Genomic DNA, 144,179 nt, shown 5'->3' on the forward strand with positions numbered 1-144,179 from the left:
TATCCAGCCACACTGTCCCCAACTTGTAACATTGCAAGGGGTTTTTATGGCCAAAATGTAGGACTCGGCACTTAGACTTATCAAATTTCATCTTATTGGATTCTGCCCATCTATCCAACCTATCCAGGTCTCTCTGCAGAACCTTCCTTCCTTCCAAAAGATCGACACAAGCTCCCAGCTTAGTGTCATCTGCAGACTTACTGATGAAGGACTCAATACCCCCATCCATGTCATCAATAAAAATATTGAACAACACCGGTCCCAGCACAGACCCCTGAGGGACACCACTGGTGACTGGTTGCCAGCTGGATGCAACACCGTTCACCATCACCCTCTGGGCCCGGCCATCCAGCCAGTTACTGATCCAGCAAAGAGTGCTCCTGTCCAAGCCGTGAGCTGCTAGCTTTTCCAGGAGTATGTTATGGGGGACAGTATCAAAAGCCTTGCTGAAATCCAAATAGACAACATCCACAGCCCTTCCCACATCCACCAGGCGGGTCACCTGATCATAAAAGGAAATCAGGTTGGTCAAGCATGACTTAACCTTCATAAACCCATGCTGGCTGGGTCTAATACCCCGGCCATTTCTTAAGTGCTGCTTAATAGCACTCAGTATGAACTTTTCCATTAACTTTCCCGGCACTGAGGTCAGACTAACTGGCCTGTAATTACCAGGATCCTCCCTCCTACCGTTTTTATAGATGGGCGTCACATATCTTAGCAATTGTCTTACATTTAGAGAAATAAAAAAAACCCCAAAACCTGTGAATTACTAAGCAATGGGGGTCTTAGGAATTTTGTGGTAGGAATGTCATAAATATCCATGAATAATGAAAATTACTTGAAGGTCAATGAAATGTCACGAGATAAGTGACAGCTCTCATAGAAAGCTGCAAGAAGCACACAGAGAAATGGAAACTAAACAAGGTCATTTTTATATGCTCGTTTTAACTTCCTTTGGAAGCTGAATTTAACATCATAAACAACAGACTGAATCATGGGCAGGAATAGTAGAATAGAATATAACTGCAAGAGCAGAGATGAAAGAGATGAATCAGAATGACGCAGAAATGGTGACACTTCTGGTGACTATCAATGACTTGAGGCCAGTGCTATTATGAAATGGCTATGACCACTCTTAAGTTTTATGTTAACATATTTTAAAAATCATTTTTATCATTAATGTTAACAATGATTAATCACAATAACTTAAAGTAATAGGAGAAAAAGAATACCAAAAACAAAATCAGCCAAGAATGCTACAGGGATTTGTCATTTTTATTTGAGCCATTAATGTTCAGAAAGGTAAGAAATCTATTGACTTGCACTAGTAAGAAAGGTAACATTGGTATTTTATTTAAATGAAGATGACTAATCAAAATTGTCTTTAATTGGGAGACAATTCAAGATAATATACACATTGGACCAACTCCAAGGTACAAGGTATTCCAATAGTCTGCAGCATTTCTGCCAACCTAAGTTATTTGTCACTGATTAAATCCTATGTTAAACTTCCTTAATGACTGCCAATATTGTAATTACTATTATATTATACAATATTATTGCAGCTGAATTAGAAAAAAAATTTCTAAAGAATATTTCTCATTATTTTCCAGATTAAAAAAAAAAAATGGAATTAAACAATCATAGACTTCCAGGGCTACTGTTATGCAGTGCTCCATATGTGTGTTTATATGCACACACAGTACAATGTATGTATGTAGTATGTCACAGCTTTTGAGAAAAATGACAGTAGCCTGCCCTTCCAACACACTCTGCAGAAAGAAGTTTTTTGGTACTTCTTGATAAACAGGAAACTTTGCTTCAGGATTTGCATAGTCCTTGTATATTCTTTTCCTTGAATGCTTGAGATACTGAAATGTAATTATTATGGTAACTGATGAGATACATATTTAATATAAATATGACTAAAATGTATGTATATAGAGGTGTATTCTAGCTAGTACAGTTGAGACTAGTAATTCATAGTGACAGCATGGCAAATCAGCTACAGTGATACTACAGTGTAGTGACATGTCATTTCCATTAAGATCCCAGCATTTCTTTGCTATATTGTGTGTTCAGCAAACCTTTAGTATAACATAAATTTGTAGCTATTATAAAGGAGTGCTGGGCTCATACTTGAAAAAAATGGACATGATGTTGCATTTTTTCAAAGGTTCACATAAAATTAACAGTTCTACATTATGTGCATATATCTAATTACATATCTGTACACATTTATCCCACAGAATCTCTTCCACTACAAAGATTGGAACAAACATAGAAATGTGGTTCCTAGTAAATGAACCATTTAAATTTCATAATACCTGTATATATTTTTACAAAACCAAACCCTTTAAACTGTTGTTTTGAGAATCTTAAAAGCATAGGCTGCTGTACTTAATAAAATTTCAGAGTGATCAAATTCTTCATCTAGCTTCTTACTCTGCCTGAAGGCAAAGTAGGAGTATGCTGGTTTTGCATCAGCTTTGTGTGAACTGTTTGCAGAAACCGATCAGTCCTTTTGTAATGTAGGTAAGTGACAAGAAAAAAAAAAAAAAAAAAAAAAGCCAGGTTGTTTCCTGCCTGGAATTCATTGCCTTCAGAATTCAACATTTTCAAACCTAGCTCATGGATTACAGCCATACAGCTGCCATTAATTTCATTATGAGTTTTATTTTTTTTTGTCAGGTCTCAAACATATTCTCCCCAACTTACATTGTCTACCTAAAGCAATCAGTGTGGATCACACAAGAAACAAGCTGCAATGGAGTTCATCAGTTTGTCAGTTCAGTTTTAAGTCCATTAGAGCCACTGTGAAATTTGATATTTAAGTCTTCAGGTACAAGATTTTTTCCATTAATTTGTAATACTTGTCTCAATGAAGACTTCTAAGTCAGTAGCCTGTTTGTTCTCAGACATGGACATATTTTCTTTAAAAGTCACTCCACAGCACAGTTTAATGCTTAAAGTACACTCTGTGCTTTGGTTCCCCTTCTGAAAAAATTACTTGTCATATGTATTAACATACACGAAATAAAATTAGCAGTGAGTCTCTTAAGCTGTTGTAGTACCTCTTTTCCAGCAACCCAATCCAATATTCGCTGTAGAATGTCTAGGTTTTGTATTATCTCACACAATAAAAGAATGGAGGGGTAACATAACATAATGTTGATTTTGGAGATGGTATTGATTTTTCATTAGTAGCACTTTAAAGTTAAGAGCAGATTACTCTCCTATCTTCACAGAATACGAGTGGGCTAGTGATAAAAGTGAATACTCTTTCATTGATGACTAGCTGATCTCTCTTTCGAAGAGAGGACTGAAGCCTCATTTTATGCATCACCCTCCAGCAACTGTGTGCATGTAAAGACAAACTTTTGAACTCCAGTTCAATGGACTTTAGCTGGCAGTGGCACAGACTAAATCAGAACACTGTCTAATTTCTACATAAGATTTCTCAAAATTACTAGGTAACTGAATTTCCAACCCATTATGCAGAAAGATTACAAAGAGTCAGCCCTAGCCCCTTAAAATTAGGAGATGTTGCTCAAGTCATCTGATTGGTGCCCCTTAGAATTATTCACAAGAAGATAGCAGATGGAAAAAATGCTTTGCTCATAATAAATTCATACATGTTTTAAGGTTTTATAGAGACCTAGTATTTCAGGCAAATTTCTACATTAGCTTTAGTTAGGAGTCTTGGCTCTGTGACACTGTAGTTTCTTCTTCACATCAGATCACATACAGTTTATATTCCACAAGGTTTCAGCTTTATTTCACAGTTCCTGCTGTACTTCTTCAGGGACTTGCACTAAGTTGAAAGATCACAGAAAGGTTAGGGTTGGAAAGGACCTTAAGATCATCTAGTTCCAAACACCTTGCCATGGCCAGGGACACCACACACTAGACCATGTCGCCTATGGCTCTGTCCAACCTGGCCTTGAACACTGCCATGGATGGAGCATTCACAACTTCTTTGGGCAACTTGCGCCAGTACCTCACCACCCTCACAGTAGAGAAATTCTTCCTTATATCTAACCTGAACTTCCCCTGTTTCAGTTTAAACCCATTCCCCCTTGCCCTACTGCTACAGTTCCTGATGAAGACTGTCTCTGGCATCGTTGTAGGCCCCCTTCAGATATTGGAAGGCTGCTCTGTGATAAGCATGAACATTCGGGCTTGAATAACAAAATTACCTTGGCCAGAGTATGACAAATGATGAGGACTGGATTTTTTGGCCTGGATTTTCACAGGAACAAGAAACATGACAGAATCTGGCCTGGTAATCAGTGACGCCTGCTAAATGCAGCAAATTGTGACAGCATGATATTTGATCTTTATCACTGCTAGATGAATGGAAATTGCATAGGAAGGTTTATTTTCCACATTTTGACAATGCTATATAATATTTCTACCATAATATTTTGCTATAATATTAATATAATAAATAATATTTCCACGAACTTTCACAGCATGAGCTTGTCATGCCAGGGCCTAAGGCATGCTCAAATGCCCATTTGAAATCAATTAGATGATTCCCATTTAGGTCTGTGGGAGTTTGATTGAGCTATATACAAAGTGATGGAATGGGTCAAATCCACCTTTTTTTTTTTACCTATAAAGAGGGACCAAACTCTTATCCTTGGTGACATCTGCCTCACATTTTCTTTGCTGTATTCAGCTATTCTAGCTGATGCCTGAGGTACCTTACAGATGTAACTGAAGTTAGAATTTGAGCCCTCTATTTATTAACATGGCAGACATCTCCATGTGTCTCAAAGAATGTAGTGTGAAATGCACTGTAAATAGTTTTAATATATATTTCTATTATAGTTTAATAAAATCTAAATCACAGTCACTAGCCACTGAGTTTGTCTATTTGTATTCTTTTACTTTTTAAAAATATTTGAACAAATACATTGTTTCTGGGCACAGTATTTTTGTACTAGGTTAAGGGGGTTACTCTGCATATTATGTTTTGCCTTTAAGCAGTATTAAAGTCTTCTGAATGTTACGAGGTCTTGCTTGCTTCTGTCCTATGACTGCTTAGTAAAACTAGTTACATAAGAGAATCATTAGTACTTACTGTACAGCTGAAAGAGAATATAGTCAGGTTATTCTCTAAGGTCAAACTGCTAATTATTACTCATTTCCTCATTCTTGTCTTTTTACTGTTTTCATGCTATTTAGAATAAAAAGGATGATGTCAAATTTTACTGTTTGTTAAGTAATAGTATTGAGGTTGCTTTCAACAAAATATTGTTTCCTGATTCAAATAATTGCTTGTGGAAATGTGTATTTTATAATAACTTCTCTCAGTCCTAGAAATCCAGAAGAGGAAAAACTTTACTATTAATATCAAGATACTTATAGCCTAAGTACTACTTAAGTAAGTGAGCCAGTGGTACAGTACTTCTCATTTAAAAAATCAAAAAATAATTCACTGCTTCTAACCACCAGAGAGCACTGCAACTACACTTACTAGTTGTCAGAAAACAGTTTATTTATTGGGTAAATAGAACTAGCAAATACAACTGTTATACAGATCTATCTTCTTACCCCAAGTATCAAGTATTCCTGGAGCAGCACGTAAGAGAGATGGAAATAGTCAACCCTGTGCCTTTACGCAAAAAGTTGACAAAACTATTTTTGACAACAAAGGCCTCATCCTGTGTGAGCTGCTGATCCTAGAAGTAATTCTAGACCAATGGGTTTCCTGGCAATTTCTCTTCTTTGCCTATTAGGTTCTCCGCACCAACACTTCCGGCTTTTTTAGCTGTAGGCAAAACCAAAAAGTATGTACATCCCTGACAAACAATAGCCTCATTCAAAAAGTATGCCCTGGGTTCAGCAGCAGCAGTCACTTTTTCTCCTTCTTAGTAGCCGGTGCAGCGCTGTGGTTTTGACTTTCGGCCTGGGAATAATACTGATAAAGCCGATGTTTTCAGTTGCTGGTCAGAATGTTTCCTCTGACCAAGGACTTTGTGAGTCTCATGCTCTGCCAGGGAGGAGGAGAAGCCGGGAGGAAGCAGGGACAGGACACCTGACCCAAACTAGCCAAAGAGGTATTCCATACCACAGCACGTCATGCCCAGGGATGTAACTGGGAGTTACCCGGAAGGGCATGTCCCTTTTCTCTGTTGGGCTCATTTCCGGCGGGTGGTATCATATTCTCTTCCCTTGATTGGTGGTAGCAGTAGTGATTTGTGTTATACCTTAGTTACTGGACTGTTTTTATCTCAACCCGTGGGAGTTACATTCTTGCGATTCTCCTCCCCATCCCTTGGGGGGGGGGCGGGGAGTAGGCTGCGTGGTTCTAATTTACAGCCGGGGCTTAAACCACGACAGTTCTTTTTGGCGCCCAACGTGGGGCACGAAGGGTTGAGATAACGACAGATCTGACCGGAGTGTGTCTAATCGTATTTGTGATAAGCATTCAGTGTTTTGGATTAATAGTCACTCGTCACAATGCTGATTTATTGGCTCTCAAAGTTGGTGGTTTTGATCTCACAGTTTCAATATGCCGTAGGTTACTTAGAGCCGGTATTTGCCGTGTTAGTGTTTTTCAAGTGTGGGGCTTGGGCTAAGGTTATTGTCTCATTGTATTTTATGGTAATGACTTGTAATACAATAGAAAAATCGATCATGAAACTGATCTGGCTTATGTTCCCAGTGTGGTCACCACCTTTATACTTTGGGAAGTATATAATACAAGTGCTTAGCAATTACACATCTTTTTTCTCCTTCCTGGGTGGTCAACCTTTGAAGGAGACATTCTTTTACCCTCCCAGTGCCCCTCCCAGACCGTTTGCAGCATCGTTTGAGAGTTTTGAAGTTTTTGAATGGTCTTTTAATATTGTTGAGACCTGTTTGCTGATTGTGATGGGGGTCACCATGTTGGCACGCATACAGAGTGTGTTTTGTTCACAACCATTACATCTGATCTCAAGAGTTAAGCAGAGTCGGGTTTGGGTCTTGTCTGGGGTTAGACGACAATATAGGGGGACCGAGAGATTTTCCCCGAGGCTGGACAGCCATGAGTGGCAGGGTGTGTGGGACAGTATGGGCAAGTACCTAGGTCAGCGGGCCCCTCCAGTGCGTTGGAATTTCTCCACCGAACAAGTGCAAAATCCAGAAGAATTAGTAAAACACTTAAATGAGGTGTGTTGTCATCCTGGCCATACCAGAGAGGGACAAATCATGTCAACGTGCTGGGGCTTGGCCTATGCTTACCGGGCCTTGTTCAACACTATCCAGCACCTTCAAAAGGGAAAAAATGTCCCTGGTTCTGAGGGCGAAGCAACAGACAGCACAGCTACTCCAGCTCCCAGCACAGCAACTACACCACCCCCAGCGACAAGTACAGCCGCTACTCAAACTTTGACTGCAACAGACAGTGCAGCTACCCCAGCGACAAGTACAGCTGCTACTCAAACTTCGAGTGCAACAGACAGCGAAGCTACCCCAGCTTCAAGCACAGCAGCTGCACCACCCCCTGTGAAAAGTACAGTTGCTACTCAAACCACAGTGATGACTGCAGCTAAACCAGAGGACCAATTCGTACCAATATCGGTTGCCCCTGTACTCAAGAGAAAAAGCAAAAAAGAGGCAAGAAGGGTGAAGCAAGATGAAGAAACAATGTATTCACCACTCAGGACAGCATCTGGTCAGGAGTCATCATCACATGATGAAGAAGAAGAAGAGGTGACTTCTCGACCTCGGACCTCAACCGAGCTACGGAATATGCGAAAACATTTTACCGGTCAACCAGGGGAGCACATCATCACCTGGTTGCTCCGATGCTGGGACAATGGGGCCGATGGTCACGAACTAGAAGGTGCGGAAGCCAAGCAGCTGGGATCACTTGCTAGAGAAGAGGGAATTGACAAAGCAACTGCAAGAGAGAAAAAGTCCCTCAGTCTTTGGAGGCGGCTCTTGGCAGCTGTGAAAGAAAGGTTTCCATACAAGGACGATGTTACGAGTCGTTCGGCCAAGTGGACTACTTTAGACAAAGGCATCCAGTCTCTGAGGGAATCAGCCATCGCAGAGATGATCTATCACATCAAACCGAATAACGGGAATATACCCATAGACCCAGATGAAGTTGAATGTACACGACCCATGTGGCGAAAACTTACACGGAATGCACCCTCATCATATGCCCATTCATTGGCAACAGTAACCTGGAATGACATAGTACCACTAACAGTGGATGAAATGATTCATAAACTCCGACAGTTCGAAGACAATCTCACCCCTTCCATCATCTCAGCTGTGGAAAAACTGCCCCAGGATCTCAAATAACTGACGGACAATCTATCTGATTTATCCAGCTCCTCACGTGTACCAACACACGTCTCAGCTATTAACAAAAGATGTCCTATTGTTCGAGAGAGAAGATATAGAAGGCATACACCACGGGCCACCCTATGGTTTTACCTGCGGGATCATGGAGAAGACATGACAAAGTGGGATGGAAAACCTACTTCAGCTTTGGAGGAACGGGTGCATGAATTGAAAATAGGAACCAGGGTCAAGACTAATCATCCCATGAGAGCTGCGGCTTCAGTCTCTGGTGAGCAGGTTCCCAGATGGAGCAGAAGAGCTGATTTTACTCCAGCTCCTGTGATAATGAAGAATAATCCCTTTCAACATGACTTAGGTGTCCAACGCTGTGATGACTGTTAGAGGGACCCTGCCTCCAGCCAGGTGGAGGTAGGGGACAATCGGATTTACTGGACTGTGTGGGTCAGATGGCCTGGCACATCAGTCCCACAGAAGTATAAAGCTCTAGTAGATACCGGTGCACAGTGTACCCTGATGCCATCAAGCTGTCAAGGGGTGGAACCCATTTATATTTCTGGAGTGACAGGAGGATCCCAAGAGTTGACTGTACTGGAGGCTGAGATCAGCCTGACTGGAAGGAAATTGCAAAAGCACCCCATTGTGACTGGTCCAGAGGCTCCATGCATCCTCGGCATAGAGGCATAGACTACCTCAGGAGAGGGTACTTCAAAGACCCAAAAGGGTACCGATGGGCTTTTGGTATTGCTGCTTTGGAGACTGAGGAAATTGAGCAGCTGTCCACCTTGCCAGGTCTCTCAGAGGATCCTTCTGTTGTGGGGTTGCTGAAGGTCGAAGAACAACAAGTGGCAATTGCGACCACAACAGTGCACCGGCGGCAATATCGCACCAACCAAGACTCCCTGATTCCCATCCATAAACTGATCCGTAGTCTGGAGAGTCAGGGAGCGAACAGCAGGACACGCTCACCCTTTAATAGCCCCATATGGCCAGTGCGAAAGTCTAATGGAGAGTGGAGACTAACAGTAGACTATCGTGGCCTGAATGAAGTCACACCACCATTGAGTGCTGCCGTACCGGACATGCTAGACCTTCAGTATGAACTGGAGTCAAAGGCAGCCAAGTGGTATGCCACGATTGATATTGCCAATGCATTCTTCTCAATTCCTTTGGCAGCAGAATGCAGACCACAGTTTGCTTTTACTTGGAGGGGCGTCCAGTACACTTGGAACCGACTGCCCCAGGGGTGGGAACACAGCCCTACCATTTGCCATGGACTGATCCAGACTGCACTGGAACAGGGGCAAGCTCCAGAACACCTGCAATACATTGATGACATTATTGTGTGGGGTGATACAGCGGAAGAAGTCTTTGAGAAAGGGAGGGAAATAATCCAAATCCTGCTGAAAGCTGGTTTTGCCATAAAACAGAGTAAGGTCAAGGGACCCGCACAGGAGATTCAGTTTTTGGGAATAATATGGCAAGATGGACGTCGCCAGATCCCCACAGATGTGATCAACAAAATAACAGCAATGTCTCCAACAAATAATAAGAAAGAAACACAAGCTTTCTTGGGTGCTGTGGGGTTCTGGAGAATGCACATCCCAAATTACAGTTCGATTGTAAGGCCTCTCTATCATGTGACCCGGAAGAAGAATGATTTTAAATGGGGCCCTGAGCAACAACAAGCCTTTGAGCAAATTAAACATGAGATAGTTCATGCAGTGGCCCTTGGACCAGTCCTAACTGGGCCAGATGTAAAAAATGTACTGTACACCGCAGCTGGGGAGAATGGTCCTACCTGGAGCCTCTGGCAGAAAGCTCCAGGGGAGACTCGAGGTCGACCCCTCGGCTTTTGGAGTCGGGGATACAAAGGATCTGAGGCCAGCTATACCCCAACTGAGAAAGAGATACTGGCAGCCTATGAAGGGGTTTGAGCCGCTTCGGAGGTGATTGGCACTGAAGCACAGCTCCTTCTGGCACCCTGGTTGCCTGTGCTGGGCTGGATGTTCAAAGGCAGGGTCTCCTCTACACATCATGCAACCGATGCGACATGGAGTAAATGGGCTGCACTAATTACACAATGAGCTCAAATAGGAAATCCCAGTCATCCAGGCATTCTAGAAGTCATCATGGACTGGCCAGAGGGCAAAGATTTTGGAATGTCACCAGAGGAGGAGGTGATGCGTGCTGAAGAGGCCCCACCATATAATAAACTATCAGAAAGTGAAAAGCAGCATGCCTTGCTTACTGGTGGGTCCTGCCGTATTGTGGGAAAGCATCGGAGATGGAAGGCAGCTGTATGGAGTCCTCAACGACAAGTTGCAGAAACTGCTGAAGGAGAGGGTGAATCGAATCAGTTTGCCGAGGTGAAAGCCATCCAGCTGGCCTTGGACATTGCTGAACGGGAAAAGTGGCCAGTACTTTATCTCTATACTGACTCATGGATGGTGGCAAATGCCCTGTGGGGGTGGTTGCAGCAATGGAAGCAGAGCAACTGGCAACGCAGAGGTAAACCCATCTGGGCTGCTGCACTGTGGCAAGATATCGCTGCCCAGGTGCAGAACCTGGTGGTGAAGGTACGCCACGTAGATGCTCATGTACCCAAGAGTCGGGCCACTGAGGAACACCAGTACAACCAACAAGTGGATAAAGCTGCTAAGATTGAAGTGGCTCAGATGGACTTAGATTGGCAACATAAAGGTGAATTATTTTTGGACCGGTGAGCCCATGACACTTCAGGTCACCAGGGCAGAGATGCAACATAGGGATGGGCCCGTGATCGAGGGGTGGGCTTAGCAATAGACACTATTGCCCAGGTTATTCATGAGTGTGAAACATGTGCTGCAATTAAACAAGCCAAACGGTTAAAGCCTCTTTGGTATGGAGGACAATGGCTGAAGTATAAATATGGGGAGGCCTGGCAGATTGATTATATCACACTCCCACCAACCCACCAAGGCAAGCACCATGTGCTTACCATGGTGGAAGCAACCACCGGATGGCTGGAAACATACGCTGTGCCCCACGCCACTGCCCGGAACACTATCCTGGGCCTTGAGAAACAGATTTTGTGGCGACACGGCACCCCAGAGAGAATTGAATCAGACAATGGGACTCATTTCTGGAATAACCTTATAGACACTTGGGCCAAAGAGCATGGTATTGAGTGGGTATATCACATCCCCTACCATGCACCAGCCTCTGGGAAAATCGAACGGTACAATGGGCTGTTAAAAACTACACTGAGAGCAATGGGTGGGGGAACTCTCAAGCATTGGGATACACACTTACCAAAGGCCACCTGGTTGGTCAACACCAGAGGATCTGCCAAGAGGGCTGGCCCAGCCCAGTCAGAACTTTTACATATTGTAGAGGGGGACAAAGTTCCTGTGGTGCACATGAAGAATTTGCTGGGGAAGACAGTCTGGGTTATTCCTGCTTCAGGTAAAGGCAAACCCACTCGTGGGATTGCTTTTGCTCAGGGACCCGGATATACTTGGTGGGTAATGCCGGAAGATGGGGAAGTCCGATGTATACCTCAAGGGGATTTGATTCTAGGGGAAAACAGCCAACGAACTCAATTGTACGCTGTTGCCTGCTATAGCCCATCAACTAGAAGTCTGCAGGGCACCAGCGACTGGCCCTGACTTCCCTCCGACCATCATCCCAACAGAGAATGAACTTTGATAGAACCAGACAAGTTCTACAGTAAAGGAACGATCAGCATCAGCAGCCAACGATCCAACACTGCACACAGCCTCTCCTGCCCTGAAAGACTGTTACAAGAGATGGAGCTCAACATCATGAACCAAATGGACTCAGCAGCTTTATAGGAATTGGTCCATGCACTAAGATAACAGTGCACTGAAATGAGAGTGAGGGTATATGGAAAATGTGGGATCTGAGCATGACGTGAATGGTATGGAATAAGGGGTGGATACTGTCCTGGGTTCAGCAGCAGCAGTCACTTTTTCTCCTTCTTAGTAGCCGGTGCAGCGCTGTGGTTTTGACTTTCGGCCTGGGAATAATACTGATAAAGCCGATGTTTTCAGTTGCTGGTCAGAATGTTTCCTCTGACCAAGGACTTTGTGAGTCTCATGCTCTGCCAGGGAGGAGGAGAAGCCAGGAGGAAGCAGGGACAGGACACCTGACCCAAACTAGCCAAAGAGGTATTCCATACCACAGCACGTCATGCCCAGGGATGTAACTGGGAGTTACCCGGAAGGGCATGTCCCTTTTCTCTGTTGGGCTCATTTCCGGTGGGTGGTATTGTATTCTCTTCCCTTGATTGGTGGCAGCAGTAGTGATTTGTGTTATACCTTAGTTACTGGACTGTTTTTATCTCAACCCGTGGGAGTTACATTCTTGCGATTCTCCTCCCCATCCCTTGGGGGGGGGGCGGGGAGTAGGCTGCGTGGTTCTGATTTATGGCCTGGGCTTAAACCATGACACCTAAGTGCTACTTAAGTAAGTGAGCCAGTGGTACAGTACTTCTCATTTAAAAAATCAAAAAATAATTCACTGCTTCTAACCACCAGAGAGCACTGCAACTACACTTACTAGTTGTCAGAAAACAGTTTATTTATTGGGTAAATAGAACTAGCAAATACAACTGTTATACAGATCTATCTTCTTACCCCAAGTATCAAGTATTCCTGGAGCAGCACGTAAGAGAGATGGAAATAGTCAACCCTGTGCCTTTACGCAAAAAGTTGACAAAACTATTTTTGACAACAAAGGCCTCATCCTGTGTGAGCTGCTGATCCTAGAAGTAATTCTAGACCAATGGGTTTCCTGGCAATTTCTCTTCTTTGCCTATTAGGTTCTCCGCACCAACACTTCCGGCTTTTTTAGCTGTAGGCAAAACCAGAAAGTATGTACATCTCTGACAAACAACAGCCTCATTCAAAAAGTTATGAAGGGCAGATTTAGTTCAGCACAAAACACAAGCACTGCTTGCTTGAACCAGCTGCAGTTTATAAGTGCAACTGAACAACTGTCTGCGTATATCTACATTGATCAGCTAATAGTTTGCTGTTGGGACTACAATCTTTCCAGCCCACTCACCAACCTCGCCATGCTCCTGCTTAGTCTTGCTGAATGTCTGAATTCATTTCTGAGGAGTGGTGCAGTTTTCAACAGGAGTACTAATACCTTTCTTACGCAGCCCAGAAAAGAATATAACCTCAAAAGAGGGCATTTTTATTGAAAAGGTGAAAAAGAATATTATACTTGGTCCTTCACATCTTGCACAACTATGATACCTTTTTAACAAATGGAAAAGACAATAACTCATTCCTCCAGCCATATTTTTAGCAACAGCGTTGGTGACATGCTATTGCTGACATGCATTTCACATTCCTGTGAAATCTCACCCTTTAAGATTCTCCAGAAATAATTCAAAATGTGTGAGTTGTTACAGTAGTTAGCTTTAGGACCTAAAGTTATGGAATCTGACAGCCATTGAGATTTTCAGCCCTTCAGAGGAGAGTGGCATCTCTTAGCCATATACAGAACTTGAGATTTTCAATTTAAGTAAGTTGAAACATACCACATGTTATAAACACAGCAAATTTTCACTTCGATATTTACAATCCATAATTTCTTGAAATGCCTGGCTGCATGTTTTCCCCCCATTATTTCAAAGCTCTTATTTTATTTAAGACAGAAATTTATTTTTACACGTCCTGAAAGAACTGTTCTCTAAACAGCTGCATTATTTTCTGTTCTGAATCTGTACTATCAAGTAAAGACAAAATCCTCTTTCCTGCTGAAATACGAGGATGATCAGTTTAAGCCATAGCCTGCTACTGCCCATTCAGTGGTTCATAATGGCTGATAAATAGATTTACACTTTTAATGATGTTTATAATCAAAGATCTTTAACAAAAACTAGTAGTAAAATCCATGGCTAAACCATATCACTAGTTTACACATGATGCATTCACATGTAGGCATTAGTTCACAAAACTTTTTTGTAGTAGTTAATCAACTCACTGGCACATTATGATATATATGGCTTTTTAACTGAAGAGAAATTTATTTTACAGATAAGTAGAGGGATCAAATTGATCAAGGGCACATACAAAGTCTCTTTCTGAGCTGGAAATAAAGCCAAGACCTGGGTGCCCATTCTGTTTTTATATGAGATATTAAACAAATGTTTTGTTTTGAAGACATATTTTCTTTTTGGATATATAAATATTTAAATATCTAAGCCATATAGGGTGCCCTCTTGCTATGATGCTGAGCTCAAAAGAACTCTGAAGCTTACTATTTTACACATGAGATAAGATTCAAGTCAGTAATCCAGATAATCACAATAATATTTGGTGGAGTTTGGAGCTATATGATAATCAAGAGCAAAAGTGTATAATCAGCAAATAGCTGTGCTGAAATGAACTACAGGTCCAGTTCAAATTTTTGAGAAACCAAAAAGACTGATGAAGACTTTCCGTACTGTACATCATTAGCTCATTGGACTATAACTCAGTCCTACACTTTGATCACATTCCATATTCTGAACTAAAAGAAACTACTTCCCTAAATGTGCCTGCTATTATTTGCCTAGAAAATATACATTTTAATACTTGAGATAAACATGACACAAAGCACGCAGGTCAACCAACATATCAGTCTCTATGTGACAACTAACAAATGGCACTAATACTCAGAGATTAATATAACCTTTACTGGAAAAGCACGCTTGTCTTTATTGGCAACTCTTCACTGTCACCCTCTTTTCATTAAAACTAGGTTAGATTCTACTATTCCAAGTAATCCTAGGATTCACTTTAGGACACAGTAATGGATGAAGTAAATACCAGAGTTGTAACTGCTTTAAAAAAACCCTGTATTTTGCTTCTAGATATTCTAACCTGGAGTTTACTAGTTCATGCACTTCAGTTCTGTTCAATAATCAACTCTCAAAAACACGCAGCACTTTATGGATCAGAGCCATTACACAGGAGTGTATACAGACAGTTAAGAGTAAGTTTTCAGATTCACAGCCCACTACTAACTAATCAGAGAAATGGATCTATACTCACTGGAAATTTCAAAATGATCTTCAAATGTTGAATCTTCATGTTGAGCAGACTGCATTATCAGCAGCATCTAGGGGACTCTCCTTGATTGAAAATGAAACCAGAAGCTTGGCAAACAGGCAGCTGGGGTATGACAAAATCTATCTCAAGTATGATCTAATCTGCAGCAATACAACATCCAATTAAAATATGTACTTTGAAATTATTCACCCAAGAGATGGCATTAGTTCCATTGAGCTCCTTGCTGCTAGGCCACCCATAGTTATGCTAAAGTTGGCTTTACTGGCCAACTATTTTTTAAACAGAATTACATATTTACCATATCAACAGAAATTTAAGTATTGTGGTTTATATGCTTAGTAAAACTCCACAATAAGGGATCCTGAGAACTTGAATGATTGAAGTGTCCAACCATTCTCACAATCCATCCCAAGACATACAGAAGAATCATGCAGTAGAACACATGCATATAGACAAATCAGTTCACAGCTACCAGACAGAAAACAGTTAATCTGCATGATTTTGACAGGGATTCATCTCTTTTTAATATACAATATTATATACAATAATATTTACATAAGCATATTATGCTGGCAACAGGCCTTAACCACTCCATGGTAAAGCTGAGTTTTGGCTGAGATCTACTGTCCTGGTTAATTTTAGGCAGAACAACTTGAAGACAAATCACAAAACAAATGGGATAGATGATATAATACACTACAAAAGCATTTTTGTCACCCTGATCTTTGGACCCTCATTGTCCATTACCATCATGATACAGGTTGGCACGATTACCACAGACTGGCATGATCAGACTGGCATAACCATATAAGTTAATTATTTATTTCTATCCACCTCATTTAAAGATCAAACTTCAAAGTTAAAAAGTTTGTCTGTTTTCAGTGTTCTGAAGCTTGCACGATGAAGAAAGCCACAAAGCCAAGAATACACACCCTTAGCTTTTATGACTTAAACTCAGGTTTTTCAATGCACCATCTAAGCAAAAACTCTAGTTTTAAAGCCACACAAGGATGACATAGACAGAAGAAGGAAAAAGATTGTGGAATAGTCCAACATTAAACAAAAAATATTGTAAATACAATATTTTTAATAATTTTGATTATATTCTTTATATATTTTATTAATTTTTATTTCTATTTTATTATAATATATATTTATATATTATATATAATATATATTTATATATTATATATAAATAAATGTATTTATTATTAAAAATAATTTATTATTATTAAAAATAATAATAAATACAATATAATTAATAAAATTAATTATCATTTTAGAAGGAAACAGCTTTTATAGGATCTTGAAAGAATTCTGATTAAACTGTGTATCATATGATTCTGGTAAGCAAACTGAAGTCAAATTTTAGCGTGTTAATAGTCCTAAGTAACTCGTGTATTGCGAGAGATTAAAAAGATGGCTGCTTGTTCTAGCACTGACACTCCAACAGACCTCAGAGAAGAACAGTTCTTTATCCTGTCAGTGCTACACCAACATAGAGACAAGGTAAAGCTCATAAATATTGACCACCTGTGGAGATTCCTACTTAACTGACAGATCTGTGGGGCTGATCTGAACAGGATCCTAAGGATTCATGCCCAGTGAAAAGAAATGTTAAGGAAAGGAAAAATGGGAGAGAAATGGAGCAACAAGATTTGATGCGAAATTCAGGATCCAGGTACTTGCTGCTCACATGGTAAAAAAGTCTGAAGTAAAAAGTTTAGTAAGCCTGATTTCTGAGGGAGATAAGAATCACAAGGGGGGAAAGGCAAGTTGCGAGATAACTGACTAGAAAAATACATCTAAGAGATCTTCCTCTTAGTTGAGGACTTGCTCCAGAAGACCCTCCCCCTATTTTAAGTTCAGAAAAACTGCTGACATAAGTTTGATGTAGAAATTCATTCTTAACCTGCATAATGTCACTACTTGAGTTACTTTCTCAAAGGTTAAGAAGATAGACTGGATTCAAATGAGGAAAGCAATCACTAACATTAGTTTTGTTTAAATATAGAAACACTACTTCAGATAACTTAGCATTTCTTAAATGAAATGAATTGGCAGGTTCTTGGAGAGAATGCAGAACCCACCTGAAAGGTAGAAAAGCTTTCCTGAAATGCTCAAAATAAAGGTAATGTCCTATTTGTTAGATTTTATATATACCTAAAATATTGTGAATTTCAACTTCTCTACTGGATAGAAGTGGTTCAAAAGTTGTACTGCACTACACTACACTGACTTACTGTCAGAAAGAACCCTTCTGCAAAGATTGTAAAGAGAGTTAATAACTTTATTATGCAACAATAAATTGGATAAACTATAACCAGACACTGGGTATTTCTGTTTATGTATATATATCAAATAAATAATATAGATTGACAATGATAACTACAAGGGTCAAGAAACACCCCAGTGCAATAAAAAGAAGTAAGTGACTCTAACAGAAACTCATTTTGCCCATTTTCTGAGCTGCCTGAAACGTAAGATAGGCATCTGTGATTACTAGAGCACTGGGCATGGGCTCTGACACTTTTTGAGACACTGAGTTTGGATTTAGCACCATGCTAACACAACTATTCATTTTAGAGTTAGCTAACTTTTACCCAGTTCCAATTACAGGGGCTAGCATGCATATATTTCCCTAAGTCAAACATCTTGAAATGTCTTGCCTATCTATACCAAACAATGCTTCAGTTCACAGTGAGATACAGTATTTAGATTTTGTCCTTCACAAAAAAAATCTTAGTTCTGGAATTCTCATATTTATATAGAGCCAGTACTTTTCTCTACTAAAACTATGCCTGCTTCTTTGCAAATTTTATAACTTTCAAGTAAGTCAAGGTGATAAAAACCACATGGAAATGTGTTTGGAAATGTAAAAACTACATAATAAGGCCTAACTGGTGTTCTTAAATAGATATTGTGAGATACTTCCCTCACCACCACTAACAGTAAACCACCTGAACAGCTTCCCCCTGGCAGGCTTCTTTACCTTGCAAGAAGAGGTAGAAAGCACAGGAAGAGCGGCAGGTGCTGCTTCTTCCTAGCATTGAAGAAAAAAAGGCACTTCCAAGATGGAAGACCACAGCTTTGAGGAAGGCAAACAACAGTAGCTGGAACACTCATCAAAGGAGCTCCCTTGACATATCGAAGATAACCTCTGCAAACTACTGCTGTGAGAGTCTTCTTGAACTGGAATAGCTGTAGTTGGAACATGTGTATTCACAACTACAACACACTAGCTTGCATCAAATCCCACCTTAAGACCAAAAGGTCTGGGAAAAAATAATTTTAACTGTAATGCACGGTCAACTTCTAGCACCCTGTTTTGGCTTAAAGTATGGCTCCTTTCTCTACCTTACTGATAATTTTCACTACAACCTGAATATGATGAATAAAATGAACAGATTAGCAATTCTTTATTAAGATGTGCAATAAAGATGCTGTCATGATCTGAGGGCAATAAGGGAGAGATTCAGCAAAGCAGTGCGGTCACGACTGGAAATTTGATTAAAAGAATTAGTGCATCAGTTGAGCTTTAGTCAGCCACATCATCCTGTAAACTGCTGTCAAGATAAGCAAGTACATAAATTCTCTTTGCAAAGGTATGTTACTTCAGAAGAGTCCAACTAGCAGAAACATGGCATTTAACGGTACTTGGAAAATAGACAGAAATGAAAACTACGAAAAGTTCATGGAGGCAATGGGTAAGTCTTACTCTTCCAATGCCTTCTACAAGAATAATACCACTATCACTGAATACAAACTCAAGCTTTCTACGAACTACCTTCTGGCTAGCCTGTCCTTTCACTGCTTGCTGCTCTGCCCTTGCATAGTGTACTGCATTTGTTTACAGAAGATCACAAGGGGGAGGGGGGAAACTATGAAATGTTCTGATTTTAATTATGTTATTTTAATCTTAAGCAACTCAACTTACTGCAGCAGATTTACTTCAGCAGAAGAAAAAATCTCTAAGTCTACATTTGAGTAAAAGACTCAGACAATCTGAATGATACACTTTCAGCAGAATTCTACAGCAGGAATACTAATTTGATAACATGAAACTACTTTCAAAATTATACAGGAAGGAAATAATTTTTCAGTTCTACAGAAACACATGATTTGAGTAATTTCAACATCCTTTAAGTTTTTATAAACTGTGCATTATATGGATATAAACATAACCATTCCAGTTGGATAGTCTGTACTGGTGAATATGGCTTCAATAAAAAGTGAAGAAGAATGAAAATTTGGCTTAGAATGCTGGAATAAACTCATTTCACCACATAAAAGTCACTAAAAAGAGACAAAGATGATGCTCCAGTTTTTGTGGTGGGTTTTGTTTCTTTTATTTTTTCTGATTTATGGTAATTGATTTTCCTAGGTGTTAACATGATGAAAAGAAAGTTAGGAGCCCATGATAATTTGAAGATCACTTTTCAACAAGATGGAAAAAAATTTACTCTCAAAGAATCAAGCAACTTCCGTACCATAGACATTGAATTCACACTGGGAGTCGATTTTGAGTACAGTTTGGCTGATGGGACTGAACTTACTGTAAGATACTTCCTATATTATTATATTTATTATATATGGCAATAACTTTATGAAGTACAGTTTCAAGATGAATAGTTTGTCTCCTAGTTTTTAATTTAAATTTTACTTTTAAAGTGTGATTGTTCAGGAATGCTTACAGCTTATATACAAAAACACAAGGTATTTATCTTGGTTTTGGTTGGGATAGAATTAATTTTCTTCCTAGTAGCTGGCTGGGTTTAAACCACAATAATAGTCTTAATGATTCAACACTGTACCATGAAACTCAGGGTTCCACAGAGGGTCCAAAAAGCAGAGTATGTAGCGATTTTCACAACATGAAATTCACGCAAACACGATTTTACTACTTGTAATACTCAAGTCCAGGACCTAGAGAGCAGTCAGTATTTACATGAAATTTCTCTCTGTTGATGCAGTTAATTAAAATAAAGAGTGCTGAGCACTAAAAACATCTTGCTTGACTACTATGCAATTAACTAGTGAGTTTGTTAAAAATTTGTTTTTACAGCCTTTCTCTCAATGTCCAAAAAAAGCATTATTACATCGTTTTAATCTCTTCTCACTTTTAAGCATTCCTGCAGTTTTGAAATCAAATCAGTGTCATTTCTATAGTAAAATATTTGTGCGGTTGGGTTTGTTGGTTTGTTTTTTTGTTGGTTTTTTTTTTTTTTTTTTCCCATTACAGGGCTCTTGGAACATGGAAGGAAACAAACTTGTAGGAACATTTACTAGAAAAGATAATGGAAAAGTACTCCAAGCAAACAGAGAAGTCATAGATGATGAACTTGTTCAGGTGAGTTATGTGGTCACTTACATACAACTTTACAACATAATAACTGAAAAAAATTAAAAGCTTTTCTGAAAGTGGGAAATATTTTCTTCAAGCCAAATAATTTAAAATATTTTTAGTTAAAATTCTAAAATCAAGTAATCTATCAAAATTTAAAGATTTAAAACTCACAACCTGTGACTTCTGTTTTTCTACCCACATGACCTGTATATTATCAATGCATTCTAAGGCCTGTGAATAAAACCTGTATACAGAAGATATATATATACAGACAGATAGACAGACAAATAGATAGACAGACATACAGACTGTGTAGATATATTCTTTTCCAAGTCTCTGCCTTGAGAAGCCTTACCACAGCAGCTTACTACAGTGTAATGCTATCAATGGCCACTATTTGAAAGAAAGTTTGGTGTTGGGGCAGGAGATGATGCACAGAGGGCTAAGTCTGAGACAAAAGGGAAATCTTTCACAGCTCTGTAGTTGAACTGAACTGTAACGCTTTAGGACCCTCTCTGTTAGACAGACACAAGCTTCTTAGAAGAATTAAATAAAAAAAACCCCACCAACCTCATGGACAGCTGTGAGATACCAAAACATACAGTCCAACCCTTCAGTGCTTCTAAAAAAAACAGTAACACAGATGAAACCTGTTAAATAGTGGTACTGGGAACACAGTACTTCAACACTTTAGGTTTTTTCTGACATCCCCAAAAGCTCTCCTGTGGTGGTCCAAATGCTTGCATAGAGAATTTATGCCTACTGACAACAGGCTGCTTTTCTCACATTCTTTCCTCAAAGCCTGCAGAAGAGTGGCAGGCCCCTCACAGCCACAAGTCACAATTCATTATATCACTACTGCCCATCTCTCAATAGCACCTGTGAAATGAAACTGTAATACCAGCCACTGATTTTTCTTCCTCATTTCTTAACAGACTTACGTATATGAAGGAGTTGAAGCCAAGAGAATCTTCAAAAGAGCCTAAGAACTTCATTCAGACCAGCACCAGAAAAAAAAAACAAACCAAAACAACAAACCAAAACAATGAAAAAAGACCATTTTTCTATATATCCTCTGGGTGTTTTTTTTTTTTTTTTTTTTTTTTTTTATTTTTTATTTTTTTTTTATTTTTTATTTTTTTTTTTTTTTTTTTTTTTTAACTTTTATCCCCTCACAGCACCTCTTAAGCTGCAATTACTTAGCCCTGTTGAAAACACCAGCTAGTTCCTTATGTTTATTGTTTTGCCTTGAATAAACAAAATCCAATTATAATTTGATACCAATGCTAAAATGTTGTTTACACCAAGTCCTATCTGAGTGCCATAATGTAAAAGGCTGCAGAAATTATTTTCTGTAAGCAGAACTTAAATAATTTCTTGCATTGGTTCTCAAATGACAACTTAGTTTCCCTACCATACTATTTATATGGATAAACGGTTTCTCTGTGTATTGAATTTTATGTAATACAGATGGCAAAGCCTGAAAGAAACCTCACAGCACCCAAGTCTCTAAGACTATGCTATGTAAATATAAAAATGAAATAAACATAAAATATGGTGTGATAATACTGCTTACTTGGAGGTCTTAAATGATATCCCATTAATACCTTCCTCTAATCAATAGGAATAATATAAAGCATGTACTGATGATATACTGGCATCTCACAGAAAGTAATTTCATTGTGTTTGTTTCAAAAAAATGACCATGCTTTTAAACAGAGATTTTCAGTTGTTGCCATTAATCAGGGGTTCAAATTATTCTGTGTCAGGAACAGAATTAGAAGGCTCTGAGCAAGTTTCTTTTAGGACACGAACAAAAATATTGAAAGGATCTTAACAAGATAAGGAATGATTTCAAACTACGTTGACTCCTGAGAGGTGACAAATAAGCACCATTTTCTGTTCATGCTGTCCAGTCTGTCTTATTTTCAACCCAGCCTCGCACCCATTGAGTTGTACTGTTTCCTCAGGGCTGCAGTAAAAGTGCCTCTTGAGGGTCAGCGCTAATTACATCTGCTGTGTCCCTCTAACAATGCCTCCCAATGGTCAGCTAGTCCTGTCCCCATGTCTGAAGGGCAGTCTGCCTCCCAGTCCTGGGCCCCTTCTGATGCATCAGCAAGCCAAACCTGTGTGCTGCTGGCACTCTTGTCCTTCAGTAGACAAGCAAGCCCTGAAAGGCTGATTCATGTAAGGCTTTTTGCCAAAAGGTCACAATACCACACGGGCCTGAGGACAGCCCCGAGGCCTAAACATACAAGATACATAAAGATACACATGCAACCGTATTTGTCATTATGATTTTAGTGGGTTTTTAAAATACCTCACAAAATTTACTCCATTGTTTTCTCGGCTCTCTTTGACTAACTTTTTTTGCTGGCCATAACCGAATAAAAAAGAAATCAGTGTTTTCTTTATTTTGTAACTGAATCCTCTCTCAGCCGGTCTTCAGTGTCTCACAGCTCCCTCTACTGCCAAAATGCTCTCATGACGCGAACAGTACTCGAGTAGGACAGATGACCCTTGTTTACGAATTTGGATTTCCTCTCCCAGATACTGATTGTATGAAATTTCCAGTGTACATTTTTTCTTACATAATCACCTTTCAGTGGTAGATTTAGACACATATCACAATGAAGAGTATTATTTTAAAGAGTCCTTCAAGTACAGACAGATGTAAAACTGAAAAGCAAGGGTATGAAAAACTAGAAAAAAACCCCACCAAACAAAAACAATAATATGGATTTTGTTTAGCTACTAAAGCCTTTAAAAGGGAGAGGGACAAAGAATAATGGCTTGCAGTACACTGTGTGACAGTTATGTGCCCTGAAAAAGCAGACTAAATTATGAGAAGCCCTAATCATCCAAGTGCTGTTACAGAATTTGACCTTTGTAATCATTTGCATGTCATTACTGCTTCTAAATTGCATACAAGTATATTAGCAATTAATTATTTCAATGGTTTCAGTAAATTGGAGAATGTTGGTTTATTTCTGTTAGAGGCTTTACTGGCTGGAATAAAAGCTGCATTAAGTTTCTGAATACATTCCCTCCTCCTTCCCTGAGGACACTTATCAACACCTGCTATTAATGCACTTACCTCTGCAACACCCAACCCACTAACGCCCTGATGCATGGTTATTTTGATCTAGGTTATCAAACCTGTTTGACTGATTGGCTCCCATAATCAGTAGGGTATTTTGTTCGATAAGTATTTGAGAGATTAATTTAGCTCATTCTGGACTTCATACAAGACTACAAACTGAAAAGTAAACTGATAATTATTTACTAAAAACATAATACAGCAAAAGTATGTAACAACTCCAAATACTGCAGACACACCTGGACAGCAGCTGTACTTAAAAAATAAAAAAAAAAAAAGGAAAAATCTTTAAAGACTAAAGACTCAGTCTCCAGTACTTGAGACTGAGATCATTAAAGAAATGGAGGAGAGTGGTACAGATTTGGTAAACTAACAAATAAGATTACAGTAGATGTGAATGAGTTAAATTTGAGCAGGCAACTTTTTTTTTCCCTAGGCAGTAATTTCAGAATTACAGTACACTGCAACTTAACAGGAAACAAGTTGCTTTGGGGAAGCCTGCAATCCACAGTTCCTTTTGCTCAAATGAGCAATAAAGACTTAAAGAGGAAGTATTGTCATTGTTTTCCCTCAAAATCTCTTATATACTTCACCTAACACACACACACTTACCAGATACTTACTACATAATTCAAGGTCATCCTTATTTCTAATGATAGAACTTACTAAGGAAAATAGCTACCCCTAAGTGCATGTTTATGAGAAGTTAAACTGATCAGATACACCTGCTCTGCATTCTGCAACAAGTACTAACTTTGCCTTTACTATGAGGCTAAAGAGGGTTAACAGCTGCAGTAAGGAAGCAGGGTTTCTTAGTATAGTCCTAAGTTGCTGGTCTCTCTTCTGAACACAATAAAAATAACTGCTCTCCTTTCAATACTGAGTATTGGCTGACTGAGGGTAGCACACCGCAACTATGAGCACGGCATCAGGTTATGCAGCTTAATTTGTGCAACTCTGTAATTTTTTTAAGTTCTCATGCAGCAATGTATTGAGTAAATAAAACACACAGTATACACTATCTACATGAACTTTCCTGTTTGCTGAGAGTGTACAGGCAACCTAACCTTTAGGGACAGGAAGCACATCTTGGAACGATTTGAATTTTCCTCAACTTCTTCACAACAGGATTTTCAAAGAAGTCTTTTAGTTTCTTCCAGGTCATCATCAGCTCTCCAAGAAACCGCATCAGAAAGAACTTGTGAATGTCTGTTTCCACACAAGCCCCAGTACAGCTTCACAGAACAAAACCAATGCCGTCTGACAGGACTGCCCACCTGCTTTTCTCCACACCTGTCTCTCCCGGCCGAGCGCCCTGTCAGGGAGCAGCAGTAAGTGGTACACAAGTACTACCGCAGAAACGTCAGTCACCAGCTCAGCCTCTACAGGCAGCGCTTCCCCCATAACCAGCAAAGAGAATCAGGAGTTCCCTCTGATACGCGGATAGACTCCACAACTCATTAAAGTTGTAAAGTAGGTATGCTTTATTCAGCGCTGAGACGCATGGGGGATCCCTCCTCCAAAGGCATGCTCACCTCAGCATTGTTCTCCTTCATATTTATCCTCTAAACTATTACATACTCATGAGATTACACAACACACATACGTATTCATGACCTATCCCCTCTCGTATTATGATGAGGTAAAACGTCCTTGCTCGCGTAGTGTCTCTTGGTGATCGTGGGCGAGGGTCTCAAGATGAAGTAAACGAGTCTTCCTTGAACTTTTCACCTCTAGTCGTCGCGCATGTTCCCTGGTGATTTAGTCACTGTTCAAACCGCAAAGCTGATTTCAGCCGGTTTAGGGTTCCAGAGAACAGGAACCGAGTTACTGTTCCTTCCTCTTATCAATAGCCTTGGTCCTCCCACCCTGTTCCAGCAAGCACGATAAGTGTTGAGCAGCATTTGTTGAGTAAATGAGTAAGCAGTAACATGTTAAGCAAGCGGCTTAACCCTAACTCCCCTGTACATCGGTTAACCCTTCTCACTTCCATGTGAGTGCGACCTTCCTTGTGAGTGACATCACTTCCATGTCCAGTGCCACCATCCGACCCCGGCCGGTCGCCGCCATTAGCCACTTAGCAGTGAGGGGGAAGTACCCATCGCGGCGGCAACTCCCAGGAAGGCAGCGAGGGAGAGCAGCCGCGCTTGTGGAAAGGGACAAAACACCAGCACGTCACGGGATCGCGACAGGGGCAACAACAAAGACACCACCTCGCACACCCCATCGATCACCAATGCCTTCCGCAGAACATAAGCGCGGCGCTGCGTGAGGCGGCAAAGGCGGTGCTGGCGTGCGCTCACGGCAGAGCGTCACAGCGATACGTGCGCTTCGTTCCCATTGGCTGCCTACCCGGAAGTACAGCTGGTGCCTGCGCGGTGAGTACTGCCGTCCAGGGAGGCGATCCTCCCGGACATGGAGACGGAGGCGATGCGGCGGGAGCAGCGGGACGCGGCGGATTATGGCGGCCGGGCGCAGGCGATGTCGCTGTCGGGGCAGTCCTACTGGCTGGACTTGTGGCTTTTCCTTCTCTTTGACCTGGCGCTCTTCGTGGTCATCTACTTGCTGCCCTGAGGATGCCGGGCCCAGGTCAGCCGCCGCCGGGGAGCGAGTGCGTCCGGCTCTCAGTGGGGCGGGGAGCTCCCGGTGCGACGCGGGCATCCCCCTGACCTTTAGGGCGAGCTGTAGCGAGCAGGTGCTGCCCTGAGGAGCTGGTTCGGGGCGGGAGGAAGAGGAGGTGGCCCGGCGGCCGGGGAGCTGCAGCTGTCAGCAGCTGGACCGCCCATAAGTCGCCGAGGCGCCCACGGGTGAAGATACCGCTGCTAGTTGGGGAGTGGCTCCTGGGAGCAGCCTTTCGTGTCCCTGCCCAGCCTCAAAAGGCCTGGAGAGCACAAATACCCAGAAAGAAACGTAAAACTATTTTCAAAACAGTAGGTTGGGTTTTCTTTGTTTGTGCTAATACAAAAAAAAAAAAAAAAAAAGAGTATCAGGTCTTGGATCAGAAAGTATGCTTGATGCTTTTCTCATGTTTGCTGTATCTTTAAAAGAAGTTGTGTAGTACTGCAAAAGTAACCTGGGCTTTTCTGTTCCCTGTAGAGCCACTGCCTAATCACAGGATGCACCTTAAGAAACAAGCAGAGGAAGAGGAGGCCCATTTGTGCAGTATAAACAGCAGGGAACACTATTCCACTTGAATGCAGGAAGCGCATATATATATATATATACATACATTATGTATATCTGTGTTGTATTGTAACGTATTACAGTTCAGGTTTTTACCTGTATCCTGTTTCTGTGTTCTGAACTATGTCTTAAAGGTCATGTATGACAGCCTGACTATACTTTTGTAATTAGTACCTAAAGGTTTGTTAAGCAGAGATGAACATCCATGCTGTTTGAATAAAATCAACCAAAAGGACAGACTGTAGAATGGCTGAGAATAAAATCCAGCTGTAACAGCTTCAGTCTCTGGAACTCGGACCCTTTCCCTCGGTGGAGGAAGCTTACCCAGCTGGTTTACTTTAAGAAAGTTAATCATAAGGGTTTGATGCTGTTTGCTTTTCTCTTACGTGTTTCTACTGCAGCAGTTACTCTGCCTTCTGAAACATGCTAGTGTTTAACAGCAGTAGCAGCCTACTGTACTCACTAATTAAGGTAAACCAGGTTCTGATTTCCTTTGAAATAAAGAGTGAAAGAGCAGCCTTCTTGAATAGCTGGCAGGTAATATGTGAAGTACCCTCTTCCATACACTGTCCATGGATGACTTTAAGTGGATAGAGGTTTCAACTTTCAGGTGCACATCAAAATTTCCTGTTTCACTATAGGGACTTTCAAAACTGTGTTAAATTAAGGAGTCTCTCATATTCTTCAGTGGAAGAAAAGGAAGATAAACACCTGGAACAGGCTTTATACCTCATCAGGTTTTAGGGAAGACGGGCTTCAGCTATGGATGAAGGAGGGGGTGCAGTTTTTTTGAGTATTTTTCCCTTGTGAATACTAGTTTCTGAAAAGTACAATTCATAGTTATTGGGTGTTTTTCATGAATAATTATAAAAAATAAGTAGATTTCAGGACTTTGACATTTCAGTGTCCATTAAGATGCTAGCATTTATGATCTTGGCTGCTGGGACTTTGGCTCATGGTGTGGAAGACTGCTGAACTGCGACTGCATTCTCACCAACAGAAAAACAGGGTTTTACAGTTAGCTCAACTTTTTTTTTTTTTACCCCCCACCCTTTTTCCCCTAACATGATTTCACCAGGGAAAGCCCAAGGGAATAACCTATTAGGGAAGTACTGTTGCTCCATTTCTCTTCTGGTAAAGAAGACAAGTCTAAATATCCTTTAGAAAACTAACCTATTAGGAGATATATGGAAATCTAACTTTCTCCTTCAGCCAGATCTGGCATGCAAGGTTTCACTTAACTCAAAAAACTTAAAGCTAATGAAATGCAGGCTCTGCGGTGCCCTGGGCTCAAGCTATTTCATATGCTCCTGAAGCATGTGAATATATACATCAAGGCAAATTTCACTTATCCATAATAAAGCATAAGAAGGCAAAACAGCATGTGTAACTAATCAATCAGTTACCCAAGGCTGTGGGATTATGGAATTAAGATTGCCCTATGCATTTCATTGATATAGACCTATTTAGCTTTCTAAAGAAATACTTCAGAAGTTGAATTTTACTGCTTGAAAAAATGTAACTGAACCATCATCTCCGCAAGACTTTGGACCATTAGTAGCAGTATCAATCTGTCACTATTTAAAAATGTAGCTCTGGGAAGCCATCTTTCCAGTTTTTCAGGGGTTTTTTTTTGTTTATTTGGTTAGGTTTTTTTGGTTTTTTGTTGTTTTTTTTTTTTTTTTTTTTTAATGTGAAATACAAAAGGAACGGGAGAGAAAGGTACTTTAAATTTTTATCTGATAGTTCGAATAAGCAGGACTTTGCAAAATAATTCTAAAGACTGAAAAATATATCAATTACAAGACTTGTTCATGTCTTTACTGTTACAAAAATTGTCTAGGCTCTTATACAAATCTATAGCCGGAATGGAACATTTATAAAAAAAATAAACAGGCACCCTAGGAAAGTTAAAACAAGTTATCACATATTAGTTACCAACTATTAAGTACATACATACATGGAGTGCAGAGTCAAATATAAAACCAAAGGTGCCTCAATTAGCTATTTAATTAAATACCTGGTAAACATGGGTCACATATAAAGTTGTCCGGTAAGATCAGTTAAAGCAAAGCAAGGAGACTGGAAATACACCTATGTTACTACAGCTACTTTAAAAAGATGTTTACCAGTTGTGCTTACTGGAAGCCAAATCCATTGGTAATAGGCATTCATATTGCTCATTGTACACAAGTATGAACATTGCTATGCATGTTTAAAAATAAGTGTCCTAATATTCACAGTTGTTGCTGTGCTATTCATACATAAAAATACTGTCATTTCAAATAAAAGATTTTTTCAAAACATTTTACAAATTTTACATTATTTACAAATGCCAGTAATCTTTACTTTTACACAAGTATCAGAGGACAGTTTTACTTAACTGGCTATGTATAGTATGTAACATTGCTAGATGAACTAGAAAAGTTTAATCTACAGGTTTTGAAATATCTCAAAAATACTACAATTAGGAATCTTCCAAGTCGATACATTTTCAGGGTTCTTTTTCTGTATTCAACTGATTTTCTTATAAAAGGATACTTTTTTAAAGTTGGTTTTTTTACAGTTTACCAGCAGCCATACATACACATGCATAGTTATTTGCACTACAAATCCTAGATTTCCCCCCAACCCCTCCCCAAAGTGCTACAACGATTGACCAAGATAGAAATAAGATTAATCTGAGACTATGTTGCATATATTATGTTCCAGTTCTACTGTAAGTTACATGTAGTTGAAAAAAGAAAAAACAAACCAACCCAACCCTGACCTTGTCAAAGAACAACCAAAGCTACTGTTTAAATGTCTACCCTGGACAATTGTGCTAAACAATTGCTAACATTTGGTTGAAGCAGTAAAACTCATATATGGTATATAAGGTTTATAAATGTAAAAAAGCTTTTCTAACTGTGCAAGTATAAGCAAGTGTTTCTTATGCATATTTAACTTCCTTGCATTATTTTCATAATGAAAAGGCATTGATATTCAGATGTAACCAGCAGCACCCGAAGTTAACACTAATATGAAATGGCAAAATTTAGTAATTTTGGATTGTGTCAGTCTTTGCTGACATTAAATTACATACTGTTCAGTGTTACAAGACTGAAACAGAACTCTAAGGCCCTCCCTCTGACACCACAACACAGAGCAGGTAATTTTGAACAGCCAGAGTTGCTGCTTTCTTCCCCAGCTGTCACTGGGCCACGTTCTGGGCCTCAGAACAATTGCATAGTTCTGTGCACCAATTTAACTAACCAAATAAAAGCCAAATAAATCCTCTACTTTTGTTACTGAAATAAGTCAGGTTAAGAAAAGACATGGCAAATGCCAGAGCTGCCAAAGCTGCAGGGCAGAGTGCTAGAGCAGATGAAGAGAGGAACCTCTGCTTTTCTAGTCCCCTCAGCCACTGCAGCCTAAATGGCTGCAGGTTCAGACAGCCTGATCTGCCAGTACAGAACACGTGTGTGTGTGAGTGCTCTGCATAGGAAAAAGCATCAGTAAAATCAAGCATCTGACCTCCATTAAACATTGCTCAAAATGTCAAGCTGAAAAGAGAGATAGGAAGTTGAGTAACTAGCAGCACTGACTTTGCATGCAATAGTAGAATAAATCAGAACTGAATGTAACTAGCAAATGTATCTAAAAGCTCACAAAATTAGACTTTTCATACTTGCATGGTAACTGTGTTTTAAAATTGGCGTCCTATTCTGCTATATCAAGTTTGTAGTTTATGTGCTTATATTTAATTTTAATAAGTTAAAGTATATATAGCTTATAGGGTGAACAAATCTGATAAATATGCTTTAAAATGTACACTAACACAGAGTAGGTGTATTAATAGGACATGCTATTTCTGCAATTTCCTTGAATTCCCTTTGAAAAAACTTAACACTTGCAAAACAGAACAACCGTTTCTAAAGAATTCTTGTTAAGGCTAGTCAAATAAAAACTTTGAAATTATCTGGGTAAACTTGTATTAAAGACACTTGAAGGTCTGTGAAAGCACATACTCTCAGAGAAGTCAGCTGAAAAAGCCCCATGTCACCTTCTACTATCTATCAGGACAAATACTGCTCAATTATAACTACACTTACTCCATTATATATGGTAGCATATTTATCCCTTTTGTTAGTCTATGCATGTAGTGACCACAGTCCAAAGGAACACTTTTTAGATTGCAACTTATTAAATTTTGTTACAAAAAAGTAACATCTAGTTGATTCCACTGCTGTATGATGCATACACTCAAAGGGACCATTTTTAGTATAAAGTGTAAAAGACAAGCTGAGTAACGAAGGCAAGCATTAAGGCAACCAGAGTAACAAATCTAAGAACCCTAAGTTTAGCACCTCTCCTCCTCTGTTCACCTCTATTTGCATATTCATTTAGACAGTCATGACTCCAAAGTACAGTAAACTTGGTTCATAGTTAACACACAGATTCCCAATGTCTGTGCCCATTTACAGGCTACATGAAATACCAAAGTAAGATCCAGATATTCTTTTTTTAAGACTATCTATTGCAGTGTATGCCTTCTACGTTTGCCTTGTACCGTTGCTCGGATGTGGAATGCCTGGGCTCAAGAGCAGCATGGTATGTAGCATTCAGTTCTACTCCAGTTGACAGGGGATGCTTTTCTTTGGGAAAGCTTCCACTATCTGTAAAATACAGCTTGGGTCTCTGATGATATTTCATCCTGTATGTGTCAGTCATACAACTATCTACTGAAAAATAAGTCGTTAGGGATACACTATCATTTCCATCCCCATAGCCAGCACTTGGTCCTGTATGACGAGATCCTGTCTTTAAAAAGTTTTCAGACACAGTCCAAAAATCATTAACTGATAAGCGAGGTGTAGAATCTGGTTTATGAGCAAACAGTTCATTCCCTTGAAATGGCTCTTTAAGCCGTTGTTCGTTTGTAAATATGCTTGCTTCTGATCCAGATTTTAAAGGTGTATCCGTTTGCCTCAATGGATTGTTTTGCAACACCTCTGTCAACTTTGTATTGGCTGCCAAGTCATTTTCTGATACTAGAAAAGTATTCAGAGCATACTTCTTTGGCGGTAAAGGCGGAGGAATATTCTGGTACACTGCTTCAGGCACCCAAAGAGCATCCACCCTTCGGAGTGGGTGCCCGGCATACTCGCTGTGAGGCGGAAACACCATGGGCCTTTCTGACAGGTTCTGTGGCACGCAAGGTGACAACCCCACCTTGGGACCAAACATTCTTATGTGATGAGGCTGCGGCTCGGAAGAGGAGTGAAAGTCGTTGCTCGTCAGCTTCCTTCCACAGACATTTTCTGTATAGGGGTGGGATACGCCGTCTGCACAATATACTGGCACGCTGACCTTCTCTAACTTGTCTGGACTAAGCCACTCTGAAGAATTCTGTTCACTTGACTTGTTTCTGCTTTCTGACTTAACAACGTCTTTAACAATTGGCTGTAAAGCTGACGATGGGAAAAGTTTCCTATTGGTCTCAGGCATTTCAGCTCTAAAATACAAAACCACACAAGATATAAGTATCCCTAAAAACATATGAAAGAGCTCCTATAACCCAAGGATTTTTTTTTTCCAAGACAACCTTGGTAACACTGCTTAAATATTCCATCTGACTAGAGAACTGGAATCTGCGTAACATATAGCCATTTGATTTAAAGTTGTATTAAATCACTCCAAAGTTTCTTTCATTTGAAATGTAAAGTGCTCCAGAAAATGTCTGCAAGAGCATCAATATCTGTAAGGCAAGAAAAATTCTTTCCATATTTAGGACTATGTCTAAAATGACCTCTGCTTTCTTCAAAACATCTCTGACTCAGATTGATACATCCACTTTTCAAATATTAGATATTACTTTTGGGTGCCAAATTTGTATTTAGATTCTTCACTTTTAGGAGGCACTGAGCACTTACAGGTTCAAATTAGAAACAACTGGTATAGAGCAGCAGCTTCCAAACAAAAATCACCTCTTTCTCCCCTTCCAGGCAAACTTCTCATTTGAGAATGAAACAAGATTTCATGAGGTTACTGCTCTAACCACAAATAAGTTAATCACTGCCCGTTGCAGTATATTAAAGTAAAAACATGAAACTATTGAACCCCTTTGCTCTGCTAAGATGGTTTAAAACAATGTTAGCTATTTGATTCCATTGACAGAGCATTTAGCCCTATCAATTATATAAAATAAAAAAGGTGCTGTGTCAAAAATAGTCAGTATCTTAACATTTGCATGCTTAATACTGATTACTATCATATAACAGAATTCTTAAACTATTACACAGTAAATTAATGCCAGTATTAGTTACCTCTTTACTGGAGGACTGGGCACCTGCAGATGTAATTCTGTTGGAGAATTAACATGAGGTTTGTAGTTAACTTCTGAATTGACCTGGTCTTTCCTCAAGTCTGGGGGTAGAAAAAAATTCTTTCAAAATCAGCAGAAATACAGTCCAATTCCTTCTTTGTAATTTCTCAGATGTTACAAAAGCAAAACACAATGTAACAGGACAATTACTTCCTTTCAAGAGTTGACATTGGTCAAAATAACCATTTTGAAGAAAATCTGTAACAGAAGGTCAAATCTTACATTCATCCAAAATAATATGAAGGAAATGAGGAAATTTGTTGTTGCTTGGTGGTTTGGGTTTTTTTGTTTGTTATCAGAATATAGGCAATTACCACAATTTAGAAGTCCTGTATTCATGCTTCCAAGATCATCTTAACATTTCATGTAATTAAAAGCAGATTTTGAAAAGCAGCTTTTTATAAAAGCATGTTTATTCAAACATCCAAAGTAATTTAAATTACAAAATAAAAACTATTTACTATTTGTGAAATTTCACATCATGTAATTATAATTAAATGTAATGAATACTGCAGGGATTAGGGGGTGGGGGTTTTTTTTGTTATTGCTTGTGGGTTGGGTTTGTGCTTGGGTTTTGTTGGTTTTTTTCTTTTGTTTATTGAATAAATGCATTCTCTGAAACCAATTAAAACCAAACCTACAGAAAACTAAAGTTCATAGAGATGCTGAGCAGATAGACAGCACACTCAGTCATGTGCTCTAAACACACAGTATGATTCTATGATTCTATGAGTGTGCCTGGCCAGCACTATTACACTCACGCTCCAGAAGTTCCTTTTATTCACAGACAAAGAATCATTCTTTAAAACCACACAATTTCTGAACAATGCAGCTTCTAGTTAACAGTAAATAAAAGGAAGCACTGAAGTATCCATGTCAACAACACATAGAAGAAAACACTCTCTTGGCGAGTGACAAGCAATGGTCTATTTGTTTGGAGACAAATATTACAAGTCTTTCTAATGCAGTGACTGGGCATTTATAATGAGCCACCTGCTCTGAAGCTATTCAAAGAAGTCTTATTTTATGTATATCTAGACTAGATTCAGATAACTACTTAGCCTATTTCAAAAAACAGAAAACAAAAAAGGCAGCATGCATTGCCCAATTTCTAGTACAGTAATCGTGTATTCAGTATTCAGACAGTTTCCAATGGGGCAACACACGCCCTGTCATCAACATGACCTAAATTTTGTACCTATTCTTAAATTATGTGATCTTAGCAAGATCAAATATTTTAAATGTACTTATTTCCCCAAGTTTAAATAAAGTCTTGTAACTTTTGACTTGTGAACATACAAGTCAAAACCCCAACAACAGAAAAGAACTAAACTAAAAACTCTGGGTGATGCTGCTGGGCGATACTTGCTTTGAGGGTCAGTATCCGACCTATCTTTAATTGACAAAAGACCAAAGATACTAAATCTTCAACAAACAAGACAGGCTGTAGAGGCTAACACAGCACATAGCACAAGAGACAAAACCCCCACATGGCTTTCCTTTGAGCCTTTAAATGAGGAGGGGAAAAAAAAAAAAAAGTTAAAAAAATCTTGCTATCCCAGCATGATAAACAATACCACAACCTTAGAAAGAATACTTATGGGAAAATATTGTTACTGAATGAGCCTGTGTGAAACTGGCAAGGGACAAGCAATTCATCTGAAAGAAAGTTCGAAACTGCTCCAGTGCCCATGGCATCAGAGCTAACTAACATCAAGGTAATATTTCAAACTGAAAATGTTTCATGCTACAGATTTTAATGATGTGTAAATCACTTTACCGAAGAAAAAAAAAAAAAAAAGGCACAGGCTCTGACACATTATTTCCTGTGATTATTTCCAATTCAGTAGTTAATTTCTATCCCAATGTTATGATACAGTCCTAGGAATGAATTAGGTAAATAATTTGCTACATTGTGTCCAAAACTAGTGTTTTTAACCTTCAGACTCTGACTATTACAGGAGAGTACATCTACAGAGAAATCACAAATACATCACACATACAACTGCACCTTAATTCCCCAAACTACCTGATGCAAAGAAAACAGATATTAATTTTATCTTTACTCCAAGCCAAGCTCCTAAGGAGGAGCTCTCAACAGGCAGCAGCACAAGCTGGTCCGGAGGCGGCAGCAAAGGTCTCTGTCTCAGCAAAGGTCAGCTGTCTCCGGTGTGACCACAGCACACATTCAGCCAAAGCTGCTCAGCGATACCAGCTGGTTTGTGCCTTCAGAATTCCAGCTAACTTAAAAATAGATGTGTTATTTTCTCTTCTGCTGACAGGATATCCATGCATGGTTAAAACCAGACGCAGATGCGATTGGGAATTTTGGCTCTAGGTTCATTGGAAACCTAAATATGGGACACAAAAGCACTACGGTCGGCTGGTGACTGATATCCTTATCAATGGGTCATAAGAAGCTTACCAATAAACACAGCATAACTGTTTCCTGAAATACAAGCCAGTCTGCTCTGAAGATTTATGAACATCTATTTTCACATCTAAATAGCCAATCTAGATTTTCAAAAGATTAATAACCATTCTATAGCCAACAGGTAGGCCAGAGAAGTTCTCCTCTAGTATCTTCATTTACACATACAGAACATTTCCAAACATCTGCAAAGCTCAGTGTTATAGGGAACCAAAAAACCAGGACGAACCCCCACCCCAGTATTAAATTTCCTTCTAATATGTTTTAGCCCCATGTTTCCTGTCCTTTTGATTACTTGATAATTATTTTTTTTCCGTAAGTTCCCAATAAAAAAGACAAGGTGTACTACTTAGAAGTATTAAGGGATAGGACAAGAGGTAACAGCCTCAAGCTGCGCTAGAAGAAGTTTAGACTGTATATTAGGAAAAATTTCTTCACAGAGAAAGGTGGTCAGGCATTGGAACAAGCTACCCAGGAAAGTGGTGGAATCACCATCCGTGGAAGTGTTTCAAAAACCGGTCCTCAGTGATATGGTTTACTGGTGGTCTTGGCAGTCCTGGAGTACTGGTTGGACTTGATGATCTTAAAGGTCTTTTCCAACCTAGTTGGTTCCATGATTCTATGAAAATTCCTCTCTCTGAACCAAGATATTTTTCTGTATTCTGTTGACATGACAAACTTACTGGAAGCTTTGAAAGTGTGGAAACATAATGCCAGTCAAGAGTCATAGAATCATAGAATAGTTAGGGTTGGAAAGGACCTTAAGATCATCTAGTTCCAAACCCCCTGCTATGGGCAGGGACTAAACCCTGTCACCCAAGGCTCTATCCAACCTGGCCTTGAACACCACCAGGGATGGAGCATTCACAACGTCCCTGGGCAACCCATTCCAGTGCCTCACCATCCTTACACGAAAATAAACACATTATAACTTGTCCAAAATAGAATATTATCTTGGAAAAAAACCCAACAACCAATCAAACCAAACCAAACCAACCAAACAAAAAAAAAAAACACACACACACACAAAAAAAAACCCAAACAAACAAAAAAACCCAAACAACCACACAAAAAAAACCAAAACACCAAACCAGTTACCATCTTTAGGAGAAAAAAGAAATAAAAAAATCCTTATGTTCAAGAAACTGTTCTTTTGGAGCAAAGCATTTCTTATATATTCATCATTGCTTTTTTTCCATGACTTTAAACATCTGGAGAAAACTAAAATATGAGTTTCACTTGGGTTTTTTTGTTTTGTTTTTTTACAGGGTGGGTTGGTGCATATCTGCATGTGTGCAAGCATTTAAATAAGCTCTGAAGTGAAACAACAGTTGACAAGGATCACTCTTCCCTTCACTCTGACCTGGCTGTCTCAAGAAGTTCATCAGCTCTTAGTTTTAAAACACAGTTCTGAACCTTTGCATCATCTATTTTAGATTGTAAACTTCTCACATGAATGAAGTGAATTGGAAATGTGAGAGTACTTTACATTTCAATCTTCATGGGCTGCCTAATTACATTTGGGAATCTTGAAACCTGTATTACACGGGTGGTTTTTTGGTGGTTATTTTTTTTTTATTTTTACCAAAATCTTTAATCATTTAAAGACACTCCAAAAAGCATTTATTTCTTTCTGTTTCATATTAAGTAAATTAAGTAGCTTCGTGCTTTAATTCTCTACTCAGTTCTTCAAACAGATCATATACGCTGACTGCACTATAAAGATAACAACTAGATTTTCTTAGGTGTATTTGCATTATTTTAAATCATTACTATAAATGTATGGTTTTCCTAAGAAGATGAGTTTTGTTTTTGAGAATTTTGACTTGTTTGTGATGTTTTCTGAAGTGACAAATAAACGAAGGCAATTTGGATTCTTCTTTACATATTCACCAGAGCTTCAGAATGATTCTAGATTTCAGCTGGAGTTGTGTCATGCTATTAAACTGAGTAATTATTAATGGGAAAAAGTAATATTACAAAAACAATTTTGCATTTATTTTCAAGGTGAAGCAGTTTTAATTTAAGGCATTGATTCCAAGTACATCTTCTTTTGAGATCACTGAAAAGGCAGCTTTTAATACTGCATCTTAAATAGGAGGCCAACAAGCACTTGGCCAATTTTAATCACAGTGCTTACTGTACTGACAAGTTAGCTCAAGAATGAAGTGCTCTGAGCTTTGGGGAGGTGGGCTGAATCTACAAAACAGGGCTCCTAGGATTTAATTCCCCCTCCTCCCCCTCTTAACCTTCCCAAAAGTAATGCTTTTTATTGAGTGGCAATTTCATTAGGGCCTCTGTGCCTTAGGAATTGGGGAGGGTTGTCATGAAAACCACCAAAATCACTTCATGACTGAAAATGATTCTTAGTAACTAGCACAGAAATTACTCTGAAAATCCATTTAAAAGTTCTATGGCCCTTCACAACTTCCAAGAATTAGTAGCCATCTTTCTTCAACTTGAAGATGTGAGGTTTGAAGTTTTGCTCTCTCACTGTTTCCACATGTTCTTTATAAACAAATTTTAAAAATAACCTCAACAGGTTCATCAAACTTCAAAAACACTACCTCAATTAACATAAATTGAAGCTATTATATCTGCTTACTGAATATCCAAGTTTCCCTGTGAAAATCTGATCACACAAATTAGGGATTGGCCTTGCAGAACATTTGTTTCAGTACTACAGTTATTTACTATTTATTACCAGAGAAAGAAGCAACCATTTGATATACATAACCACTGTGTGATCCAACGTTACTATATTTATAATGCTCTAACAATAAATTTTATTCCTCAACTGCTGAACAGACTTATTCAGCTGCAGTTAAAAGCAATGGAACAATAAAGCACTGTTATACAAATGGTGGGCATAATTTGGATTTCAACATTATTTCTCTAAGAAACTTTTCCATCCAAAAACCCCACTCTGAGATATTTTTTCAAGTTGCTCTGAGAAGCTAACAAAGATTTCTTACATTCTATTCCTCTCTCAGAAAGGATTAGGCATTTCTTTCTTATTTTCTGGGAGGCTGTCTGGTATTTACCTATCCATTCATGTTTTGTTCATAATATTCAGAGATATATAACATAAGGTAATACAACTAATACCTGTAAATGAGTACTATTTGCCCTTGCTAAAGGTGTCCTGACGTTCAGACAATCAAAAAGCCTGAGTCTAAATACACCTGCAACCTAATGCACTGGTCAAATTTCTTCAAATTCTTCAGGTATCTTTTCAGTCCATTAATCACTTTATTCCAAAATACGCTCATATGTGAGAACTTGCCATTTGATTTAAATACATACCTTTTTGTTACAAAACTATTCAAAAGTTAGTTACTGAATTAGAACAACTGAATAGATGGGATCTTATCATCAAAGTTTTATGGTAACTCCAAGGATCACCTGGAATCGCTACACATTTTCCTAAAGAAAATGAACAACACATGTTGAAAGCTTTAAGTATACTGAAGTAAAGTACATGGTTGTCTCCAGAGATTACTCATTATTAAACTCAAACATTGTCTGAACCTATTTTTCAGTCCAATGGAGTCCCTCATGTATTGTTGGTTTTTCTTCCTTCCTTTTGCTACCCAGTGTCGTATAAGTGGTATAAGTATAGTACAGAACTAAAGCAGAATCAATGTCATGCAAAGCCAGATCTTTGCAATATGAATTTTGTTGGTGTTTTTTTTGTTTCCTTTTTTTTTTTCGGTATTGTTGTCAAAAAACACGAACACACAACTAGTTCTCTCTCCACAACCAAAAAATAAATGCAATAATTCCAGAAGAGACGAGTGGTATGACACATTCCCCTCCAATTTAAGTCTTAAAAGAAACTATATTATGCATTCTTTTCAAATAAATATGATATCTATAAAAATCAAACATTTCCTGGGGAAGTGGCCTGATATTTATTGCACCTCTTTGTACAAGCCCCATTCCATTGTTCCAGCAACAGTTGATAATAATTTTGGCTGGCCCCATGCTGACCTGTAATATTTATATGCCTAGTCATTTATCAACTTTATAAAACCCTGGACATATTACTATGTAAAATATGTAAAAGGAAAGAGATTTCCTTATTACAAGTGTTTCTTCCTGATACTGCTTCATATCTTAAAGAAAAACAAATGGAATCACAGTCCACCCAGACATTAAAAAAAAAAAAAAAGAAAAAAAAAATCTTCCTTAGTATTCACCAAGAAAGTTTGTGGAAATGCTTTTGGGAAAAACACAGGGAGGGCACAAAATTACTATCATTGTTCTTTTTTGTTTATTTTGGTTTGGGGGGCAGGAAAGGAACATGCTTACTAAAAACAAACCCTAAAACCAAAACATTAAACTGAGACATATGTTCTGAAAGCAGAATTTAACCAATAGAAATGGAAATTAACGTTTAATAATTTCAATTGGATTAAAAAAAAAAACAAAACAAAACAGATTAAGGCCAGTGAAAATTAATTATACTGCATGTTTTACACCAGCATAGGGTCATCCAAAAATCTCACAATCATTGAATAACAGAAGGATTTGGGTCGGAAGGGACCTTTAAGAATCCCTTAGTCCAACCCTACTGCTGTGGGCAGGGGCCTTCCACTACACTGGGTTGTGTACACCCTATCCAGTCTGGCCTTGACACTTCCAAGGACAGATCATCTGCAATTTCTCTGGATCTGTCCCTGTGCCTCACCACCCTCATCATAAAAAAATTCCTTCCCAATGTCTATTCTAAATATATCCTCTTTCAGTTTAAAACTGTTGCCCCTTGTCAGGTCATTACAAACCTCAGTAAAATCACCAATACTGATGTTTTCATTTTTTGTACAGAGAACCTACACCAGCCAGAAGTAGTTACGCACCTGCCACTTCCTGAGCAGGCAGTGGCACATGACACACACAAGGAAGGACAAACTGCTCTACCAACCTAGAGAGAAAATGCTTTGTAACAAAACACACCAGAAGAAGACCACTGTGGCAAGAAGACTCATTGTATTCTGATTATCTAACAATTTATATAAAAAAAGCTACGGCCTCCCAAAATGACACTTGCATTTTCCACACAAAAATACTGTATTTAAAACAGACCAAAAAAAAAATATCACTCAGCCTGTCACTTTGGTGCTAGAAGTCATGTGAAACAACTGTTTGGGAGACGACATGATTCAGCACACTGAACGCTGCCACTGCTGTCCGAAAAGGAAATGCTAAGAACAGATAAACTCTCAAAATGAATATTGATGACCTAGCACCTACACAGGGAACTGCTACTACTGCTATCATCATAGCATTAACAATTCTCTTTACATGATGGTAGGGCACTGAAAAAACCCAACTCCTTTATTTGAGAACCCATATATCATGGCAGATAGCTAGGAATCCATTTACACTGTACATTTACTCTGCGAGAAAGCCAAGACACTGAATAAATTAAGGTGCTTTGTGGAACAGAAAGCTTTAAATGCCCCTAAAAAAAGTGACAGTTATTGAATTGCTGCTCTACCACATTTCCAACAAAATGGTCCAAGATGGGGTATGAACACTTTCCATCTTTATCGATTAGTCTTAACCTCACTGAAGAGGCTAAAAACGTGAATAAGAACAAAATCTGACATTACTGTATGCAGAAAAATTATGAATTACAAAACGCAGATCAGGAATCTGTTCATCTATTTTGTGATATTAGTAAGCTAGTACTTAAATTTTTCTAGATCTAAATTGGTTTTAGAAAACTTATACAAGTATATTCCTTATATTTCTTATACAAGTATAAGGAATAAGTATAAGGTATATTCCTTATGCAAGTTAAACATCCTTACCATAAAAGTTTCTTCTCTGCTGGTTATGTAACACATTGTCAGGTTTTTTGGTTGGCAAGTTCTGTTCACTGTAAAAGAAGCATACAATCAATTTGAAGGCTTAAATCAATGACGTATGATCACAAATTTTACTGCCTTAAGTGCATAAATGAGTAAAAAATTTGCCTATGTGAAACTGACTCTTGTTATCACCCTCACATTTTTTACTAACACATACAAACTTCACAGAAGATACACAGAACAGTAGGGGTGGCTCTTTAATACTTCAACACCACTGCCACATGTTAACAGGCTGTGCTGATACAGAGAAATTTAGCATGACCTGAATACTTCAATAAAGGCAGACAAAAAATATACAGTGCGAGGCTGGTGTTCTCAGTTCATTCTGAAGACTGGACACCCACTCATCCCAGCCTTATTCTAGGTTACAACAGCAGGATACCCAAAATACAGCATCTAAAAAGCAAATTTTCTTGATGCAGGTATTACATCAGCCTGCTTAATAAAAAGAGCTGGTTCCCAGAGTTGTTAACAACATAAAAATGACGTGTCACCTGTGAGAAAGAAACACCAACTGCACTTTCTCCCATTGTAAAGAATTTCACAAAAATGTCATAAAGTGCTTATTAACTGAGATCACCAAGAAAGCGTGATGATTTGAATACCCATTTTCTCTAGTGATTTTCAAATAGAACAGATACCACTGGTCAACTTCAAATTTATTTGTAGGTTTTGCCTAAAATTGTCACTTTTATTGTGACAAAAGATTACCACTCATGTGGTACTATATGGTTTCAAATTTATCATCAGTATCACCCACATCTGAAACAAATACATTTTTCAGCTTTAATAGTTCTATATCTTGAATAACTCAAAGTTAAACATATCTTATTAAGACAAGCTCAAGTTTCCTAAAAATGCCAACATCTCATCAGTATCAATATCCTAAGTATGTAACCTGTTAGCTAGCATTCTATCTTACCCATTTCCCTAACTTTGACATTCTGCAATTCATTAATACTTCGTTGTGACAACAAACGTCATTCTTGCAATTGTCACTTGGGTCTTTCATTCATAGAGATTTTCATTTTAAAACTTTTTATCAAACTCGAAGAGAACTAGAAAATTCCAGCAGCAAATACAAGAGGAAAGGGGAAAAAGTGAAATCAGCAGATTTAGTATGTCTTGCTGGTTTACTTAAGTAAAAAGTATGCCTTACCAATCCAGATAGGGAGCTGACAAACACCCTGCCAATTCCTTCCTTCTCCAGGAGTAAAGCAGGGAAGAAGTTACAGTGGCAATTTTTCAATTAAGATAAACAAAACAAAAGAAACTCTTGTTATTGAAAGTATAGAAAAAGAAGAAAAATAGTGAAATATGAAGAATTGGGAAAGAACCTATCAGAAAACAAAACACTTGAATTTTTTTCCACCTTCTAAATGAACTTTCAAGTAATTCCCTTGTATTTTCTGTTTTTATAAAACAAAGTATGAAAGGTTAGAGGGGAGCTTGTGGGTATTGCCAGTCAACTGTAATTACCACTCGTATAAAAATCTTTCTGAAAATTCTAGGAAGTCATTTGTATTTTGATAAAGAAAGTTGTTTTGTTTTGGTTTAAAATTTTTAGCGAAGTCAGAGCCTTTTCACTTCCAGGTATATGCTGTTCTGTTTCACCACATTAAAAAAAAAATATAAAAAAGTTATTTTAATAAATTCTAATGAAAATATACGTCCAAAAATTTGCTTAAATCTAGCAATCATGTGTGACTAGGTTTGGTCTCACAACTGTGCTTTTACATTTAATAGATATAAATAAGATTCGAAAGAAGAATACATGACTTCTAGTAGTAATTAAGTTTCACATGCAGTTTAAGAAACCCAGTACAGGAAACCCCATGTGGAAGGTTGATAACTTCATATTTCACAGCACCGCATAATTATTTAAGTTGGAAGGGACTCCTGCAGATCATCTAGTCCAACCCTCCTTGCTCAAGCAGGGTCAACTATAGCAGGCTGCCCAGGACCATGTCTAGTTGAGTTATGAGCACATCCACAGACAGATACTCCACAACGTCTCTAGGCAACATACTTGTTACTAGCATACATCAGTTCTTAGTAGATTAATAAAATTTGGCTATCAAGTAAGTTTTTTGACAGTTTTAGTAATTTTACAGGTTTTTTTGAAAGATTTCTTTCAAACAGGTGAATAAATTATCAAGTGATGAATACCTGAGATGTTCTAGAAAACTGAATTTCAGAACAATGACTGGTAACTGTGTACCAGATTCACCTACTGACATTCCCATCTCCTTGTCAGGGGCCTGTCTGTACAATTGCTAAACATACCACTTATGTAGACACTTGTATTCCATTACACATGGCCACAGTCTAAAACCTTCCAACTAAATAAGTGTAGCAATTATTTTAAATTCAGACACCCTGCCCCCAGTCAGGGCTTAGCAGTTCTGGCTCAGCACCGTAACAATGCGGCTCAGTGCCTTCCAAAGGGAACTAGTGTTGCAGACTCAGAGTGAAAATAAACTTAACACTTATTTGTCCAACCCTTATTTCTAGATATATTGCTAGCTTTCTACATACCTGACCAAGCGTACAAAGTTCCAAAGTATGTTATCTTGATTTTTTTTGAAACAACACAAGCATCGTAACAACTTACTTTACCTATAAATACCATCTATGCAAGTTCCAAGAGCATTAGTGTTACCTGCAGGAAGCACTTTCTCTAACATTCTTGACATCTGCCGGATTGATTCCTTCAATAACAGGTGAGTCTGGATTTGCAGATCCATTGCTGATGTGATCACTGCTTTCATATCCAGATTCTGTCTTCTGATTTTGCCAGTTATCACCATGTATTTTTCTCTCTGTGAATCCTTTGCTTTTTTCAGCATTCCCTTTTCCTTCTGAATCCAGTGAACTTCGACTTCCTGCACCCTGTTTTGTTTCATCTTCATATATAGTCATTAAACCCTTCTGGATTTGGTTCTCTTTTGGCCAATAGCTAAAGCTTTGCTCCTTTTCATGCTTAGATTTACTGTTCAGATTTGCCTTGTGCTTTGGGCTATGCTGTTTTTTCTCAGTCTCACTGAAAATGCTGTCTACATTTAGTGTCTCCCGCATAGGTTTCCAACCTTTATTTCTGCTTCTGCTGCTGCTACTTCCTTTGTCCCTAGAGTCTTGACTGGTGTCTGTATCGTAGCCAGTGACACCATCAGTCCGGGTCCTTATCACGGGTTTCTCCCCAGCAGGACAAAATTCTGGTTTAGTTGATCCAACCACCTGTACAGAAAGCTTTGCTTGGTGAGAGCCTCTTCCCTGGCTGCTGTGTATGCGCTGATCAGCACAGTGTCTAAGTCCATTTCCAACTGGAGGAGACCCTGACTTAACACTGGCATGATCTTCCCCCATCAAATCTTAGAAGGTAAAAAAAAAAAAAAAAAAAGATAAAAGCTCCATTAAAGTTCTCATTAACTTTTAACTGATGTTGTTTCAGTACTTATGTTTATTACACTAACCCAACAAATTCAGTACATTTGTTTTAGAACACCAAAAATTGAGAAATTCTAATCTTACAGGTGTGCTCTCTTTGAGGAGATTTTAAAATCTGCATAGATAGTATTGATTCTTACAGATATTTAACCCATCTGGTCATATTTAGAATGTACCTCTTTGTCTCCCAGGCTCTTTCCTTGGTCCTCTGTCTGCATCTTTCCGTAAAGATGAGAAGTATTTCATATCAGCAGCTTTGTGAGCACACTCTCTGGATATGTCCTTTAGCTTGTCCTTTTGATTGCTATAAGCTAACTTAGCTACAAGAAACACTTCTTGTTAAAGATCATTACTAAAAAGTTATTCATCATCAAAACATGTAAATACATTTATGTACCATGTTTTTAATATTACTCCTACTTAAAAAGGCTAATTAATTACATAACACAAATTAAGAAAACAAGATATATAGTATATACATGTAGGTATCTCCAAGGACTCCACCCAATGGAGCTAACGAAAGGAACCAAAGCAGCATAATGTCAAGCATGTCTTAAACACCTCTTACTAAAACTGAATGCTCAAAGCATATATCACTCAAAGCATATGCTATTTATGCTTTTTTATTTAATTAATAAATTTTAAAATAAATTAGTAAAATTACAAATTTTATGACTTATACTGAAATTACACTAAAAAAATAAATGTCAGTTTAATCTTGTCTGAACTAAGAATCATAGAATGGCTAGGGTTGGAAAGGACCTTAAGATCATCTAGTACCAACCCCCTGCCATGGGCAGGGACACCTCGCACTAAAGCATTGGCCAAGGCTCTGTTCAATCTGGCCTTGAACACTGCCAGGGATGGGGCATTTATCACTTTTTTGGGCAACCTACTCCAGTGCCTCACCACTCTCCCAGTAAAGAATTTCTTTTTATATCTAACCTGAACTCTCCCTGTTCAAGTTTGAACACATTACCTCTCGTCCTACCACTACAGTTCCTAATGAAGTGCCTGTCCCCAGCATCTTTATAGGCCCCCTTCAGATACTGGAAGGCTGCTATGAGGTCTCCACGCAACCTTCACTTCTCCAGGCTGAACAGCCCCAACTTTCTCAGCCTGTCTTCATATGGGAGGTGCTAGGTTTACTTTTATTAAAACAGTGGAGCTTATGAAAAGGGGAGTTTATGAGAAGAAATAAAAATCCTTTTGTTTCTGAAATGGTAAATACTGACCATTTTTGAGCCATAATTCCATTTCAAAGCATTCTGTTTAAAAAAAAAAATCTAGCTATTCAACAATAAAGATGCAGGAGAAATATCTCAAGAGAAAGCAGCATCTCTCAGGCTAGAAAGTATGGGAAGTTCAGAGCAAAGGCACTCTGACAAGCAATGTAGAAGTCACCGCTTCATGACTTCTTATAGCTTCATTTGCTTGGAAGTCTAATGCACAAATAGAACACACTTTTCAACAGAGAAGACCACTATTTTACTATTCTTTCCAAACATAAGGTGAAGTCCATTAATATACAGGACTACAAATACTGCTGAGTATCACAATATTGCCGGGGAACAGCATTCTTGAAATACTGTGGTTTTGTTCTCACAGGCTATGTGCTCCAAAAGAGTCAGGTTTAAGTTTCTAATATGCCTTTTCATGAATAATATGATTGGAAGGTATGATGATGACTGAGAAATAGATCATGGCCTCAAGAGCCACTTCAGTATAGGAATAATTAGGGGTAATAAAAAAAATTTTGCATTTACAGTTCTCAAGAAAAGTTAACATTCCATGGCAGATATAACTTAAACACTAGTTGCGATTCCAAGTTTCATTCAAGTCAATGATAGAATTCTGTCCCTAGAAATAGTTCTAGTCCAGAGGCTAACATACATCTGAAATGCTGTCAATTGAAGTATTTCATAACAAAATATATTTTGTTTTTTTTTCAGGGACAGGAGTAGGTAATACATACCTGCACCTCTACCACCACTAGCTTGAATACGGCTTCTACTGAACGCTGAATTATCTGGCTGAAGTTTTTTATGAGTCCTTTGATTAGTGGGGTCTCCGATTCCATTCTCCTTCATCTGGTGTGATTTAGGAGCAGAATGCTTTTCAAGTCCTATCAAATAACATAATTATTTTTAGAAATTAGCAGTTTCTAATTCAAAGTTACCAATACCTAAATTAAAAAAATAAGAAAACTTTTTAATTGTGGATTAGAGAAAACCCCCATCAGAAAACCACACTCCATTTCAATATGGTATACAATAAGGTTCTGCAGTATTTTATATACTGCCATATTTATAGTGGTAGACTATAGTGAAATACGGTCCTAAATTCTTTCTTCCCTGAAGCAGTCTATGTCCAATTGTTACTCATTATGTAAAGAGAAACATGTCAAATTCAATTGGCCTTTTATGTTATGTTTAATATTAAAAAACTAAACATAAACCCTTCCCCACCCCAAATACCACCCCCCAAAGTTCAAGCCCCCACCCCCCCGAAAAAAAATAAAAATCCACAAAATAAATCCAAAAAACCCACCAAGGCAGCAGTACAAACTACAGAACCAACAGAACTGGCTTCTTACATAGAGGCCTATGCTATATGAATCCTGGAGACAAGTTTCCTGCAGTTCCTCCTGATTTTTTCCCAACATTCTGACTTGTGCTCTGTGTATGTGTATATATACATATACACAAACACACATGCTCCAAATAGATCTCTCTATGTGTAACAAAGCTTTTTTTTTGTATAGCATTTATCTTTTTATAGCATTTTTAAAGGTATTTTAAATGTATCAATGATACGTAACATCTGCATACACAAATACACATTTTTCTTCTGGGATTTCTGAAATTATTAGTAAAGTAGCTATGAGCAATCTACAAAGGAAACTCTTTATTCCTCATTATCCATGAGTCTCAATTTACATTCCTTTATCAGACACAAACCAAACAGTTCTAGTATTGCATATATACACTAATCTCTTTTGAGACCTTTTAGATAATTAGCAATTGAAGTATTGAAGAACAAAGCAGCTAATCCATTACATTCTCCTTTTTAATCCCCATTTCAGAAGTATAGCTAGTACGGCTACTGGAAAAAAAAAATGTTGAAAACAAAAATCTTAATTACCCAAGTCTTCGCTATTTCCTGCTGCTGCTTTACATTGAGACCAGTGAATAATCTGCTTTGGAGCATCTTCTGGAGATACAGCTGTGCCATCTGGGTTAGCATAAAACAGCAACAGTGGCTGAAAGTGACATCGAATGCACCGGGAGACCACATCTTTCCATTTTGTTCCGATCTAATAAAAAAATTAAAATAATCCAATTAAAAAAAAAAAAAAAAATAAAAAAAAAATCAAAACAACCTCCCCCAAACTTTATCATCATCACTGAAACCAATTGTGGAAAGAATAATTTATTAGCAATTCCAATGCCTAATTCCAAAGGTACATTAAGATTCAACATTTGTCACAAGAGTTTATGTAAATTGCAGGAAAAAGCCAGAACCTGTATTACATGGGCTAACAACCACATCAACACTGTGAATACTGCTGCCAGTAAGAAGGGCTTCTTTTTCATTAAAAGGAGCACAAATACAATTAATTGTAGATAAATTCATTGATATTCTGAAATATTTGGTATTTGGAAGACAGAACTGGAAAATAGTGAAATCAATTCTAAACTCTGTGAAACTCATTTAAAAAACTAAAAGTTAATTTTATGAAAGATATTTGTTTCTCTTGTTTCAAGTTTGGTGTCAGAAGAACGCATTACAGAAAAGTAAAGATCATGAAATTGGGTAGCAGTAAAACGAGTATTTACCTCTTTTACATTTGCATCATCAAACAGCACCCATTTGCAACTCTTGGTGTGAAAGGCAAAGGCACAGTAATGTCTGCTTGTGTAGCAAATCATTCCCACTAGAAAAAGTTCACTATTTTTGGCATTTTCATCTGTAACTCTATAAAACAACTATAAAGATGGTTATATATTTCAAAATGTGTAAAACATTTAGCCTCAGTTTTCAAACCTACTACTGGCATTTCAGTGTGACAATTGGTATCAAATACACTGTTGCATTATAGAATTTTTCATCAGTAAAATAATGATTTTTGTACTTATTAGATCTATTTTAATATTTATTTTTGCATAGTTCAAAGGGTAAAACAATAATGCTCTGAAATAATTCCACAAATGTCAAACTGGCCATAATATTCCTAGATTTTCAACTAGGAATTCATCTACATTCAATGCTGTACCTAGGCACAAAATCTGTAATTCTGACTGGACTTCTTCCTCTCAGACACTAAGTTAAACAGCACATTATAAAACGGTGAAAGTAGACATAAACTTTGAACTTAAATTGTGCTTTTAAAAAAAAAAGTTATGTATATGTTTATTATATTTACATATACATAATACACATTTAAAATAAAAATCTAGAATGAGCAAACAGTAAGTCTTAGATCAGATACCCCAGGAAGATAAAGCTGTGTTGCCAGATTCCGCATAACCTCTTCTGTCAGGTCAGAGTGTTCTGAATCCCAGACTAAACCGATTGTGACAATCTCAGGACAATTCATAAGAACACGACGAATTTTTATTTTTTGACCACAGTTACTCTAGAAAAAGGGAAAAAAATGTGATGGGAGGGAAAACAAAGATGTTTAAAAAAAATAGAAGTCCAAAGTTGAGTTACTACACAAGAAATAGTGCAATAATACAACTCTGCAGCTTCTTTAAATTCTCAAATTATGGTGTTTGTTTCTAACAATTTAAGGATAAAATTCATGATAAAAAACATACTCTGATGAAGACTACAACTAAACTTCCACATCCAATCACCACCTTAAACAGAAACCTCCAAAACATCTAAGTCACCATCACATTTTCTCTTTTGTTCCTCATCCATCATTCAAGCTTAACTCTGTGCTCTTGTATACTTTTCTATGGTTCCTAAATTAACAGCATTTATGCAGAGAGATACATTACATAGAATAAGCTAAAAGAGACTATTTTTTTCAACAGAGGCACACAATTATTCCGATTAGAAATTAATGTTGTTGGGCTGTCAGTGTATATGAACTAAAGCAGCTTCACTCTGGAAAATATACATGTTCCAACTAACCAGGTTGAACACGAAATGAGGAATAAAACACCAACCTAATAACTATCTAAACAGGCCACTTGCACCTACATACCATGTTTATCTGTAACTGGAACAATAAAATATAAATTTAAATTAAATAGAAATTTAATTTTTTTTCCCCGAAGTTGCGCTGTGCAGAAGTGGCCACAGGTAATCCTACTTTTAGGGGAATAGTTTAGTCCAATTTATTATCTTAGAAAGTTGTCCCTTGTATCTTAAAGTAATGCAACATCTTTCTTTACTTACAGGACAATTTCTGTAGTCATCACTAGTATTCGCTGCCTGCAGCAGTTCTGCAAACATTTCTGGCTTGAGACGTTCATGCCTCTCCATCATTCTTTCTACTTCATTACTGTTAAAAAATAAATGGAAATAAATGTTGATATCCCTTCTTAAGAGTTAAGAGATTTCAGTCAAATCTCAACTCTATCTTTTGACTAAAAAGGAAAGATAAAGTGTTAAAACAGTAGCAATACATACTTTTTGACAAGTTCTCTCTAAATCTTGGTTTTGAAATTCAAATGTTACTTTTGGACCATATCTCAAATAAACATTTTAACAAAGGAACACACATCCATTTTTAACAATTACAGCATTTCTCTGGCATGCTTTGCTTATTCTTGAAAGGGTGTATATAGAAAAACAATATACAAGAATAAAAGCTCTTACCACAGGGCAGTGGTAGAAATATAACGCACAAATTCCGTAAAAGGCAATGGGTCTGATGATGCTCCACAACTACGACACACACACTACAAAAATAAAAATACTTTTTATTTACTTAGGACAGAGGAAATCAATTATTTGTTAAAGAAATCAAATAAAGGTCTGACCTGTTCATACAGTGTCATAGCAAACTTCTGATGAGAAATACAGGATTTTGAAGTGCACATATCTGTTTCACTGTTTGGCACTAAGTGAAAATGGATCCTCTCAAGGATGTTTTCCTAAATAAAAATAATAATGTAAATATAAACTTAACTGGTGAAGTCAGAATATAGGAGCAACATTACAGTTTAATACTCCAACTACTCCCCTTGGCTCCAAACAGTCCACCTGCAAGTTTAATGTGTATCTAACTCCCTTCCTATTCACAGCCCAATGATGAGAACTCTCTTCATCTCAAGGTTTCCATTCATTAACGAAACAGTATAAGACAACAGTTAAGCATCTGTTCTTCCAGAGTGCATTCTTCTTTGGAGGAAGTGCACCATCAAGAAAAAATTAAAAAGCTGTTCTTACAGTAAGATATGATATTAATGTCATTGCATGCAATAGCTGAAATTTTTTTTTTTTATTAGGCCTCAGTTCTTCATGTTTTTATGTTTTTCTGTATGTATGCGAAAACCCATCTAGCAGGTAGGTATCCATCTGTGGATACTCACATGAATGTCCAAAGCTGAAAGTATTCAAAGCAGCAACTATATTTTCTGTCCCTCAGCTTTGTGCCTGAAGGTTAATAGTGATATATTTTTTCATAGAATTATGGAACCAACTAGATTGGAAAAGACCTTTAAGATCATCAAGTCCAACCATTACTCCAGGACTGCCAAGACCACCACTAAACCATATCACTGAGGGCCTCATATACATGGTTTTGGAAACACTTTCACGGATGGTGATTCCGCCACTTTCCTGGGTAGCCTGTTCCAATGCCTGACCACCTTTCTCTGTGAAGAAATTTTTCCTAATATACAATCTAAACTTCTCCTGGCGCAGCTTGAGGTTGTTACCTCTTGTCCTATCCCTTGTTACTTGGCAGAAGATACTGACCCCCATCTCACTACAAAATCTCCCTTCAGGTAGTTGTAGAGAGTGTTCAGGTCCCCCCTGGAGCCTTCTCTTCTTCAGACTAAAATAGTTCCCTCAGCTGTTCCCTGAAAGACTAATGCTCCAGACCCTTCACAAGCTCTGTGGCCCTTCTCTGGACCTGCCAGCACCTCAATGTCTGTCTTGTAGTGAGGGGCCCAGAACTGCACACAGGATTTGAGATGCAGCCTCACCAGCGCCAAGTACAGGGGGATCACAGAATCACAAGGGTTGGAAGGGACCTCAAAAGATCATCTAGTCCAACCCCCCTGCAAGAGCAGGATAACCTAGAGTACATCACACAGGAACTTGTCCAGCTGGGCCCTGAATATCTCCAACGTAGGAGACTCCACAACCCCCCTGGGCAACCTGTTCCAGTGCTCTGTCACTCTCACAGTAAAGAAGTTTTTCCTGATGTTCACATGGAACCTCTTATGCTCCAGTTTACACCCATTACCCCTTGTCCTATCACTGGACATCACTGAGAAAAACCTAGCTCCATCATCCTGACACTCCCCCTTTACATATTTGTAAACATTGATGAGGTCACCCCTCAGTCTCCTCTTCTCCAAGCTAAAGAGACCCAGCTCCCTCAGCCTCTCCTCGTAAGGGAGATGCTCCACTCCCTTAATCATCTTTGTGGCTCTGTGCTGGACTCTTTCAAGCAATTCCCTGTCCTTCTTGAACTGAGGGGCCCAGAAATGGACACAATATTCCAGATGCGGCCTCACCAAGGCAGAGTAGAGGGGGAGGAGAACCTCTCCTGACCTACTAACCACCCCCTTTCTAATGCACCCTAGGATGCCATTGGCCTTCTTGGCCACAAAGGCACAGTGCTGGCTCATGGTCATCCTCCTATCCACCAGGACCCCCAGGTCCCTTTCCCCTTCACTACTTTCCAGCAGGTCAACCCCCAACCTGAAATGGTACATGGGGTTGTTCCTCCCCAGATACAAGACTCTACACTTGCCCTTGTTGGATTTCATCAAGTTTCTCCCCACCCAACTCTCCAGCCTGTCCAGGTCTCACTGAATGGCAGCACAGCCTTCTGGTGTGTCAGCCACTCCTCCCAGTTTAGTGTCATCAGCGAACTTGCTGAGGGTACATTCAGTTCCCTCATCCAGGTCGCTGATGAAAATATTAAACAGCACTGGTCCCAGCACTGACCCCTGAGGGACTCCACTAGTCACAGACTTCCAGCTAGATTCTGCCCTATTGACCACAACTCTCTGCCTTCTTCCTTTCAACCAGTTCTTGATCCACCTCACTACCTGATCATCAAGCCCACACTTCCTTAGCTTATCTATGAGGATGCTGTGGGAGACAGTATCAAATGTCTTACTGAAATCAAGAAAAACCACATCTACCACTCTACCATCATCCATCCACCTAGTTACTTCCTCATAGAAGGCTATAAGGTTGGTCAAACATGACTTCCCCTTGGTAAAACCATGTTGGCTATTCTTAATGACCCCCTCATCCTTGATATGTCTAGAGATGGTGTCAAGAATAAGTTGTTCCATCACCTTTCCGGGGATGGAGGTAAGGCTGACCAGTCTATAATTACCCGGGTCCTCCTTCTTGCCCTTCTTATAGACTGGCGTGACATTTGCCATCCTCCAATCACTTCTGGCCCTACTGGCCACACTATTTCTGATACAGGCCAGGATGCTGGTTGGCTGCCTGGGCACAAGCTGGCTCATGTTCAGCTCTATCAGCACCCCCAGGTCCTTTTCCGCCAAGCAGCTTTCCAGCCACTTTTCCCCGAGCCCATAGCGGTGTATGGGGTTGCTGTGGTTCAAATGCGGGACTCAGCACTTCACCTTGTTGAACCTCATGCCACTGGCCACAGCCCATCAACAGAGCCTGTCCAGATCCCATTTTATTTTTTTTTTTAAATGATTCCATTTTTTTTAATGCTGAACAATTTTCACAGTCTAACAAAGGACTTCTTAGAAAGGCCTCTTTACCAGTGCTCTACATGATTTCCAGTCATCTTTTATTGCAACAGTAATGGCTCATGTTTTTCAGGGAGACACTTCATGCAAGAGTCAAGATCTTCAAGTATTTATTCATTCTTGGATAAGAAAATGGAAATATCTTCTGCAGAAGACTTTAGAAACAAGATGGCTAGTTGCAATGGGATATATTTCAATAACTGATGAAAGAACGCTTGGAGGAACAGTCTATATATTCAAATCCATAGACACCTCTTCTCCCTCAAAGATAACCCTTCTCTCCGTTCAAGAACTTTTTGCAGTGACTGAGAGCTCATCATCCTCACTGACCTCCTGGAGTAACCATATTTCACATATCCCTCTGCCCAAGAGAGTTAGGGAGTACGGAGCAAATGTAAGATTATTCTATTCCACATTACCAGGCACTTTACTCCATGTGCCTGTTCTCCTAAAATGGCATAAAGGAGGTTTGTAGTATTATATCACTTGTATCCCACCTATGAGCCTGTAGCAACAAAAGAAGCAGCCAGCTTGGCATTCACAAAACTAATGTAATTCTACTCAGCTATTACAAAAAATACTTAACGAAGCATTCTGCTGCATCATCCATGAATCCAAGCTGGAAACGCTGTTCATCCTTAAAACTTTCTGCCAGGGCATGTCGCATATTATCTGATGGGAGTGCTTTCTCTCGACTGTGTTGAAATTGTGAAAATATTGCCTAGAAGGAAATACGATTACTTAGCTTTAGTAGCCATTTGACTAGACATTATAGTTCTACACAAATACACCAGTTCTTACACAGCATGCCTAAGCAGCAAATATTGTAAATGCTTATTAATCTATGCAACTTTAGAAACTACTACTTTATCTTAAGGTTACACAGGTTCCTTGTTCTGTTCCATATTCCATTATAATAAGTTATGCTACCAAACTTAACTTAGATCCAATAGGAAAACAACATAAAAGTATATAGAACTGCAAGTAACTGACCCCCAGAAGCAACACAAGCCCTGGTCCATAAATGTACAGCTTTTTTAATGTTATTTCTGGAATAGTGGTTCATGCATACATATCTCATCTTTACAGATGATGTGGGGCAGATTTCTTGGGGCATAATGTAATGCCACCCAGATTAGTTTAACGCCCAGCACTTATAAAATAAAGTAACAACTACAGACAGGATTGCATTTTTATTTAAATTATGGATATGCAAAAAACCTCACATAAATTAGATAGAATGCTTATAATCCTTGCTCAGCTCTTTCCTGAACCAGTGCACACAATACAAACAGAAAAGATTAGTATCTGCAGATCCAGAACATGAGGATAAATTGCACTTGATTTTTAATTACTTTCCCAGAACAGGTAGTTGGCTGCTACTACTCTTTTTGGCAGAGATATGTATGCAAGTGGCCTTATCATTTAGCAAGTAAGGGAGGTTGATTTTGAAAAAAATGGAATTTAGAAGATCTTAAACAAATGAGAAAACATTTGCAGATATTAAAGGGTGTATTCCACTGTCAAGAATTTTAAGTCAAAGTTTATAAAAAAAAAAGAAGAGAATAAAGACAAAGCAAATAGAGAGAAGCCATACGAAATATAAATAAAGATCTGCATTTTTCACATAGGCCTTAGTTAAAAAAAATCTGTTGGACAGAAGGCAAAGACACAAGGGATAAGCCAAGTTTCAGTGCTAACACAAAGTAGTGTTTTAACCATGATTCGTTCCAGGGTAAGTGTCTCGTAAATATTTAAACTTCCCTCCATAACAAAAAGCATGTACTACCTATAAAAATTATAGTTGGTATCTTGTGTAAACATTCAAAATGAAGTTTTTAACAGATCTGATAATACAAGTTAACTCTGCTTTTAAGACATTTATCACTTCTCTTTTTGGCTGGTAGGTCATTTTTTGTATGCAACAGAGCCTTACATGTCCAGATTTTAAAAAAGCACAGATAAGCAGTTATGCAGATACGTATGCTCATTTTAGTGGCCTGCATTGTCCAAGTCCCAGTGTTATCCAGAAAAGAAAAGAGCATATTGAATTTCTGAAAGAAAAAGATAATGGACTGAACTGAAGAAAACCGGAATTTATTGGCTATGCAGTTTACAGGAAAGGCCAATTTACATAAAATAGCCTTCTTTTCTAGGGAAGAGAAGAATGGTTAAAATAGCCCAAGACCACAAAGAAAAAAACCCCAAGCCAAAACTCCACACTAAAACCAGAAAACAACCCAAGTTACCAAAACGCATCTTCATCCAGTATATACACTGCATGAAAATCAAAACACCCCAGGTTCTGAACATAGAACAAACAGGATCACTCAACCAGTATCTCTAAAAAGCCAAGAAAGAAAAATCAACTGTTGACATAATGACTGAGGACAGATACTTCCAAATGTGTTAACTACAATGTTTTGAGTTCAGCACCTAGGCTACTGGCCATGGAGTTATAAAGTGTTCAAGGCCAGAGCCTTGAGTGACATGGTTTGGCGTGACATTTCCCTGCCCATGGCAGGGGGGTTGGAACTAGATGATCTTAAGGTCCTTTCCAACCCTAACTATTCTATGATTCTGTACTACTAATTCCATTTTAACCAATTTCAGAACAGGCAGCAATACCACTGCGTAACAGCATTCTTGGGAATGGATCAAAATAGGAATATTGTCCAGGCAATGCAAAATATTCAGGTACAGCAAACTGTTTAGACAAATCACACACGGAAATGCATAATGGCAGTAAGCAATCCCTCAAGAACAGATACTTGAAAGAATAAAGAAAATTTCAAGTCCTCAATTACATCTGCTTTATGAAGCAGCTGAAGCTAGCGTACTGCTTTGGAAAGTGACTTCAAGTGATGCAAGCCTTAACTTTCTTTATACTGGAACCCAAAAAAATACAGGAAGAGAGAGGACATAAAGGTACAGCAAGTGGTATGTTCAGCTTGAAAAAAAGCAGCACCTGGTCTTCACAAGTGCACCCTTAGCATAGAGCAATTCCTTACTAACAGTTTCAATCGCAACATACCACACTTCCTTCGTCATGTTTGAGCACACTGAAGTGGCTACATTATTTTTACTATGATTCCAGCTATATGATTAGTCATTAAGACTATGTAGTGTAACACACACATTCCAGCAATTGCCATGCACCAATCCCTCTTCATTTCTTAAAGGTGGTTACAGTGCAACTTGGAAGACTGTGTATGAACTTCACATGTAATATGGATCAAATCAAAAGGAAAAGATCATAAAATTCACTCCATATTATGATATCAGATACAGACATGAATCTCTGGACACACGAAACTCTAGGAAACTGAAGATATAATCCCAAGACAGACACAGATTTTTTTCTGAAAACACAGGAATCCCTGAGTTATGATCTGGACTTTATGTACAAGTAACACATTTCAGTCTGTGAAACTCCCTGAGAATAAACTCGAAAATACTTGGTTTATTCTCACCTACAATTTAGCATCATCAAAAAACACTTCCTCAGTTAGCTACATTTTCAAATAACATTTTCCTTTTAAGCTCCCTACAGATGAACAATTCCCAGTTCTGTATATTACTATATCTACTACTACATTTAAAGAAAATTCTGCAGCCCTGTATAGGAATCCTAGAAGTGTCTTTATTTTCAAATTGCAGTAGAAGTAGAAAGCACATACTACCAAAAACATATCCGTGTTTTTTCATTGGTATTTATACCCAGATGAAAGAGATATGCTTGCAGCTATTTCCCTAGTAACTGCAGGCAGCCAAATACCAGTGCTGTAAAAGCAGTAAGAACATAACAGAATTTGACAGACTTCAGATGAGTTAACAAAATGGTTTGAAGCGTTTTATGCGCTAGTAAAGATATGCAGATCTGACTTACTTTCTACACTAAACACAAAAAAGTTGCCAGCTTTCATTAGTTTTCCAGTACTACTACCTTCCTTTCGTTACTTCTAAACTGAACAACTACATTCTCCACCGTCATCATCAACTACAGAATAAAAAGAATCTTGAGCACTTGACAGACAGTAATATAGTTATTGTAAAAGAACTGTTTTCAAACACTACAGGAAAGAACAAAAGCATATGTATATAAAAATATCTCCAAGAGGCTAGCCAGAATTTTTCAAATAAGTCTGTCTTTAAATAAGAAAAAAGTTTTATGCATAAGCAGACAAATTTTTGTACTATAAAATTTCTTCTTTAAACACAATATTTGTTTCAAGCATCCTTAACTCTAAATTGTTTATTCACACAAGAATGACTTAGTCAATCAGACATATACATGACAGGAATATAAATTTGTGACAATTACTTATTTTTTCCTCATTTTGAAAGGTAAGTCTTCCAAAAATTATTCTTTACCTTTAAAGCACAAAATATGCACGCATCTCCCTGACACACATGTCCAGTTAAACCTCTTAAACTTCGTCGAAATATGTCAAGCTGCCACAACACCTATAAAAATAAAGTTTCACAGAAGTATTGAGTTCTGAAAGTTCTATGTTTAAAACAATAACATACAGTACCTTTTTTTTTTTTAATTTCACATAATGTACAACTAGAACACCATACTACTAACAAGAATTATGGTCCTTTTACATTAGCTTGGTGAATTGTGGAAATGCAATTGCATTTACTACTCAAAATTTACATCTGTTTAAACTTTGTGGAACAATGGCGGACCACGTGTGGAAAAAGAGGTGAAGCACTCTTAAGGAAACAAGTAGCAAGCTAAACTGTGTACAGAGATTCTAAGACTTTTTATGGCTTTACAAAAGAGGAAGGTAGCTATGGCTCTCTCTCTCATTCCCTCTCCCCCCTTTCATGCTTTCAAATAAATAAATAAATAAATAAATATGGAAACTGAACTGCTGGGTAAAATGCAAGCATTATTTTGGGTTAAATCTATACTACATTCTTATGGTCTGTTACTAAAATGATTGCTGTAATGCGTTTTTTTTTTTTCCACATATCAAACTAACCCTGGGGCTTAATCAGGTGTTTCTACTTTTTATTTGTGTAACTACTCTGTATAAGAGTAATGTCAGCTTGGCTACACACACTACTTTCAGTAGCTGGTGTCTTAAATACATAACCTGTGCAGTAGTTCGGAAAGTTGCAAATTAAAAAAAAAAAACAAACAAACAAACCTCCCTCTCCCCCCCCAAATAAATTCCAAGAGGCACAGTAACAAATGCATATCCAGGTGAAAAACCCCAATCCTATCTATAAATATAAAACCTAAAACTAATTAGGATGCATTTGAAAATTAATATCTGAAACTCAGTTCTAAAGGTTGAACATAAGTTAGAAGGAACACATTTCCTTGCAAAACAGCAGTCACCAATCAGCCACTGCTTGACAAACAGCAATAGGATGTGAAGTAGTAGGATTCTCTGAAACTATAACTAAAAATTACTTAGAATTTTATTTTAGGGCACCCTAAGTGAAAACAGCAAAACTACAAGAGAAAATAGGTCAGGCTGTTCCCACTGAATGTAAAACAGCAAACTCTTTCTACTAAATCTATTACACGCATTTTAAGTGTACGCAGATACTATACACACCATGTAGAGATCTTTCTGATTTCCTATGTTTAAATCCATACTGTTTTTAAGACCTAGAGGTTTTTGTTTGTTTCTTGGATTTTTGTTGGTTTTTTTTTTTGAAGGAAGCCAATGCAGCTATTTATAGCCTTTGCAAGTTTGGTAAATAATTCTGTACAATTTGATAACCATTAGGTCCAAAGTTTAAGCATTAGAAAAAAGTACTTTGTTCTGCTCTTTATTTACAGAGACTAGAAACTTGCTGCTGTTAATTTCCAAATTTAGAAAAAGACTACAGTATAAACTTAGTTATTCCTGGTATACCAATTTGCAGACTGCGTAAAGACTAGCATTGCTGTGTCAGAGAATTAAGTAGATCCCTATATTCCCTGTCATAAGTAGGCTTGTAAAAATATCAATTTTTCACCAGCTATTGTCACTATTCCCAAGAGATCTGAAGAGCCACCATTTTTTCAATTTCAGCTCAGAACAGTATGTAAACAAACTCATGCAAGAACTTGGTAATACATATGCACATAAACAGTAAAAGAAATCTAAATCACATTTCTTGGTACCAAGCTTATCTCCTACTCTAACTCATAGAATCATAGAATGCTTAGGGTTGGAAAGGACTTTAAGATCATGTAGCTCCAAATCCCTTGCAACTGGCAGGGACACCACACACCAGACCATGTTGCCCAAGGCTCTGTCCAACCTGGCCTTGAACACTGCCAGGGATGGGCCATTTATCACTTCTTTGGGTGACCTGTTCCAGTGCCTCACCACCCTCACAGTAAAGAACTTCTTCTTATATCTAACCTGAACTTCCTCTGTTTCACTTTAAACCCATTCCTCCTTGTCCTATCACTACAGTCTTTCCTATTAGAACCAAAGCTTTCAGCTATACGTGCATCTTCTGATATGTCCCAGAACAACAGGCTTATGCTAATTTTGAGAAAAGAGTATTTTAACAAAAACAGCATCCTATTCAATACAAATAGTAGTACTGATTGCCCCACATTAAAAAAAATCTCAGATTTTGATAGGTAACAAAGTTATGTTTGACAGAAACATTAGTTCAAAAATTCAGCAGCATGTTTTAAAGTTAATGAGTCATGAGTTTCCAAATACAAAATGGAAGTTTTTCTGAAATTCTTAATGCATGCAAGCAAAACAACATTGCAATTTTTTCCAAAATTAAATATTTAATACTCTGTCAATTTCTTGAAATTAAATATTAAATATGATTACTTCCATGGAGTAGTCTTTTCTACAATTGCCACATTTCCTTCCTCCCCTTGCCTTAGGAAAGTCCATTCCATACAGACACGCTATTCTGTCTCACTTGGAATCATTAAGAAGTTTAACCAAGAACTGAATTTAACACTATTGAAATTTCCAGTAGAATACACATACTGCAATATGAATTATAAAAACAGCATTGCCAAAACAACACTTTCCCTACTGTGACCGTCTAAGCTGCTATAAAAGCAAAACTGTTAATAAATCAAGTTGTTTTCTTACCTGAACAGCACTATTAAGAAAGCAGCTGTTTTGTCCTGGTTCATTTAATAAGCCTTTTGTAGGGGCCAGCGACAGTATACTTCCAGGCTGATAAACTCTTCCAAGGTTACCCCCAGGTTTTCTTAAGAATTTCACCCATGCCATTATTTTTCAGTCTTTATAACTGCAATATTTACACTTAAATAATTAAGGGTACGATGGGTGCAAGGCAAAGAAGAAGGTCCTATGAGAATTCCTCTAAAATCATGGCATTCCATTCAACTCTGTGCAACAGTAACGAGTCACAGGTTTAAGTCCATTTCCAGGAGCAGCTGTCAGCCATCTACCAGGATCAGTCAAAATACAGATACATAAAGTTTTAAACTCTCAGACTTAAAGAAAACCAAAAGGTGTCCAGTTAACTTTAAAACATGTGAAAAAGTTATTAGAAGTTCTTATTAAGCAAATAGCACAGTAACTGACTTCTCCTTCCAGGGATATCAATTAAGTATTCCTATAAATCACCAGCTGTATTATATTTCAAAAATGGAAAGTTCTTAACAGTCGTTATATTCCTGTTCTCTCATTTTGTTCCATCTTCTTCTTACTTTTAACTGTGACCCATGAAATACATTCCAGTTTAGAAGGCTCCATGTTTATTTCATTCTCTTTCCAGTGAACCTGAAATAAGAAGGGAAAAAAAAAAAAAAAAAAAGAAGAAGAAAATATAAAAATACAGTTTCCAAAAGGTTAAACCCTCCAAGGTAAGGAAGGGGATCATGGGCAAAATAACCTCTTAACCTAAAGGTAGGTGCAACAATAACCAGGGAAGAAGAAAAGAAACAACTGCCACCTAAAAGCTTGTTTTAAAGGCAAAAAAAAGTATTTTCTGTCATAATGATTTCTCTTCTAACTTACTAGACACCTCTAAAAACCACGATAAAATTACTCTAATGGTTGTGCTAATGATATGCAATTGCTTATAAAAAGAACACATATCACATGAATTTTCTGTCTCTGAATCTCCAAGTCTAATAAAAAGATTGCCAAGAAATATTTTTATCCAACACTTGAAAGCCTAAGACAGTTTCGATTTCAATATCCTAGCAAATCACACAAACCAATACATATTTCTATGTCTGAAGATTACTAAAATGTACAAATTGTCAGCTAATACTCAGCTTTCAAAAATTTCTATTACCTAGTAAATACCACATAAATATTTTATTAGCCCGGTTGTATTCTTAAAGCATCCTGAAAAACATAGCAAATAACAAAGCAAGAGCATTCCAGTAGATGCTCCAATAACCGATTCTAAGATTTTCAAATTCAAGCAGTAAATTGTTTCTCTTTATTGCTGAAGGTGCATGTTTAAGGCTAAATGACTCATCATCCAAAACATCACAAGTGCATGTAAAGCCCATGCAGTCATCACCTCACAACAACAGACTGTTCAATCAGTTTAGCATAACTATTTAATCACTACACAAAAATTTGAAGTAACTGCACAGAAGAGAATAAAGTTAAAGGAAAGCAATAAAGGCTGCATATTTGTAAAGTGGAGAGGAAAAAAAAAAAAAAAAAGGATTGAAATTATGGCCTCACATTACAACCAAAATACTCAAAGTTTACAAGCATGTGAAATATGAAAGATGTATCAGTGTACTTGAAAACTTGCAGCCTTCTCACTATAACCTTTCTCAACTGTGCAAGCCTTTCAAGATTGGTGAGCAGCATTAAAAAACAAAAATAAAGTTTCTAACTGAACACTGGATAAATTGAAAGATAACTTTCCCCAGCTCAGAATAACTAACAACACATTAGCAAACAGTTCTACAACTCTTGATTATTGCACAGTTGGGATATCACAGAAACAAATCACAGGACTTCCAGAAATACCTGCAGGCAATCTTGCACCCCTAAAACTATTGCCATTTTATTTAAAAGAAACATTGGTACTTGCCTGCATTACTAAAAATAAATAAATAAATAAATAAATAAATCGCTAACTGGAACCTAACCAAAAGTCCTTTCTGTCCCATGCATAATCAGATGGTTTTGTTTGTTTACTGATGTTACTGTACATCACCCATAAGTAATTTGATGTAATAATACTGGAAATATTAAGTGTGATTTGTGACAGCACTGAGGAAGAAGTCTGCAATCTAACTGGAAACTGACCTTGACAGAAAATCATGTGGTAATTTTGTTTTCTTTGTTTACTTCAATAGAGCCAGAAAGTAAATAAAAATAAAAATAAAAATGTAGCGAGTAACTGGAAACACATATTAGTTTCAGATCTTATCTGAACCTTATTTAAAAGGAGTATCAATCTCAATTTTTTCCCCCCACATAAAAGTCAAAGTGCTCCACAGCGTAACAGCCATTTTTCTACAAAGGGCCAAACTCTAAGAAGATCAGGACAGAGGTGAAAGTAAGAGTAAAACAAAGATTAGCACAGAAAAAGATGAAAGATTCTCTGAAGTCAGGTATGCAGAAGTGTTAACATGATATCTGTACAGAGCAATTAAAGGCAAGAAAATATTTTCACAAGTGTTTCCATTTGAAAGTTTCAGTACAGTACATTAATAGAAAACAATGAATCACTACAGTAAAGATTAAGAGGAGCCAAGTAAAAAATGTAAGGTGTATAGCTGTTTGTAATATGATACATATATATGAACACTTAATAAAAAAAAAAAAAAAAAGGATTCAAGAAACTAATACCACACATCAAAAGCACTTAGTAATATGAAGCATCATTTGGCCCAAAAAGTCTCCTGCTATCACAGGGCATCATAACTTTTAATTGCCAAGGATAACACCAGAAATATAACTAAAAAGAAAAACCAAAACAAACCAAACCCCTAAACCCCTCAAAAACAAAAAAAAAGGCAAAAAAACCCCAAACAACCCAGAAGAATCTTACATTAAACTCTTTCAACCACCAAATACTTTCTACTGATTTCTGATTTAGTATTTCTCTATTCATATTGAAAAACTGACCCAATACATTTTTGTCAGAGAAAGAACCTTCCCCTTGACATACTAGAAAAGCTGCTCGAGTATGCATTTTATTGGTGATACAGTGTTCCTGATTCCACTTTATATAGTTTCCCATACGGAGAATTATGTACAATTTTCTCCACCATCCTGCTCTTGTCCCAGAAGATAAAACTGATGTTAAGATGAACTGTATTTGGTAATCAGCGATGTCAAACTGGGTAGAGTGAAGAGGAAAAAACAGGAAAGAGACTGGATTGGAACAGTACAGATGGCCTGTGCTACCCATAAAGGTGTGATCCTGCCCCCTCTACTCTGCTCTCGTGAAACCTCACTTGTACTGTGTGCAGTTCTGGTGTCCTCAACATAAGAAGAACATGGAGCTGTTGGAGCAAGTCCAGAGGAGGCCACAAGGATGATCAGGGGACTGGAGCACCTCCTGCATGAAGACAGACTGAGAAAGCTGGGGCTGTTCAGCCTGGAGAAGAGAAGGCTGCATGAAGACCTCAGAGCAGTCTCCCAGTATCTGAAGGGCCCCTATAAGGATACTGGGGAGGGACTCTCCATTAGGGACTGTAGTGGTAGGACAAGGGGTAATATGTTCAAACTCAAACAGAGGAAGTTCAAGTTAGATATAAGGAAGAAGTTCTTTACTGTGAGGGTGGTGAGACACTGGAATGGGTTGCCCAAGGAAGTTGCGAATGCTCCATTCCTGGCAGTGCTCAAGGCCACGGTGGGCAGAGTCTTGGGGTGACACAGTTCAGTGCAAGGTGTCCCTGCCCATGGCAGAGGGATTGGAACTAGATGATCTTAAGATCCTTTCCAACCCTAACTATTCTATGATTCTAAGCATTTACCTGCTGGGTTGGGTTTCAGAAAAGTTAATCATTCATGGTAAAAAAAAAAAACCCACAACCCTAAAAAATAATAAAAAATGGTTCTGGGTTATCTCTATGTTACTGTCACATTTCATTACGATGCTGTTTAATTTCACATCCACAAAGTTGTGAATACAAATAATTCCAGCTATCACATCAGGTAAGTACATACAATCTTATCCTAATAAATTGCAGGATACATTCATTGTACAGTTTTCATATCTGGGCCAGATATTAATTTTCCAGAGCACTGTGATATTTTATTCATATGGTCTCTGTTAAGTACCCACAACATTAGTACACCTTTTCCTGAAAATTTAAATACAACACCAGAAAGATCAGAAGCTACTTAAATATTATTTCATTCCAACCATCTTAAATTACTTTTTCTATAAATTAATTCTTTACAGTGCACAGGTCAAACTAAACATACTTCCCCCTGCAAAAGTTCAAATACGCCAAATATATAAGAAAAAGCAAGAAGGGCATGTCAGAAAGGTATTTCATCTAAAAGATCTCTCTGTACTTCTCAACTAGAACTTCGCACCAAATGGGCACTCCAGTCCCCCTACTACTCTTTCACCCCTCAAATGATCATTTAACCCAAGGAACAGAGAGAAGTTGTGAAATAATACTATCTTGACACAGTGAGTTCTCTAGAGGGGCACTGTAGATGAGCCTTCCAATGGTGCCATAAGCAATGTGATTAACTTATGCCATCCATTTGTCATCACAGCCCTAAGGAGACAAAGTTTAGACTAGCATCTTGCTTTTAAATTTACAACATGCAAGTATATGAAAGTCTGAGTTTGTTGTTTAAAAAAAAAGAAAAAAAAAAAGGGAAACAGGAAAGAAAAAAGGCAAAATCAAAGAAAGCTATTGTTGAAGACACTGGCAAGAATGTATACTCTAGTCACAAGGAGTATTTTTTTGTCTGCTGACAAGCCTACCCTCGACTGTAGGCAGTTCCATAAATCAGAGAAAAGATGATGCTGATCAACCTGGGTTCCTTCCACCTCCTATAATGCTTGGCTAAGCTTTCAAATGATTGGGACCTAGACTACTGACTCCCTTAACTCAAATTCTATACTTTACAGTATAATCAGGAGCTGCAGACTATTCTTACATGTCTGTGGCAAGCATACTAAGAGCACTATAGCATTTATTAGCCACTAGGGTTTACTAGTTCTTTGCAAGTTCCTGGCTTGGCAAAGGTGTGGGTCACTAACAATAGCTTCTAAGTCACTAAACCACAAATAGTCTTCAGTAGGTGCAATCTCCCAGGAAAACAGTTATTTCACATAAATGTAATTGACATGCTACATGAGATTTTTAATAGCTGAGAGTTAAAGAAATATTCTTGCCCTTCAGACTAAAGGGATCAGTTTTGGATTATTGTTTCAAACCAAAGGCACTAAACAAGGGTATGAACTCTTCAAATCAATATGCATTTAAAAGCCTAAATTCTCCTACCTCACCTACCTCTGAAGAACAGACACTGTTCTTCAGTCATCAATGATCTCAACAAGCACATGGCTGCCTTTTGTTGCGTAGCCTTACAGAACAAAATATATGCCTGCCACAAATTTCTGGTCACTTGCCTCTATAGCTTCTAGAAGAACAGACACGCTAGTCAGCAGAAACACAAGTTATCACCAGTTTTGCTGCTATACCCTAGCACACAAGTAACTGCAGCCATCACAATCTTTTCAATATAACAAGTAATGTCACTGAATCAGCTTACAAACCAGCAGTCACTATTTTACCTAAACAAGTAACTTTCTACAAGCAGATTTAGGTTTAGGAATCTTTGATACTCATTTAGATAAAACTGTTGAGATAAACAGTTGAGATAAAGTCTGTGAATACTGAAACTATCAATGCTTGGCTTCTGACAGTTTTACATCTCACAGCTGAGTTCTCTTGTGATTTTCTACCTACTTGGGGATTTTGCCACCTCTGCTCCTTACTTCTTCTGACAAGGTCTCTCTCTTCCAGCTAGCTGCCTGTTTTCAGGTACTTTGTAAGTACATCATCATTTATAAGACTTCTAGACCGTCCATCAAATCAGGTGGAAACTTGCGATAGGTTCAGAAGTTGTTGGCTCTGTGTGTCTCTGAAATTTGGCTGAAGAATCATTATTTACATCTTCTTAGCTTCATTTTGCAACTACTCGAAGTGTGTTGCATGACTACTGGGAAAGCTTTTTCATTCCCAATGCTAAGGTTACTTTTAAGCAACACAGTTTTTTTTGCTTCTGCTTGGAAGTTCACACCTCTGTGCTGAGCCTGGCAACTTACTCAATGGTCTGACAACTGCGGTAAATCAATTTCTAAAGTAATATATGTTAAAACTTAGGAATTTCAGTACAAAACAACAAAAATTTGGAAGGAAGAATGATTAAATGCAGTACAATGGAATATGCTTATGATGGGAACCAACTAGAGTTTTTTGCAGCAAACCAACATTACAGGAACTGTGGTTACTTTCTCCTTCTCAACAGAATGAAATCAATCAAAATTTCAACAATGTGCAAGAATTTGATTGTTTTCCTCAGCTCAGAAGTTTGTAATTTGAAATTGCCAAATTTTGTCAAGAACAAAAATTTGGTTTGTACTGTGATGGTATTGGAGAGTTCACTCAACTTTTTTGGTCCCTGCACAAACCATGTCCCCTTGCACCTTTACCATCATGTTGGACTGTATATATCAGCAGATCTTTTTTGCCATAAGATACACCTAATGCTTTTAGTAATGCCCAGTCTTTGTCTTTGAAAATTATACTATTCACTGCAAAAACTGACAAGGAAATATGTTAACATGCAAATTCTCACTATTTGAAACACCAGAGAAAATAACCTTCATTATTAGCACTTACATACAACACACACAACATGAAATAAGAACACCACTGTAAGACTGGAGAGGGTGTCGGGCATGGGGGAAAGCATATTATATTCCCAGCAGTGACCATTAGCCTTGATTTTGTGGGCCATCTGCAAGTATACCAGTCAGTGGTATTGGCCTGACACACTCTTTCTGCCTCCAGTCACTGACTTATTAAGTCCCCAAGAGACAAAAATGGTGTTTTGACGGTTATCGCTTCTAGAAATTCTTCCAACCAATCTCTGAAGGTTTTAAACCCAGGTTTGGTTCTTTTTTTTCTGTTTTGAAGACCTCTATTGTCTCTTCTTCAGCCCTGATCCATTTAACTGTTCCTCATATGCCAAACCACTGCTCTTGCATGCACGCTTCTCTGTATCCCCTCAAGATGGGAGAACCAGAAGTGCAGATGCTTTCCCAGATGGGTTTTGTATAAGCACAGATATTTTTTTCTTCAAGCTGTTCCAATAAAAACTTTCCTGTTTGCATCAAAACCAAAGCAACAGGTTCACAGCCCAGCATCTCTGGGCTGTCATAACTAGACAACAACTTTAGAAATAGCTACAATAGGAACTCTGAGTTCCTCAAAGAGTACAAATTCCGAACCCATGACATGGGCCAGCATTTGCAGTGAATCATCACACAGAAACAACAGAGTAGACTTCTGTTTCTCCATCTTCCTATTCCTTTACAAAGTGCTTTGTTCTGAGACTACCATGTACTCTTTCTTGAACCTCAGAAAGACAGAAGGTATCTCTACAGTCATAATTGTCACACTTGCCTACATTTCCCAGTTAACTGGGTCCATAAACTATAACCATGCCTTTTAGTTTTCTTTGTAGATGCTTGATCATGAATAGAAGTGCAAAACACTGAAGTTCTGTTCCTCCTCAAAAAGTGTTCTGTTTCTTAAGTTACCAGGAACAACAACATAACTGAGTCACAAGGAAAGGCAATATGAGCATAATCTTCAAGGCAACCCACATTTTATTGGTCTAACAAAAAAAAAAAAAAAAAAAAAAAAAAAAAAAAAAAAATCTGAATTGTTACAGTTCCTAAATTTCTTCACAAAAAATCTGTACAAGACCTATGCACAAATATTTCACTCAGTCCACACATCTAAAATTCTTATCCAGTCGCTGTCCCTGTTATGGCCTCAAGTCTCATTTAACCTGGCTAACACCAGTTTGTTTCTGCTTAAGCCATGAGGACAATTTTTAATAACTCTTTGAACAGACTTCATTCCCATCACTACATCCCTCATGTGACTGAACTGTTCTACTCTACCAAGAGGCATTAACCAAGGAAAAATCACAAGTGTTGCTAGTGAGATCTTAGGAAGCAATGTAATCAAAACACACAATAGCGTTAATACTCTGACCCTGAAGTCCCATGGGTCTCATACCCAAACAATTCTGTTAGGAGTACATCACATACATCCTACAACTGAAAAAGATTGTGCACTATCAACTTTTGATATTAAAGTGCATATTTTTGTATTTTACTGTCAACATCCCCCTGGTCCAGGGTAACTTTTTACAAAAGTAACATAAAAAAAAAACCACCTAAAGAAAACAGTAAATATATCTTACTTTGAAATAATTTGTTAGGGGAGGAAAGGACTATGTATTATTTGATAAGGATAATTAATTTACTTATAAATTACATTATATATAATTTATACATTTATATAACATGAGCTTTCACTATTTTAACACCTAAAATTACCCTTATACAAGAACAGAACAGTTAATAATAAAGTCAGAGGGGGAAGAGGATATTGCATCAGTCAGGCACAGCACTGTTTATGTGATTAAGTTTTTCTCTCTTAAAATAATCCTAGTAGCTTCAAAGTTAAGTAAGAAGGGATCTCTTTTTACACATTTTTGCATGTACGTGTAATGTAAAACATTAAGTAGAGATATGAAAAACTCAGACTTATTGTGGGAAAAAAATAGATGTTGAAAGAATGAGATATATTTCCTTTCAAAAGCTGACTTGAAATTATTTGCATTGAAAATCAAAGCAAACGATAAACTTAAACTTAGATGAGAGGCTAAACATACAATTTGCATACATCTACCTACATGCCTCGGAAATTCCTACCTGCACGAACACAGCAAATAACACAGCCTCCAAATTCTGTAAACTGATTAAATTTCAAATGGCTCCATACTACCTGTACTGGCATTTCCTGTTCTAAACACCCTCTGAAAACACTTCAGAGAAACTGGCTGATGGGCATGCAACTACCAAGTTACACATTAACTTTATGTTCTGGCTCTCACAGAGCCAACACAGGAGCGCGCACCGTCTCCACACGAAAACATCCCCACTTCAGGGGCAGGCTGTCCCCCGCTTACACAACCTACGGGACAGCGCCTACAGCTCGCCCCGCGATCTGTGTGTGAACCTCACTTGGACCGTCCACAGGCGGCTTCCAGGCCTCACGCCCACGAGGGCCCCTCCGCGGGTGGGCGTCGCTCGCCGGGGCAGGGGCCGGCGGCGTCTCAGGCGAGCGGTCCGGTCGCCGGCTCAGCGCGGCCCCCTGACCAGACAGCAGTCCCCGCTTCAGCCGTCGGCCGCCCCTCGCCGGACGTGACCGCCCCAGCCGCCACCAGACGTGCCGGCAGCAGGTGAACGGCCCGCGACAGTCCCGACGCCCGGCCGCTGCCGCCCAGCACAGCTCGCACCATCTCGCTGAGAACAAGAGACAGATCCCACTCCCCATTCCCCAGTTCAGGACGTACGGCTACCTCTCACTCGGGGGCCGGCGCCGCTGCCTCACCTCCCGCTCCGCCACGGCCACGACTGCCGCTTCACCCCCCCTGCGCGCATACCCCCTCACTCGGCTCCGGTCTCACCTTCTCCCGGCGGCGACTCCAAGCGCCTCACCGCCCCGCCCTCACACAAACTTTTAGCTTCCCCCCTCCTTTCCCGGAGCAGCGAGCTCCTCCTCCCTTCGCCCGCCCGCTGATGCGCTTGCGCAATGAGGCGGCGGGCGAGCAGAGGAGGGGGCCGGGCAGGAAAGTGGGGGAGGTGTCTCCCTCACGGTATGCCGGATATTCTTGAGCGCGCCCGGCGCCAGGAAGGAGATAGCGCTGCGGGAGGGCAGACGGAGGGGGGGTCACGGAAGCGGCTGAATGGGACAGACCAATCACAGCACCACCCCCTCCCGCTCGCCGGAGAAAGCCCGGTAGGAGGGAATAGCCGCCTTAGGTGGCGTGCGGAAACGCTGCGCATGCGCAGTGGGCGGGCGGGAGGTTTCCTCGCGGCTGCCAGTGGTGGAAGGGAAGTGCCGAGGCTGTGTTTTTGTGGTATGCTGAAGGCAGAGGACCGGGGCAGCCGCGGCAAGGTAAGGGGTTGCCGCAGCCCCTCCTCCTCCATCCCCTTTCTGTCAGTGGTTGAGAGTGCGGCTGTCCCAAGTGTCGTTGTGGTGGCACCTGAGGTAACTGGGAGCAACTCCTGCACAGTCGTCCGGTCACAGCCCTGGAAGCCTGTTGGGGCTGTTCCAGACCGCAGGGTTTTCGAGTTAATAGCCCTTTGAAATGAACGAGGCAGCAGTTGTTTTTCCAGCAGTTGTTTCCAAGGGCTCATTTCAGGATATCTGGCTATGCACGTTGGGCTTTACTTAAGATAACCACAAAACAACACAGGCACGCCAGTGTCTGGTGGGGAGAGGGCCGCTTTTAAGCCAAGCCCTAAACAAGTGTACATACACCTCAAAATTGTATTTGAGTTCCATGTTACCCCAAAAGGTCCTGTATTACGTATATACCTACCCGAGGGTCATTGCCCCAAAGTCATGTTCCCTATGCTTTTTATCTGGTCTGTTATTTTGGGGAGGGGGGTGTTTCCTTTTGTAATTCCCTAAAGGAGTTATATGTTGATGAATACTTATCTTTCTTGTTGCTCAAGTACCTTCTGTATTGCATTATTATAATCTTGTTTGATAAACAAGGAGATTTCATTAACATGTCAATTCTATGAGTATTTTAGGTATTACCACACCCAACATCAGTTTTTAGTGCATGCTGCTGAATGCAACTTTTTGTATTCTCTCTCTTCCTGTTGCATTTTTTATGGTTTGATGGGATTGGAGAAATATATAAAAGCATGTTCACTTTTCCAAGAGCATCTCCTGTAATAGTAAATTAAATAGTTTCCCTGTAAAGTTCTCTTTCTGCATCTCCTTTGGGTCATCCAGATTGCATTAACATTTCATTTCCGAACTGACTGTGTGGAACATGAGGCACTGCATCAAATTAGTTCACTGCATTATTTCTACTGCACTAGTATTGCTTTTGTATCCATTTTCATTTAAAAAAAATCAATTTTAATACATTTTGATCAGATTAGTTTTGGTAGCCTTCCATTATATTGCTGGTATGAAGATGCACACTGGCAAAGGCAATTTTCTCAGTTTCAGTCTCCAGTCAAGTGTCTAACTTCTGACTTCAAAAAGCTCAAAAGCTTTTAGGGGAGATTTTCATTAGATTTTCCAGGCTTTTGTTACTTATATGTATACATATGTATTTATATGGTTGCATTTTTTAGTGAATTGGATAGGCCTATTCACTAATTAGAGTTATTTGATCCAGGATTTGTTTTTTCTTGAGACTTTCAGATGTTATGGCTAGTAGTTGGTGTATATATATACACACACAGTTTTTTAACAGATACTGTGTTTGCCTGCCTCTCACTTTCTGAAAAGTTTCCTATATTTGTGATTTTTGAAAGGAATTGAATATCTAATTTTCTCTTGGTGCTAAGATTCATACAGTATGTTGGCACAATGAGCATTCTGAGTGTTTTTCTGTCTTTCTTTTTTAGCTGTCTATTGATAGATATTTGAATTTCTTGTTCTCACTACAAATTTTAAGATAAAAGCATGTTAAAGTTAGTATTTTAACATTACCATTAAAAATCCAGTTTTGTATTAGTGCATCTTGTTATTCTCCATTTATAAGGAACATTCTGCTTTGGTTAGTATCAATTTAGTCCTTGATCCCTGCATTACTACTTCGCAGTCAAGCAAAGGCATCTGTGGATCCCAAGTGGGATTATGACCTCATTCTGATTATGATCTTGTTTTGATATGATTTCTTGTTGTAGTTATTGTCAGTACAGGATATGTGTTATGCATGATGCAGAAGAATGTTTATGTGGTGTTAGTACTGACATTTATGTAAAGTTTGGTAGTATTGGTAACATGGATTGTTAAACTGGAGAGTTGAAAAGGCATTAAACTTGGAGAAGAGGGATCCAAAGTAAAATAGGCTTTTACAGTTCTACTCAGTAATCCAACCATTCAGGTTGGCACAAGGCTAACAGGCCTATATTAGGATTTTCAAAAGGAACAAAGATCAGTGTAGCAGAGTGGATGATGGAGAGATGGGGTTTGGCATGTGACACAAAACACAGAGCTGGAAGAAGATGGAGGTGGACTGTATCTAGGTCCTTAAGCATATCTAGGGTGCTGGGGTTTGCACATGCCCAGTCCAGATTAAAACATATTTATGGAAAGTCATGCACCAAAAGAAAAAATTCAGCATAATTAGGAAACATCAAAAGGTTTCAAAGTAATTGCATTAAATATTATTTTTCTCAAAAGTGCAGGCATCATACTTTATTTTAATTGATGAATGAGCTGCAAGTCTGTTTCACAGCTGCACACAAAAGGGTTTATTTTCATGTTAGAACTTTCCACTTCTAGTGCTATCTATACTTTTGTTGCCACAAGCTGATTTGTAAAGAAATTCGGATTCGTTCCTCTGAAACAATTTTATTGCATCATGTGTTTTGTATACGCAGTGTTTCTGTGAGCATTTTTATACCTGTTGGTGTACTGGAACACCTACTCTCTATTTTTCATATTTCTTTTTAACACTTCATATTTCTTTTTAACACTTGGAACACATTTTCAACAACCTTTTCAAACAGGTTACAATCCTTTTCATGTTCAAATGATTCATAAAGAAATTACGTCTGCTCAAATCTTCTCACATAAGAGGGTTAGAAGACTAAGTTTTGTGGGGTTTAAAGAATTAATTGCATCGTGTTTTCTTGAGAGCTAATAATTTTATTTCTTTTTTATTGTTACTCTCGGTCTTCTGCACTGATCTTTCTTCCTCTGTGAGTTGATAATTGTGTGAGATCAGCTGTATATACTCAACAGGAGCTGTGCATGTACTTACTGGGGGATTTAGCAAAAAATAATTAGTACATTATGTGTAGGGTCTGAGGCAGAAAAATCCACAAGCTAATGCAGAATTTAAGGTGTGATTATTAGTTAAATATTTTTTAAAGAATTTTCACTGAAAGCACTACACATTATACTGCCTGTTATGGTCCAGTCTGTTTTTCTGGCCTGTCACAGAGAATGTTATGTGTGATGAAGTGCCATTTATCATTGATTTTTAAGACATTTATGAGACATTCCCCTTATAATTGTAAAGTATATTTCATTCCAGTGGCTGGGAACCATCTTGTTTTTGTGAAGTAATTATTAAGCTCTTAAGAAAGTGTCTGAGACTCTGCTACTCTGCTGAGAAGAAAGAGAATGAAGAAAACAATTCTTTGAGAAGAATCTGTAATTTGAAAGATATCAAGGACACTAGGCCCTATTCTGCATAAATATTCTGCATAATAACAGAATGAAGCTTGATTAAGTAAAGTAAGGGTTATTTAAGATGCTGTATTGCTAAACTACTTAAGAATATGTGATATTCCATGTTCTCTAAACCTTTGGGGGTAATGTCAGGTTTTATTGCCGTGGTTTAAGCCCAGCAGGTAACTCAGAAACACACAGCTGCTCACTCACTCCCCACCTTCTTTCTCCCGTCCCTGCTCCTGGAGGAATGGGGAAGAAAACTGAGAGAATGTAAGAACAGTCCAGTAACTAAGGTATAATACAAAACCATTACTGCTGCCACCAATAATAATAATAATAATCATGATAAGGGAAATAAGGGGAGAGAATACAATTGCTCACCACCCACTGACTGATACCCAGCCAACCTGAGCAGCGATCTAGGCCTTCCAGGTGACTCCCCCCAGTTTATATACTGGACATGATGTGCTGTGGTATGGAACACCCCTTTGGCTAGTTTGGGTCAGGTGCCCTGTCTCTGCTTCCTTCCAGCATCCCATGCCCCTCCTCACTGGCAGAGCATGAGATTGAAAAGTAAGCATTACTTAGCAGCAGCTAAAAACACTGGTGTGTTATCCTCACTGTTCTCAGACTAAAGTCAAAAACACAGCACTGCACCAGCTACTAATGAGGAGAAAAATGACTGCTACTGCTGAACCCAGGACAATATGTTTAAACTTTTTTGCTGGGAGAGGAGAAAAAAAAAAAAAAAGAAAATCTTTCAAATTCCAGGACACTCTTGTAGTTACTTGTCTTCAGGAGCAGTGTTTTTTCACTGGTTAGCTTGGTGCTCTTTATAATGCTGCAGGAATTACCAGTAAGGAAAGCATTGGTAGGAAGCAGAGCATAAAGCAGTAAAAGAGCCAGAGAAAAAGTAATTTTTAGTATTTTGCAACATAAAATAATACTCATATACATTTCATAGGTAGGAAAGGAAGCCCTAACATAATTTTAGTCCAAGTTGTCTAGGTCGTATGCTTACCTGTTTTATCACAAAAAGCTCCAACACAGGAGCAGAACAAGTAAAAAAAAAAAAAAATCTCTCTTCAGCTTGCAGTAAGCGAAGTGAGGGCACATTATTTTGAGAGTAACTTTACCTAACTGTATTCCAGTCCTCAAGTCTCCCCTGCCATGAGAACTTATGCCTGCAACCTTTCCTTTTGAACATACTCCAGCAAATTTTTCCTCGTATAGCCTGTAGCAAGCAGTCACATGAGGCTTAGTCATCTGATTGCTCTCATTCCCACATCCTGTATAGAGTCTAAAATTTATACAGACATCCATATTCTTCAAAATAGGTTAATGGAGCATTTCTTTAAAGACTCATTCAGACAAATGTATTCAGTCAGCTAGTTTCCCACTCCTTTTTATTGTTCTCTTTGGAGCGCTACATTTAAAAGGAATTTTGCTCTTTCTGGCTGTGCTTCTGTGTGTAGGCATGCTTGCAGGCCTGCTTCGTGCATATGGTCTGAGAAGGCGCTAAGCAAGAGCAAAACATAGAGAATGGAGAACAGAATGAGAAGAAAATGCAGTTTAGGAGGAGGATATGGAGTAGTGATGGCAAAAGTGAAGGTGAAAAATAAGAATGAGGTGATAAAACAAGGGTTAGTATCCAGCAATAAGAGAAGAAGGAACGAAAAAGGAACTGTGAACGTAAGAAGACATGAATGAAAGAAGAAGAAAAGCAATCCTGGCTGAAAAAGTATCATTGTTTTTTTCATCATAAAAGTTCTAAGTTAAGCTTCAGAAACAATGAGAGTTGTAAAGAGTGTTGGTTTATTTTAGCTAGATTAGAAAAAAAAAAACCAACAAAACCCAAACTAATACAGAACACAGGAGACCACAAGAGAGTTTAAATATAAGGGCATTACAGACTTCGAAGGAGGAGGCTCCTGCATGCTCTCTCATGGACTGAGATTCTAAACTTCCTGTTATTTCTGTTCAAGTTGCTACTCCTTCCTCCTCATCTTAATTAGCTCTAGACACACTTTCATGGATCATAACCACCATTTTTTAACTTTCCTTCCTTTAGGTGCAGGAATAAACACAATATTTTTGCTCTTACTTATTCACTGTACATTACCCTGACTAATTTTTTTTCCAGTAGTTTTTCATGTATTAAAATGTTCAATGGGGTGGCAAAAGCAATTTCACTGAAGACATCTAGAATTTCACTCTGAGAAAAAGAAACACTGGTTTTCATTCTTCAGCCTTTTTGATGATAATGGGCTTGGAACAAGATCTCTGCGTGCATAATTGTTTTCATTCTTTAGGAACGAGGAAAAGGGTGGGGATTGCTTAAATCTTGCAAATTAATATCTTCCTCTTGGATAATCCAGTTTCCAGTCCAATAATCTACTTCTGTGGAACAACAATGCAACTGAAATCTTTTCCTATTTTAGGCTTTTCTGTTTTAAAAGTTAGTTCCTGAAACAGTAGAAGTATCAGAAAATTCTATGCATACTGCATATATCAGTGACTTTTCTGAAGCTGTGTCCTCAAATTTGGGTGCTCTTGAAAACAAGATAAAGTTTTAAAAATTATCTTTGTTTGCATTGCATCAGTTTTGCACAATGCTTTCGTATTTCCAGGTCTGGTTTATTGCTTTCTTTAAGGATATAAACCAGTAAGAATGTATGTCTGCAACAGAAAAAGAAAGAATGAAATGTTCCCTCATTCCTTGGATTCACATAGATTTCTGTGGCTAAATTGAGCTTTTTGGGTGAAACCCCATGTGAAGTAAGTGAGGACAAAAGGGCGGTATGCGCTGAATGTAAAATGAGGTTGTTTCTCACTGTATTTATAATACAGTGGTTAACATTACATGATACACACTCAGTCTCATTAGAACTAAAATACATTAATACCTCAGATAATAGCAAGCAAAAATGTTCTTAAGTATTTAAAAACTGATTTTGTCCTGTGTGAGGAACTGAACATGATTTGATTAAAATGAGTTGTGTCCACACCTCACACACCTCAGTCTATACCTAAACAAAATTTTACAGGACTGTGTTAGAGAATAGGCTGACTTTAAAAAAGAAAAGAATAATTAAAAAGGCATTTGATTTACGTGTTCTCAGTGCTCAGTGTTCTCAGAGCTCAGGATTTAGACCATTGTTTTCCTTTTCCCAGTAATCTGAGAACGTGATAACTTTGTAGCTATTACCATGCTGAGACATCCATACTTTTTCTATTTCCAGAGCTATCTAGTTCAAGCACCTCTGTCCTATGATCTACTTAAATTGTAGAGAAATCTATGGGAATGTTGGGGGTGGGGGTCTTACATTGTCAGATAAATTAAAAGCCAGATCAGTTCTAACCTTTAGTAAAAGCTTTTATTGATTCTGTTGTAAAAGCATGTCACTACTGCTTTTCTGAGCAAGCAAAGGATGAGCAGAAACCACTTGCTTCTGGAGTCAAGATTTTCTTGGTGAGTTTCAAAGCTGCAGTGACCATCTTAACTGATTACTTTCTGTAACATGGACAGGACATGGACACCGAGGCAGATTGGCTTTTTGTAGAGGATGAGCACTTTTTAGCTTTTCCTCTTAGAGATTGAAAAAAATCACCACCAGCAAACAAAACTCACAAAAAGATCTGGAGGAAAAAAAAAAGGACTTGAAGGTAAATAGGATAAACCATCTTTTTTTCCATAGACAAATCATGCCAGACTTGCCTGCTTTCTTTCTGAGATACACTAATTGCTTTTCTAGACCAATGAAATTGTTAAACTGAAGTTAGTAAATTAATTGTTGAGCAGGCAAAGAAATACCTCAGAGGAAAAGGTAGCAATATATTGTGCTGAATGGCAGGGAGGATTTGTTAGACCTGTCTCAAAAAATGGATACTGAAACTGGTATGGTTTAATACTGTCATCAGTGATCTTGGCACAAAAACTAGAACTTGCTAATGAAATTTTTTGACATCACAAAATTGGGAAACAGTCACTGTTAGCGTGGTGTTTTACTGGAATAAGTGGATGACCTTGAGGAGTACAGAAATAAAATGGGATAAAATAGAATAATATAAAATACAAGGCCATGTACTTAGGAAAGACTGTTTGATACAGGTTCAGAGCTTGTTGCATGGAAGATAAGAGAATTGGAAAGAACTGAATGTATAAGCCAAAGAAAGGGTGGCTGTGAGCCACAGATTTGATGTTGCTGTGAAAGGTATATATTCACTCCTAAGTAAGTTCAGCCCTGTATTTTTTGTACAGATAAGGAAGTATTAATGCCATGTGTGGCTGGTGAAACTTTAAAACTGAGAACAGATCTAAAATTCCAGGAAATTTGACCTATGAAATTTGTGGCGAAAAAAAAAAAAATCGCTGCTGAAAGAGAGGAGTGGACAAGAAAGAGACTAAAAGAACTTGGATTGTTCAGTTTAGACAAGTGAAACATAGAAGACCTTACTGTCTTTGAAATACTAGTTGAAGTAAATGTGGCAGGAAAGGAACCTAGTTTTAATTAAAAAAAAGGTTAAAAAAATTTAAGAAATTACCCTAAGCTGGGTATGATAAATATGCTGCAACTGATAAGTTTGCTCTTCTCCTTGCTATTTGAACAGCATGTTCTTAATTTTTTCCTTGCCAGCAAACAGTCAAAATGTTCTCTAATGAGAACTTGGGGAATGACATATTGCTAGAATTCGGCTGCCAGAATTAAGCCTTACTTGGCTTCTTGATGTACAGTAGGCCAGCCTAGGAAGAGCCTGTCATGCCTCAAATGTTTGTTTATAGTCATTTGTAGTTATCTTGAATAGTCATCTTTCAGTAATCTTGAGTGTAATGACTACTGTTGAACAGTAACTACTGTTTAAAGTTAGTATTTTGCCTAGCTTGGCTAACTTGGCTCTACAGAGAAACGTTGCAAAGGAAGAGGAAGTAGAGTGCTACTCTCTAGACTGCTGCATGGCCGCTAGCCTTCCAACAGTGTCTGCTGCTCTGTATGCCACCCAAAAGCTCCTCATTCCCTACATTTTCCTTTTAAATCTTTCTCCATTCTTTTCTTGCTCATATGTCAGGGAGACTGGATATGTTTTCTTGCAGAAGAGTCCTGTCATGTTCATGAAAGAAGATTTGGCTGTCCAAATGTGCTTCAGAACTCCAGAGAATTCCAGGTCTAAGCTATACTTTCCACGCAAAGCAGCCTGAGGGCATTCCTGCATTAATGAGTACAGCCAGCTCTGGCAAGGTTCAGGCTGTTCTTTGTGCAAACTCTGTCGAATATTTTAATCTCTGTTTGCTTTTGAAAGAATAGTTGGCTCACAAATTAGGCTTATATTTACTCTGACAGTGATTATAGATCCTCCGCCTCTTGCAGGTGTTATTTAGCTTTGGCTCACAATGTCTCTGTGAAGTAGGTGAGTATGGCAAATGCTGGGCTAGGTGTTTTGAATGAACAGGGTTTTTTTCATTAATTTTGGTGGAAAATAACTGTAAGAAGAATAACTGAGAAAAACCCTGTAACTTTGTTGCGTCTTTCTTTTTAAAAACATTCAATTCTAATTTGTTGATACTTTTAGCAGTTAAAATTTGCCCACTTTAGAATGGAATCTGTTATTTCAAGCAGAATGAAAGTAGAATGTTATTCTACTAGTAATGGTTCTTGTCTTCACAGTGCATCATTGCTTGGAATATTATGTGTGTACTCTTGTAAACCTGTTTTTTACTTTGTTTCTTTATTTTTGCCATTAAATTTATTGGTTTAAATATAAAATAGCCCTCTCCCCCAAAAAAAACAAAGAAAAAAACAAAACAAACAAACAAAAAAACCCAAAACTTAGGCAGCCCACATGAGTATTTGTATTTTATTAATGGGAAAATGAGGGAACAAATTTTAAATGTTGCATCCAAAATCAGTCTGTGACGGACCTGGGTACAAAGCTGGGATATTTTGGACTTTTTTTTTTTTTTTTCCTAAAGACTCTTCATGTGTTCTGATCAGAAAAGTGAAACGTTCTCTTTTATCCATTTTTCTTAAACTTTGTATAATAGTCATAACTTACTGAAAAATTCCTTTGACATACTGTGAGCTGATGCGTATTTAACATATGGAACATGGTGACTGTAGACGCAAGAGGGTGAGGTCTCACTGCATAGGATCAGGAGTTTTACTGAAGGCGTAACTGAGGTCAGGCTTTCGTGTTCCCTGCAGCACCCATACTCTGTGTAGGAGGTTTTAAGTTAACCCTGACTCTCTCTGGTTCTAACTTGCATTTTAAGTGTTCTCACTCACATCTGGAAATCGGCTTTCTTATAACTGCTCCCATAATGGGTATTTTGTTGTAAGTTAAACATCTGTATTAATGGCACTTGCTAGAATTGTCATGGTACTTTAAAGCATGATTTTTGGAAGACAGCCAGAAAGTATTTCATAGGACTGCTAGATCCTTCTTTTATCAATCTTTGAAAGTGCCCAGTGGAAGATATTTGTAGAAAGAAATCAGCTAAATTGTGTGGGTGATCTTTTCCACACAACTTTCTATTTTCCAGTGATAAGCCCCAGATTCAGCTCACAGTTGTGGCTGCAACATCCTGTAGCACCAGGTTCCACAACTAGGCATTCCTAGAAATAATATTCTATTAATTTTAAAGATGGTTCCTTACCATTTTACTGAGTCAGTTAGGTCCTGTGTTATTGTTCCCTCTTCATCTTCTCCATACTATTCATGGAGGCCTCTGTCATAACTTCCTTTATTTGTGTTTAGATAGCCTAATTACTATTTCCTTGCAGAAAAATTTTATTTGTCTCTTTGTTTTATGAGTCTTCTCTATTCTACTCTTAAACCATGCTCCCTTTTTTGGAGGGAAGGTTTAGAGCGCTAGTAATTTTTACTTACTCTGAACACTTAGCCTGCAGGCTGTTTAAAATAATGTATTATTTCCTGAAAGAATTTTACTCTTTCAGTTGCTTTTTAATTTCATTTTAGTAAGAGTATTTTATATGCAGGTTTTGTTTCTTAAACTGTATCAGTATGCTGACTGAATTTGATGACTTTTTTATCATCTGTATTCTCACACCCAATTACATAACAGCTCTGTGGCAAACACAGTATTTATAAATAATTTAGAACATTTTGAACAGTACGTAGCCTCTGGGAATAATGAAGGAACCACCACTATTTGACTTTTCAGCCCTGTGGGGATCTTCTGGTATTTGTGTCTACGCTGCTAATAATTTATGAACCCAACACTGAGCAATTCTAATCTAACATATATGGGATTTTATGCTCCACAGTGTTCCTGTATTGCAGTAAGTATATTTTATCTTGTTGTTCTAGGTACTGACCAGAATATGTTGTGCTGGTTAGTGAGGCCATCTAAGAACTGGAGCAGGGTGCAGGTTATTCATGGCTGGTCTGAAAATAATTTGTAAAACCTCTTAGTAGGTATGGGCTCATTTTCTCCATACAGTTCCATGCACTTTCCTGGAGTATTTGAGGCATTGCTAGGGTTGTTTGCACTTCATGGTATGTACAATGCAAAATGAACTACATATGTAATTAGTCCAAGCTTTCCAATCCAAAACATCCATTCTGACACTGAATGTACCCTTGATAGTGGCATACATTTCAATTACAGATACACATTGGAGATGTAATAAATGCCATGAATAGCTGCACAGAGGTCAGCGTCAAAACCTTTGTTTGGTTTCACTTGGATCAGAATTCCATCTCCAGTGTGGTTTTCCCACTTCTGGTTGAGACAATGCATATTTAATTAAAATGCATAAATACTTTAAGACAATAGAATAATAATTTATTTCCCCAATTGTCAGTTTTGTAGTTTATGCAGAGGGAAAGCAGCCAAGACATGCTGAAATACTTAAGATGTCTAAGAAGGGAGTATGCAGTTAAAAAAAGAAGACATCCAAAATACAAGATTGTGTATAAACAAAGTGTTTCTGAACAGTAATGAAGTAACAACATGAATTGTTCATTTCATGGTACTGATAAAAATCTCTATTACACAACAACCAGAAAACAAAACAGCTGTAGTTTTTGTTGAAACTGAGAGAGACACCAGATGGAGGATTTTATTGGCACATTCAAGCAAACAAACCAGACATAATCAAATAGCCATCATCAGAAATCCAGCATTCAAGAGACTGTGCCTGCTGGATTCAAGAACAGATTTCGGATAATCTACAGTATGTAGTTCCTCTGAAATTATTTCGGTTCTGCCAGCGAAGGACTTGCATATTAGGTAATTTGGCCTCTTAGCTAAGTAAAGTGAAATGCAGTTATATAATTTTGATGAGTCTGACCAAAGTATGTGACATAGGAATGTCATAAGTGATACCAAAAAGCATGGTTTAAGGCCATAACTGTATAGGGTTAAAATACAAACTCCTTCTGATTACTATTATTGCTGATATCAATTTATTCTCCAGTGCAGACAGCACAGGCCATGAAACCTGGTTTTTCATGTCATAAGAAGTTTAAGGCACATGTTTTAAAAACCCGTTATATTCATGGAGCTAGTCAAAAGTGTTCATCTAATTTCTTTTTTACATACTGTAATTGCAGATTGTATAGATTGGGAAATCGCAAATCTGATTCCTCAATTCACCACATTTTTAGTGAAAACATTTAAATGATTTTTTTAACTTCTCTTTAAAGTGCTGGAATGGGTACCTTAATTTAAATAAAAATTACCTAAAAAACCTTTGGGAACAAAGACTTCTAGACATTTTAAACTATGTATTGACTCCTATCACATTTTTGCCTTTTCATCATATCTTTCAGTCTTTTTCTCTTTTGGAAGCAAGTGTGTCTTGTGATAAAGTGTATGTGATGTTATAAGCACATTTTCTGAAATATTTATATACCTGTGAATGTTTATGCTTGTGTAAAGTTGTGGCTCGTGTTTTTCCATTTAATGTGTCCTTTCAGCTGTATTCCTTACAGCTAAAAGACACTTTTAGAAGCAACACTGAAAATTTAAAAATATGTATGTTGATCTTCCTAGACCTGTAACTGAGGAAACCTTTATTCTCTCACTTAGAGCCATCTTGTTGTCTACAGAAATTATACAAATACTGATCTCTGAAATTCTTTGTCACTAGTGCCCAAAGGTAGTTTTTCTCTAGTTATAGGATATGCTTCAAGTGTGATGTGTCTCACACAATAGTTGAAGGTGCTAAACCTCATTGAGGTTAATAGAGAATCTCTGAATTCCCAACCTTAACATAAGATTTTTGTTTGTGGCAAAGGAATTGGCTTTTGGCAGAGAGATTTGTTTATTGCAGTAGGACTTACACAATAAGGCTACATTGTGGCTGATGCAGCCAGGGAACATTCCTGGACACTGGCACTTGATTCTCTGTGCTGTTAGCACAGAGAATACTTAGCACATACTGTATACTTAGCACATTGCGCAGTTATAGCTTCTGCCAATTAACGCTCTCCCAGACAGTTCCCAAGCATGGTTCAAGAGTTTAGGATGGTCAAGGGCCTGTTCCCAACAGGCAGTTTGGCAAAAGCCACCCAGTATGGGAGGATTAAATAGCATGGCTGCTGACTATTCTTGACAGCTGACCTCAGTTTTAAAACAAACCATCTGTGCACTTCTGATGTACAAGTGTATATGTGGATAGGCGGTAGTACAGTTAAGAAAGCAGGAGGCACAGAGTTCTTACTCTTCTGCAGCAGTTGACAGCTGTAGCTGAGGGTTGAATTAGAGGTACCGGTTTTGCAGTGATGCAGGTCATTTCAGAGGTCTCAGACAGAAGTTGAGGAGTTAAAGGCTGTCTGTAATTCCCAGCCACATCTAATACTGTTATTTGGGCCATCAGCTGAACACATGCCTAACAGGCTTAGTACTTCTCAAACATCTTAAGCCTCCTGGGCCCATTCTGCACCAGTGGATGTGTAGATGAATAGGAAGCTAAAGTTACCATTGTGTGTTGTGTAAGAAGCAAGGTGGCATGCTCTGCATGTGTAGGTTATTTTTACAGGGTATGTAATAAAAATTATGTATCCCTTCTTATAGTCCTCACTGTGTATATGCTGTACGCTCATTTTCTCATGTTCCTGTCCAAACAGGCTTACGAATGCTTATGCTGGCTCATAAAAGGCAAATTACTCCAGAAGCTGTTTGAATTGCTCCTCACTGTTGGTTTAGTCTTTTTTTCTTTAGCCTTTCCATTTTTAGCCTTGAAGAATTAATAGTTTTGCCATTGAATAATCATTGTACAATGCATGCAGGTAAGGTCTTCAGACTATTCCCTTGCTAGGAAAGTGTTCCCAGTCAGTGAGGTTGATTTTTGATTTTCTCCTTTTTTTTTTTTTTTTTTTCTTTCATAGGGACCCATACATTTGTTTGTGCAGTTTATGTGACAAAGTAAATAGGTGACAATTTCCTTTGCCAGTTGTCTTACATCAGATTTGAAACATGGAAACCATTTTTACTGACAAAAATTTGAATGACAGAAGTATAGGCAACACTTTTCCACTTTACATGTGGAAAAAATACATGTGCCATTCTTCAGATGTTGATTACTTCTGAAATACTCACTTTTGTATCTCAACACCACCAAAACCATTAATAAGGAAAATATCTGGAAAAACATTATTTTATTTGCTTACCATCATCATCATCTATGGATTTTGAGATGAAATTTGATTAGCATGTTATTTTAGAGCTTGGAAAATTCTTTGAATAAAATAATATAAAGAAAAAAAAAAAGTATCTGAGGTAACCAGAAACCTCTTAGAAATGCTTGGAGACCATAATGTCCTGGAGAAGCATCTAGGAAATATGAGAGTGGCCTATTGGTTGAAGCCAGGTTTCAGATTTCAAAACACATACACACAAAACTGTGTATTAGAATATCTCACCTGCAGATGGTGGATACTTCTCAAACACAAAAACATTTAGAAATAAACAATTATTAAATAGGTGTTTGCCTCTTACTAGAATGTAGTTGCAACTTGAAAAGGGAGACTGAAAAACAGCTATCTCTTTTTCTTGCCTGCCCTCAGTGAAGTTATGCATACTTAGAGTCTGATAGTTGTGGTTCCAAAATGTCAGAGCTCAAGAGCAAGAAAACTTGCCTGCTTTGAAGTCTCAGTATATGCTATGGCTGTAGGGGAAGAGGCTCTATGCAATTTCTTTCTAGTAACGAAAGCATTTATGGTGACAGCTCAGTGATACTAATTTGGTATGCTTGACGTAACTGGTCACTGGTGAGTTTTTTAGTTGTGATTAACCTGAACATTCTAGACTTATCCAGGAAATACCTCTGTACTTTTTCATGCTGCTGTGTAATGTAATCTTTGTCATTGCAAATTTTTTTTGGCATTTTCTGTAAACAAATCCAGGTGACATGGATATTGACATCCATAATTAAAGATGAGTAAGAGTTAGAAAGGAGGAAAATGGCCCAAACTTCCTGTCACTGAAGTAATGACAGAATTCTTTGGCTGAAAGCAGGGTCTGAGAAAAAAAGTATTTTGTCGTCTTCTTGGTGATTTCTCCTGAGCAAGCAGTATTCAGAGTGGACTATTGCTGTATTGCTCAGTTGTTTTACCATAATCAGGACACCTATCAAATCACATCCCTTGATAGTCGTCACTTTTTGTTGGTTTTTTTTTTTTTTTTGTAAATGCGCTTGTTCTTAAATGACAAGCAAAGATTTTAAAAAGTAAAAGAAGAACATGTAAACACAAACAGAAAATACTTGTCATATTTGCCAGATCAGTTTTTATTTATATTATGTCTACAGATGAAATTAGGTGCTGGAAAAGAGACACTGCATCAGACATTATTATTCATATTTCAGCTGCCAAGGAAGAATTTTGTTGGTAGCCTTTAATAATATTTGGACCAAAATATGTGGTTTTGCAGCTTTCAGCTTTTTGTATGATGTAGAGTGCAGCTTCTCTCACAGGTCCTCTGTTTCTGGAACGGTGTCAGAATCTGAAGGCTGAATGAACACTACAGGAATATTCTCAGATGACCATCCTTTTGGAGTCCTATTGAAGGATCTTCTGGTAGCAAGAGGGTTTGCGAGGATCATGAATCTGGGGTCATTTAGCATCAGTAGATTATAATCTGGTACCTTGAATTTCACCAGCTTTGATGCTCTCTCAAAACCACCAAAAGGAGTGGCAACTCTGTAGATATTGGAGAAATAAAAGGAAAATGTGCTTTTAAAAATACCTGTTTCCTTTTCCTCCCGAAAGGTGAAAAGAACAAGCTATTTTAATGGTACGGATTTGGTGCAATTTCTTCTTTACATTTTCAAATTTTGGGGAATTAATTATTTTTCTGCCAAATGCTCTTTAAGATCTGTTTTATTTTCCCTTAGATAAAGCCTCCAGCCTTCTTTGAAATTCAAATGTACAGAAAAGCTGAGGGAAGATGTTGCAAGACAACCTTGTCATTGGTGAGTCACAGTTACTAAACTTACTTGTTGGTGGTAAGTTTGTAAGTCTGAAAATGGTGCAAGCTATTCTCTCTAGCAGGTAATTAGTTTAGGAAGTTCTCTCTCCATTTTCTTCTATCACCAGTTGCTTATTTCTCCCATTACACTATATTTCAGCACCATATTATTGTACCAGTTAGAAGTATGTGGATTGTGCCATAAACTTGGGCCACTTATGTGATCTGTGTTAAAACAAAAACCCTTCAAAACAAAGAAGCATTTTAAAATCCAAATTATGTCAGCAATCTGGTTTATATCATTATGCTCAAACAGTTGTAGCAATACAAGTGAGGAGGCAGTAAAGTGTAATGTGAAGCAGAAAAGAACGGCCAAAGACAACAGTCTCTGGAAAGGAGGGGAATGGGCTAGGACTTCTTACATAAGCTTTGTTTCTGAAGAAAATGTTTATGTGACTAAACCTTGAAGCACTGGCTGAAATTGTCCCCTAGTCTTCAGTCAGTATTTTTCATGTTATTTAAATGTATATGTTCCCTCAGGCAATATTGCCTGACAAACTAAAAGATAAGAAATACTAAGCAGGAACTGAAAATTTGCATTTGCAAATATTTTAAAACAACAGTATTTTCAAATACCTCCCATGATTCTTCTGTATTTGTAGGTTTCTAGGCTGGGAAAAAAAAAAAAACAACAAACCTAAACCAAACCAAACTGAGTCTTTCTGTTACTTTTTCCAGACTCCTTTGTAAAAGCAAACAAACTATAACGTGTTCTGCATTTTGATCAGCTGCGTAGCCTTGCTGGAATATAGTCTATCCAGTTAAGAGTGAGATTTTTAAGCTACAGATTGAGCACCTGATTTCTGTGTAGATACTTAGTGGCATGCAAAATGGAATTTTTGTTGACACGGAATTTCACCAGCCTTGGTAGGTTTTGTGTTTTTAGTACAAACCAACAGATCTGCTGGTATATATCTCCAGTGGCTCCAGGTGGTACAGTAGAAGCCTAACGAAATGAATGCTGGCAGAATCCAAAAGATAACTACAGATAAAGCAAAACCTAGGGAGAATTAAGTACACACACACACAAAAATACCCCAGATATTAATTCAGAAAAATGAATCCGTGACCTAAAAGGAATGGTACTGCCCTGTCATTACACAGATAATTCACAAGATCTTGGTATAAACAGCATTTGTTGGAGGGGATAGTGTTAAGTCCAAAGGGTTGATACTGTAAGATATAAAAAAATCATGAAGGTTCTGAACATGCACACTTACTGAGTGAAGAACGCTGCTTTGGATTAAGCTCTAAAAATGTTTCTCAGATGAAGATAACACAAGATTTTGCAGGAGCAGCAGCCAGTCCAGGAATTGAACTCTCTTGAGGTCAAAGGAAATTCTTTATACAAAATGCTTCTGGTATCAAGCTATTCTTGTGAAACTGTCATCTAGGTCACAGTATCAAATTGGATACAGTATGATACTGATTAAAAATAATGGCATGGTAATTGGCACAGAGTGAATGTAGCGATCTACATCTTGCAGGATAATGAAGATTATTTTAATTGCTGCTCTAATTACAATACACATTCTCACATTGGGGTAATATTTAATTCTCATCAATATGTAAATTAAAGGGATATATATAAAATGCATAACAATTCTATAGTGTAAAATTTCATCTTTGCAGTATTACTGGATTTTAAATACAGCATGTTTCTGCAGGTAGCAGAAACAGGAGGCAGTTTATGGAAATTCAAATATCTTTTGTGGGATAAAACCCCATGTAGTTGTGTACAAAGTCTGGCTTCAGAGAATTATGCATTCCAGCATGCTGGGCAGAAACACGTGATGATTGACATAAAGGAGAGTACAGTAATTGGCTAATAGATGTTAATTTTCCTTTACAGTAGCAGTATGTTTTTGTGAGCAATAACTTGTCTAACAACATGGTGTTGTAATGACCTGTGTTGTGTACACATGAACTTGTATCACTTGAGCTGTGATTCATTGTGTAGAAGCCTAAAACACATCTGTAAAAAATTCCAGTAGTCATCGCTCATAATAAGGGTGGAAATGCTGGTTCAGAGCCGTAGGAAGTGGCACCAGAAGGTGTAAGAGATTGTTTAATATTCACTTTGCATATTCCTAAAAAGTAGGTGCATGATTTAACAGTAGCAGGCACAACCACTTTTATTATTAGCTGTTCTTTTAGGAAGGCAGGTGCTTCTTCCCCTCTCCCCACGGCCCCGCAATCTTTCTTATTGAACATTATGTTGAACATTGTCTCAATATAGGAGACTAATTGTAGCTGAAAGTCTGAAAATATGTTTTAACTGTATTGGATTAGCACCTTCATTTACCTAATTACAAAAAATGTGAGTTTCATTCACTGTCATTTGTAGAACATTCTGCTTATTGATACTTCTGTGCAAAAAGGAGACATAGGAGCAAAGAATCTGATCCTGCAAACTCTCGGAGCTTCATAGTAGCTCAGTGCAAGAGTTAATGCCAGTTTTCAGAGGTTTTCAGGAACTAAGGAACTGGCTAAGCACCCAGCTTCTACTAATCTCACATAATTTTAAGTGAGCACCCAAAACTTCTCTGAGGCTCTACATCTCATCCTTTTTACTGTAGAGTTCAGAATCCATTAATCAAATAAAAACAGCACCCAATCTGAATGGACTGGGTTTCTGCAGTGTTTTTGAAACAGTAGTCTTTGGGAATTGAGAAAGCCGAGCAGAAATTTATGTGGTAGGATAGGCAGAACTAGTCAGGCTTGCTTATGTGACTAAGATGTAGTCCTTTGTATGTTACTCCTAATACTACCTTTGATGTTTTTATCTGGCTTCAAGAAAGCAGATGGAATAAAAGTACTAATTTAATTAATATTACAAACTCCTCAACAAACGTAGATTCATGCTGTCTTTTCCACAGGTGCTTCCACTTTACTGCTGCTTTACCACTTGGTGCTTCCACGCTAATAAAAGAGCCTAGAAAATATTTCACTAGTAAATACTTCTTCAATTCTAATAGGAAGTAATCTCCAAGAGGAATCAGATGGCATGATTGTGTTCTGCAGCATTTCTCTGCTAGCACAGAATCATTTTCATCCAGGGGGAGGAAGGGTAGCCTGATCTGAACAGTCTGTTCAGACATCCTCAGAACTCACTTTCTCTGATCATGCACTCTGTCTAGTGCTGTGTGCTGTTGAACTGGCTGCCTCACAGAAAGCCCTCCCTCAGAAGGCAAATGTGCTTGACATTTGCTGCCACCACTTCGTCCTTCATTGACCTGAAAGCATTGCAAGTTTCTTGCAGCATAAAAAGCATACTAGAGCTCCACTAATACCTCTATGAATTCTGTAATTCTGATTCTGACACTATTACTAAAAATTGCACTGCTATAGAGTCCAGAGTCGCCTCTTCATTTCTGGCAGTGGAGAAAAAAAAAAATTAATCTGAACACTGTTTAGTGCTGAATATAGTTTTAAGCCATGCTTGTGTGCATTTATTCCAACACATCAGCCATCCCTAGCTGCTGAAGTTTCTTTTACAGTTTGTTGTGTAACAGGTAAAGCTGAAAGGAGCCTGAATATGGCTTGGAAAGTCTGCGTGCCATTTTCACAGATACCACTAAATGAGCCAGGAATAAGCCCAGGCCAATTTCCTTTGGGAGTCCTATGCATCACACTTACTGTTAACCACATCCCTTCCTGACTAATGATGACTGTACCAGTGTTTTGCATGAGAATGCATTGAATGCATTTCTTGAATGATGAAGCATTATAGAAAGCCTTGGTTGATGCCCTCACTGATAACAAAATGATCCCTTTATATCACTCTTTAATTGTTTAATACAGTATAATTTGCTTTCTCTCCAAGATTGCAATTAAAGAAGTGAAGGAGCTGTGACCCAGGTGCACAGAATTACATAGTAGGATCTAGGCACAGAAGTCCAAAAAGATATCTCACCTTATGAACAAAGCACTTAGGCTGCTAAATTCCTGAGGTACCTAATGTGTTCCTTGTACAAGTGCTCAGATTTGCCTTTATCTTAGCTATACAGGCAGCTGCACCTATCTTACACCGAAGCTCACTGTAATTCTCTAATTAATAATCTTACATGTAAGAGCCAGAAACCATCTTATTATACCTCTCCTAAGGGTTTGGCATTCCTATAGAAACAAATCCAGGCTAGCCACATTCTCAGTTTCTTTTTGGATCTACTCCTTCTTGCTAGAAAACATAAATCTGAGTGTACTGTATGTAACGGCTTTTCTAGATCCACGAGGCATCCTTTTATTTTCTTCTGGATGTGTTTTTTTTTTTGATGAAAAGGAGAGTTGTGGATTTTATTTGTATGCCTTGTGTTTTGCAGTCCAGATCTGGATTTAAATGCCAGTTTTTAGGTCTTTATGGCACTTAGAAGGGAGAATATTGACTTTCCATTATATGGATTATATGCATGTATGTTCAAGAAGCTCGGACTGTGGTGAGCAACAGTTTTGCTATGTTCTACACAGATAAAATCCCCATGGACAGAAGTCTGAACAGTTAAGTGTGGTAAAGAGGACAACTAACACACTTTGGGACCACAGAAGCCGTCAGATACCATCTCAAGACACATACCGCTATTAATGGGGCCTCTGTGCCCTGCCTAATCCTGACTTTCACAGGAATGACTTCCATGCTCAACTCAGAATCTCTCTTGTGAGAGGGAGAACTGATTCTGTCCTTGTTATTTCTGTACGTATTTTTTGGTGTTGTTTTTTTTTTGGGGGGGGGGGTTTGGTTTGGGTTTTTTCTTGTTGGTGGTTTTGGTTTTTGTTTTGTTTTGTTTTTGTTGGTTTGGGTTAATTTTTTTTGTTTTTGATGGTGTTTTTAATTTTGGTCAGTTACAATAGCTGTAGTGCATAAACTTTGTGGTTACTGTTCCAGTGTTAGCAGCTGTGGCACAACTCTCTGACTTGTGTTTGCTATTTTGTCTGCTGAGAAGAATGTGCCTCACAGACTTAATTGTATTGCTGTTAGAAAACCAGAATTAGTGCAATGTCTGCAGCGCAATTTTGATGTTGAACTATGTAATTTTTCAGTCCTTGCACTCAGAGTTGAGGCCCACCTTGATGGCAGAAACACAAGTCATGTTTGTGGTATTTTTCTTGAAGTTTATATTGCCGTGAGCCATTTTCTTTTCAATAGATTGCTGTCTGGCCTTTTGAGTAAGGGTTTTGTTTTGACTCAGCTGTTAGGAACTCAGCAGGGGCTATTTAGAGGAAAAACTGGCCATAACTTCAGTAAATACAGTGTGAAGGGTATGAATGAAAGCAAAAGACGTAAGTAAGAATGTGTTTTAAAGCTTTCAAAATAGTTCAAACCCCATTATTTTCCGTGAATGTAGTTCTGCTGAAAGCCTTAGTGTACTAGTAACTACGTAAATAAGCCTTCTACTTTAAAAGTTTAAGTCTCCTTGTAACATTTTATCTGTTAATTTGTTACTGAGGGTTACCAAAGGTAGAAAATGTTAAATGCGGTAAAATACGTGGTCTGCCAACTACTTGGTGTGAGGGATGAATTGAGGGATGAAGTTCATGATACTCTCATTGCCTAAAAACCAAACCATGTGAGTTGCATTATTTAAAAAAAAAAAAAAAAAAAAAAAGAAGGGTGGTTTGCATTATACGGCTTACAAAGTTTTGACTGAGAGTTTCTCTGCTAGATCTTAACAATCCCATAGCTAATGAAGTCAACAATGGAAATACTCAAGTTTCAAGCATTGCTATAGCCCATGTTTCCCATTTATTGAGTACAATGAATTTTGGTACTTATTCTTTCAGAGTTTTCAACAACTCATCTTACATTCCTAAGTTCTAGAATTTTATTTGGGGTCCATACTTTAGAGAGACTAGTTTCCTTCTTAATGCTGTTGTTTGCTGCTTGTAATGTGTGTGTTCATGTTTATGCATGTACTTGCAAACATAGGTGGTAGGTCTTTTTACAGCTGGTGGAAATGTTTAATTTCATAGTAGTTTTTCTCTGCAGTGTAAAATCCAGTGTCCATTCACAATTACCTGTTAAAGCTCCTGTAGTCAGGCAGTTCTGGCTTTGCTTCAGGTTTAAAAAGTTTAGGATATAAAGCTTCCAGCAGCTCTGGATCATCCCTAATAGCTTCTATCCAGGGAGACTGATAATATTTCGGCACAGAAGTAGTGTTGAACTTTTCAGGAGGAATTTCCTTCAGTGGTCCAGAATATCCTGCAGGGTGGTCAAGGCAAAATCATTATAAATAATAATTTGTGTTTTCTCCTTCCTTACCACCATCCTATGTAATTAGGAAGTAAAATACCATTATTTCACAGCTGGGTAAAATGAACAATTGGATCAAATCACTGAAATAATGAAAATATTTTAAAAACAACATTTTGGTTAAAACTAAAATAATTCTATATTCTTTGGGTTAAATTCTTCACAATTATTAAAAAGGGTTAGGCTTACAGCTATTATAGTGGAGTTTTTGTCTTTGCTTCTACCTTAGGTACCTTAAAATCTCCTACCTACTTTGTTTCTGGTCCTTCTCATTATCTGAAAAAGTGACAAATCAGTTTTCTCTGCATAATCATCCAAGGATCAGGCTCTGATCAGAATTCTACTGAGTAAATAAACTCCATATTCACTATGATTTCTTCTAAAGCCAAGCATATTATGGCAGGAATTAATATGGGGGGAGGGGAGAAGCCAGACCTTAACGTACCATTTAAAGAATTTAAAACAAGTGAGACATTATCCAATTATATGTTATACTATTTATTTGGAAAAACAAGGGAAATCTGTTCTAACCTTTTACCCTCCCACTACATCTAGCTCTTTAAATTAATGCTCTTTCCTTCCATGAGCTTAAAAAAAGCCCTGTGGCTTCATATCTATTCCTTTTGCCAGACTTTTTGGCCTAAAGAAAGACTTGAAGATTTCTATCATGTCTTGGCAATGGAAATTACCTCTGTTCACGTTGTATTTGACCAATGGATGCACAGAGTCCTAGCAGTCACTAACAGAGTAACATTGACCTAGTTTACATAGACTGGAAAAGGTCTGCAGAAAACATTCACTGAGTAATTCTGAACAAAGAATGAATTTGTGAAAACCACACTCTGCTCATGGATATTTCATAAACAGGAAGAAGCTCTGTATCACTGAATAAATTAAATAAATTAGCCTTCTCTAGTCTTTAAAGAATGCAAAATAAGACCTTCTTGTAGCTTGCTTCTGTAAATAAAGACAGTAGTACCCTCACAGTTAAGGACTTAAAAAAAGAATAGTTTATGCAGCCAGAGGCAAAATCCTTAAGTTACTTCTCTACAAAGGTTTCTAGCAAAATTTACAGTAAATTCAGTTTCACATTTTTTGATAATTAAACTACAATGAATAACTTTAAGACAGTTGGGCATTGTGTTGCATGTTAGAAACAAAGGTTTGGCAAAGAAAAAACTGTGTATTAATCTGGTTTTAAATCTGAGGATCTGTTTTTCAATGTTTATAAGACTACTAAATATAGCAGCAGTCTTTCGTGATATTAATGTATTTTTTCAGTTTAGGCAGAATTAGTATGAAAGGCATATCAAATCTTTAAAAAGATTTAAAAAGCAGAAGCAACTGAAGAGCACCACTTGACATTTCTATGGAAGATTCTGATTAGTTACCTTATTTCTAATTTATTGATTTCTAATATTAAGTCCATTAAAAAGTTCTTTTTGAAGATACTGTTTTTTAAAGAGTGCTGTGAAATGAAACCTAAATATATTTAATGTTTGTAAACTCATACATTACCTGGGGCAATGTTGTCAGGATGTGGTGGGCTCCGGGGATCAGGAGTATTAGGAGGTGTCATTGGGGCATGCTGGGGAATCCCTTCCACACTGAGTCCATCCATTCTAACACTCTGTATAGGCTCTCCACGCTGTGTTCAAATATAAGAAATGTCATTGACAGCACAGGCAAAAAATCCTCTATTGAGGTTTGGAGTGACACTCCAATTTACAGGCCACAGCTGAGACCTAGGGTATACTACCTGAAGGCATACTGTCCTGCTATTTGGTACCCTCTTTGGTCACAAAATCTCCAGGGTTTTCTGGCTGTTAGCTAGAAGATGAAACAGTTTCACAACTCTCTTACATTGGCTATGTATGCAAAAATAAATAATTTTTCAGAGTTAAGTATGATGTTCTTATATATTCAGATATAAGAATGATATAATTTTTAATGTCTGTGAATTTCTTATTGAAAGGATTGGAAGTGTTGTGAGCAAGGTCAGCAAGACTCCCAAAGCCTTACAACTGTCCAGCTGAGTTTCCTGACCGTTTCCTAAGTTTAGAATACTTAAATATTGATGCACAATCTACAAAGAGAGTCCATCCCATCTGATGCTTACACCAATCACACCACAAAAGCTACCTGTGCCTATGGGCTATGTGGTTTGCAGCAAAGAGTAGTTCTGGTCACTTGTGTAGGCGTAATATGTGTCCCAAGATCACTAGAATCTGTCATGTGCCAGGCAGAGCACCCTTGCTATACCTAAAGATTCAAGAAATCTAGCAAGGCAATATTCAACCAGATTGAAATGCCAAATGCTTGCCTTCTCCCAGCCTGCCAGACAAGATGGGTGATGAAGGATCCCTCTGCTGTTGTGATACATCACTTGGAGTATTGTGTACAGTTCTGGTGTCCTCAACATAAAAAGGCCATGGAGCTGTCGGAACAAGTCCAGAGGAAGGCCATGAGGATGATCAGGGTCTGGAGCACCTCCCGTACAAAGACAGGCTGAGAAAGTTGGGGCTGTTCAGCCTGGGGAAGAGAAGGCTGTGTGGAGACCTCATAGCAGCCTTCCAGTATCTGAAAGAGGCCTACAAGGATGCTGGGGAGGGACTATTCATTAGGGACTGTAGTGATAGGACAAGGGGTAACAGGTTAAAACTGAAACAGGGAAAGTTCAGGTCAGATATAAGGAAGAAGTTCTTTACTGTAAGGGTGATGAGGTACTGGAATGGGTTGCTCGAGGAAGTTGTGAATGCTCCATCCCTGGCAGTGTTCAAGGCCACGTTCAGCAGAGTCTTGGGGTGACATGGTCTAGTGTGAGGTGTCCCTGCCCATGGCAGGGGGGTTGGAACTTTATGGTCTTAAGGTCCTTTCCAACCCTAACTATTCTATGATTCTGTAAGTTTGTGTCATTTGAACTTCAAAGCACTTATTCTTCAGAGCTTCTCTTCCTATATCAGTTGAAATTTCACTGCATTTGTTGAATAACTTTTGTTTGGGATTTTCCTTTGTTATAGAAATAAATTCAGTTTCTTTCTGGAGATTCATGGTATACTGTTCCTTTCCACTCTGATAGGATATCAGGTCATCAGTTCTAAAGAAACATTCAAAGGCTTAATCACTGTTGCATAAATATAGAATTAACGTCTTGTAAGAAGTCAGTGTCTTATTTTAGCTATGACACATAGGCTAAAAGCAATTTAAATATAGACTGTTTAAGACTTTGTTAAAGTACAAAGCAAACAAATACTTGTTTAAACTTCAGACAAACAAGATCAAGGCAGAGTGTTTTCTAGCCATCCTGAAGTATGTTGGAAGGATTAATTTTGGCAGGCAGAATCATAAAGATGATGAAGACACCACCAGTGGTAGGAAAATAGACATTGAAGGAAAAGGAACAGGAACCAAAGAGGCATTTTTTTCATGTGTCACACTGGCATACTGATTGCACAGCATGCTTACTCCACATGTATTGTGGTAAGAAGTAGACTAGAGGGGAACTGATCTGTCAGACCTTGTAGCAGAAGCATGGAACTGGACCAAAATACTGGCAAGATAGAGGGTATGCTCAGGATTTATCTGTGTAGCTTCTAATACTCAATAGAGGGAGAAACTGGGAGGATGGTATTCATAGATGTGTTTCTGAATAACGGTGTTCTAACAATAGTTTTGGATGTCCAGTAGAGTTGTTCAGGTTTTTTATATGGGATTTCTTTTGTGCAGATTTATTTTTCAAAAGTGGATTTATCAAAACTCAGACTTGATGCCTGTGTAATTTTTTTTCTGTTGAGTGACCAAAAAAGTTTGAAATATCTGCACCACAAAAATAACCCATGTGAAAATTTTTCTTCTGTGACGTGGGATATTAAGACATTCTTTTCTTCCAGAGGAAAGTTACTTTTTTTTGTATGGAAAATGTAAATGCCACAGAATTACTAATATATCTAGTATTACAGTCAACAAAGCATAGAGAATTCCTTATTCAAGAAGGAAACATAAATATTTTTGAAATGTTAGTTATGATATTGAAATATTGAACTCAGCTACAATAATCACCTGAGTGTTATAAGTTTCCTTAAAATCAACAAGCTGTATTGATTTTATTGTTTCTGATTTATTTACAAGCATATGTGTATTTTCTTTAGTAAAATGAAACATGAGTAAGCATGTTGGTGCTTTGTGGTTCTGGTTAATAAATTAATTGTTTCCTATTTGTTCCAAAACAAGCTTTAGATTATATCACAACAATACATTACATATAGTTACTAATTTTTTTTTATCCCACTTGAAGATTAAAGAATAATTGAGTCAAAGTATTTGTATGGATTCTGTGGGGGTTGGAGGCTAACACAGTCATAGCACTAACTATGCAATGAATAGTTGTAAAAGCTTCAGGTAAAGAGAATTGCTGTTCTACAAGAAATACTTCCTAGGTTAATGATAATTACTTTTTGTAATATATATGTCTTTTAATCTTCAAAGCATCTTAAAAGTACTGAGACAAATTCTGCTTCTTTAGTTGCCTACCTTTGTATCCGAAAGCAGAAGGGATGCATACATGCAACCAAGAAGCAGAATTTAATGCAATACTGGAATCAGAGGAGCTGCTTGCATGCTATATTAGACTGGGCATAGAATATTCATGTTCAAATAATTAAAACTTGCAGCACATTGGAGAGTTGGGTAAAATTTATGAATAATGTTGTCCCTATTTTCAGAGGTTAAGCAAAAGGCCTGAGTATTTTGCAAAGACTGCAGATGAGACAAATGCTGGGTTAATTTAGTTCCTGCCATGAGGATTTCCGGAGTATCATTAATTATTTAACCAATTCCTGAAGGACTAGTTTGAAGAGTAATTGTAATTTCAGTGGCAAGCTCCATCCTTTTTCTCTCAGTTGAGTCAGACAGGCCAGAAGTGTGTTAGTGCCATCTGTGAGAGTCATTTTGCTGACTGGGAACCATGTTGAGGTCACCAACCTATTTTAACAAAAATACTGGTTGCATGAAGCTAACTCTTATTTCTTCCAACCTTCTGAATATTATTAAGTAGTTAATTTTCACATTAAGTAGTTAATTTTCATCAGTCAACTAGGTAGTTATTACAAGCTAGCCTCACTGTGTTTCATTAATAAGTTATTACAAAATACTCACATTTCTTGGCTTGTTTGCTACGTAATGATAGTTTTCATATGTGTATTTGTCAGATCTCCGCTGACGTCTCTTGAAGAGTCTTGCACCTCTGTTGCTGAGTGTCGATAATTCCTCTACCATGATATCTCTGGGGGTGCTGACTTTTTTACCAAGGTTTAAGCTGGGTGATTCTGCAATACAAGGGATAAATACATGCCTCTCTTTTTCCTAAATGTCTGATATGGCATACCCTGCACCTGAAATCCAGCAACATGTTAACACATACTTCTGTAACACATAGAATAGCTTCATATGGTGTTAGTGAAATTAATCATTCTTTCAAAATTTGGAACAGAGTTCTGAACACCACAAACCTGGTTTTTTTGAAGATACTAGACACCTCAAGATCCAAATTTACTGCAGTTAAATAGCATTCAGCTCTTACCAAAATTAGGTCTGTAATGTCCTATACACCGTCTTAATAGCAGACTAGTAAAAAGTGGCTTCTGGTGAAACCAGGAACAAAATTCCATTTGACCCCAGGGTTCTCACATCAGACCTTTGCTTTCTGTGGCCTGCATTGGATAGATGAGCAGGTAGCCCCTTTTAAACATACCTTCCAGTTTCTTACTGCTTATAGACATTTGATTTTCATTTATTCTTTAATATTCTGCTTGCTTTTGAAAGCCAGAGCATGTTTTGTACTTTAAGAAACTTTTGCACTAGGAAGTCTCTATTACGTAATACTTTTTAAACATTTTTAAAGAAGATTTCAAAATAAAGCTCAGGGGGTTGAAAGTGGGAATCCTAACAAAGAATTAAAACATGCTTCTAGGAACTATTAGATTTAAAATATTTGCTTTTTAATTCTCTCCAAGAAGAAACTGAATTACTAGATTCAATATTACTTTATTCACCACATTTTGGTTCCTTCTTTGTCTTTGGTGACTTCCTGGGAGATTTGAAAATGAAAATGAATAAGCAGGGGAAAGGGAGATCAACTTGGGACTCTAAATGGCCAACTGAATATCAGAAACTCTATTGGTCATCTTCATGGTAATGTCCTGGACACTGGGATGCTGGTAGCAATAGTTGTTGCTTAGTAACTGAATTCTCTAGATGTCCTCAACCTATGCATAAAACTTAACCCTTAGAATACAGTTGTTTCAACACCAAACAAACAATTTTCTACTAATTTATTTCTGCTTAGAAGGTTGTAGAATTTAACAAATACAACAATAATTGGATTGCATAGTAAAAACAGAATTTCTAAGAAAATTATTCTTGTTGCCTCTTACTTTAGTATTTATAATCTTATTAATTGAAATAATATTCCATTATTTCCCTAGGTTGTTCATAAACTTCAGGAAGAAAAATAGGAAGATGCAGTGTGCTTTGAGGATTGTATAGCAACTATTGCGGTCTTCTAGTATGTTTTTCTGATCCACTCAAAATCATGTTTTGTTATTTCTTTAATAAGAAGACATTCTATTCTTCACATATTCTTAGAGTCTACAGGATTTAAAATTCTGAACTTTGGACATATTTTAATGCATTAAAATGAAATTAAAGAAAATTATATGCAAGGCACAATGTTGTGATTCCAGAGTAAGCACACAGGAAACACAATTTAAAATTAACATTGCAAATTAATTAACAGCAGAAGGTATGTAATGATGAAGTTAATATTGCATGTGCAGAGTTTCATTTTGAGTAAATGGCATGTTCAACATGGCATATATCTCCTAGTAACTTTATGCTGGAAAAACAATGTGATTTGCTGACATTTAAGAAAACTCAGTTGAAACAGTTATATTAAATATTTAGCCAAAGCTGTATAGGTGAGAGTTTTCCATGTAATAAACAAATTTGTAGGCCCTGAAGTGCATCAATGTTGATCCACTTCTGTTCCTGCTGATTTCAATTGGATGTTTGCAGTAGATTTAAATGGAGCCAGGAGTAAGCTAACTGTATCGTGAGCTGGAGCATGCACTTCTGCTTTAAAAACAGTATTCGCAAGGAATCCTAACAACCTCCTGTTATTTAAGAGGTAGCTACAAAACAGAGAGTTCTTAACATGGAAAAAAATGACTCAGCTTGCCCAGTGTAGCTGTATTAGTGACAGATAGTAGATGGGTTTTGGCTCTGTGATTAAGTGCACTGGTTATTGGCCAGTGGCCTGACATTTCAACGTGCAAGTCACATCTTGATTTTCTCAGTTCTAAAGGTTACTGCTGAGATATGGACTGTTGGATGGTTTTAGTAAGGATTAAGAAATTTACCCGTCAGATTGGCAACATTTTCATGTAGAGAAAGCTTTTTTCCTTTGTACACAGAGTGGGTAGTACGTACATCCTCAGAGACTGGGGTGCCAAGGTGATTGCAGATCTGTGAACAAACTACTCAGTATTCTTCTGTGACATGCTGGATGTTACCTATTTTGGGCCTTGCTGTTCCCTTACATACAAACTGTTCTTGTTAACATTAACTAAAGGCTCCAAGGTGCTTTGTAACCCATAGTTGTGTACTATTGTGTATCCAGGCATCATCCCAAAAACGTAAGTGTGAAGTTCCTTTGAGTCCCCTGCCAACTAAAATCTAATCATCTGTCGAGTTTTATGATGTGTCTAGGGATTGTTTGAGTGTCAGTGCAGAAAAAGTGATGAAGAATGAGAAAAGGAGGACATTTAGAGGGTGATAGAAAGAGAACATCAGTGTTATAAATGGACATTGTAAATTAATATTGGAAATATAATTCAAAGTTTAATCCTAATCTTAACCTTTCAGCTTCATTTCTTAATTTGTTCCTGCCAAGTCCTTCCTGTCCTGTGCTTAAAATCATAACAGACTGTATTTAAATATGATTTATATAGTTCCTCCTTCATTCACTGACTAAGCCCCCTTTAATCCTCCAGTTTATGGTCTTCTAAATACCTTAATCTGGATTATAAATTTCAGTAATGAATATCAGATAGTATGTTTGTTGTATTATCAGAAATAAGATTTTTTAACTATATCATGAAAGATAATCATGTAGTTACTGAAGGATGCATTTAAGAAGTAGTAGAGAACTGGATTTGAGATTTATGTGTAGTTGAAGGCTAACCTGATGAACATGTTTACATGTGTAAATATATGTATTTACATATGTTTAAGGAAGCCCTTAAATGTGGCCCTTAACACATGTATTTACATGTTTACCTCTACTAAGTAGCCTTAGAAATGTTATGATCAGTTCATGTCTGCCAGTGAAAAAACAAGGGCTTGGGAAGGTCACTATGTCCGCATGCTGATTTATGACTACAGTTTCTCTTCTGAGACCATAAGAGGATTTACCCTTAGTGTCTCTTCCTGCAGCATTTTATTGACGTATCAAAATTCTCTAAAACACAAAGTCATGTCCCACAAACCAACAGGAGATGTTGACTTTCAGTCATTACCAGTCTTGCCCAGAGATTAGTAATCTATGGTAAACTGGTAAAAACTTGATTCATTTTGTATTTTATCAACAACTCTTTCTGCTATGAATATCTTTTAACAAGGAATTTGAGGTTCACTCTTTACCTGAAAGCCTTATAATAAAAGGGGGCTGAAATAAAAATGCAGTGGGCATGCTTTCTGTGTGTCATTCCAAGCTACCAGGGCTTGCATTACAGAATCTTCTCTTACTCTTTACCTTTGTTAGCAGTAGAGAGTTTCATAGGTCTGTGAGACTCGCTGAAACAGTATATTTTAATTTTTATGCAGGTGCAAGACTGCCATTATTAGTGATGCAGACCCCAGAAAGACAGGACTTCACCTTCCAGATCTCATGTTAGGCTTGTTGAATTAACAATTAGGGGAAAAAGAAAATGTTAAAAATTGGCAGAGCTGAATTTAGCCATTTAAAAACCAGGTTTCTCCTTGATTTTTCCAGGAATTGTTCAGATTAGGTCCCAAAGAATTAGCATATGCTTTGTGTGATTACAGCTTTGGTTATCCTTCTGGTTCTTAACCAGAAGAAAGACTTTCTTCCCAGTCCCCAGAATGCTTACAGAACTATTTCAGGCACATAGAATACTTGGGTGTACAATACCCCCTAAAACCCCAATGAAGTTGTAATAAAATCTGTAGGGGCAGACTGGCTTTCAGACTTAAGTGTGTTTTCAGTGGAGAATGGAAAGAGGAAAGAGGCATTTGATTAGGAAGAGAAATTACAGGAAAAAAAGAAATGGTAATATCAGAAGGACTAGAACCAGGTACTAAAACTTACAGCTTCTTTTCCTAAAAACCTTATGTCTCTTGTCCTACTCTTCATGCAGTCATTATAGTCAGTGATGAATACAGAAACCATCCCCAAATTCTTTCGAGCAAAAGCCCACAAGAAAGATTTTCAATACTGGAATTTCATGTTTAGTGTTTTGTCCTGGGTGAGTGATACAATTTTCATAAATTCTTAAAATTTATGGAGCTCCCTCTTTTTAAAGTAAGTCTTGTGGGATACTTTTCACTTATAAAAAATTGACCTTTTATATAGATGGTAAAAAAGGCTTCATGGGCAGGATTGGAAGTGTCTCCTAAAGGATCCAGCACATACCTAATGAAAGCATGCAGATTTGTTTTCCCAACAAAGTTAATTGCTTCTTAAGGTGTCACACCAGAAGGGTGGTTTTTTTTTTTGAGAACCTGTTATAAGAAATCAAACTGCCTTCACATAATGGCTACATTTTCATCAGTGCAACAACAGGAAAGTAAGGTATCTTCATATAAGATTAATTGGTGGCTGTGAGTTAGAGAGAATTGCCAAAGGCTGGTAAAATTTGTTAGTTACAAAGATAAAAGTTTAAGAGGAAGGAACAGAGATGTAAATGTTTGTTTCAAAATTTTTTATCATTCATGTAAAACAGCAGTGAAACAGCAGAAAAGAGGATACAGATCAGCACGTTTCTTAGATAATAGCCTTTTAAAATGGAATGAAGTCATGTTATTAACCCCAAATAATATTCTGAAAGGCTATCCTAGCAGAATGTACATCAGCTGTTAGATTACTTCATTCCTCCACAACAGTTGTTCATCTGAAAATAGCTTTCAAATGAAAAGAGGCAACTACAAAAGGATTAGTTACCATAGGCAGCATGATACTCCCACAAGATTATTTATGGCAAAACACCCAGAGACAAAGCTGTAAGAGTTAAACTCTATGATTAAAAAAAATATATTAGGGAGGGCTAGAAGACATTGCATATACATTAAGCTGGGTTCAGCGCTATACCATTTCTGTGTATTTCATCCATAATGGCTGATGCTTGTTGTTTCCTCTCTTTGACCATGGCAGAATGTGATAACATTGTGACTTTCTGATAGGATTTTTCCTTGCTGAAAAAAAAACCACATTTTTACATTGTTGAGCCAGTTTGCACAATTTGGCCAGCTTTAATTTCTAATAAACTGTTTAGAACAGTTGAATAGTGAAGTTAGTTATTTCTGATTTAGAAATACTGCAGTTTTAATTGTGTGAAATGCACTGGCAGTTCTTGCTTGCAGACAGATGCAAGGACATGATTCTGGTGGATAGAAGATTCAAAGGAATGGTCTTTGAGTTGTCTACATAAATTCTGTACCAAAATCAGTGTCAGTGGTCTAGGTCTTCTCACATCTACACATTATTAAAAGATGTAAATTCATAACTAGTATTTTAATTGCATCTTGGTTTATTACTTCAGAAATGTTACATTTTAACATTTCTTAATCTAATAACGAACTTGAGGAACTAATAGAGACACCCTGGCATCTTTAAAGAAACTGCATTTCTGACTAAGTAAAAAAAAATAAACACATTTTTAATCGCAGAGTCAAGAGGTTACATAAATGTTTTCTATATGATAGTTTGTAGGACAGACAATGTCAAAATATTTCAGGAAACAATGCACTTACCCTAGTGTTCTGTTGTGTAGAAAAAAAGCGATCTCAACCCTTTAGTTGAAGCTTCCGGAGTTAGTTACGTTACGGGGATGACCTGCCTGGTCCAGGATGGTTTCTACCCTTGTGCTTGGATCTGCATGGTACCTAGTACCAAGACAAACTGGGAGCTGATACTCTTCAAAGGGATTGGCATCCAGCTGACATCAACTAGTTATATATAGAATCGAACACTCTAGCCACTCATATCTTCCTGGCAAAAGAAGAGAACTGAAAAGATTCAACTGCACCCACAACAAAGGGAGTTTATATCCTTTTCAGAGCTTATTGGAAGATGTAATGAAATGCTCCTGTCATACTTGCACAGATCATCTCCTCATCACCTCTGAGAATAATAGCCTCCATGCTATAACCAGGAAAGGAACATTTAAAAATATGATGTTAAATATATGGATGAGCAAGACAGATGAGAATGGCATGGGCTAATCCTTTAGTGAAAGATGAAACCATGCTTCAATAGTAGCTGATGGCTACAGTCACAGACGGCTGATACACAAAGTCTGTTCTGAAAATGAAATGTGAATTTTTCAGTATTACATGTGGTAGGGGCTAATTGTTCAAAAAGCACTCACTCCTCAAAACCAGTTATTCAAAATCTCTTAATTATGTTTGTGCATTAGGAACAGAAACCTGTGGTAATTTGAAGCTTAATAATATTCAACATTCTGGAATACTGTTGTATCATTTTATCAAACAAATGTGTGATATTTAGAGCACAGATATTTCGTAGCACCAACCAACTTTGGACAGAAATTAAAAGAAAGAAACATTACCCCCCCAGCTGAATCATGGGACAGTAAAAGCAAGATGAAGTTTTTGTATTTTGTGTTTGGGTTTGTTCTAGGAAGTTTCTTTTTCTCATGGAAAATTATGGTTTTGTTTCACTTGGAGGATTCATCAGAAAATTACTTGGATCCTGATACAACAGGAGAAAGAAATTCTGACTGCAAATGGAATCTGAATAGTAATAAGATGTACCAACAGTGCACATAACTTTTCGAGCAAGAAGCACTCTGATACAGATAAAATCATAGAATCATAGAATAGTTAGGGTTGGAAAGGACCTTGAGATCATCTAGTTCCAACCCCCCTGCCATGGGCAGGGACACCCCACACTAAACCATGTCACCCAAGGCCTCATCCAACCTGGCCTTGAACACTGCCAAGGATGGAGCATTCACAACCTCCCTGGGCAACCCGTTCCAGTGCCTCACCACCCTCTCAGTAAAGAATTTCTTCCTTATATCCAATCTAAACTTCCCCTGTTTAAGTTTGAACCCGTTACCTCTTGTCCTGTCACTACAGTCCCTGATGAAGAGTCCATCCCCAGCATCCTTGTAGGCCCCCTTCAGATACTGGAAAATGTATGAGTCTGATGCGATGTCCTAAAAGCCTGCTTGTCCAACCATAAAATCACATTATTTTTAACTAAAGCTTTCTGTTCCTAGGCTTAGCTTTTCAAAACTTTTTTTCTGAGGTCCTAGATATCTCTGCCCCAAAGAGGTGTTAATTTTAATCCTCACTATCAGAATTTACCTCCTGCTGTTACTCATTGGTAATCCTTTTCTAGTTTTTTGTGATTAGATCGGCCAGCTTTGACGCTACCAGCAAGCATGGTCAAAGTCTTGGTTGAATGTTATCTCTTCAATGGAAGACCAAGATTGTTCTCAGTGGTTCACCACGAAGCTGTCAAGTGGCATTGCAGGAGAGTCTGTCAAGGGTTCATGCTACTCCTATTTTCATTAATAGCTTCAGTGAAGTAGAGAATGTCGGAGAATGCCAACCTAGGAAAATCACAAGCGATCTGTAGGAAAGAATATAAATGTTAACTTGATGAACTGGAAAAAAGTAAAATGCAATTCAGTAAAACCACATCCAAATGAAAGTATGAAGTGGGCATTCAACTGATTGACACTGAACTTCTAAAACTTGAATTTTTGATCCAGGAGAAATTAGCAAGAGGCATCCCAAATGGGGATGTGTTTAGTCTATTCCAATTTCTGTTAACTAATAGAATAAAAAATACACTAGTAAGCTAAATTGTACTTTTACACTATTGGAATATGTATAATTAAGTCAACTGTTACTTCTGGATGACTGCAGGCTTTTGAGAATGGTAGAATCAGCCTTCAAAATTACACTGAAAAATTCTTGAAATAATTCAAAGTCAATAAAATTAAGAGATAAAATGCAAAGTAATTGCTCATAAGAAGGAAAAATCAATTGCAGGGAAAGAAACTGAGGAATAACTGCCAAAAAAAATTTGGCAGAATAAATCATAAAATAAGCATTAGTCACTAGTGCAGTATAAAAAAATGGAAATATTTTGAGCTTTTTGAACAGACTATCAGAAGGAAGATTATCTAATTTTACTGACATTGAGGAGCTGGAATATTTTGATTATCTTTAAGGAAGATGTAATGCTGTGAAGAACTGAATAATATCCAGGCAACACATCCTAAAGAATATTACCTGTGAGGAAAGAATTGGTTTGTTTGGTGTGAATTCAACTTATTTATTTGTGATACATATGTATGGGTCCAAATGCTTATGGCAATACCTGTGGTTCAGCAAAGTGCTTCAGATCAGAGTTTTAAGAATGATTTTCGTACTTTTGTTTATTTTGAAACAATTTTCTAATTTATGTATTGTCACCTACCACATTGTTAAACTTCAGAAGTATGTTTTTGTCGTGGTTTAAGCCCTGGCTGTAAATTAGAACCACGCAGTCTACTTCCCCCCACACTCCCCCAGAGGGATGGGGAGGAGAATCGAAAGAATGTAACTCCCACGGGTTGAGATAAAAACAGTCCAGTAACTAAGGTATAACACAAATCACTACTGCTGCCACCAATAATAATGATGATAAGGGAAATAACAAGGGAAGAGAATACGATACCGCCCTCCGGAAAAGAGAGCCCGACAGAGAAGAGGATGTGCCCTTCCGGGTAGCTCTCAGTTACATCCCCTGGCATGACGTGCTGTGGTATGGAATACCTCTTTGGCTAGTTTGGGTCAGGTGTCCTGTCCCTGCTTCCTCCCGGCCCCTCCTCCTCCGTGGCAGAGCATGAGACTCACAAAGTCCTTGGTCAGTCTAAACATCGGTGTTATCAGCTCTGTTCCCAGGTCGAAAGTCAAAAACACAGCGCTGCAACAGCTACTAAGAAGGAGAAAAACTGACTGCTACTGCTGAACCCAGGACAGTTTTATTCTTAAGAAAAAGCAGTGGTAGCAGCTTACAGATGACACAACCTAAAACTTTATTGACTGATATTTTTATCTGTAAATTTTATTGTTTAGAAGTTTAACTTTAAAAAACTATGTACAATGACTATACTAGCATTTGATTTACCACTTACTTCTGTGTCAAGATTTTGCCATTAGCTGAAATAGATATAAGCATATGTCATTGCAGTTGAAATAAAGAATGTTTAACTGTCATAGCTGCAAAACTAGAGCTTATGCTGTTGAATGCTGTTTTCTTTTACAATGCTCAGAGAAGTTCAGGGCACGTAAAATATACCAGGTTGCTAAAATATCATTTGTATATATACATGATGAATAGAATGTCCATGATAATGAGTAAAGGTTAAGGAAGGTGAAAGAATTACAGTGCCATGTGACATCATAATAAAAATTAAATCTTGCATTTCAGTGAGAAGCATTATTTAGCAAGTGGAAAACTAGAAGGATTAAGTCAGCCTGTGAACAAGAACCACACCTGTTTTCTTCCTTTAGGTCATTTTTATTTAACCAAGTAAGACTTTTCCTTCCAGTATCGTCTTTTCCAGCACCTTGTGAGATCTTTCCCTCCACACTGCTTCCCCTGAATTGCATAACTGACCAGAAAGGGATCCCAGGCTGCAGGTGGAAATAGCCTGAACTACATACAGTCATCCACTTCTGTAAGTAATTTCTCCCTCATTTTCTCACTTTTTCTTTTCCTTACTTTCTTTTTCTCTTCAACAGGGAATACAATGAGTTAATGAGTTGTCGCTCAAACAAGACTTAATTTATAGGCAATTTAAATGCTGAATAATGCCTTAATTCTTAGTGATTGCTTAATTCATCCTGAGATTGTGACTGCCGTATGTGCTTATTTTTATGCCTTGTATTTAAATCCATGAACTATTCAGGGTATTAATGTTAATATATATGTGGAGTCTTAATGCACAACATGAGTGAAATCAAGAGGTTCAGGGATTAGATATGTCTGTTTGTAAAAAAGGGGTTGTAAGTACTACACCTACAGTAGCAAAGTCCCTGCTCAATTAATGACTTAACTGATGTTTCTGTATTCTGTATCTATCTTATCTTCAGACAGCCATTTGCAGGTATAGCTGTTACTGTGAAATACTTGACTGGAGCCAAAGAATAAATAGGCAGAGATAAACTACCAACAGTCGGGTTTTGTTTTGTTGTTTTGGTTTTTTTTCTTTTACATTAAACTGGTCCTTATAGATGTGGAGGTCAAAAAAGCGGTGCAAAAATCAGAGATATGGGAGTTTTCCTTCTGAAGAGAGTTCCACTTTCTTCTTTTGCAGTGCTTAATTTTGATGGTAGTCACAATAAAAGTCTTACATTTTTTAAACGCAGACAAGTAGAAAACGTTGTGCCCCAATTTGCTTCACAGTAGATTTTCATGTGTGTAAAGGACATGTTTAGTTTATGCTCAAGTCAGTTGATGCATAACAAAGAAATGAATGGAAGTAAAGGCTGGCATTAGGAGAAAGCTTGCTCCATGTGACAAGCAAGAAGTTGCTAAAGAAAGCCTGTATTAGATTGTATTTGCTAAAACAAAATGTTAAAGAGGCCTGACACATTTTCTGTCACAGGTCTTTCCAATTTGTATTTTTTGCCTCTCACGCATTGAACAATTTTCTTTGGCAGTTCTCCCACTTTCAGGAAAATCTGCAGACATGTTTCTCACAAATTTAGCATGATCAAGGTGAATAAATGTTTTTCTTGACAATAGTAGGAAGTTTTGTTATGTCTTTGTAAAAGTTAAATCCTGAAAAATATAGACCTATAATTCTGCTTTTACTTAAATTCTAAAGTTGAGCTAGCCTAAACCTCTCACGTGTGTTGTGAATGAAATTAAGTCCTGTTATTGTTATAAATTTCCATGACATATGCCTTGCATTCTGACATAGGCAGTACAGGGTTCACTATTTTCACTTCTAAATTTGGGTTTGTTTGAATGAAAAAAGAAAATAATAAAATACAGAGTTGTCTGGAATATGCTTCCCTGCTTATGAAGAGTGTGGAACATTTTTGTGAATATTTTCAGTTCGAAGTTTTGCTTAGGGGAAAAAAAAAAGTCTTTAGTTTTACAGATAAGAAATTAAATATTTTCATTTCAGTTACATGCTGGATTGGTACTTTCTCTGTAGCTACATTGAACACACTGGCAAGAGATTGATACAATTGAGGTATTGGTAATCATGTAATCAATGATGTATAACGTATTTGATAGACTTTTCAAAATATTGTTACTGTTGTCTTTCTGTTCAAGATCCAAAGGCTATCATAATTTTTAGGAAGATACTCTATGACTGACTATTCTAATTTTCATCATTTTTAAAAAAAGAAAATGGGAAGGTTTATTTTGTAGAAGTTACATTTGCCACATCACACGTAGCAACGATTTACATAGAAAGCTTGCACAAAGAAACAACCCACAAAAAAAAACCTAACAAAAAACTCATCCTTTTTCTAAAGGAGGATGACATCTAAAGGTAAATGTTGCCCTTGTTCACAGGCTTACAGGCTGGCTTAATCGTCTTAGGTTGCCATGTATATATAATAATACTTACCCTCATTGAAATACGTGTTTTGATAGGTATAACTCATTGGAGACTGGGTCTCTATTTGACTGAAGTTAAATAATACATAATAATAGGTACAAGAAGCAAGGTGTGGCATTTTTTCCGTGCTGTGGGACCCTTCTGCATTTAGGACAGTCATATTAGAAATACATTTTCTGTGCAGAGATAGTGATGAGAGACAGATGATGAGAGCGCTTCATTTTTTCATGGAGGCACAGTATCACCCTCATTCTGCACTAAGAACGGTACAATTGCTCCAGCAGCTTCAGGAATGCTGTAGTACTGCAGGGATGGTTGTAATTGGGGCTACAGGAACAGCAGATTAAGGATGACTTTAAGATTTACCACTTACAGTTGGAAATAAGTCCTTTTTATACTGCATTTTATTATTCTTTCTCCTTATCCGGTAAATATAATAGGTTTACTGTAGATGCCTTCATTAAGGGATCTGGATGCCTGACAATTATATTTTGTTAGCTTTTGTTCCTGGAACTGTGCTTTTAAGAGGAAGCATTCCAAAAGAAAAATTATTTCAAAGAAAAGGCTTTCCATTCTGCCAAGGTGCTGTGCTGCTTCTGTTTACTAAAGAGTGCCAAACATCAAATTGGCAGAGTATCTTGGGGCTTTTCTTTTTGAAGGTGTAGGGGGAAATTTTAATGCAAAATATGTTTCATAATGGTAAAATATGTAGTATGTTTTTAAAGTATTTCAAGGTGCAGATCCAACACATATCTGATTTTTATGAACTCCATCAATACTATTAGATATGCTGATCAATTTCATACTTATTTTCTTAGCTTTGTATTGACAGTTTCAACCAATCAGAATTAAGATCCATGATCTGGACAACAGTTTATAAATAATGTATGATTTTAACTGCATTGCAGGGAAGGTACATACTAATTTTTATGTGACATGCACTTCGGGCATCTTTTCAGTTTTCTGAAAAGAAAATAATGGAAAACTGAGATTCTTGGGAATGTGGGAGCTGGAAGTTGAAAAAACAAAAAGCAAACGAACAAAAAACCCACCCACATAACCAAACAAAAACCTTTGAAATTTGAGATTAAATCCTGAAATCTTAACAGCACTGCTGTCCTGGCTCAGATTTGCTGCTCTTTGTCAGTTTCTCAGAGAAAAAGATGCTTGCCTTCTTCGTATCCATTTGTAATTGTTTTCTGTCTGCTAAGGCAGCTACAAGCTTGGCAATTTCACCTGGTGATGCTGGTGGTACTCATTATGCAAGTACCTTTTCAGTAGGAGTTAGGAGTCAGTCACTGAAGTACCATCAGATGACAAGACTTTGCATGTGACTTCTTTTTGCCTTAAACTACTGAGAATCAGAGGAGTCTCCAGAAAAGTTAGCTGAGTACAGCTCCTGTTTGTGAGAGTAGAAACAGGACCAAAGTCAGGCATGGCAAGCACATGTCTTATATCCATGCCATCATGATCAGCAACACTGGTGCAGACTCAGCCACAGAGGTGTTCAGGCCAAATGTTGCCTTCAGTTTCACAGTCTAACTTCGCAGTAGATCCAGCAATTAAGCTGTTCTGCAACTCCCAAGAGCTCCTCAACCTATGTTTTACAAAGTTTGTCTGAAAGTGTTTTAAAATCTCTCAACAACCAATTCCAAACTCAGTCATCAGGCTTAAAATGTTTCTGTAACTTCTGTAAAGTTGATGGTCTGAAACTAACTCAGAGAAGACAGCAAGACTTGTTACAAGCAGGGCAAGTGTCTTTATATGTAGTGTACAGTTCATACGTTTTTAAGTCAGGACAGTGTGAACTCTTAAAAATAAACAAAGAAGAGAGCAAAATTCCACCAATTAAAGATCAGCCTTAAAATGGTAAACACTGGTAAACAAAGCTGAGAATAATCAGTAGGGAAAGTAATTTTTGGTTTAAAGAAAAATAAACTCCAGGTCCTACCTGTAAACAACTTCAATTTTATGCATGCTTGGTCTACTGATAGGGGGTTGCAGTTCCAAGGCAAGACTGGACTAATTGAAGCACAAGTTCAAGTATGCTTCAGCAGAAGGGTGGTCTACAAAATAAGAGCTTCTAGAACTAGAAACAAAGTTGAACAGAAAGAAGAGTATTTGAACTATTTTTCTTACATCCAGGCATGAGCTGTATCTAGCCTGTGTTTAGTAAGTATGGCTTATGTATCTTTTTATGCTGAAGTAATTTTAAACTGGACACAAAAACTGCCACCCTGAGAATATCACCTGAGTCTAAAGGTGAAGAAATTGAGGTGGAGTTGCAGCTCAGTAGGAACACTATGGCATGATCTCACAAGAACTGTACTAGCAGGGCACAGTCAATAAGGAAAAAAAAAAAAAAATGGAATCAGGTGGCCAAGTGTTGTCTTAGGAAAAAGTTGCCAGGAAAACACCCTTTTATTTAAAAACCCAGTACAAATAAGGTGGAAAAGCTTCCTTTAGTGCTTCCTTCTTTTTCCACCCTTAAGAAAGACAACAGTTATCAACAATTGACTTGCTTTGAAAACAGGCGATCTGACTGGCAGCCACAGGTGGCCCTGCTGTGAAAACATTTCTGTGGCTAATACTAATAACTTTATGGTCACCTTTACCATCCAGCAAGAAGCACTCTAGAGAAGATTAACACAGTAACTGTTTTATTGCTGACATGTTTCAATTATTTTAAACACCTTTTCTTGAAGCAAATATATAAAGCAAGCACATTTTCTCTTAGATACAAAATAAACAGATGAATACAGATGATACAAATAAAACAAGCCATATTGCACAACTATCTCAGCTTATCAATAAAGAAAAATAGTATAAACCTGTTGCAGGAAAAGTTTATTATAAGAAAACTATTGTCAGAAGTCTTACATCTAGATGTCTCCATTTTTTTTTCTTACCATTTTGCTAAAATTAAGTATTCCATATTTAATTTTTTTTCCTCCTTTGGTACTCTATATAGCTTGTCATCTTGCCTAGGACCTCTGTATAGTACTTCAATATCAATATTCCTTTAGAATCTCAGGTTTCATTTGTCATTTCCTCTAATTCTTTCCCCCAGCTGATAAACTTACTTGGATATAAACTTATTTGGGTATATTTTTTACTCCTATTGGGTTTTTAAGCCAACTGACTCCTTCCAGAAAGGAGAACATGCCCTCTTCTGTAATCATAAACTCTATCCAGAGGTCATAATCTAGAATTTTGTTCTTTTAGTTTATTCATATTTCAGGCAGATTCTTTTGTCTACATGAAGAATATAATCTAGCATAACTTCTAGTTGCTGCTTTCACAGGGCCTTAGAGTGTATCAGCATCCACTTTGTGATAACCATTAACTGAAAAATATTTTGCTATTTTCCCTTGATGAAAATAAGAAATTCTCTTTTTCTTGCTAATAAACAATGTCTTTTCTATCTGTGTCCTGGTTTAGCAGTAGCAGTCATTTTTTCTACTGGTGCAGTGCTGTGTTTTGACTTTCGACCTGGGAATAATATTGATAAAGCCGATGTTTTCAGTTGTGGGTCAGAATGTTTACCCTGACCAAGGACTTTGTGAGTCTCATGCTCTGCCAGGGAGGAGGAGAAGCCAGGAGGAAGCAGGGACAGGACACCTGACCCAAACTAGCCAAAGAGGTATTCCATACCACAGCACGTCATGCCCAGGATGTAGAATGGAGAGTTCCCGGAAGGGCTGGATCAAGGCAGGGTGGGGGTGAGGTACCGGTTGGTGAGCGGTTGTATTCTCTTCCTTGTTATTTCCTTTATCATTATTACTATTAGTGGTAGCAGTAGTGATTTGTGTTATACCTTAGTTATTAAACTGTTCTTATCTCAACCCGTGGGAGCTACATTCTTTTGATTCTCCTCCCCGTCCCTCCAGGAGCGGAGGGAAGAAAGGTGGGGGGGGAAGTGGACTGCGTGGTTCTAATTTACGGCCTGGGCTTAAACCACGACAGTTCTTTTTTGGCGCCCAACGTGGGGCGGGAAGGGTTGAGATAACGACAGATCTGACTGAGGCACAATGCTGATTTATGGGCTCTCAAAGTTGTTCTTTTTGATACCACAGTTTCTGTATGTCGTAGCTTGCTTGGAGCCGGTATTCGCTGTGTTAGTGTTTATCAAGTGTGGGCCTTGGGCTAAGGTTCTTGTTTCATTGTACTTTATGGTAATGGTTTGTAATACGGGGGGGCTCCGGCAGCAGGGCGGGATGAACGTGGCCGTGGACTTGTACCTGGCTGTCCCGCTGCTCTTCACCGTCCTGGCCCTCGTCCTCGCGTCCGTCTTTGTGAGGCTGCGGGGAGCTGAGGGGGAGCGTCCCCGGGAGCCGGCGGCGGCCGAAGCGGCCTGGGAGAGCGGCCCCGGGGACCAAGCGGTGGCGGGAGCGGGGCCGGAGGCCGGGAAGGAGGCGGCTGCCGAGGAGGGGAAGGAGGCGGCTGCCGAGCAGCGGGAGGAGGCGGCGGAGGAGCCGAGCCCCACAGCCGAGCCCAGCCCCGCGGCGGCCGAGAGCATTCCCCAGCAGCCGTCTGCCGAGCCCCGTGAGCCTGAGCCGCAGGAGGATGCATGAGACCACGCAGCACTTTCCAGCAAGGCAGAGGAGGAAGATCTGGACTCAGAAAAAGAGAAGCTGGTGGTGAGAGAGCCTTCAAGCACAACAGCTACACTAGCCCCAGTGACAAGTACAGCAGCATCATTTGAGAGTTCTGAAGGTTTTGAATGGCCTTTGGGTACCCTTGGGACCTGCCTGCTGATTGTGATGGGGATCACCATGTTGGCACACACACAAAGTGTGTTCTACCCACGACCATTTTGTCTGATCCCGAGAGTTAAGCAGAGTCAGGTTTGGGTCTTGTCTGGGTTTAGACAATACAGGGGGACCGAGAGGTTTTCCCCAAGGCTGGACAGCCATGAGTGTCACGGTGTGTGGGACAGTATGGGCGAGTATCTAATCCACTGGGCCCCTCCAGTGCTTTGGAAGCGTCGGAGATGGAAGGCAGCTGTGTGGAGACAAGTTGCAGAGACTGCTGCAGGGGAGGGTGAATTATTTTGAGCCTGATGGGCCCATGACACTTCAGGCCATCAGGGCAGAGATGCAACATAGAGATGGACTCATGATCGAGGGGTGGACTTTGCAATGGGCCTCTCCTGCTCTGAAAGACTGTTACAAGTGATGGTATATTGAAAATGTGGGATCTGAGCATGACATGAATGGTATGGAATAAGGGGTGGATACTGTCCTGGTTTAGCAGTAGCAGTCATTTTTTCTACTGGTGCAGTGCTGTGTTTTGACTTTTGACCTGGGAATAATATTGATAAAGCCGATGTTTTCAGTTGTGGGTCAGAATGTTTACCCTGACCAAGGACTTTGTGAGTCTCATGCTCTGCCAGGGAGGAGGAGAAGCCAGGAGGAAGCAGGGACAGGACACCTGACCCAAACTAGCCAAAGAGGTATTCCATACCACAGCACGTCATGCCCAGGATGTAGAATGGAGAGTTCCTGGAAGGGCTGGATCAAGGCAGGGTGGGGGTGAGGTACCGGTTGGTGAGCGGTTGTATTCTCTTCCTTGTTATTTCCTTTATCATTATTACTATTAGTGGTAGCAGTGGTGATTTGTGTTATACCTTAGTTATTAAACTGTTCTTATCTCAACCCGTGGGAGCTGCATTCTTTTGATTCTCCTCCCCGTCCCTCCAGGAGCGGAGGGAAGAAAGGTGGGGGGGGAAGTGGACTGCGTGGTTCTGATTTACGGCCTGGGCTTAAACCACGACAATCTGTTTTATGATTAATCCTTGACTGAATTCTTCCTAGCACTAGAAATACAGAAACCAGATCATAGTACAATATTGCAGCTTCACAATCACTTGATATGCCGTATCACAGAACTTAAATATAAATGTGATTTATGCTGGCAACCATTCTACCAGAAGAATTGATGATAACAAATGTAGCAGCTACTCAAAGTTCTAGTTATTTTTTCATTAGATATTCCTTATTTTCCCTTAAAACATGTCGAAGTGTAATAGGACAAAGTGGGTGAAGTCAATTTTATAAATCTAGTAAACAAATTCATTTCAGAGTTGACATATTTTCCAAATGTACTTTCTAAGAATATTTTCTAAATGTTTTCCACTGTTGTACTGGTTAAGAGTCAGCTAGACATCCTACCAGGGGGATATACTATGTTGTAAGCGTAGTAGATCTGTAGAGTTTATGGGCTTTTTGATTTATAGGAGTTGCCTGCATGTTTTCTTTAATGAAAGTATCTGACATAAAAAAATTTCAGGTTGTGCCACATAGCTATAATTTCCTTCTTGGCTAGTAAGCCAAACATTTTTGTTCTGTTGATACTTTTTGCCAGTGATGTAGGGGTTAAACTTGTGAGATGCAGGTTAAGTTGTAGGTTCCTTGTGAGATGCAGGTTAAGTTGTAGGTTCAAGTTCTGCCACCTCTGGCCTGGGAGGTAACTTTTGTGTGATGAGGAAGTTAGACATCCAGTACATCTACTGCATTCCAGTTTTGTTGGAGATAAACAACTTTTCTGCATGCACATAACACTATCTGCATCTCCTAAATGGAATTTAGACTGCAGCTTTGCTACAGGCTTCATAGACAAAGAATAGCCATGATACCCCAACTACTGTGTCTCTAGTTCCCTCCTTAATGCAGCACTAAAACAATCTGCAACTGCTATGTCACTGAGAGATGGGCTTTCTCTGTGTCTGCCTGCCTGCGCTCCCACAGTCCCTCATTGGAGTCATAGTGCTGAAGCCTCTCTTGACACACTGCCATGACAGAGGAAGGATGAAGAACATCACCCCTCTAGAAGCTGTTCTCCTTGCTGAGTTGCTGCCTGGAGTAGAAAGGACCCGTATAATTTTGTATCCCTTTCTCAAGTCACTATGTGGGCTGTAGTACAGGTTTGAAAGGTGATCCCAGAGGCTGGCAGACCTGAGCTAAAAATCCTCTTACTTGATGCAGACATTATGTATGAATGCCTATGACCAGGCACCTTATCTTGTTTTACCAGAAAATGGATAAATGATACTCTTGCTGCCCTGAGAAAAAAGTTGTGAACATGTGTTAGAATCGCTTGAGTTGAGATGAGGTGATCCTGGAAACTTCAGCACAGTTCCAAGACAACTGTCATCCTGGGTGACAGTGGTTTGTTTCCCAGACACTTGTTCGTCTGGGTGCAGTTCCTATTTGTAAGTGTTTTGGACTAATGTCTCAAAGTCTGGAGGAACCTTCAGTCCTGACACAGGGCAACTGTGTTAACCTTGCTTTATCCTTGGTTGTTTGGGGCAAGGCATCTCCTGTACTGATGGGTATCACTAAGTTTTAGGCCTTGGTGTCACAGACATCATAAAGAATAGTATTTCATGAGGTAGGAATATGTCATGCAGTGAATATGCTGTTATTTGGTGTAGTAGTTTTTAATTCTTCTTCCTTAACATACCCCTGATTCTATGCTCACAAGAATATTTTGCTTTAAATGAGAATAAATTAGGGGAAATTTATTTGTGATTTAAAGCAGCTGAGCTCTCCCTTAGTGGCAAAGTTCCTGTTCACTTCAGAGAGAGCAGGCTTGTGTCGCCTTTCAGAGGCATGCAGCATATTTCAGTAAGTACACATTACATAACTTGTCCCACATTTCTTTCTCTTTTTAGTATCCCAGTGTTAGGAAAATTATGTTCTCATTAATCATTATAGCTTCTCATCTTATTCTGTGAAAAGAAATTACCTCTGCTGCCCTTCCTGCACAGGAACATATTTGAATCTAAACAAGTATATATATGTGATTAGCTCAGAGAAGGGAGTATCAGCTAATGGGGGCTTTGCTTCTGCAGAAGTATGAAACCAGGATTTGTCTCTGTACTCAGTGGATTGCAATGCTGTGTGGTAGTGTCACTTGCCAAATAAGACTTTCTCTTCAGCACATGCATAGCTTCTTAGAATGTCAATGGAAACTGTTGCATTTGCTGCAAAGAGACCTGCAGTTGAGTATTAAATGTAATGCTGAATCCTACAACATATTGTATCTTGCCTGCATGTGAAAACATTTTGGCTGGAAAAGCCGTACTTGCTAGAAAGCACCTGTATAATTGGGAAAAACCAGCAGGCCTCTAAATTCCTGTTTAAGACTGTCACCAACTTTGCAGAAACTCTTTTTAGAAAACATTTAAAATCTAGATGCCTAAAATTACATGTGCAGCACCATATTCAGGCTACAAAACAGTGGTCTGATTTTAAGACATGATGGGCATTTGTGTGTTTTACTGTTTATGAGTCTCAGCACTTCTGAAAAGTAAGTAATTTTTATTTACATATTTTGAACATGAATTTAGTGGCTTAACTTATCCAACACTATAAATACAGAGGCTAGGTTATTTTTAGACTTCACAGTGTGATACTCGGTAAAAGGACTTTTGAAACAGGGATTATTGGTTACAAAGCCACAAACTTGGACCAACATTTTTCAATAACTTGATTTGTTTTTATTCAGGACATTAACTGGGAAGACTGAGATAGCAAGTTAAAGGCTGACTGCAGATGATCTTATGGGAACAGATCCTGTATCTAGAGGTTTTCTTCAGTTTTCTTCAGTGAAGAGATCTGAGGAAAAGTCGTCCTCAGGATAGATTGAATTTTCTTTTAAAGTACTTGTAAGAAATTAGTACTCTATATAGTTTGAATTCAGGATTACTTGTACATGGAAAATCAGTTTCATATTTGGCCCCTGAAGAGAGATGAGTTAACATTCATAACCGGCTCTTGTGGAACAGCACGTTATAGTTTAGAAAATAAATATACAATGCTAAGAAAGAACAGAACTTTCAGTACAAAATACGTTAATTTCATTTGGACCAGTACTTAAGAATTAAACTTTTCTGCTAACTTCTTCAATTTTGTGGTGAGAAATGAAATCCTTATGTACTGGATGCAGCAGAGATTAAGAAGTCATCTAAATAAACTTTCTGGTCATCTTCAGCTGACCATCATGTGACCAAAACAACTGATGTTACTTTGCAACCATGCAATATTTGCTGACTTTATAGGTATTGAATGTCAGTTAGCATCTGGGCTTGTGGGACAGGGACACCTGGATGTGTTTTAAAAACTTTCGGTGATTATTTGTTTAATAAAGTAGCAGAATTACTGTTTATTAGTAAGGTGACACTTCTAAAGCTCCAAGTCTACCTCTGTCATTTGTGAAAGTTTTCAAGGTATTTTTGCTTAGGCAGACGCAATATTAGCAGAGAAGTAGTAGGATCTGTTGGTTTTGTGGTTTATCCAGAATCAGAAATGAGATGTAGACCTAATTTTAGATGTTATAGTCTGACTGTACTTGTTTTTCGTTTGATGTTTTCATTATCAAAGGAACTTAAGTGTTTCTGTTTTGTTACAGTTTATTGTTTGCTGAGGAAAAAGATATGCCTTTGCTCACTAACAAACTGGTCTCCATGTGAAATTGGAGATTCTTCTTTTAGAAATTAAAACTCAACTTGAAAAAGATTCAAGACTATTTTTATCACCATTAAAAAAAAAAAATCCAACCAAAAAACAAACAAAAAATTCAATCATATTTGGGCTTTCCCTCCGCCCCATCTATCTCGTATGTAGGGAACTGATTTCTACAGTCAGTGATGCAAATCATTAGCAACCAATTTTAGTTAATTTTCTTTAAATGGTACTGATAATGTTGCTGTTCTGCTTTGTGACATTTCCAGTGTTTGGGTATTTCCAGATGATCCCATTAACTTCTAAGTTAATTGCAATACTTCATGGCTGAAATGTAAAAAGCCTGTAGTTAAGTAGATTTTCCTTTTGTAAAGGTAGCATAGAAGTACCATTTCTGCATTGCTGTTTCACCAAGGTGTGTCATGACCTTATCTTTCAGCAGTTCTAACATTGTTCCAAAACAACTTTAAAAGGCTCTGCTTGTCAGTACCTAATCTTATTACGTGAAGCTGAATACTATATCATTAGCTTGAGCAAGTATAAAATTTAAAACTGTAACACATCATAACTGAAGAAATGTTATTATATTATACCCCCCAACTATACCTTTCAGTTTGATCGCTCTGAAGTGCAAAGTACTGCATTAGTTTTCATTGTGTAGAACACATGTAGTATACTATTGTGCAGTTGTTTTGGGGATAATTTCTAAATTTGTGATTAATTTTTGGCATTTCTTCCATTCTTTCCTTTAGCTGTTATTAGACTCATGCACAAAAGATTCCCCAGGAAGCAGATTGCTATAGCAAGTACATATTTTACAGTATTTTTGAAAGGTGTACGATAGGTTGGATACTATTCTTTACCAAGTATAAGCAAAAACATTGGAGGTAATCCTTGCTAGATTACTATATCCAGATTGCACTATGATCAGTCTGCCCCTTTAATATTTTTTATAAAAAGTAATTTACTGCATTCAAATAATCATGAATTGAAGTACATAACTTTTAAGCATTGAGAATCAAAGGCCAAATTTTGATCCATAGTTCTATCTTTGTGTAGATGGCTGCAAGAAGAAATATTTCAAAATATAAAGAATATTTCACTCTTGAGATATGCTTTATTCCATCTTAATGTTGCTGCTCTTATTTCTTTCTTCACAGATTCACTTTGTTTAGAAACTTTCCATGACTTGTGAGCTTGTTAGATGATTAACAGAAAGCAAAACTCCTACCATCTCATGTTTTCCACTTTACAAGAGTCCAGCCATGCCATAGATATTTTCCATTCTTGGTCTTATATTCTACAGATGTGGAATTACACTATATGGGAATGCATTGTGGAATTGTGCATGTGTCTTTTACTTCACTGAGTTAATTTCTTTATTACTTTAGCTACATTGAATGTGGGCATTGAGCCCAGTGGAGTTAACACTTGAAGTACCAACTGTTTTCTACTCCTTAATTCAGATAAAGCTTATCTGTCAAATCAAACAGAAACTGCCAGCATTTGCAGGTTATTTACTTTTTCAAATTCCTCTTTTCCTTACGATCGTGAACAGAATTAAAAGGGTCAGGAAACTGTTGAATGTGAAGGTCTGGGACTTCAAGTTTTCGTAATAGTTCTATCCCCCTTGAAAAATATATTGCAAAAATAAACGTCACTGGTGCAGAACTTGGGGCTTTTTTGATTGGAGAGATAGGAGTGTAAAACTCGTTTCCCTGGAAGTGTGGACTTCCTTTCATCTTAACCGACAGATGCTATTCTTCAACATCATTTCAGTGGGAAAAAGAGATAGATATAATATAGAGAGTCTATACATAAATACAAAGGCTTAAAGTTTTGGTGTGGTTTGGTTTGGTTTTTTTTCCCTAAGGAAGTATTTATCTTGATGCTGTGATACTTGGATTTGGAATAAATATCCATGTTCTGTAGGTATAGGAAGGAAGAGGCATGGACGAGCAGTATCTTAGGGAGGACAGATACGATAGTTTTGTTTTTTTCCCTGTATTGTATTTGCTATTAGAAATTTAATTAAAATTAACAGCTGTGTAATATGTTACCCTATTTGTAAGTGGAAGATAACTTGGCCATGTGTGGCAAGGAAGCTGGAAACACCAATGTCTGCATGATTTTTGCTAGTCCACATGATGCATTTTAATTACTCCAACTGCCTTCTCTTTCTCCAGTCTGCATTATGCCTTAGTGTGTTACTCTTATACTGTGTGTGCAGTGGCTGGAATTTGTGGACATGTATTCACATAAACTTACTGTACATTTGTCACTTATTCTGACAGGCTGTTCCTTGCTATTTTGCTTTTACGAAAGATTTGTTAGCAATGGATATGTTGTTTTCCATTCATGTCTCTTTTTTTTCCAGAAGATTTTTGTTTCCAGAAATTAGCACTGGTAATTCATTCAAATGTTGTTTTTTTTTCTTTAAACTTTTTGTTCGTAAAAATACCCTGCCAGCAAACTGATCTTATCTACATTTATTATCAATCTGTGTGTTTAGAAGCAGAAGTTAACTCTGCTTTGTTGAGAAAGTGGCAAGTTTGTAAAATTGTACTCATTTTTAAATTAATCATGCAACTTCTTATTAAAGCATTTTTCAAGGAGTCACAAAAGAAACTCTTATGCCATCTACAGTGACATAGTTTTTAACATATGTCACCTTCTCCCCAGGTTAATGGAAGAGGCTCCTGACATACCCTTGTGTCCTGGGTTCAGCAGCAGCAGTCACTTTTTCTCCTTCTTAGTAGCCAGTGCAGCGCTGTGGTTTTGACTTTCGGCCTGGGAATAATACTGATAAAGCAGATGTTTTCAGTTGCTGGTCAGAATGTTTACCCTAACCAAGGACTTTGTGAGTCTCATGCTCTGCCAGGGAGGAGGAGAAGCCGGGAGGAAGCAGGGACAGGACACCTGACCCAAACTAGCCAAAGAGGTATTCCATACCACAGCACGTCATGCCCAGGATGTAGAACTGAGAGTTCCCGGAAGGGCTAGAATGCTGTGGGGTGGGGGCAAGATATCAGTCGGTGAGCAGTTGTATTCTCTTCCCTTGTTATTTCCTTTATCATTATTATTATTGGTGGTAGCAGTGGTGATTTGTGTTATACCTTAGTTATTAAACTGTTCTTATCTCAGCCCGTGGGAGTTGCATTCTTTTGATTCTCCTTCCCGTCCCTCCAGGAGTGGAGGGAAGAAAGGTGAGGGGGGAGGTAGACTGCGTGGTTCTGATTTACGGCCTGGGCTTAAACCACGACAGTTCTTTTTGGCGCCCAACGTGGGGCATGAAGGGTTGAGATAACAGATCTGACTGAGGCACAATGCTGATTTATTGGCTCTCAAAGTTGTTTCTCTTGATGTCACAGTTTCAGTATGCTGTAGCTTACTTAGAGCCAGCATTTGCTGTGTTAGTGTTTATCGTGTGGGCCTTGGGCTAAGGTTCTTGTTTCACTGTACTTTATGGTAATGGCTTGTAATATGGGCAGGCTCCGGCAGCAGGGCAGGATGGATGTGGCCGTGGACTTGTACCTGGCCATCCCGCTGCTCTTCCCCATCCTGGCCCTCGTCCTCGCGTCCGTCTTCGTGAGGCTGCAGGGAGCTGAGGGGGAGCAGCCCCGAGAGCCAGTGGCGGCCGAAGTGGCCCAGGAGAGCGGCCCCGGGGACCAAGCGGTGGCGGGAGCGGGGCCGGAGGCCGGCAGGGAGCGGCTGTCGGTGGAGGAGGTCAGGGCGGTCGAGGAGGGGAAGGAGGCGGCTGCCGAGCAGCAGGAGGAGGCAGCGGAGGAGCCAAGCGCCATGGCTGAGCCCAGCCCCGCGGAGGCCGAGAGCATTCCCCGGCAGCCTCCCGCCGAGCCCCACAATCCTGAGCCCCAGGAGGATGCAGGAGACCACGCAGCATTTCCCAGCAAGGCAGAGGAGGAAGATCTGGACTCAGAAAAAGCAGAGCTGGTGGTGAGAGAGCCGGCAAGCACAGCAGCTACACCAGCCCCAGTGACAAGTACAGCAGCATCATTTGAGAGTTCTGAAGGTTTTGAATGGCCTTTGGGTACCCTTGGGACCTGCCTGCTGCTTGTGATGGGGATCACCATGTTGGCACACACACAGAGTGTGTTTTACCCACGACCATTTTGTCTGATCTCGAAAGTTAAGCAGAGTCAGGTTTGGATCTTGTCTGGGGTTAGACGACGATATAGGGGGACCAAGAGGTTTTCCCCAAGGCTGGACAGTCATGAGTGTCACGGTGTGTGGGACAGTATGGGTGAGTATCTAGTCCACTGGGCCCCTCCAGTGCTTTGGAAGCGTCGGAGGTGGAAGGCAGCTGTATGGAGTCCCCAGCGACAAGTTGCAGAGACTGCTGCAGGGGAGGGTGAATTATTTTCACAGTATCACAGTATCACAGTATGTTAGAGATTGGAAGGGACCTCAAAAGATCATCTAGTCCAATCCCCCTGCCGGAGCAGGAACACCTAGATAAGGTTACATAGGAATGTGTCCAGGCGGGTTTTGAATGTCTCCAGAGAAGGAGACTCCACAACCTCCCTGGGCAGCCTGTTCCAATGTTCTGTCACCCTCACTGAGAAGAAGTTTCTTCTCAAGTTTAAGTGGAACCTCTTGTGTTCCAGTTTATACCCATTACCCCTTGTCTTATCATTGTTAGCCATTGAGAAGAGCCTGGCTCCATCCTCATGACACTCCCCCTTTATATATTTATATACACTAATAAGGTCACCCCTCAGTCTCCTCTTCTCCAAACTATAGAGACCCAGCTCCCTCAGCCTTTCCTCATAAGGGAGATGCTCCACTCCCTTAATCATCTTAGTTGCCCTGCGCTGGACTCTCTCCAGCAGGTCCCTGTCCTTCTTGAACTGAGGGGCCCAGAACTGGACACAATATTCCAGATGCGGTCTCACCAGGGCAGAGTAGAGGGGAAGGAGGACCTCTCTCGACCTACTGACCACCCCCCTTCTAATACACCCCAGGATGCCATTGGCCTTCTTGGCCACAAGGCCACAGTGTTGGCTCATGGTCATCCTGCCATCCACTAGGACCCCCAGGTCCCTCTCCCCTACACTACTCTCTAACAGGTCGTTCCCCAACCTATATTGGAACCTGGGGTTGTTCCTGCCCAGATGCAGGACTCTACACTTTCCCTTGTTATATTTCATCAAGTTTCTCCCTGCCCAACTCTCCAGCCTGTCCAGGTCCCGCTGGATGGCAGCACAGCCTTCTGGCGTGTCAGCCACTCCTCCCAGCTTAGTGTCATCAGCAAACTTGCTGACAGTACACTCAAGTCCCTCATCTAAATCATTGATGAATATATTAAATAATACTGGTCCGAGTACTGACCCTTGAGGCACTCCACTAGATACAGGCCTCCAACTGGACTCCGCCCCATAGCCTACAACTCTCTGGCTTCTGTCCTTCAGCCAGTTCGCAGTCCATCTCACTACCTGATCATCCAGACCACACTTCCTCAATTTAGCTATGAGGATGCTGTGGGAGACTGTGTCAAATGCTTTGCTGAAGTCAAGGTAGACCACATCCACTGCTCTGCCATCATCCATCCACAATGTTATTTCCTCATAAAAGGCTATGAGGTTGGTCAAGCATGACTTCCCCTTGGTAAAGCCATGTTGACTGCCCCTCATAACCCTCTTATCCTTGACATGCCTTAAGATGGCATCAAGGATAAGGTGTTCCATCACTTTCCCAGGGATGGAGGTGAGGCTGACCGGTCTATAGTTACCCGGGTCCTCCTTCTTGCCCTTTTTGAAGACTGGAGTGACATTTGCTTTCCTCCAGTCCTCAGGCACCTCTCCCGTTTCCCAAGACTTGGTAAAGATGATGGAGAGTGGTCTAGCAATGACTTCCGCCAGTTCCCTCAGTGCCCGCGGGTGCATCCCATCTGGACCCATGGATTTATGGATGTCCAGATTGCTCAACTGGTCCCTAACCCATTCCTCATGGACTAAGGCAAACTGCTCCAGTGACCTGACTTCATCTGAGGTCTCAGGAGTACGGGGCTCTTCAGGACTGCCTCCGGCAGTGTAGACTGAGACAAAGGCGGCATTCAATAACTCTGCCATCTCAGTATCTTCTGTCACCAGGGCACCCATCCCATTCACCAGTGGGCCAACCTTGCCTCTGGTGTTAGTTTTATTAGCTATGTATTTGAAAAAGCTCTTTCTGTTGTCCTTGACCCCTCTCGCCAGATTTAATTCTAAGGAGGCCTTAGCCATCCTAGCTGCCTTCCTACATCCTCTAGCAGCAGCCTTATATTCCTCCCGAGTGGCCAGCCCCTCCTTCCATGACCTATAAACTCTCCTCTTCCACTTGAGCATACCCAGCAGTTCCTTATTTAGCCACACAGGTCTCCTGGCCCTCTTCCTTGACTGCCTACGTGTCGGGATGCTCAGCTCTTGAGCTTGGAATAAGCAATTCTTGAATGTCAACCAAAATTCTTGAATGTCAACCAAAAATTTTGAGCCTGGTGGGCCCGTGACACTTCAGGCCATCAGGGCAGAGATGCAACATAGAGATGGGCCCGTGATCGAGGGGTGGACTTAGCAATAGACACTATTGCCCAGGTTATTCATGAGTGTGAAACATGTGCTGCAATTAAACAAGCCAAACGGTTAAAGCCTCTTTGGTATGGAGGACAATGGCTGAAGTATAAATAATGGGGAGGCCTGGCAGATTGATTATATCACACTCCCACCAACCCACCAAGGCAAGCGCCATGTGCTTACCATGGTGGAAGCAACCACCGGATGGCTGGAAACATACGCTGTGCCCCACGCCACTGCCCGGAACACTATCCTGGGCCTTGAGAAATAGATTTTGAGGCGACACGGCACCCCAGAGAGAATTGAATCAGACAATGGGACTCATTTCCGGAATAACCTTATAGACACTTGGGCCAAAGAGCATGGCATTGAGTGGGTATATCACACCCTCTACCATGCACCAGCCTCTGGGAAAATCGAACGGTACAATGGGCTGTTAAAAACTACACTGAGAGCAATGGGTGGGGGAACTCTCAAGCATTGGGATACACACTTACCAAAGGCCACCTGGTTGGTCAACACCAGAGGATCTGCCAAGAGGGCTGGCCCAGCCCAGTCAGAACTTTTACATATTGTAGAGGGGGACGAAGTTCCTGTGGTGCACATGAAGAATTTGCTGGGGAAGACGGTCTGGGTTATTCCTGCTTCAGGTAAAGGCAAACCCACTCGTGGGATTGCTTTTGCTCAGGGACCTGGATATCCTTGGTGGGTAATGCGGGAAGATGGGAAAGTCTGATGCGTACCTCAAGGGGATTTGATTTTAGGGGAAAACAGCCAATGAACTCAATTGTACGCTGTTGCCTGCTATAGTCCATCAACTAGAAGTCTGCAGGGCACCAGCGACTGGCCCTGACTTCCCTCCGACCATCATCCCAACAGAGAATGAACTTTGATAGAACCAGACAAGTTCTACAGTAAAGGAACGATCAGCATCAGCAGCCAACGATCCAACACTGCACACGGCCTCTCCTGCCCTGAAAGACTGTTACAAGAGATGGAGCCCAACATCATGGACCGAATGGACTCAGCAGCTTTATAGGAATTGGTCCATGCACTAAGATAATAGTGCACTGAGATGAGAGTGAGGGTATATGGAAAATGTGGGATCTGAGCATGACGTGAATGGTATGGAATAAGGGGTGGATACTGTCCTGGGTTCAGCAGCAGCAGTCACTTTTTCTCCTTCTTAGTAGCCAGTGCAGCGCTGTGGTTTTGACTTTTGGCCTGGGAATAATACTGATAAAGCCGATGTTTTCAGTTGCTGGTCAGAATGTTTCCTCTGACCAAGGACTTTGTGAGTCTCATGCTCTGCCAGGGAGGAGGAGAAGCCGGGAGGAAGCAGGGACAGGACACCTGACCCAAACTAGCCAAAGAGGTATTCCATACCACAGCACGTCATGCCCAGGATGTAGAACTGAGAGTTCCTGGAAGGGCTAGAATGCTGTGGGGTGGGGGCAAGATATCGGTCGGTGAGCAGTTGTATTCTCTTCCCTTGTTATTTCCTTTATCATTATTATTATTGGTGGTAGCAGTGGTGATTTGTGTTATACCTTAGTTATTAAACTGTTCTTATCTCAACCCGTGGGAGTTGCATTCTTTTGATTCTCCTTCCCGTCCCTCCAGGAGTGGAGGGAAGAAAGGTGAGGGGGGAGGTAGACTGCGTGGTTCTGATTTACGGCCTGGGCTTAAACCACAACACCATGCCTTCATTTTGTGCCTTTGAATATGGCTGTGCTATTCTTTTCCCTTTAGTGGCACAGGTGAGCACCTTGGTAGCAGCTGACTGTTAGGATAGATATAAACAAACATGTGCTCCTTAATAACAGACATTATCAAGGCCATCTGAATCAGGGCCTTGATATGAATCTGAATCTTAATTATTTAAGATTGAAGACATTACCAGTGATGATCTGGCAGTGGCTGATGGGGAAGCTCAAAGATTCTTTTAATCTGGATGTGATTTGTTTGCCTTATTATGGACTTTAAGTGAGACTAGAGTGGTGACATAGGAGCGGGCAGGTGCTTCCATTATGATAAACCAAATGCAGACTCCTCTTTTATTTCTTCTGATTTTTTTTAACTAATCCTTCAACTGCCTGTTAAAGTTATTCGCTATTTACCCTGCTGTGGTGCCTAATAATAAACAGCTCCAAATCCTTAAATTCTCTGTCATAGAATTTGGTGAGTTTTGTCTGGCAGACTGGGCCATAACTCGATCAGTCTCTTGAATTACTAGATTGTTCCTTCAAAAGATTTTGAGCTTCCTTGCCATTTCTTTTCTGAGCTGTAAGAATGAAATCATGCTGGTTGTTAAGTATGCCCTACTACTATGAATAATAAGTGGATTATATGTGAAGGTTAGAGCCGGGAATGCCTGCGTTGAAGTCCATTTTTACCATTGTTTCAACAGTCTTGGGCAATTCACGTGTTCTTTCGTTGTCATATTTTCTTCCATGTGTACAAGGAGATGACATCTATCCACTCCATGTTGTTGAAGTCAGGAATAATTAGCTAGTATCTCTGTGGTAGTTATTAAGTAGTGCTGTATGAATACCTCATGTATCATCTTATTTAGCTCAAAAGTAAAGTTTTATGGCATTTGAATTCTGCTTCTGCTGCAGCATATAAGTGGGCTACCTGATAATTATTTTGTTCGGTTTTGGTGTCCAGACTGATCTCCTTTAACTGTATCATATCTTCTCTATCAAAACAGAGGTCCTTTCAGGGAGAGCATGCAGTATATTAGCTTATAGGAATTGCCTGCCATTGCCTTCTAGTGGACAGCACTAGACTAAGTTAAAATGCTTATCTTGGTTTGGGTTTCAAAGTTGGACACTGAAAGAATACACTAACATTTGTTCAGGAATTTGAGTTATGAAAAAGGCAATTGCTTTGTCAGTAGATATGCATTTCAGGATCTTTTCTGTCTTCAGCCATTAACAAATACTAGATTTTACTGGTAATGATTTGCAAATAACCTTAGATACCATTGTTCATGGATACTGACTTAGCAATTCAGCCAGCCTGAATTTTGTCATTTTTTTCCACTAAAGAAACAGAAGCATCTAACATCTACAGCCTAGCCCATCCCAACAATGCAGCTCAAGTTTTGGAAAAAAAAAGAGAAAAAACCATAATACTCTATTAGTAAGTTTGAAATGCTTAGTAACAAATAGACAGGCTTTTAACAGAAAACAAATCAAATTCACCAGCCGGTGTAGTTATTACACCTAACTACAGGACTGTGTAGGGTCTTCACATTGCTGAGTGTCCAAAACATGATAGTCTGCTTAGCTCTTTCATAAAAGAGGATAAAAATAAATATAGCCTCTTTGATTTTATTTTTTTAGTGGTGTGATATGCCAGGCACAGCTACAGGTTGGGCAGAGAAGAGATTCAGAGCAGTCCTGCAGAGAAGGACTTGGGGGTGTTGGTCGATAAGAAAATGAACATGAGCCAGCAATGTGCGCTCACAGCCCAGAAAGCCAACTGTATCCTGGGCTGCATCAAAAGGAGCGTGACCAGCAGGTCGAAGGAGGTGATCCTGCCCCTCTACTCTGCTCTCATGAGACCTCACTTGGAGTATTGTGTGCAGTTCTGGTGTCCTCAACATAAAAAGGACATGGAGCTGTTGGAACAAGTCCAGAGGAGGCCACGAGGATGATCAGGGGACTGGAGCACCTCCCGTACGAAGACAGGCTGAGAAAGTTGGGGCTGTTCAGCTTGGAGAAGAGAAGGCTGCGTGGAGACCTCATAGCAGCCTTCCAGTATCTGAAGGGGGGCTGTAAGGACGCTGGGAGAAGGAGTCTTCATTAGGGACTGTAGTGATAGGACAAGGGGTAATGGGTTAAAACTTAACAGGGGAAGTTTAGATTGGATATAAGGAAGAAATTCTTTACTGTGAGGGTGGTGAGGCACTGGAATGGGTTGCCCACGGAAGTTGTGAATGCTCCATCCCTGGCAGTGTTCAAGGCCAGGTAGGACAGAGCCTTGGGTGACATGGTTTAGTGTGGAGTGACCCTGCCCATGGCAGGGGGTTGGAACTTTATGGTCTTAAGGTCCTTTCCAACCCTAACTATTCTATGATTCTATAATATGACTTGGTCAGGGCATGAAGTCTTCAGTGGCAGAAAGACATAATAGATTACCAAGTCTGTTTAGAATACTGCTTAGCAGTATTGCCTTCTAACTTGCTTAGCCCTTAGCCCTGTGTCCCCAGCTGTCTTTATGTCTGTGCTAGACATTGGGTGACAGGGACCAGAGTCAAGTGTTTCATAGATGCAGCAGCCCCTAAAATGCAGAGGGGAAATAAAAGCATGAAAGCCTACCACATCCTACAGTCTAATATAGTCATATCTTTGAGCTTTACTTCTAGCACACGATTTTTTGGGTTTTTTTTCCCTCTCACTCTCTGCCTATCTCACATCTTCTGTGTTCTGTGAACAATCTGTGTGTATGTAGGTGGCTGTTCATTATAGTGCACTGCTTAACTTTAGTGCACTTTGGCTTAACTATGCTTTTTCAGGAGGTATATATGCTTTGCCAAAAATATAATGCATATCATACACACTGTATTGTCTAAAAGGAAGATCATGAGGAATGGCAAAAATTGAAAACAGAGGAAAGTAATAAATATCAAAGAAAGACACAGCAAAATTAATATCTTGGGGAAAAAAATTACAATAAGCCTTTGGAAATGCTCTTAATCCTCACTGTAGGTGTGAATGTAGTCCTAAAGCCCTTTTACAATCTTTGCTCTCTGGTACACAGTTTATTGCAGAGCATTCAAAGGAGTAGAAACTATTATAAAGGTCACAAGGAAAAATAAAGCTGCTGTTGCTACTATCTGAATGTTATCCATCCAAACATCTACCAGCTGCCATCCAAACATGTTTATACTGCTATTCATTTGAGAATAAATACAGAGGAGCCGCATCTAACTCTAGTAGTACACATGCAAAGCACCGTGATCTAATCTAATCTGGATCTAATTCTGTCAGGGTAAATAGCAGCCTATTAAAACACAGGAAGAGATGATCTGTTCCTTTGAGAAACCTCCATATTCATTTTGAAAAAATATCTACATAAAGTTCAAGATCTTTATGGCTACCAAAATAACAACATTCATCTCTTCACTGTCCTTGGATAGATTAGCGGGTTTGTTGATGATCCATGTCAGAAGTACAGAACTGTCCCATCTGACATCTGCAAACCTACGTGAGTTTGGAGTGGCATAAGTATATATCTGGTGTCCTGGGGCTTCATTTTTCATACCAGATCAAGTCTGGATAGATGAGGATGAAATTCAGGTGCAGCATTGCATTAAAATGATTACATAGCTTCTGAGACTGAGCTAGCATTGCATGCCGAAGCAATATGTCTTCAGAGCCACTAAACCCTCTCAGAATTTATTGTACCAGGATATACTATATACAGACAGAGGCATGTATTCTGTTTCTTTGTTTGTCAAGATGTTTACTACCTATCTTACTACCTATCTTAATGAAGAGTTACCTATCTTTATGAAGATGAAATTCAGGTGCAGCATTGCATTAAAATGATTACATAGCTTCTGAGACTGAGCTAGCATTGCATGCCGAAGCAATATGTCTTCAGAGCCACTAAACCCTCTCAGAATTTATTGTACCAGGATATACTATATACAGACAGAGGCATGTATTCTGTTTCTTTGTTTGTCAAGATGTTTACTACCTATCTTACTACCTATCTTAATGAAGAGTTGATAGTAACTTAACTGTGTACTTACCCTAATGTTAAAATAAAACAAAAAAAAAATTCACTTAAAAAAATTTAAAAAATAATAAAAAATATTTTTAAAAAATTAAAAATCCACACAAAAAAATTCACTTACCATAATAGCTTCAGTAATAGCTTCAGCCTTTTTAAAAATAATTTCCGTGCCAAAGATTTTGCAATACTTGTACTGAAGAGATATCTATATATGTAGAGAGGGAGATGTCTAATCACTTGTCTTCAGCACTTTCCACACTGTCAAAACCTCTTTGATTCTCATCTGTCCAAATGTCCTGTAGACTTAGTATCTATTTTAGACATTTATTTGGGGATGGAGCTAACTTCTTTTTAAGAATGCCTCTCCACATTGATTACACAGGGGACCAACACGGTAAGTTGAATCTCAACAGAGTCCCAGCTGAGATGGCTATCCATACTTCTGCACAATGGAAAGAGCAAGTTCTTAGCAGAAAATTATGTTAGAAAATCTGATTAATGCCTTATTTTGTCAATCACATTTTCTAAAACTACAGGCTTCAAAATACTACAGAACTGCTGACACCAATTTGTGAATTCAAAACCAGTTGTATTTTGTGGTCCTGCACATTTCTGTGTGAGGTGAAATCCTTGCCCTACTGACATAAGTGGAAAATTAGTAAAGCTGCCATTGACTTAGCCAGGATCAGGATTTTGCTCCTTGTGGTCAAAGGGTTTATGTTGCCTTGTTGGTCTGTTCTTGATGCTTCTTTGAACTGCATTTTTTCTTGGGGCATCTGATTCAGTAAGTGGATTTTTTCATTTCTACACCGATCTTTTTATTTTATTTTACTGCCACATAGAAATTCTCTTGGAGTTTTAAACTGCCAGAGGAAGTAAAGAATAGTGGACAACTCCTCAGAAATAGTGGAGAAAATAATTTTGAACTTTCACTTCAGATGTGAAATTATGTGGATCCATAGTGGGAGATTTCTTGGGAACTAGGAAAGTTATCAATTTGTTTCTTGGCTTTTTTAAAAAATGGCATCTGATACTGTTCAGGTGTTTGTACACACAAAAGTGTATGCAAGTGATTCACCAATTCACCAGAGAGCTTCAATTTCAGCTCTGTGTTCCAATATACAAACTATTTAATAGGCAAGAGGCATTTAACTGTACATATTAACTGTCTTGAACAGACCTGAAAACTGGAGTAGCTCATGAGCACCTGGTCAAAAATGCTGTGTGCTGTTTATGCTTAGAAGCTTTTCTGTTAGAAAAAAATATTAGAAATACTGTAAAGCTGAGCATATGCTGACTTTATGTTAATTCTTGTTTTCCAAAAATTACTCTTTTTCTGGGATTAAACTCAAGTGCATCCATTAATAACATCAAGTGAGTGATTAAAACTAAAATGGCTTAGCAAATTGTTAGTATTGGTAAAAAATGGCATTTCTTTTGTAACTGCCGTAGTCCTGTGAGGATGTCCATGCCAGGGAAAGTTACCAATACATCTATTATTCTGAATCTGAATGCCTTAAAGCTTCTTATTTTCCATTTTTGCCTTGGGCAAATTCTGCTTGTCTACAACCTGCTTAAAATTACTGTTTACAACATAATTATTTTTTCCAGCAATTACCATATCTCTCCTTAGGTTTCTTTATTTATAGAGAAAAAGTATGCCATGAACTTCTGCACTATTTAGACAAAATTATCCTCAGGTTTTGATTTCTTTTGAAGATGAAAATATAACTAGGTGTTATTAATAGCTAGGGGTTTATCAACACCTTTTCTATGTGTGTCACTTTGTAACCTTCCAGCTGTATTTGGACCATACCACAGCACAGTATGGTCTAATTGTCCATTAACATCTATTAATTAACCTTTCTTTCTGAAAAAAAAAAAAAAAAAAGGCCTTAGATGTGCATGCGCATAAACACTCCTGAGGTAATTTTGTTTTGAGTATCAAACATTTGAGTCCTTTTTTGAGGATTGAAAATGTGTGAATGAACACCAAATGCTGGTTTGAGTGCTGTTTTTGACTTGGCAGCAACACAAGATTTCTTTTTAAAATGAAATACTTTGTAATATAAAATGCAATTATTATATAGAATGGACAATTTAAAAGCACTAATGTTCGATTTGAGGAGAAGTGGATAATAGCCTGGAAACATATGCCTTTCTTTCTGGATTTAAAATTACGCTTTACATCAAATATTCATTCCACCAGGCTCATGCTCAGTAATTGAGCAGTCTGCCCCACTGTAGTAATTTTAAATGCTCTTAAATGTTGATGAATTCACCAGGAAATCTAGGACATTTCAAGAAACCTGAAGTACGTTCTCTGGAGCATGAGACATCATACAAAATGAATGACTGTGTAGTGAAATTTTTAATCTGCTGCAAATTACTGAAGTCAAAGGAGTTGTTTTAAACTGTGAATCTGGCTTGTACTTTCTATCTTTACAATGTATTTAAGAATATACCAAAAAATGAAATCAAAAGGAGTAGTACTGAGTCTCTTATAACCTTGTAAACCCTTTGTAGAACAAAGCTATTAGAGTGCTGTTGTCAAGCTTTATCAGTTCCCCAAGTTTTACATGCATGAATTTTTCTTATATGGAGGACAAAATACTGCTTGCTTTGCAAATGCAAAACATGCTTTGTGATTAATTTCACATAAATAGTGAAAATTTCATCTGACTTTTTACAGATAGATTGTACATGCCATCCTTATTTCCTTGAGAGCTATTCACCCAAATAGCCTGAATAATGTAAAGAGTGGGTTCACAATTTATTCTCAATATTTATTTCTTCTTTAAATTTCAATTTAATGTTTCAATTGAGAATAAATATCAAGAGAGTACAGTGATGCAGCCCTTATGAATAAACCTACAGGAACTAAATAGAGGTGTAGATGCATGTAATGTAGACAAGTAATTATAGTAAGTAGATGTTGCAGATTTTTACGGTAGAGGTGAAAATGTTCAAACATATGGCTCTGGCCATATTATTTTACTTGGGTAGGTTGTGCTTCACTGTTTCCTTCCTCGCTTAGTCAGTATGGAAAAGAAATTCTACTGAATTTAGCAAGTTGCCATTTGACCTGATGTTGATTTAAGCTTCCAGAAGCTTGTATCAGCACAAGGTCACCGACAGGCAGTCAGGGAATCTAAAAATGGTGCAGAAAAAGAGATTAGGCTTTACTTGGGTTCACATTATTTAAACAAACAGACAAGAATTTAGGGAAAGTGAAATTGTCTTTCTTATCTGATAGGTCGGATCACTTTATTAAATGATACAATTTACATCTCTGGCATGCACTCTCAAAGTATCCTTTCAGTGAGCAAAAAGTCTTTAGAAGTGAACAGCCTTTTGTAATGATAATACAGTCTTTTGCTACTAGGCAGAAATGCAATGTGAATAGATATATGGTTGTGTTAAAGCAAAACAAATTGAAAACAAATAATGAACCAAGAGCTGTGAACATCATCATCTAACATACCTAAAGAACCTAAATTTTCAGTTACATTGTGTATTCAGGTACTGTGGATATTAACAGAGGCATCTCTGAGAGTGAACACAGAAACAACATATTTTAAATACCAAGAGAATTTTTTCTTCACATTTACTGAGCAGAACTGTGCATTCAGACACAAATGTAAGAAATATTTGCGTTAATATATTCAGAAATCACTCACAACAGTCAACTATTTGATAGAAAGATGCTTTGCTAGTGGAGGAATGGGGTGATAAACAAAGTGAAAAATGCCATGTGGTTTGTCATAAAGCTCTGTATACATTAATATGTCATTTAGTAGTCTGGGCCTGCTGCTTTCACTGAAATCGGTACATTGCCTCAATCTGGTTTTAGCCTGATTTCCTCTGTAAGCAAGGCTGTATCTGTCCACATGCCTGTGTGTATGTCTGTCCTCCCATTAACAACTTTGAAAATGTTTATATCTCATTTCTATGTGGCAGTGGAATTGATCTCAAAGACTTTGAGGTCCCCACAGGCTTCATAAAAATAGACAGCTGGGTGGAGGATGGATAAACTTACCGGCATTGCTGTTGAGGGGTGTGCTGCAGTGTGAACTTATTCATTATTAGATAAGAGAGAATCATATGGGAAAGAGAGCTAGTAAATCCTCAGCAGGAGGAAAAAAATCTGTAGTAGAACAGGTTAAACACCCACAATTATCTATGATAAGATCAGACCCCATGAAATTCGATGTCTGTAATTTTCATGTTCACAGAAATACTTGATGATGAATGCCTTCTTGTAAATAGAAGAAAATTCTAAGGCTACACTTTGTTTTTTCTTGGGACATTGACAGAAAGTCAGTGATTCCACGGGAAAGTTTCTGATTCTGCCTTTCTTACGTGTTTGTTGTGTATTAGGGTGTTAGAGCTTGATCATGTGTATATTTTTCTTTTTTGCTATGTGATCACAGCATTAAATGCTTTCTAATATCACTTTGTATAATCATTTTTTTGTAATACCAAAATTTAAAAATACTTTTGGCAATTTTGAAATGCATATAGCTTAAATTAAGCACACATTTCCTTCTGGTACATATATGACCTTAGAATTCACAACATATGTTTCAATAAGAATTCAAAAGTTAGTATCTAATTCTGAGAATTAAAATAAATATATCAGGTGAAAGTATGCCTTACTTCAAATTCATTAATCTGGTTTCCTGTTTAGCAATGTAAAAGACACAGTTCAAAACAGAAACCTGAACTTGAACTGCATACAGGTTATCATTTTGTTATGGTAATGCGTACCACAATTCAGCAAAATAAGTAACCATTATATAATTTTCAGAATGTAGGCCTTCCATGAAATAAACACAAACTATCATTTACTGAATAGTTAAGGCTTTGGATTGTAACTTTGGATGACTTTGGATTATAACTTTCATGAAATTTCACTTGGAATTACAATTTCACTGAAATTAAGTGAAAATTTGGCATGTGTTTCCAGGGAGATTGGCCTGGATCTGAAGAGAAGCCATTAAGACTAATAGGACTACCACAGTCCCATTGGTTTCCATGGGAGTATTCCCAGTCATGATAAAAGGGGGCATTATGGGACTTGGCAAAGAAAAATGTATTTTTGTCTGTGTGGCAGGAAAATTTATTCTGATTATATGCATATGTATGAAGCTCATTTTCAGGCATATCATGGCAGCCTTGTTAATGTAATTTTTCTACATTACCTTTTCTTTGCAAATTCATATTTCATGAAATAAATTTGTAAGGTGCTATAGCAATATGATCCTATTTTCAAAGTTTACAGCTCCCATGCCTTCATTTCTTGCTTGGTCAAAAGGATCAGTTGATTTCAGGGAGACTTCTGTTTGAACAGAGAATTTCTGCCAATATAAGCTCCCTAAGTGAGTATTTTTTATGTAATTATTTGGTTTTATGGGAAATTCCAGGTCAACTGAATTTGGGTTTAAATTTCTTTTTTCCACTATACCAATTATATTTTATAATATATTTGCTCTAATGAAAAAATCTCTGCAGATGGGAAGTTTTTGTACTATGTTCTTTCTTACTGCATATGTGTTTCAATTCATTCTAATTAATCAGTCACAGGTGGCAACCTTACTGAAACTAAGGGTAGCTAACAGTGCTTTTGCAGTAATTTTAGATGACTGCTTGACAGATCCTTGAAGAATGCCCCAAAAAATTAGGAGATTGCAGAACATTTTGTAAAACTCGGGGCTTTCATTTAATACTTTACCAACATCTAAACTACCCAATAAGCTTGGCCTACATGTATTTTCAGCCTCTTATTTCTACTGTTTAAATAAGCTCAAGTGCAAGATACATATCACCAGCAAAAATTATTTACTGTCCCTTCAGATGCATCAAGACAGTTTACTTGTAACCGACTGTCTAAATATTTGCTACTCATGCTAGACTCATACCATTTAAGGTGTGTCATTAACCCTCTTTCACATACTAATTTCTATCTGGAAGAGGTATTGTTCTTGATAAGCAATACCTGATCTGTTTTTCAAACTGAGAATACAAATCAAAAGCTTTCTAAATGTTGAGCTACCTAGATACTAAGAATAACAGCTCAGCCAGTTGGATTATCAGACGATGTAGCAGTAACTGTTGAGCAAATAATGCATTTCACAGAGAAAGGCTGTTTAGCCTCTGACTTGTTTGTTAGTTTATTACAAAGTTAACTTGCAATCCAGTTTAAGTACACTCTAAATAGTGTCCTCATCCTTTTTGTTATTCAAGTATCATAGTACTGATCTCTCTTAATAACACTTGCTTCCTGTTTGGTTTGGATTATTTGATTAATTACAATATGCAAAGCTATCTCGAAACTTTCTTGAAATCCATCTGAAATGGTGACTGCTCAAGAGTGCATGTATCTACATGTTTAAGGATTCAGGTACCATGACCACAGATGTATTTTAACTGTGGCCACAGTAAAAATACTCAGTGGTTTACTTTCTTAGCTCATTTAAAAAATGCAGTAAATAAAATATATGGCAAATAAGCCAGTGCTTCCAAGTATTCCACTTCCACTGGAACTTTCCCAAGTCTGGTTGCATCTAGTACATTGGAACTCTAATGTCAAACATACCCAGAAAACCTGTGAGATCCTGTAAAATACTTCTTGCCTTAAAAATGCCCTAATTTTACTTCCCCCTACCATACACACACTCGCTAACTTTACTGCAAGCACTTGCACTGTCTCCATCTACATCCTTTCTAGATCTGTGTATCAAGGACATTGGTTGCCCTGCTTTCATCCTACTGCTCACCCCAAGAAATGTGTATTTTTGCCTTTTGAGGAGCAGAACTATTTTAGGTTAGGTGTAAAACTGAGTCTATTGTAGAGCCCTGTGGTCATGTGAAAACTCTGCTCCATTCAGTTTTGCCTTGTCATTTCTAAAGTTCACAGATTGTCAGGCCAGCAAGAAACTCCTTCTCCAACTCAAATCTAAGGCTTGTAAAGCTGGAAGAAAGGAAAATATGCCAGGCCCTTCAGCTGCTCATATTGGACGCCTCCATCCCTTTGGCTGTGGATCGTAGTGTGAATCAGCTGTTGACAAGCAATAGTCAGACCTGGAATCCATGGACATTATATCAGGATCTGTTCTGGACTGTTGACTGCAGTAAGCATACTGCAGTGAGAACCAGCCTGTGTGGTCACACTTGGGGTGAATAGGGAGCTTCTGGGAGGAGCTTCTTTCCTCCCAGTAAGGCTACACTACCACTTGCGACTGGAGGCTCATAAGAAACCTTTTGTTTCCATTCATCTGGTTGCTCAGGAAGTGTTTTCCTGCGAGCAGCTGATACTACATTAGCAGCAATGGATTCCTGAATATTTTGAGGCCCAAAAGCTTCATCCACTAGGCCAAGAGGGGATCTTGATGCTGCTTCCCAGGGAGTCAGTCTCTTGCCAGTCCTGTCAGCTGCTGTGTCTTTCTTGCTGAAGTAATCAGGGGCAGGTTGAAATGTAAGCGGAGAAGTAGGAGATATTGCTCGAGAAATGAATGAAGAAGGTCTCCCAGGAAGTGATAATGAGCGTCCACTGCTTCTTTCCTAGGAAAACAAAATACTAAATATAGTTACAGTTATTGAAAAAAAGAAAGCTCCTTCACTTCCAAACTGGAACAGCAGACTCAGGCACAGCTACAGGTTGGGCGGAAAAGAAGCAGCCCTGCGGAGAAGAACTTGCTAGTATTGGTTGATGAGAAACTTAACATGAGCCGACAGTGTGCTTGCAGCCCAGAAAGCCAACCGTATCCTGGGCTGCATCAAAAGGAGCGTGACCAGCAGGTCGAAGGAGGTGATCCTGCCCCTCTACTCTGCTCTCGTGAGTCCTCACTTGGAGCATTGTGTGCAGTTCTGGTGTCCTCAACATAAAAAGGACATGGAGCTGTTGGAACAAGCCCAGAGGAGGGCCACGAGGATGATCAGGGGACTGGAGCACCTCCCGTATGAAGATAGGCTGAGAAAGTTGGGGCTGTTCATCCTGGAGAAGAGAAGGCTGCGTGGAGACCTCATAGCAGCCTTCCAGTATCTGAAGGGGGCTTATAAGGATGCTGGGGAGAGACTCTTCATTAGGGACTGTAGTGATAAGACAAGGGGTAATGGGTTAAAACTTAAACAGTGGAAGTTCAAGTTAGATATAAGTAAGAAGCTCTTTACTGTGAGGGTGGTGAGGCACTAGAATGGGTTGCCCAGGGAACTTGTGAATGCTGCATCTCTGATGGTGTTCAAGGCCAGGTTGGACAGAGCCTTGGGTGACATGGTCTAGTGTGAGGTGTCCGTGCCCATGGCAGGGGGGTTGGAACTAGATGATCTTAAAGCCCTTTCCAACCCTAACTATTCTATGATTCTATGAAAGCACATGTCATCTTGGCAATACCTTTGTGTGTCTATGGACACTTTTTAATACTTTTTTTTAGTGGAAAAAGAGGAGTATTAAAAAGGAGGCAGAGAAAGCAACAGAAACAAAGACAGAGCAAATTGAATTTTGGAGGAAAGTAGAACAAAGACAGGCTTTTACTGAAAAGGTACAATTATGTTAGCAACTGTGCATTAACTAATGTGCCTTGTTCTGAAAAAGCCATTCTTAATAATGAAAAAGAAAGTTGCGTTGTGACAATTCTGTGTGTGTTTACAAGATTCTTTCTAATATGCAGACGCAGCCTGGTTTATTTGAGAACAGGCTCTGTCTAGGATATCTGTCTGAGAGGATATCTGTCAGTCTTCTTTTAAGAGAGGCATTTCTTACTCTGAAATTATTAGATTTTCTGTAGTTTTCACTTTTCAGGGCACAAAAAGAACACAACAAATTAAAGACAGTAATGCAGTCCTTCACTTAATACCCTTACATCATGCTATTTAACCTGGCTTCTTTAAAAGGCAGTGCCCTCAAAATTTCAGTACATTCTGACCCATTTATAGGAGCAATCCATTCATATTTGACAAATCCTAATCTTCTTAGTAATACAGCGCTTTGAAACAGAAACTGTGGTTATGAGAAGGTTCTGCTGCCACAGTCATTTGACAGCATATGAAACAGGTACAACATTTTCCTCAAGCCAGATGTTCTTTATGTTACACAGGCAAATTACATTGTTCTTCCTGAATAGTTTCTATACATGTGACTCCTAAACTCATTGATTTACACCCATTGATTCATATCCTGAGGTTTAAATGCCTTTAATTCTGAAAGCCAGTGTGAAATTCCAGGCTCCTTTGCCAGCAGCTTGGATAGAATTTCATTCAAACAGATTTGGTCTGTATTACTTTTCCTACTGAGTTTCCAAACTTAAAATACTGTGCACATGATCTAGATAAAAGTTGATAGATATCTGATCATAAAAGCTGTAGCTTATCAAGCAAAGATTCACATAGAAATGTCATGTTTTATAGGCTTTTCTGTCACAGTATCTTGACACTTCTAAGGAACTTAAAAGGCTACTGCTTCACACAGGCTTTTAAATCATGTTTTTGTATCAGCCTTGTATATGAGAGATGGAAACTGAGAAAGAGGCTACTGATTTCATTATTTGCATTCAGTTTGTTGGTGCTCAGTCTGAATCTCTTAAAAAAGGTGTGACCCACAGAGGTTAGGTAATGAGACAAATTTCAGAACTAGTGCTGTGCAACAGAAATATGAACCGCTATTCCCAATTTGCACTTCTGGAGAGGAAAATCCCCAGTGTTATTAATCACATACTTACGGCAGGTTTTCATGAGATTCTGCTTCTATGCAGAAAACAAAACAAAACAAAAGAACCCTTCATTTGGGGCAATTTTGCTCAGTTATTTTTTAAGAATCCTGACTTAAACCTTGAGATGATCAAACTTTAAAATGTGGCTGATCAGATCATCACATATAGGCAGATCCCAATTGAGTAAGATAATATAAAAGCAAGCATATGAATAATATATAACTATATAATACAAAATATATATAAAAAATAAGCATATAAAAAAAAAGAATTATCCATTTGGAAGGTAAGTGAATTAAAAAAAAAAAGAAAAAATTGTCGAGAGTGGGTTAAAGTTTCCCTGTACCAGTTCAGTTCACCTGATGAGAGTGATCTCTTTTTCTTACCTGCAAAATTAGAGTCCAGGTAATAGATCATTCTTAGGGCTAATAATTGGCACACCCAGATAGGCCAGTCAGAATAATTTTCCTCTATTGTATTACAATTTCTTTCTTCACTGAAGCCACAGAAAGAAGCTTATTCAGCAAGCCTGCTTAGTGCATTTTGTTTAAATTATTGGCAAGAAAACAATTTATAAGGTGCAAAACCAAAAGAAGGATGGAAAACTAGATACAGTTTCTATTAGAAATTAATCTGATAACCTCAACCATGAAAATGAGAAGATACAATTGTACAGAGGGATGAAAAAGTTGATCAAACAGATTCATCTACTAGTCTACATGTGTTAAGTGCTCTTAGGAGGGTTCTAGAGCATTGTCTATGCTGAGCAGACAGAAAATTTCCCCTTTATTTAATAGAAATTCCATTTCCAAGCCCTGGAAGTACTTCGTAGAATTCCAGAGATGCAGAGGGAAATTATACTGTTGAAGGAAGGAATATCTGACTTTTCAAAACAATTAGATGAAGATACTGTTTAGACTGTCATGTTTAGAGATGAACTCCATAGTTCATAAAGTCACAGAAGTACTTTTTGGGCCTAAGCATAACTAATAAAGCAGGAGTTAATTTTCTTTGACTGAGTTTAATCAGGAAATTATAAGTTATCAAGTGTATTTCACTATTTGTCTAACAAAATGGGCCATTCTACTGTGTTAATGAAGATAAAAGTTTAACTTGTAAAAGCAGAAATAGTGTAGACAAAATTAAATGTGTAATTATGGTGAGTTCTACGTTCTTTTAAAACAGGCTCTAGATCAGATTCAACAGAAAATCAAGATTGTTAGTGGAAAATAAGATTATATTCTATGATGATGAAAACTATTGTATACATAGCTTTGTTATCATACAAGGCAAAGAAATGGGTCTGACAGAAGAGAGCTAAAATCACCTCATAAAAAAACCCAAAACAACTCTGTATGAATCAAGCAATACAGTATACAGTTGCTAGCACAGGGTTTTGACAAACATTTGGGGATGAGCTTTTTACTGCCTTGAGAGTCCCCTGTGTCCTTCATTTGGAAGACACAATGAACAAGTTTTTGTAATTCAAATCATACCTATCCATGGCACATGTAAGGTCATGCAAATCATAAATTCAGCATGTAAGGGTTGTTGTAGAAAAAGCAGAATCTCAAATACTGGTAATCTGGAGAATTATGTTATGTCTATTGAATTGGTCCTTACAAAAAAAAAAAAATCAAACAGCCAAATCCTGTGAGATGCCTTGGATATGAATGAGTTTAGTCTCATAGGCAAATAAAAATATTTTCTCCATTTTGGTGTAAAATTCTGCTCGGTTTATTAGCTTCTGTGCAGTATGGGTCTGTATTTGGCTAGAATGTTAGGCCTTGCAAGAAGATACACAGGCAGCAAACTGGAACATCAGTAGTGCCTTGGGAATTATTTTGGTTATACTAGTATTCCTTGTACTAATTTTTTTGTTTGTTTGTTTTTAACTTTAGTCAGGGTCTTAAGGATAAAATGACTAGGTAAGAATCCAAATAGTTCATAGTGTCCTGTGAGGTGAAGAATGTTTCCTTATGTAAGGATGGCTTTCCTTGTTTCTGAATAGGATTACCCAGTGATCACTCTATTAGGATCATCAGTCACATCTGTGACTGATAGTTTTTTCCAATGGAATTTGATTTATAGTCTGCCACGTAACCTGCAGCCACCATAACAATTTAACTGGCCAGTAAGAGATTGTGCCAATTTCTCTGGGAAAAAAAAAAAAAAGAAACTTCCTTAAAAGCTGATAAACAGTCACGTTTTCTTATATTTTTTTAACTTGCATTTTCATGGACATTTCTAGATTTCATCTTAATAGCCATCATCTGTGTGACTTCCTTCTGACAGAAAAACAGGCCAGGTCATCCAAAGAATGCCCTAGTGGACTGCTTTGTTGGGTGGTATTGTGTTTGGAGACTAGATACATTGGGTACAACAAACACATTCAGTAAGATCTGTATTGCTGAAGATAATCTGCAATTCCTTACATCTGGAAGCATGATTTTGCTAAAATACAAGTGTATTTATACATATAATTATAATAATAATTATGCAGAATAATTATTGTAATAATGCAGAAACTGAGAGAAGATCAG

General features: G+C 38.4%; 3 protein-coding genes, 1 long non-coding RNA gene and 1 pseudogene across 14 annotated transcripts; 3 read left to right on the plus strand and 2 right to left on the minus strand.

Moving 5' to 3' along the window:
• Positions 1 to 19,020: 19,020 nt before the first annotated feature.
• Positions 19,021 to 22,326, plus strand: FABP2 (fatty acid binding protein 2; the record flags this gene model as incomplete). Its single annotated transcript, XM_080635771.1, has 4 exons — positions 19,021 to 19,087; positions 19,765 to 19,937; positions 20,623 to 20,730; positions 21,663 to 22,326. The coding sequence occupies 4 exons, from the start codon at positions 19,021 to 19,023 to the stop codon at positions 21,711 to 21,713; spliced, it is 399 nt and encodes a 132-aa protein (XP_080491897.1). The 3' UTR covers positions 21,714 to 22,326.
• A 9,190-nt stretch (positions 22,327 to 31,516) lies between these two features.
• USP53 (ubiquitin specific peptidase 53) lies at positions 31,517 to 70,811 on the minus strand. 10 transcript variants are annotated; one of them, XM_080633454.1, is made up of 17 exons: positions 70,756 to 70,811; positions 61,150 to 61,809; positions 58,442 to 58,534; positions 54,654 to 54,788; positions 51,134 to 51,247; positions 50,970 to 51,052; positions 50,547 to 50,652; positions 49,627 to 49,773; positions 48,974 to 49,123; positions 48,279 to 48,450; positions 47,110 to 47,259; positions 45,311 to 45,454; positions 44,350 to 45,058; positions 42,847 to 42,888; positions 41,628 to 41,695; positions 33,319 to 33,418; positions 31,517 to 32,507 (listed from the first exon to the last, which is right to left on the minus strand). In XM_080633454.1, the coding sequence occupies exons 2-17, from the start codon at positions 61,291 to 61,293 to the stop codon at positions 31,523 to 31,525; spliced, it is 3,342 nt and encodes a 1,113-aa protein (XP_080489580.1). In that variant the 5' UTR covers positions 61,294 to 61,809; positions 70,756 to 70,811; the 3' UTR covers positions 31,517 to 31,522. The 10 variants fall into 10 exon arrangements, with proteins under 10 accessions (XP_080489580.1, XP_080489578.1, XP_080489581.1 ...); XM_080633452.1 differs by lacking the exon at positions 70,756 to 70,811 and adding an exon at positions 70,648 to 70,741; XM_080633455.1 differs by lacking the exon at positions 70,756 to 70,811 and having other exon boundaries at positions 61,150 to 61,471; positions 61,737 to 64,434.
• A 339-nt stretch (positions 70,812 to 71,150) lies between these two features.
• Positions 71,151 to 93,206, plus strand: LOC308226406. Its single transcript, XR_013957882.1, has 3 exons — positions 71,151 to 71,246; positions 86,864 to 86,941; positions 91,465 to 93,206. It is a non-coding gene; the product is annotated as an uncharacterized lncRNA (long non-coding RNA).
• MYOZ2 (myozenin 2) lies at positions 86,438 to 103,704 on the minus strand (the record flags this gene model as incomplete). Its single annotated transcript, XM_080628099.1, has 5 exons — positions 86,438 to 86,669; positions 93,010 to 93,193; positions 94,763 to 94,892; positions 98,399 to 98,568; positions 103,629 to 103,704. The coding sequence occupies 5 exons, from the start codon at positions 103,702 to 103,704 to the stop codon at positions 86,438 to 86,440; spliced, it is 792 nt and encodes a 263-aa protein (XP_080484225.1).
• A 10,655-nt stretch (positions 103,705 to 114,359) lies between these two features.
• On the plus strand, positions 114,360 to 116,083 carry LOC308232889 (annotated as a pseudogene). Its single transcript has 2 exons — positions 114,360 to 114,828; positions 115,959 to 116,083. The product of its transcript is annotated as an uncharacterized misc_RNA (transcript).
• The last annotated feature ends 28,096 nt before the right edge of the window (positions 116,084 to 144,179 follow it).

The sequence above is a fragment of the Psittacula echo genome, assembly GCF_963264785.1.
Source record: "Psittacula echo genome assembly, chromosome: 1".
NCBI lineage: Eukaryota > Metazoa > Chordata > Aves > Psittaciformes > Psittacidae > Psittacula > Psittacula echo.

What these genes read in the sequence shown, in the direction of transcription:
- USP53 (XM_080633454.1), bottom strand. Translation starts at nt 61,293, where the DNA reads ATGGCATGGGTGAAATTCTTAAGAAAACCTGGGGGTAACCTTGGAAGA. An exon ending in ATGATGCAGCAGAATGCTTC is followed by an intron (nt 51,248 to 54,653) that starts GTTAAGTATTTT and finishes ATTTTTATTTAG; the next exon opens with GAAAACATCCTTGAGAGGAT. An exon ending in GCAGAGAAGAAACTTTTATG is followed by an intron (nt 33,419 to 41,627) that starts GTAAGGATGTTT and finishes TTCTACCCCCAG; the next exon opens with ACTTGAGGAAAGACCAGGTC.